This window comes from Peromyscus californicus, unplaced genomic scaffold (genome assembly GCF_007827085.1).
Source record: "Peromyscus californicus insignis strain IS unplaced genomic scaffold, ASM782708v3 Scaffold_17__1_contigs__length_78620276, whole genome shotgun sequence".
Taxonomy (NCBI): domain Eukaryota; kingdom Metazoa; phylum Chordata; class Mammalia; order Rodentia; family Cricetidae; genus Peromyscus; species Peromyscus californicus.
In genome coordinates, this window is record NW_026294469.1 from 73,943,615 (window position 1) to 74,087,793 (window position 144,179).

Consider the following 144,179-nt stretch of genomic DNA (forward strand, 5'->3'; position numbering starts at 1 on the left):
ACAATAAATATCATTTTTGTGTGAGCAGGAGCAAAAGTCATCAATAAGAAGTCCTAAGTTGGAGACATGAATGAACATGGACATTTGAGAGGAAAACAAAGAAAATCTCCAGAGAAGTAGATTACTGAAAGCACCACATAGAGAAAGTCAGAGCAGTGTCATAACCAAGCCTAAAAGGTTGAAGAAGGATGATAGGTTATAAATGCCATGAGAGATAGGTTATAAATGCCATGAGACAAGGATAAATGAGATTTGTCATTTCTTTTTCAGAGGCAATTAGATACCTGGTTTCGTTTTAAGAATTAAACTCTGTGGGTTGTACTGACCAGGAAATAAACTCTTAGTTAAAGCAGAGATCTAACTCAAGCATTAATCATAGTATTTACTAGGAATCAACCAGGTTATCATATAAACATTTCTCAAAAACAACATGTACATTAGATTACTTTTAGAAAATATGCTAAATATTTATCAGAAAATCCAAAGCTCTCTTTCTCTGTTGTAAAGGAGAACTGGATTCTTTGCTGCTGTTCTTTCAACAGATAGCATCATTTGAATCTGTGTATTCATTTTCTGCTTTTTGTCTGAAAACCTTTAGAGGAAACTCCCTTTGTCCTCAGGATCATAAAGTCTTTGGTGATGTCAGGAAATAGCACTGAGCCAGAATCAGTTACAGTCTCCTGCTGAATTCTAACAATGACTACAAACCAAACCCTCTTAAGAAATGTTAACATTCTGTAGTGATGGATGATGGATGGTCTTCACAATCCTTGGACTCACTGGGCCCAGGGCTCCTGGGAATATATTATCTATTTGGGGATGTTTCACTGCCTTCCTCCTGGCACTTCTTAGTCCTTTATGAAGAATCTGTAACTTATGAACAGGTGAATGAGAGGTACATGTAATCATCTGTAACTAGATACTAGGGTGGAACTCCTAACCATCACCCCAAAGGAAGAACTGAGCCCTTGCTCTGAGGCATGGCTGGAGTCTTATTCTGTAATTTAATTCTCTGCATTGGTTCCATTTGATAACTTTCCCTTAAAGTCCTCCAAGGTGTTCTTGTGACTGCACTGCTGAAAGAAAATGTCTGTTCTTTTGGACGAATTGCCGTGCCATCATAATGATGGACAGGAAGAAAGGAAAGATGCAAATATGGTGAAAAGGGTTAGAAAGCATTAGTTAAACTGGAATAATTGGAGAATTGTTAATCATTAACATTCAAGTTGTCATATCTAAGTATCACTCCTCAGTTAAAGGAACTGAATTCTTAGAAATGACTCATTTCCAGTCTAGAGTTGAAAAGAACAAAGTGAGCCCGGAACAGAAAAGTGAGTCATTCCATGTCTCAAGAGGAAAGGAATCAAGTGAGCCTGGATCAGGCTGCTATTCCAGAAAATCAGGTACCTTCCAGAGCTACAGAGTCATGCTGTGGGCTGGTTCATCCATACAGGTGATGTCTGCAAAGAAGAATGCCACACTTGTTATGTTGAGGTACAGCTGTAAAAGAAAGGACAACAGAGTTGTTTAGTGAGCAACGGTTTCTACTTGTGGTATGATTCTATATGACAGGTGAGGAAGAAATGACAGATGAAGAATATAATTCTCTGTAATGCCTGAGCTTACCCAAACTGTATCAGTGGCTGACTTTGCAAAAAGCAAAACAACTCTCCTGGGTAGCCTTCATCATCAGCTTGGCATAGCCAAGAGTCATCTGAAAGAAGGAACTGCCATTGAATAACTGCCTAGATCATGCTGGTCTGTGGGCTTGTCAGTGGGGGATTATCTGGATGATTAATTGATGTACATACAGGTAACAAACATCCATATCCATAAATTTTAAAAAATCTTTAAATAAATGAACTTGAAGTCTTGAGTCAAGCAAATTGTATAAAAATAAATTTTGTCATGGGTATATCTCAATGTGCCTAGATATTCAAGATACTATGGAGTGGACTGATATGCAGTTTAGGAGGATAGTTTTTCAAAGTTTTCCTTTTAAAATTTTTGGTTTTATTATTTTCTTATAACAGCATTGTTTATATAACACAAAACTCACATTGGTACATCAGGTTTAGATATTCCCTGGCTTACCCAACCCATCTGTTTCTCCAGATGGAATTACAAGGTGACAGTTTAGGTACATTTTCATTATTCAGGAGTGCCTTTTGACCCTTTCACAGATAACATTTCCGTACTCCCTGCCCCTGAACTGCACTATTTTTCAGACTGTAGTGGTTATGAGCCCCACACTTTTGTTTATACTTTTATCCCTAGATACTGATAACATTCCAATGTTTCAATACTAGAAGAATCAAAGATAACCTTGTTAAAAAAAATCCATCAACAGCAGAAGTCACTAACCAAATCTAGGTACATCTACCTAATGAAAATCCACCCAGTATCAGAATGAGGAAGCACAGCCACCTCAAAAGTAGGCATTGTATGATCATGTTCAATTTTTTCTCGGGCTCTTTCTGTTTGAGCTAAAATAGTTATACAACTGATAAAATGATACAATGATAAAATGATAGTGAATAAAATTAATCTCAAGGGGGAATACACATGGGAGGGGTTGAAGGGAGGAGAGAGAAGGGGGTAAGGATATAATTTTTTATAAATATTTTTATTTTATAATTAATTTAATTTTACATATCAGCCATGAATTCCCTGTCCTCCCTCCTCCCACTCCCCTAGCCTTTCCCTCCCAATCCACCCCCCATTCCCACCTTCTCCAAGGCAAGGATGTAATTTTAATCTCAAACATATTTTTAAAATCTAAAGCAATTCTCTGTGGGAAAAGCAGAGTAGATGGGGTTGTATTTTGTTAATGGAATTCTACTCATCATTACTCAATTCTGTCCAGCCAACCAAAGCTCTTAAAGGTCATGTTCTCTAGAGTAATCATATATTTGAAGAAGGGACCCAGGTTAACTGTCAATTGACTATATAAGTCTTTCTTTATGTCTGTTGAACAAAAGTTCTTCTTGTCTAGCATGATTCGAACTGTGGTCCTTAATATCTGTACAGTATATGAAACTACCTTCTTTCTTGAGTTTTGTGAATGTGTGTAGTGCTGAGGATGGAACTGTGGACCCCAGGAATTGTAGGCAAGAACTTTACCACTGAGCTGCCATATCAGTCCTACTCATTTCTTTTGCTTTTGAATTTTGTTACCACTTCAGCATTAATATTTATTTTTGTTCATGTCTTTTGACAATAATGCAAAAAATAATTTAACTTTGAGCCTCTTTCAATTTCTCATATATTTGATTTGTGTTTTGTTTCTTTTCACTTGGCTGACTTTGTTTGATTCCAAAAATTCTTCTTGGACAGGAGGTCATGAACTCTTTCTGACTTCCCTATCCCTTAGTAATCATAATCCTTCTCACGGGGAACATTGGTTTTATATTTGCACTGCCTTGAAAATTGATAACTCTATAATTCACAGTTGATAAACAGTGCTGATTCCCTCAGAATTGCCTGGCTTTCCTCTGTCTTCTCGGGTTGGCTTGCTCTACCCATCAACGAAATAGTAATTTCAACCATTATAAACATTATTCTAAACTCCAGCTCTCCTTATTCTGCTCTGAGTCTTAGCCAGAGATGATTCTAGATACTTAATGACGAAAATGGGAACTATTAGATAGGCGCTCCATCACCTTTTCCTTTTTTATTGTACGTTGTGCAGTATTTGGCACCTGTCTTTCCCCCTCATGTCTCCCCTTCCATTTATGCTCCGTGCAAACTAGTACTTTGGGGGGCTGCTCTCTTCATGTTCTCTTAATTAATTTACTGTAGTGTCTTTCTTCCATGTGTTCATCTTTTCTATCTACTTAGTCTTCCTATAGAGATTGTAATATGTTTCAGTCTCTCCTAGTTGAGGAATAGAATGAAACAAAAATAACTTCCAGAATGTTACTAGACCATGCTGTCTGTCCTCATCTCATAGTAGGCAAGATTTGTACAAGGGCTAGCCCCATATCCTGGCTCATTGTCTTCCCTTTTTATGCATTCTTCAGAGCCAATTTACATGACAAGACCCACTTTAAATGTGGAAAATTCCATTCCATGACTGAGGTGTGAGTGAAATAAAAAGGTGAGAACAAGTGGAGAGCACTCATTGATAGCTCCTTCCTGACTGTGGATATGATGTGACCAACTATGCCATGCTCCTGCTACCATGACTTTCACACCATGATAGACTGTACCTTCAATCTATGAGCCAAAGTAAGCCATTCCTCTAAAAAGCCATGTGTTTCATACTTTGTCAGAGAATTAGAAAACTAATAAAAACACCACTGAAAATCTCCTATAGGTATTCCAGTCTTGAGCTCCGAGGGTTGTGGTAATGATATTTCTGACATACAGCATGTTACTCTTGGAACTATTTGGAAACTTTTCTGTTTCAATGTTCTGAGAGTATACTATTTCTTTCTCCAGCAGCTTAAGTGCATGAAAACATTTCTCTGTACACTTTCCCAACTTCCTTTATTATTAATTAGTTCAAAATAACTTGCCTTAGATTCAACACTTAATTACAGTGAATGTAAAATGCCTACAAAAGTGGAATGGAAAATTTCCTCTCAAAACAGAAATACCTAAGTTTCTATTTACTTCATGGAGAAGCTGGCTGAGAGGATTCCTTCCATTTTAGTTCACTCAAACATGTGTAATCTCACTCAGAATGGCATATTATAGACAGAAAGTAACAGTCAGGAAAGACTGTATTCTTAGCATTTATGAATATTGCAAATATTTTAATTGACTCCTTCCAGTAGCCAACCAATACTGTCAGCAGCTGCATCAACTTAACTTTGTCCAGTTTGGGACATTTACATGGACGTCTTGGGAGATTGCTGAAAGTCAAACCTGTTCCTTTGTTTTAAAGAATAGCTAGGATGTAAAAGCAAAATATGTAAAGCAGTCAGAAAACTGAAGCATATAAAGTACTTGCGCTGATAAGCCTCCAAAATACATATGGATAGAGAGAAACACAGGAAAGAAAAAAAACCTACAAAACAAAACTTTATTACACAACTCAACTTGAATGTGAACTTACTGAGATGTAATGAAAATAAAATGGCGGCATCAGATGACTTGAAACACCTACTTGGGCCTCAGCCATCATTAAAATCATGGATCTTCCCATCCACTCAATAGCCTGTGTCTCAGTTTCTCTAATTAAACTCGGATGTTAATCAAACACCTGCTGTAACTCATGCCTGGCTAAGATGTCCTATAACCACAGTACCACGAACTTATAGCCTGTCATTTTTCTTAAGAGTTTACAACCTTTTCAACTACATAGTCAGATTTACCTCCCCAGTGGTTTGCACAGCTTCCCTGTGTGATCCACCTTGTCCATGGGTGCGCTGGGGGGAAGTTTAGGGCCAGAGAGTCCTTCTGCAAGCCCCCATGCAGCTGTTAGCAGCAGCCCAGGGACAAATAACAATGGCAAAGCAAAGGCCTGATGGTGCAGTGTAAGGCTGTCCTTAGCCGTTTGTCTTCTGGGCTGTAGCTTGTGACTATGCATGTTGGCATTCTACTCTGGGTTCTGCTTTCTACAGTATAGTTTATATTCCATTTTTATTCCATTCTACAGTTTTGCAAATCCTCAATTGTTTAGTGACTGTGAAAGACAGTGTTTAGAATACTCAGTTTCTATACTAGACACAGAGAGATCAAGAGGCTGAAACGATCCAATCTTTCAGCTTTTGTCTGTCTGTTTGTTTTGATGGTCCTCCATGTTCATAGTTCCATATTTTACAAATTTTCAATTTGTAGATCTATTTAATAAAAGAGTTTCATTTTGATGATTGGCTCTTCTCAGAAACCACATCTAGTAAGCTCTTGAATATATATAAGGTTCACCCATGTTTTTCTTGCTAAATGAACGTTTAGCATCAGTTTGTTACCTAATGAAATAGTAGTCATTTTACTCTTAGTCTTTGGTGGAGATAGGGTCTAAAGTATTTATTTTGTGGGCATTTTGCAGTTATCTAAATGTATGTGCCAGTATACTTTTAAAGAGAAATGCTTTCAAAAGCTATACATTTTTCCCAGGTCCCCTTTAATAATGAAACTGAAGTATACAAAATACTTTATTTGTCCACAAAACTGCACAAACTAAATAACAGCAGTAGAAGTCACACCAATAGGGTGTGAGGAGACAGAAAACTTGCACACATCTTGTAAGTGTATGAGTTCCTGAAAACTTTCAGAAAGCAATTTCATCAGAAGCTTTTGACCCTTGACTCAGCTTTTCTGCACTTTCGGATTTTCCTGGGACACCATTGAAGATGTTTATTCAATTAAAGTAGGCACAATGACATGGGAGTGTTTGCTAATGGAGGAGAAAATCAGAAATGATCTAAGTGATCTCAAGAGTAAAGCCATGGCACCATTGTTCACCAAGCCTGTGTTATTGTAGGGTAGAATGCATTTCCTTACTTGGTGAGGCGTTCACAATACCTTGGTCGGTAGATCGGGAAGCTATGAACAACACAAGCCATCTCTTCGTGGTTTGTCAACAGAAGTGTGTGCTCAGGATGAGCGGATGATGAAAACTGCTTCTTTGCCCTGGCTTTATTTCCTTTGTGCATCTATACCTTTAAATTTCCCTACAAGTGAGTATTGCCGTTGAACGTACTCTTGCACACATCTGTATTTTCCCCCATTCCTCTTAGCTCCTTTGTCCCCTTTATAGTTTTATTTCTAATTTTTTTGTATACACATACATGATGTTATATATTAAATCTAGGAACCACAAATGAGACAGAATGTGTGATGTTTATCTTTCTGAAAATGACTTAATCCACTTAATATGATTATGTCCAGTTGTATCAATTTTTGTACAAATGACATGATTTTATTCCTTATGGTTGAAAAAAAAAAACATGATTGATTTTTAAGAAATACATGGTGGTTTGGTAGGACAGTGTTTGTTGAATAAATGTTTTCAAGTAACACCACCAGAATAGCCTATTTCTGAGATCCAAGCCAGAAATTCTTGTCTACTTCTCTTAGCTCTTCCCAATTCCCCTGTTCCTAAATGGCATCCTGCCAGCCAATTCCAATTATGAGAACATTCACAAAATCATACTTTCTCTATTACTGTAATCACCTTACAGAAAAACAGCTCATTGATTACTTCACTCTTCGGCAGAAGTTGAGAAAGAGCAGGGGAACAGTGAGATCAGACTCCAACACTACAAGGAAACAGAGTCAGCAACTTGCTAGCATATTGATTTTTCTTTATATGTGTTAGTAAAAGACTGAATGTTAAATTAAATACTTTCTACAGTTGGTTTGGGATAAGGAGGACAGGAACAACAGTCCTCTGTGACATTAACTAAAAATTTAGAAAGATACACACCTCAGCAAGGTTGTGACTGATAGGTGCCTTTTTTCATCTAGTAGCTCCAAGTGTTGAAAGAGCTATTTGAGTAACAAAATTTTACCCTTTCACTGTGTTTAAATTTCATTAAGTTATGGAAAATCATTTATAGTCCTGGCACCAAACTTGCTGATTCATGTTTTGGCTTATTTTAAACAGTGTGTGTTTGATTTTTCTTTAACCAGCCTGTCTTAGTAACATTGGAAAGAGGCTTCTTTCAGGTAATTTACTTTAACATTTTATCTAGGTTTCCTCTTTCCAATCAACTTAGGTACAAAAAGCCTTCATTTGGACTGATTCTTGTTTCTGAGGCCAAAGGAGGCCTATTTCCATGCTTCAATCCTTGAGGTGTTTCTAGAATACTGAGTAGACTATGTTCTTAATTGTCCATGACATCCTTCGAATTAATTTCCAACAATAGTTGAACAGTTCTTTAAATGTCTTTCAGAACACTTCAGCAAAGTTAAGCTTGCTATATTTAGGAAACTATTTGCACAGTTAATTGCAGATAGAGGCTGGAGGATGGATGCTGCACTTGCAGAACAAAAACTAGATTCAGCATGTCTTCTCCTGGGCACGCACTTTAGAGTGTCAGTGCACTGATACAGAGATCACTTTGAATGAAATATCATTTATTCATCATTGCAGTAGCATCAAGTGCAGCCCAAAGTCCTTGGAAACCCATCAGTGCAATGTCTCCAGAGGACACTTACTGTCATGCCTCCCACTTCAGCTGTCTCTTTCCTCCACAGTGTGGCTTTAATCTTTAGATTCAGAGTTCTCTAGATGAGCATAACTCTTTATTGGCCTTAACTAAAACAACTTACCTGTTCAGAAATCTGTCCACCTGGGCCCTAACTTGCTGTTTGAGTGTGGCAGCATCTTTTAGCTGAAACACTTGGATGGAAACTTAGGCATTCTGACAGTAGACGGATCAGCGAACCCATGTGATGAATCCAGTCAGGAACCACCAATGAATTAAATCTTCTTTAACTAAGCACATCTTTTATTTTGCTTGGATAATTTAAATTATTATAATACAAAAGATTTTTTTTACTAATTATTCTGATTATGTCTTAATGAAGAAAGCAATTAAGTTCTCATTAGATTTAGCTGTGTTGCTTGCTTTTGTGAAAGGGTAGACCTGAAGACTCAGTGTCCAAAAGAGCAATAAAGACTAAAGAGTAAATAAATGACTCAGAAGCTTCCTTACAGCTCTTCTGTGAAACTCAAACATTTATAAGTTTCTGTAATATAATTCTGTTCCTTAATTGTAATGGCATCTTGATCAGTTCTACTCATTATTTATTGATTTGTTTTCTCCTTTGATAGAATGTTAGCTAATCCATTTGAAACATTCTTAAGTTATGGGTTTAACAGCACCTATAGCATATATTTCTTTCTTTGCTTCCCTTTATATGGGATCTTATGCATTTAAATGTTATGCTATTAGATATCTACTTGGTTCTTTTTGGCAATAGTTTTACTATATTTATGACATGAGTCTGATCTTATTGAAAGAAGTCATTGGATATTTTCATCATTCATACAAACATGTGACAGTGAGGTCCCTGAGAATCTTTCCTAAGTGGAAAAGGAGAAAAAGAAACCAGGAAAAAGAGATTATATTTCAAATAAACTCAGCAACATAATATTTGACATGACATGTTTGTGATTTAGTTGTTTACTAGAGTGCAGACATAGACCACTGGATGATCAGCAGGAGGAAATGCAGGGGTACAGGGTCCAGCTGGGAGCAAGGCTCTGAGCCTTCTTTCCTTTGTTCCTTGGAGAATTTCCAATGTTTTCAAAGCTCAAGAAAATCAAATTTGACTTGCCAAGGGCATCTATTGCTCCTCTATATTCTCCAGGAGGGAATATTGATGCTATGAATATAATACTCAAAGGTCCCAATGAAAAGATTAATCTTAATTTTGTTTCATGGACTCCTGTTGGGTCCCAGAGGTGGCCCCTCTTTACTATAACTGCGTTAGGATTAATCCTGAAGATTTCAATGCTGATGAAAAGTACCAGAAACTTGGGCCAATGAGCCATCTGAACTTGTAGAAAGAAATTCAAATATATGAAAGCACAGATCACAGTAGGCTGCTGGTGAAACAGAATCCACAAGATGGTCTTCTCTGACTTCTTTGTGTTTAGAAAACCACCCAGGAAATCTTCTCCATATGACTATGTCTTGGAAAGGCCAGTTTCACAGAATCTCAAAGAATTAAATAGAAGAGCTCTAAGAACTGAGACAACCTGGAAGGGGAAGGAGGAAGGGACAGAGAAAGCCCCCATGGAGTTTCTTTGCAACTCTCTGGTGTGAAATGTGCATCATTCCTATATAGCAGAGAAGTGAGAATGCTGATCTTGGCAGAGACTTTTAGGACAGAAATAGCGTCTTCATTATACAAAGAGTAAATGCAAAAAAGCCAAGCAGTCTGGGGGAACACATTAGCAGCACCAAGGCTCTGGGTCTCAGAATGGACAGCCTGGGTGCAGGTAAGACATCTGCATGATAGAGCTACACACCCCTCTCCAAACAAAGCAGCTGGTCACTCCGCCCAACCACTCTTAGTCATCTTAGCAGTCTCTAGTCATGTTTTCTCCTTCACAAAAGGAAGCTCCCAGCGGTAACCGGGAACTCTTGACTGAACCTGTTAGGGTCTGCTGCTCCCCTGCAATGTATTATTTTATACTTTCACTTTGTCTTTGAAAAAAGCTCTTTGTTACTTTGCTATTCATATGCACCTTTTAAATTTTTTGAACAGATGACAAGAACCTGGAAGTACTCTGTCTAGAAAGAAACCATCAGTAATACAGGCAACATAGGTTCGAATGGTTCAGATCTCATAGCGTAAGATTATGGAAGAAGGAATTTCTCTAGTCAGTTCAAACATTGAGGTGAAGTTAGAACCGCCTTCAGTGCCGTAATTTTACAAGCAAGTAAATGCATTTCCTTCTGCTATTTACACAGTGTGCTATTTACAGTAAAGTGTTTTATATGATCAGTAATTTCTAGAGTTGAAGCACCCTGAGAACATGATCCTATACAGACTCCTGTGCATGTTAGCACTCACAGCAGCATTGGACTCAATTCAGTGGAGCTCAAGTGTATTCACACCACCATTCAGTGATGCCTTGCAGTTCATAAAGAAAGGAAATGAGTCTTAGTGCTTGAAGCCTTGTCTAACAATTGACTGCTCCTGTCTTCCCCTCCCCAGTCCATGCTGGTTATTTCCTTCTTGTATTTGTCCCATCCCATCTGCCTCTGAATTCCAATGGTCTGAGCCAACTTGACATTCCCACTGTACCAGAGACTCAACTTCAGTTTACTTTCATGTATATTACTATCTCTTTTTACACTGTGTTTAAAAATACTTGTGTGTGTGTGTGCGTGCGTGTGTGTGTGTGTGCGTGTGTGTGTGTGTATGCATGAATGAAGTACATGCACACCACAGCACACTTGCAGAGGTCAGAGAACAACCTTGAATGTTAGTCATCACCTTCCATGTTATCTGAAACGGGGTCTCTTGCTTTGCTGTTGGACTGATCAGGCCAGCTGGCCTGAACACTTCCATAGAGTCTCCTGTCTCTGGCCCTCTTCTTATCACAGGAGTACTGGGATCACAGGTATGTGCTGTATCCATATCTAACTTTAAATGAGTTGTGGGGAATTGATCTTAGATCCACACATTTCAGGGGCAAATGCTTTAACCACTGAGCAATCTCCTCAGTCCCAAACTATTTTCATTTCTTGCAGAGAGCACTGTGTATTTTTTGATGGAAATTCTGTGCCTTGGGTGTATCCCTTCCAGCATCGCATTCTTAGGTGCGTTTTTCTGGCACTATCCAATAGGAGATGATAGGTAAGGATCCACTAGAAGGTATAGAGGTAATTATAAAACTGCAATATGATCTGAAGCTTTTTGTCATTCTATAATTTAGGACAAGTAGAAGAATAAATGATACCAGAAAGAAATATAGTCATCTCTAAACATGTTTATAAAATCAAATAAATTAGCATAAAAACCTGAGCTATTTCCTATTAACAGATTGGCAAGATTAAAAAGATTGATGTAGCCTACTGTTTAGTGAGGCTGAGAGGAAATGAACTGGGCCTCACTGAGGGCTGTGAAAGTCAGTGGAGACTTCCTAGAGGGTAATCGCAAATAGCCACACAAACAGGTAGAAACAAACAAAAACCAACCAAATGAGAGGGGCACAGGCATTTGGTCAGATCGTGCCAAGGCAAGGTTGTCAGCACCATCATTTAGTGTTTTTAAGAGACTAAAGTAAAGCTCTGTGGAACAAAGGCAAGGCTCCAGGCTGCCTGGGCTGGAGGCTCTTGGTCTGAGGAAGCTGTAGATGAGCTAATTATTTGTAGAAAATCCTTTGTAATTCAGTTGCTAATGTTGCATATTTGACTTTTCTCATTAAATTTCCCTGCACTGAAAACAGGGACAAGGAGAGTAGGGAACTGATCACTAATTAGTCAAACCCTGGGCATTTGGCTAATGCGTAGACATTATTTCTAGTCTTGGGGAAGTGGCTTGTGTAATGTGACATAGATGGTAGCATGGCTTCCTGGATTGCTGTTATGTATGAAAAAGTGCATTTCTGAGGTAGATGCTGCAGATTGTGGGGTGGATTTTATTTGTATTGCTAAGTAGTCTGGCTATTGTCTGTATGTCTGGTCATTGTAAAAATCTTCGGAAGGGGATAATTAAAGTGTTTATTATCCCAGAAAAATGAGAGGAGAAAATATCATTATTTCAATCCGCTGTGCAAAATTCTGCAAGATGGTAGCAAACACATGAGGCAGTGGGCACCGTTTTTACAGAAATGCAGGTACCCTTCTGAAAGTACGGTGATGAAGGGAGAGAGCTTTCTATGAGCAAAGCACAAAGAGGCCACATATGCAAACTGTCCGAGTGTGTCAAGTTTCAGAACCAATCCTGGAAATCCCGAGGGTAGCTCATCATCAGAATATCACCCTTGGATACGGTACAAGCTGCTGTGGCAGGGAACCATGCAACCCATCCCAGGACACAGTCACATCTCAGTGAAAGGGCATCTAAAATAACCTAATCCTGTTTACCTTCAGAGACAATGGAAGGAATCAATATTCCGATGCGTGGTCAGCAGAAGACAAGCATACATAGAGCAGGCTTTCTTCTCTGTGTTCCCTTTTCAGCAGTGTGATTATGGGGTCAAAGGAGCTGGGGAATCACATCTCACAGAAGAGATAATGGAGAACGTAGCTAACAGAGCAGAAGGCCGCCCTTACAGATCCAAAACACTTTTGTTCCCTTTAAGTTTTCCTTTGTTCAAAAAAAAAGTACACATTCTTATTTAATAACTTTCTGTAGTATGAGATTTCCAAAGACCTTTCATTTGTGTGGTTTGATTGAGAGTGTCACTGTAGTTATCTATCCCATTTCTGTTTGCAGGTGAGTTTAAGCACAGATTGATTGAAAAAATATATTCACAACACACACGTAAAGGTCTTCGTCACTTGCGTCACTTGTAGAAAAAATTGATGTGTTTTCTCTCCAGTCTATGTCTCTACTTTTGCTTTATTATTTTATTTTGTATTAAGAGTAGAAAAAGAAAGAAAAAGCTAGAATTTCTATTAGTAGATTCAAGTTATTGCTCTTTTTTTTTTTTTCCCGAGACAGGGTTTCTCTGTGTAGCTTTGTGACTTTCCTGGAACTCACTCTGTAGACCAGGCTGGCCTCGAACTCACAGAGATCTGCCTGCCTCTGCCTCCCGAGTGCTGGGATTAAAGGCATGCGCCACCACCGCCCGGCTTATTGCTCATTTTTTAGACACATAACATTGTCATGAAATAAAAATGTTAAGTCAATTTAGGTAGGATTAATCATAGAAAAGTGAATTTGTTTTAAAGCTCTAAGGTATGTTAATATGGAAATTAAAAGACGCTTCATTTAGCGGTGATAAAAAGCATGAGACTGGTGCAAGTCCATGGCAGGGGAGGTGCCGCAGTAACCCAGGCTGAAGATGACTAATTTTGGGACCTGGTTTTTCTTGAAAGAAGGAATAAATGAATATTCTTGATCTTAGAATAGGAGAAAACCCCCTTCATTTTTTTTTCATATTGAGAAAATCTAAATGACATTGAAAATGACACTTCCTATAGCATGGTAAATTCATTTCTAAGATTCAAATGAAATTCTGTATGGAGTGTGTTGTTGCTGAGCTATTTGATCTGTAATAACCTGGCTTTTACTTCCATTTATTAGAGATTACAGCTTCTATACATAATAAGTACAGTTTAAACATTCACAGGGCAGTAAGTGCTAAGTGCTGATAACAGATTAAAACATTTGCATATCAGTAGTCAGCAGAAATCAAATGTCTTGGAATAAGGGACAAAGTCTGCAAGGAATCAGGAAATGCCAGAGACTGTCACCTGAAGACATTGTATAGACACAGAGCCCTGTCTGGCAGCAGTGGTCTTGGGCAGGGCTAATCTCTCCCATGAACTACACGATCTTACACCTGTTACTATGGAAAAAGAAGACCATTTTTTTTTCAGAGCTGAGGACTGAACCCAGGGCCTTGTGCTTGCTAGGCAAGGGCTCTACCACTGAGCTAAATCCCCGACCGAAGACCATTTCTATATGGGGAAAATAGAATGCATGACTTCAAGGCAGTCTAGAGTTGTTCATTTAACATTTAATAATCCTCTTATCTCTGAGACAAATCCTAGTTGCATTGATCTCTTACTGTATTGAGTTAATTTGTGAAGATTTAATTAGAGTTAATTTGTGAACATAGTTAAATATGCTTACATATGTGCTCTAAGTTGATGTGTCACTGAATGGGTATGAAAAGGTGGTTTTCCTTTACATGCCCTATGGACTGAGTGTTTGCATTTCTTTCAGAGTCCTGTGTTGAAGCCCTGGAGTAAGGGAGAGGTCATGGAATGGGGCTTTAGGGCTAGTGTTCATAAAAGATAAGAGACCGAATCAGGACAACAAAATTGACATGCTCAAGTGTGTGCAGAAGAATTGAATCTTCTGACCTTCTGACTCTGAGAACTAACTTTCTTTGGCTTCCATTGCCCAGTAGTACATGGCTGTGGTGATATTTAGTTTGTGCTTTAACAAATAAAGCTTGCCTGAAGATCAGAGGGCAGAGCTAGCCACTAGATAACCATAGAGGCCAGGCAGTGGTGGCACACACCTTTAATCCCAGCACTTGGGAGGAGGAAGCAGGAAAATCAGGAGTTCAAGGCCACCCTGGGCTACACAAGATTGATCCAGTCTAAAAGAGAAACTGAGCCAGGCAGTGGTGGCACACACCTTTGATCCCAGCACTAGGGAGGTGGAGACAGGAAGTGATATGGCTAGAGAGAGGAATATAATAAGGTGGGAGGAGAGAGGAGCTCAACCCCTCTTTTGAGGCTGAGGATTCATAGAGGTAAGAATTCTTTCTGGTGGCTGGCTGCTCTGCTTCTCTGATCTTTCAGCTTTCACCCTGATATCTGACTTCTAGATGTTTATTAACACGACCAATTAGAATTCGCGCTAACACAGCAGCTGAAGGTAAGGTATTATATTTCAAATAATTTCAGTAGTGTAGTGTTTTGTTTTGTTTTTTCACTTGAAGTTTGGGTAGAACTTAAAGGGAAAAATTAGATTCATTCAGTTTGCAATGGTAATTTGAATTTGTAAATTGAAAATTATGTTCTCAATTTATTTCATGATAGTTGGTCTAATCAAGTTTTCTAACTTGAGGCAAAATTTTAAATGTATATTCTTCTGGAGAACCATCAGTTTGTTTTTCTCTTTTGTAAGGACCACCCCCCCTTTTAAACTCCTGCTCTTTCAGAACTCATTTGCCTTGGTGTCTAATGAAGGTGCCAGAGGGTGGCAAGGAGGGGGTGACCTTCCTGTCTTTCTGCCTCTGGTGGCAATGCCGGTGAGAATTGCCTTCTACAGTCCCGTCCCTAGGGCAGAGACCCTCCTGGCACTTGAGGCCGTCGATTCTGTGGCTTTACAGTATAGTAGCCCCTCTCTCTTTTCTGCCTTGCATCAGAATCCTTGTCTTAGCACATTCCCTTTGTTGCTGTGGAGACAATAAATTGAGTTTTCCTCTTGGACCCTGACAAATGCAAAGCCATACTCTTCAAGTGAGGGCTCAGAGACCTGACCTAAGAGTGAGACCCAGGAAGGGACATGGAGCAGGTGCTGGTCTCTAGGCTGCTCCCCATCTTGCCTTCTTCTAATTCTTAGTTTGCAGTTTGTGCAGTTGCCCACACTGCTGTATGCCCATTAGCTGTCTGTAGCCAGTGCCACTGCTGTATTTTGGAAATCAAAAGGCAGAAACATCTACCTTCTCTAGGTGACTGTTCTCAGCATCAAGGAAGGATGGAAAACACAGCTTTTGGGTAAGAATGTAGCCACTCCACACAGCATCAGATTTATGTTACTAAGGAAAAAGAGAGAGGGAACATAGGCATGCCTACCTCAAGATTGTTTTTGTAGATGTGAGATGCATGCAGAATGACTAGTTGAGTTTTCATGCTTTGATGGTGGACTCTAAGTCATGCATTAAATAGTGTACTCACCATGTCAGAGTTTATTCCCGATAGTGTGCCTCGCATACTAACTGTTGTATGCGTCTTCCTTTGTCTTCCCTTCCTTTCCACACATCTTTCTGTCCTTATTAACCCTTCTGTTATTTGGGGTTGTTTCCTAGTTTTTTTTTGTTGTTGTTGTTTGTTTTTTTCAAGACAGGATTTCTCTGTGTAGTTCTGGCGCCTGTCCTGAGTCTCACTCTGTAGACCAGGCTGGCCTCGAACTCACAGAGACCCACCTGGCTCTGCCTCCCAGTGCTGGGATTAAAGGTGTGTGCCAACACCGCCTAGCTGTTTCCTAGTTTTATTTATTATTTTTAAGATCTATCTATTTACTTATTTTACAGCCTGGCCATCGTTACTCCTCCCCCTTCTCCTTCCAGTCCTCCCCAACACCTCCCTCTCTTCTTCCCTACCCCTCCCCAATCCACTCCTCCTCTGTTTCTTTTTAGGAAAGGGAGAGCTACAAACTTCAGGGATGTTTTTTGGGTAGCTAACCTGGTGATCCCAGGGTTGCGTATTAGTCCTGGAGACTGCAGCTAGTGCCTCTCTGGTTTTTTTGTGGGTTGCGTTTCTTCAGCCTTTTGGTGTTTGCTGCTCTCTTTCACTTTATATCAGTTGCAGATACTTTGTCTTCCAGCAATAGGAAGACTACTCAACAGGCTTTGGTTGTTCCTTATGACTGAAAGGTGGTTGCTGCATACCCACACATACCACCATATCTGTATCCCAGGTGGGAAGAAAGACCTAACCACATAGGCATTTCTTTAGTCAGAGAGACAGGAATTTTCCCACAACTACCTTGAAGCAAATGTTTCCTTACATCTCCATCATCACCTCTAACTGCAAGACAGAACTGGAAAGCAAATATCTTGCCTAGAGGAAGATGCACCATTAACTAACCAACCAGAAACGTATTAGCAGAAGAAAAGGAAGAAGTATGCCTTGGGGAGAGAGCTAACCTAACATATCATACTTGGGAACCTCTGAAAGGAAGTAGTCTCCAAGTCTTTGATCAGGGTCAGTGTGTAGAACTGACCAGTGCTGCGTTAAGTCCACAGTTCAGTGTCTTCTCCTGTGGTCTCAGGATGGGGGAGGGGGCAGTATTCTCATGTTAAACCAGAACTCTCCTTCAGGTCTACTTCCATTCTTTTCTCTGAAGTCTGTATTTGTCTCACTACACTTTCGTTTTCAATTGCTCTTGAGCTTATTTTCTTCAATAAGGAGTTTGATCAAATCATTCCCAATCTCCAGGGTTGAGCCCTGACTTCCAGCACAGCATGGGATACAGGCCCTTACCCATCCTGCCTTGCTCCTTGCTGCTGCCTCTGAATTGTGACTTTATGGGAGCCTTCCCTGCTGTGGGATGGTCTGTATGTCAAGTGTGTTGCTGATTGGTCAATAAATAAATCACTGATTGGCCAGTGGCCAGGCAGGAAGTATAGGCGGGGCAAGGAGGAGAATAAAGCTGGGAAGTGGAAGGCTGAGTCAGAGACACTGCCAGCCACCACGATGAGAAACAGCATGTGAAGATGCCGGTAAGCCACGAGATATGTGGCAAGGTATAGATTAATGGAAATGGATTAATTTAAGCTGTAAGAACAGTTAGCAAGAAGCCTGCCACATCCATACAGTTTGTAAGCAATGTAAGTCTCTGTGTTTACTTGGTCGGGTCTGAGGGGCTGTGGTACTGGCAGATGATAGAGATTTGCCCTGACCGTGGGTCAGGCAGGAAAACTCTAGCTACACTTCCCAGTGCCAGTTCTTCCTTGCAGCTTCTGTTCCCCTCATCTGACTGAGATCTTCAATGCATCACTCAATAGACAATAATACAAAGTCCTTCTTCCAAAAATTCTTCCCCAGCTCTGCAAATGCCATGGTATCTGCTTCTTAGGCAATCATGTCACCCCACAATGACCTCACCAGAGCTCATTTTTGTCTTCTAAAAGCTACTGAAGGAATCACAGTAGCTTAGTCATCATTTTACAACAGGAGTTACCAAGGTGCTTGCACCATGGTAGGAACTCAAGTATAGGATTAAATTAACTAATCTTTGAGTATATTTGAGAGGGGGGTGTGATTGTGGAAATCCGCATAATATTTACGGTTCTCTATTTTGCTACCTGTCTATTTCTTTCTCTTCCACTCTCTTAATCCCCCACCCCCACCCCCCACATACACACCACAGACTGACTCAGGCAACAGTGTTTGGGTCATTCTTCTATTTGCAAATTCCAAGTTTCTGTTTTCATGATAGTTTTGCTTTTAAAACTCATAAAGAGCCGGGCGGTGGTAGCACACGCCTTTAATCTCAGCACTCGGGAGGCAGAGCCAGGTGGATCTCTGTGAGTTCGAGGCCAGCCTGGGCTACCAAGTGAGTTCCAGGAAAAGGCGCAAAGCTACCCAGAGAAGCCCTGTCTCGAAAAACCAAAAGGAAAAAAAAAAAAAAAAACAAACAAACAAACAAAAAAAAACTCATAAAGAATTTAAAATAAAACTTTTATTTTTACTCAGCATGGATGAAAGATATATTATTCCCTCTATTTGCTGCTTTTATAAGATTTGGCTTTTTAGATATGTTCTAGAAAGTAAAAAATGCAAAAAGATGTGGGCAGTAGCATGGTAGTGGGTGGAAATAGCAATGGGATGCCAGGAAGTTTCAGGCTTATTAAAAAAAAAAAAAAAAAAGCCTGGAGATATGCTGGATTCCAAAAGTCAAAGTCTTCATTTGCTTTGCTGTTTAAATTTTTTGACTTGAAGATATTTCTTATTTAAAATGACAGGAGCCTTCTGCTCCAATATGCCCAAGTTAGGCAGGAAAATAAAGAAAATTTGCGAGAGTTTGCTTTAGTGTCCCTGTCATGGAGAGAAAAGTGGTTCTAACTAAGCTAATCTAGTAGCCTTGACTCTAAGGGAAAAGTTTGCGTTTATTTATTTTCATTTTGGTAACACATCTGCCTCAAATGTCAGCCTCTTCCTGATTCTCAGACTTTGATCAATGGGTTGGGGAAAGTATGTTGTTGGTGTCAAATGATGACAGAGCTCCAGAAGTGGAGAGGGATGGTATCTTGTTCCCAAGGGTCCCTAGGGTCAGTTCCCCATGGAGAGCTGAGTGAAGAATACAGTCAAGTTCAAGCACAGTCTACAGAGGTGGGCTGCACTAAAAACTGTGAGAAATTCTACACCTTATCTTTGGGGAATGTCAGTGGCAGTCCTTTTCATTTCTTCTTCCTCTTTCCTCTGGACAACTCATCATTACCTTCCTGCCAGTCCTCCAAGTATTTCATGGTCTCTCTTAAGTACTATGCCCAAAGCCACACTGACAGTGCTTTACTCAGAAATGCTCCCAGCTCCATTAACTGATTCTCAAAGTAGTATCTATAAATTCTCTCCCTAGCCCGATGAATTCTTAGGGTTCTTATATTCATATTTCTAATTCTTTCATATAAGCTATGCTGTCTCCGATTTCTAAGTCACTTGGACTCCACCGTAGCACTGGCATTTACCCTCTGCCATCTCTTCACTATTAAATCAGAAACTACTGAGGACACTGTGGCCACATTTGTTCATTTGCACATGCCTCCCAATGTACATATATGATGTGGGGGGTGCTAAATAATTATTAGAGAATTAACAAATGTGTTAGGGCATTATTATCATTTGTAAATCATTGTTTTTAAAGTTAAATATTAACTGCAATCAGGGATTAAGTATTGTTGCTGACAAAATTAAAATAATTTGCACCAGTGAATGTAAGGAACATGGGTGGTGTAGGCCAGATTTTCAAAACTCTTCAGAGGAAACACATATATAACTTTCTCCCAGATTAAGCCGATATAGTAAAAATATCAGAGGCCTTTTTTGACCTGAAAATGACACATGACCTACTAACACAGAGATTATTAGGGTCCTAGACTTTGTTCTTAAGGAATTGCTGCATATTAACTTTTCCCTAGTAAAGAGTAATCTGTGTGTTTCCTTCCATTTGGGATATTTAAAGACCAAGCAATACAGTAACTATATAAAGGAAACTGCAGGAACCTGGAGGTATGTTTTTGTAATTATACAACTCTACAGGGGACTCTTAGAAAGTCAAGACACAGGTCTTGCATTTTGTATTTGTGATGATTTTCTTTTATTCCTTAAATCTAATAATTTAAAACATATTCAGAGTTGCCACCTGCTTTCTAAGTCTTGGAAGACAGCAGAATTCTGCACAAAGTGAAGACCACCCTTGTATCAGGAATCTTAAAAAGTATTAATAAAACAAACATGGAGCCAAGTATTGGGGTGAACACTGGAAGATCAGAGAGACAGAACAAGCCACAGCTAACCTCACCTGGCCAACTTCTCAGCTGGTCTTGTTTCCTCAGCCTGGAAGCCTCTGTGTCCTCATATCCGAATGGCTCTCAGCTGAACTGTGCTGCTCAAAACCTAAAAGCTTAATCAGTCAAATGCTTCTAGTTCCTGGTCCTCACGCCTTGTATAGCTTTCTGCCTTTTGCCATCACTCCCTGGGATTAAAGGCTTGCTTTCTGGGATTAAAGTCGTGAGTCACCATGCTTGGCTGTATCCTTGAACAGATGGATTTCTGCCTCTGGAATGCTAGATTAAAGGTGAGTGCCACCATTTTCTAGCCTTTGTATCTAGTGGCTGTTCTCACTCTGACCCCAGATAAGTTTATTAGGGTACACAATATTTTGGGGAACACAATACCACCATACACCCTTGCATGCTATTCTTGTGGACTGTTGAAAAAGTATAATTTCATTTTTTTTGGCAGAATAAGATTCATTGTGTGTGTGTGTGTGTGTGTGTGTGTGTGTGTGTGTGTGTGTGTGTATCACATGTTTATTTTTAGAAAGAACCGTATAAAAATTAAAATGATTTGAAATTCCATCTCACTCTAGTCAGAATGGTTATCACCAGGAATACAATTGACAATGCTAGAAAGAACCGTATTTTACATTTAGCATTGTCAATTGTATTCCTGGTGATAACCATTCTGACTAGAGTGAGATGGAATTTCAAATCATTTTAATTTTTATTTTCCTAATGGATGAGGATATTGAGCACTTTGAAAATGTAATATATATAAGGGCTGTGTGATCAGTTTGTTTTTTTTATGCTTTTTGAGTGCTTCATACACGTGTACTGTATTTACACCGTTCTCCACACAACTTCTCCCATGCTCTCCACTCCCCTTCAAATTTATGACCTCTTCTTTCATTATTGTTGATGTATATAAAATCTGAGTCCATGTAGAATATAGTTTTGTTCCAATGTACATGGATTTAGGGCTGATACTTGGAATTTGATTTATTTAATCTATTGGGAGTTTGTCCCTAGAGAAGACTGATTCTCCCATTAGTTGCTTACACAGCTTCTTCTAGAACTAGATGTTGGGCCTTGTGAGATTTCCTCATCTGTGTTGGCATGTCAAGTGGTCTTGCTACTATATTAGCCTGGTTTTTTTTACAGTATATTTTGGGGGACTAATGTTTTTTGCTGTTCTTTATATATTCTAGATATGAAATCTCCAATTGAAGATGGTGAAGATTTTCTTGCATTCTATGGGCTGTCTTTTCCTTCTGCTGACCGTTTCCCTTTCTATAGTGAAGATTTTGTATTTCATGTAATCCCATTAGTCAATTTTTTGAGATATTGGAGTCTACTTTAGAAGGTTCTTGCCAATACCTGTATCTTGAAGTGTCTCCCACTCTATTTTCTCTAGCAGTTCCAGATTTTAAATGAAGACTTTTGATCCCCTTTTCCCCCATAAAGTGAGAGCTATGAATCTAATGTCATTTTTCCTGCAAACATGTTGGGAGCATCCAGCTTTACCAGCCCCATTTGATGAAGCCTTATTCCATTGGACACTTTGAATACTTGGTCAGAATGCAGGTGACTGTAGCTCTGTGGGTTGGTACCTGGATCTTTTACTCTGTTCTTGTCTCTTTTGTGATTGACATGCCTGTGTGTCAATGACATGATGACTTTGTCTTTGTGATTCTTTAATATAATTGAGGGTAGATAGATATTTAGATCCCTTGAGCAGTATTATTTCTGCTTATGTTTCAGGTGTTTGTTTTTCTGCTCTCATATGAATTTTAGGGCTTTTTTCTAGTTCTATAAAGAATGTAATTGGAATTTTGTGGGAATTACATTGATTGTGTAGATTAGTCTTGGTAATATATCTCTTTCACAAAATTAGTTCTGCCAATACAGAAGCATGAAAGGTATTTCCATTGTCTAGTATCTTACTCAATTTCTTTTTCAGTATTTTAAATTTTCATTGTAGGAGAAATTCACATTCTTGGTTAAGTTTATTCTGATGTACTTTTAAAAGAATTTTGATAGGACATTTTTTCCAATTTCTTTCTTGACATGTTAATGATTGATATACAGAAAAGCTGTTGATTTTTGTGTCCTCCAACTTTCCTGAAAGTATCTGTCAGATCTAAAAGTGTGCTGGTGCCATATATAGTGTATTTTAAATATAACATCATGTCATCTGGAAATAGGAATAATCTCATTTCTTCCTTTCTGAGTCATATCCCTTTTATTTCTTTCTCTTGCCTTGTTGAGTTAGATAAGAATTTGAGCACTAAATTGAGTGAGCAGGAGAGGCCAGGCACCCTTGTCTCATTCTGGATTTTAAAAGAAATGTTTTCAGACTTTTACCATTTAGTAAAAATACCTGGTTCTATGTTTATAAAACACAGCCTTTATTGTGCTGAGCAATAGTTCTTCTATTCCCAATTTATCTAGGCTTTTATTATGAGGGCACACTGAACTTCTCCAAATGCTTTTTCTATATCTGTTAAGATGCTCAAGTGATTTCTGTCAGTCTGTCTACTTACGTGGACCCCTGGCATGAAACCAAATACATTGCAGTATATTATTTTCTTAACATGTTTTTACTCACTTTGCAAGTATTTTGTTGAAAACTTTAACACACATATTCATCAGAGAAATTGGTCTACAGTTTCCTTTTTATACTGTGCCCTTATGTAGTCTTGGAATCAGTGTAATTTTGGCTTTACATAATGAATTTGGTATCATTGCTTCCCCTTTTGTTTGGTAGAATGATGTGAAAAGCATTGGATGTGTTTTCTTAAGTGTGGTAGAATTCAGCAGTGAATCTATCTGGTCCTGAACTCTTCTTTGTGGGGAGACTTACTCATTGCTTTGCTCTTACTGCTTGGAATGGGTCTAGTTAAGTCACCAAATTTGAGTTTTCTAAATTGTGTGACCTCCATAATGTATCTATTTCTTCTAGCTGTGTATAGGTTTTCAAATATTCTGGGTGACCTTCTAATTTCTACTGGAGTTTGTCGTTATAATTCTCTTTGAGCCGGGCGGTGGTGGCGCACGCCTTTAATCCCAGCACTCGGGAGGCAGAGCCAGGCGAATCTCTGTGAGTTCGAGGCCAGCCTGGACTACCAAGTGAGTTCCAGGAAAGGCGCAAAGCTACACAGAGAAACCCTGTCTCGAAAAACCAAAAAAAAAAAAAGAAAAAAAAATTCTCTTTGAACTTCTGGTTTTTATTAATTTGGATCTTATTGCACTTTCTTTTTATCAGTTTGAGTGAGGATCTTTCACTCTTGTTTATTTTTCAGATAATTTATCTTTATTTAATTGATTCTACACATTGTTCTTTCCTTCTCCATTTCATTAATTTTCTTCTAATCTTTATTGAATTTTTTTTGGTGTTTGGAATATTTGGATTTATCTTTTCCTTATTTATCTTGAACTTGAGATGCATCATTCGGTTATTTAAGATCACTCTCACTTTTTACTTTTATATGTAAGAATATATAACTATGAACTTTTGGTCTACCAGGTTGATCTCATTCTGCGGGGAAGGCTTTGTCCTGGAGGAGATGGGAATGGGGGGTGGGCTGGGGGGAAGGTGAGGGGGGGCGGGAGGGGGAGAACAAGGGAATCCGTGGCTGATATGTAGAACTGAATTGTATTGCAAAATAAAAAAAAAAACCATTATAACTGGTAGGTTGTAGTATTATTTTCTTTTGATTCTAGGATTTAAAATCATTTCTTCCCTGAATTCTTTAATGGTCCACTATTGTTTCTAAAGTGGATTATTCAATCACCAAATATTTGCACAATTTTTGTGGTTTCTCTTGAGATTGACTTCTATTTTTATTTTGCTGATGTATTACAAGGTACTAGGAATTATTTCGCTTTATTAAGACTTGCTTTGTGGCTTATGAGCTGATTGATTTTAGAGAAGGTTCTGAGGGTTAAGAAGAATGTCTGCTCCATACATTTAGGATACTCTATAGATGGCTGTTAGATCCAGTTGATAAGTGATATTATTGAATTTTTGAATTGGAATTTTGAAGATCTATCTGTCACAATTAGCTTCACCTGGCAACTTGATGCAAACCTAGAGTCCCTTGGGAAGAGGGAATGTTAATGGCAGAACTACCTCCATTAGGTGGTAACTGTACTGTTACCATGCCTATGAGGCATAGTCTTAATTGCTAATTGGTCTGAGAGATTCCAGCCCACCGCGCATGGTGCCATCCGTAGGCATGTGGGCCTAGGTTATGTAAGAAAGAAGGCTTACTGTGAGATTGTGAGCACACCACTAAGCAGCATCCCTCCATGGTCTGTTTCAGTTCTTGCCTCCTGGTTCCTGCTTTGACTGCCCTCACTGATGAACTCTGACCTGGAAACAGAAGATGACATAAACTGTATTCCCCCCCCCCCCCCCCCAATTGCTTCTGATCGGTGTTTACCACAGCAACAGAAGTAAAACTAGAGCGTTATTTGAAAATGGCAGTGGGATATTGAAGCGCCACATTTGCACCATATCACAACTTACATTGCTTTTTATACATTTTAGTGCTTATTTTAGGAGTTCAAGATTTGGTGCATAAATATTTACAGTTGTTACGGCTCCTTGGCGAGTTGTCCTCATTTTCTTATTTCATGCTCTTCTTTATCTCTTATGACTAGATCTCATTTGAAGTCCGTTTTAGAAGTCATGAGACACACTACGCCAGGTTGTTTGTGACTTCCATTTGCTTGGTATGTTGACTTCTGTCCTCTAGTGTCTAGGTTTTAGATGTGTTTCCCAGTAAGATGCATTTCTTGGAGAAAACTGATAATTGGTTCCTGTTTTTTAATTTAGCTTGTTAGTCTGCATCTTCTAGTTGAGGACATTTGCATTCAAGTTCATTATTGACAAGGTTTTTCTATTTCCATGGTTTTATAGGTCATTCTGGATCATTGGATCTTTGATAGTTCTTTTCTCCCTCCCCTATCTGTATTAAGAGTTTGCTGTTTTAGTATGTTGGATGGGATACATTCCTTCCTGGCTCTCCTCTATTTATTCATTAAATGTACTTTTTCCTGTTCTGCTGGATGAGATTGTAGTCACTGTTTTGTGTGCAGTATTCATTTAGGTAAGTTCTAGATCTGGCTTTGTTGTCATGGATTGTCTCAATTTGCGCTTGTCTAGAAATGTTCTTGTTTCTCTATCAATATTCAGAAATAACTTTGCTGAGTACAGTATCTACATAGTTATCTATCTATCTATAAAATCATGACTCTATTTCAGTAATTATTGTTATATTTATATATATGTGTATATCTATATATCTATATAGATATTTAATCTACCTCTATTTATTGATCAATCTATCTATTGATCTATCTATCTATCTATATGTATTTAGGTTTTATATATCTAGTGGATTATATTTAGGAATACATATTTAAGAAAAATAGTCCTAAATATGAGCTGCTCAGCTTGTATCATGTTACTTCTCCATGTGTGTTCTGGGCTGACCATCTGGAATTGGATAACTAATTAGTTGCTCCTTTGTGGTTGCTGATAGGAGATTTGATATTATCCTGATGTTTCTAAGTCTGAATGTGAGTAAGCATTTTTCTCTCATATGTTTTAGTATTATTTCTTTATTTTCTCTTTTATTGTTTGTTTGTTCCACATATTGTCTGCTATATTGTGGAATGGTCCTTTTCCTGTTATTTGGGATTTTAATTCCTTGTGTGTTTTCATGTGTTTCTTTCTCTAAGTCTAAGAAAATCTCTGCCATAATTCCATATTTTATCTTGGATTCTTCTTTTATCTGTTGAGTTTTTAGATTAGATTTATGGAATGTATTGCAGAGTCCTTTGAAGTTTTGGTTATATTTCCTTAGGTTTTGCTTTTGGTTTTTCATTTCACATGTGTGAATGTACTATTGCTTCAGCCTTATCTTCCATTCCTCAGTGAGATGTAAGTAAAACAAAATAGCCAAGTGATTTCAGTACAAAATTGTGAATAATAACAATGCAGTATAAAGGGCTGAAGAGATGGCTCAGTGGTTAAGAGCACTGGCTGCTCTTACAGAAGTCCTGAGTTCAAATCCCAGCCACCGCTTGGTGACTCACAACCATCTATAGTGGGATCTGATGCTCTCTTTTGGCATAAAGTTGTACATGCAGATAGAGAACTCATGTTCATTAAATAAATAAATAAATAAATAAATAAATAAATAAATAACTCTTGTAAGAAATCTGTGTAAAATGCAATATAAAGTAAAATAAATAAATAAATAATAATGAAATAAAGCATTAATATGAATTGGAAGTTCTTATGCACCTTCTTCATCATTAGGATGGGCGGTTTCTCCCTCTCCTTGAACTGTGAGTTGTTCCAGTCTCCGTAGGTCAGGGCAGAGGCTTCTCATCTCAATATCCATGAAAGCTAAGAGGAATGGATCAATTATTCTTTAACATTTACTCAGAGGAAGACTTAGGTTCTGCTAAATTATCTCACCACTTTCATCCTACATGGGCAGGGAGTCTGAGGAAAGAAAGAAAATAAGTGAGACCTAAAAGTATTTAGAGTGGACTTATAAAAATGGAGAGTAGAATGATGGGTATCAGAAGCTTGCAGACTTGGGAAGGGTTAGGCAAAGCAGAAAGAATTTCACCTTGATGGGAGGAATAATTTCAAAGGCTCTAGGATGCACACTGTGCCCATAGTTAATAAGATACTACCTTGAAAATTGCTAAGAAAAAATAGATTTTATATATTCTCACAAAACATAATATGTGAAATAACATATTGATTACCTCAAGCTAACCACTCAACAGTCAGCATATTTCAAAGCATAGTGCTATACACAGCATGAAAACAGCTAATTAAATTTCAAAGAGGTTGATCAGGGATATGTTTGGTTTTCTTGGGCTTAGAGAAAGACAGGACACTTGGAGCAACACCAGGATAACTATCTGGATAAGGTGCACTTCTCCTGTCAGAGGGCTCCTGTTCTAAGCATCAGTTGGCCTGCCTTGGCATTCATTTGGAGAGTTCTCCTGCAATATGAGGTCATATGTGACATCAGCAGGTGGTACCAGGTCCTGGTTAGAGACTTCTAAACAGTCAAGAATGTTCATGTAGTGGTATCAGCAAGACAAAAAGAACAACAAAGATCATGGCCCTCTGCATACTCTAAAACTTCTGAGATGTATGCAGGAGAACTTCCTGTTTTCCATGGCTGCATTATGATGGAGTAAGTAGTTGGTACCATGGGCTCTCAGAAGTTGAAAAGGTCTTCAGTGATTCATCATTGTGGAAGATAATGAAGTGAGCCACGATTACTTCAGAACAGTAATTGATAGTTAAATGGTGTTGGATAAGATTCTATGTATCATTGTCTCTAAGAGCCATGTGGGTGATAGTACACAGTTGAACACAAGTTATTAGTTGGAAATCTGGAGCCAGGAGCCATAATTTACTCATAATGAGAATCAAGGACTAACAGCCACATACAGTCCTTTCCTGAAGACGACTCTTGTCCTTACTCCTAGCTGTCTCCTAACTCTAGAACACCTAATATCTAGATCCAGAAAAGTCAAGGTAGGAAGTAGACAATGTCCCCACCAAAGGAAACCAAACACTTAGGAAGCAAAATTGATGAATGAGTTCTGTAATCAGCAGTGGATGCCATTATTGGATGTTATTAGAATCACATTGAATGCAATGAGAAGAGAAAATTAAAGTCACATCGTGTTAATATTTACCCCTATTATTGTTTTCCTCATGGCAACCTGCTTCCAACACAGCAGCTTAAAACTACAGCCACTCAAATATACCTAAGGGCTCGATGAGTGAATTATTCTGTTGGTGAATTCAGTTATTCTTTCCCATGGGGTATAAACAGCTGACTCATGTTGTTCCTCCGGTGGACTGTGCTCAGGAGGGTCTGTAATGCTTCAACCACTTCCCATCATTGGGCTCCATCAGCTTGGTACCTGAGGGTAAGCAGATAGCTTTCATGGCACTTGAGAGCTCCCACAGATGACATGAGATGGGTCTAGTTGCAGTGTGTCATGAAGCTTAACTAGTGTGGAATCTCCTGGTATGAAGCAATGGATTTTGCTTTACTCTGTGGCTATGTATGATATTTGACTGTTGGTGCTGCCAATGTCCTGGTCTTACCTTACATTTTGGTTACTAATGTCAAAACTAGTAACTATTGTGTATAGAAAGGACTTGAGACAGTCTAAGCTGATTTGTTTATTTTAGTGAAGAGAGTGCCCAGAAATGTTAGGAATAAACACTCAAAACAAAGCATCTAGGTAAAAGAGCAACAATGATGGCTAGGTTTTCTGGGGAAGGAAAAACATGTTTATGTGTTGTTAATGAGATGCAGGTAGGCACATTTTGTGGATGCAGACAGAGCACAGATTTCAAGGCTGGTTGTGGTCTGGCAGCTGCAAAGCCAGCATTGCTGTTACTTCCTCCTGACTGGTTCAGGAATGCTAGCTAAATGCAGACCTCACTCCATCAATGAAGTAGACACAATAACAATATCTGAACACCTGTACTTATTGATCCCATATGCCCAAATATCTGAAGATAAAGTACCACTATAAAAAACAACCCATGGGTAACAATACTCAGGAAGAGGGCTAGAGGAATTTTTCAACTGTAAGGAGAAAAGAAAAAGACTTTACAGGTCCTCTTGGAGTGGCATCAATAATTTAAGTATCGGGATGAAGTTCAATGACTATTTTTTTTCTATAATTCACATCCTGAGCAGGATAAGGTAATAAAAGTTGGAGTGTCATATGAGAGCCTGATTGATTAGATCATAAATAGGAAGTATATAATACAGAAAAAAAGGATAGAAAGTGGTGAATACCTTACCTATGAGATTTCAAAGATATTATTGTTCAAATGGCACAGATGGTTTGGAGGTTTTTGAATGGGATGTGAAGTGAAAAGACGGCATGTCAGGGTGGGGTCTGGGTATGGCACTAACTGAAACATCACATAGAGAGTTGAATGTCACACACCTGCTACAAATGTGACACCAGAGAACTGTGGGTTGTTTACAGTCTGGTGTTTAGATGTGGCATCACTGCAGCATGGGAATGCACAGAGACTGAATACCATCTGCATAGATTTATGAGGGTGGGCCATCCAGGAAGGGCTGGTTGCTGGGAGTGGTCTTGACATCTACCATTGAGCATGATGAGGCAGCAGGGATATGTATGCTCCTGTTTCTGGTCTTCCAATGGAAGAGAAAACCACTGATTTCATAGGCTCTAAAATAGTCTTTGAGAGCAGTACTGTTTCAGAGAGCGTAAATGCAGAATAATCTGGGTGCCGAAAAGGAACTCAACCCTCAGTCCCAGAACCAATATCTCACTTTAGTGTGACTATTTGATACCGTGATGTGCTGAATTTATTTTAAATTAATTAATGAAAGTTATCACTGATCATAGGAAAATGAATTCACTCCCATTCCACTCTGCTAGGAACATCCAGTCATGGATGTGTCTCAGAGACTAGCAGATGAGATGAGTGATTTATGTGGAAGGCATTGCAGCTGGTTCTTGGATGGCCCATTAGCTCCAACTCAAATTTTTGTGGTTTTCTTCATTCTCCAATTATCATTCCACAGAGAGGTTATTAGGTCTGATGCTAGTTTAATTAAAAAATTTCCTCTAACCCATACCGAGTCCTTTTGGCATCAATGCTCTGACTTTTATCTGTGACCTCTCCTGTGTAGTGGGCTGATTGCAATTTAAATTATTGATGATATAAGGTTGTTTCTCAACATGTTTTCTTTCTTTCTTTTTTTTTTTTATACCCTGAATGCTACAAAGTAACTTTTGTATCATGGAATATTGGCCTTTGAAACGGAATTCTTTTTGAATTAGTGCTAATGCATTTTACGAACTTGATGCTATTACACTCCATGAAGAATCTTTCCTTAGTCATCAATAAAATGAGCTGAACACGAGCCAAATGTGTTACTAGAGCAATCTTAAAATAGAAAACAAAAACAAAAACCAGCCAAACAATATACTGAGTTTTGATATGTATGTGCCAGTTAAATATATTTTAAGTAAATTGAATCCCTATGAATGAATAATCTCAAAAGGTACAGTACCTTTGCTAAGAGACTAAAATGGAAGAACCAAACGTGGAAGATGCAGGGGTTTCAGTTTAAACTCTGATACTCCTTGGCAGTGGTTATCTTTGCAGACTTTAATACGTGACTTCTTATCTGAGGTTCTCTTCCCTCTTTTTGTAAACAGTGGCAAAACACTGGGTCGTGGAGCTGATAACGCCTGCACAGCTGCTTCCCTGTCTGACTGTCCTATGTGCCTAATGTGTGTGGTTACTGCAGGGATTTTAGGGCTGGCCTTTACATGTAGACTTCAGATCTAGGTGGAAAGCAGTGTATGGAATTCCTATGCAGACCCGGTAGGCTCAGGAGCATGCACATATGAATTATGGTTATTTGGACTTAGAGATGACTTATATATATATATATATATATATATATATATATATATATATATATATATATATAAAATTATAATGGAATATTGGCTCATTCAAAATTTACAAAGTCAAAGAATTTAATTTTTTTCAAGACAGTATTCTTGAAGTCTTAATATTTGGTGGATTTCAAAATACTTCTAAGCAAGTAGTTGTTACCCATAAAGAAACATTCTTCGACAAAGAACATTCGTTTTCATTGACCCTCAGAGTATGGATTTTTAGTATGATAATGAAAGCAACATAGTAATAAAAAGTCAAAATAGAAATACTGATCTACAAAAACATTTGAAACTATATTAAATGTATCACCTGTGGCATGAATCCTAATTGATCTTTTTATATTAAGAACATTTTTTCATTAATTTTTACATACCAATCAAGGATTCTCCTCTTCCCTCCTCCCACCCTTCCAGCCTCCCTCTCCCAACCCACCCCCCTTCCCTTCTACAAGAAATATACCCATGGGGAGGTACATTTAGTAGAGGCAGGTCCAAGCCCCTCCCCCTGCCTCAAGGGTGTGCGAGGTGTCCCATCATAGGTAGTGGGCTCCAAAAAGCCTGCTCATGCACCAGAGATGGATTCTGATCCTACTGTCATGGGGCCCCTTAAGCAGATCAAGCTACACAACTGTCTCGCTATACAGAGAGCCTCGTCTAGTCCCATGCAAGTTCCACAGCTGTTGATCTAAATTTCATGAGTTCCCACTAGTTTGGTTTGGTTGTCTCTGTAGGTTTCCCCATCATGATCTTGATGCCCTTGCTCATAGAATCCCTCTTCTCTCTCTTCAACTGAACTCCTGGAGCTCGGCCTGGTATTTGGCTGTGGATCTTTGCATCTGTTAACATCAGTTACTAGAGAAAGGCTCTATGATGACAGTTAGGGTATTCACCAATCTGATTACTGGGGTAGGCCAGTTCAGGCACCCTCTCCACTACTGCTAGCAGTCTAAGCTGGGGTCATCCTTGTGGATTCCTGGTAACTTCCCTAGCACCCATTTTCTCCCTATCTCCATAATGTCTACCTCTATCATGGTATCTCTTTCACATTGCTCTCTCATTCCATCCCTGTTCCAGCTCGACCATTCCATTCCCTTGTGTTCTCATCCTCCATCCCCTATCCTCCATTGCCAACCCCTCACCCCCAGTTTACTAATTGGTCTTAATAAAATCCTGGAGTCAGATATCAGGGTACATGCTGAAAGATCAGAGAGACAAAGGAACAAGCCACAGTCATTTCTCACCTCACCGACTGACTCCTCAGCCAAAAGGGACTGACTCTTGTCTCCTCTTGCCTTATATTTATTTTCTTTGCTCAGCCACATCACTTCCTGTCTCAACCTCCCTAGTTCTGGGATTAAAGGCATGTGTGCCTCCCAAGTACTGGGAGCAAAGTCATGAGATTTCAAGTGCTGGGATTAAAGGGGTGTGCCACCACTGCCTGGCCTCGATGGCTAACTAGTGGTTGTCTCTGATCTATGAGCAAGCTTTATTTGTTAGAGCATACACAAAATATCACCACAATTACCAATTTTATGTTTGTAGCCACAAATGAGAACTTGAAAATATGAACTATGTAGAGTTACCTAGTTAGCAAAGGATAGGCTGGGTAAGAGCATTACAATCTTCTATCTGCCAATCTGTAATAGGTAAAAACAGAGCAATAACATCCAAAATTGTTTTCAAAATGTTTTAAGTCCTTTATTAAAATGTTCTGTCTGTGCATTTTAAAAGTAAATTTTCGGCCAGGCAGTGGTGGCTCACACCTTTAATCCCAGCACTTGGGAGGCAGAGGCAGGCAGATCTCTGTGAGTTCGAGACCAACCTGGTCTACAGAGTGAGTTCCAGGAAAGGCACAAAGCTACACAGAGAAACCCTGTCTCAAAAAAACAAACAAACAAACAAAAAAAGTAAATTTTCTATAAGGCTTCAAAAACTAATTCATTTTAATTCATTTTTAAAACATCTAATTTTAAATTTGTAAAACTTGTATAAGTTGAATGTCATAATTGCTTGGAACCTCCAATGTCTAGCAACTTGCAAAACTCATTCCACTTTTAGAAAATTTAAATCCAGGAAGATAATTTACAACACAGCTAAGTGGTATAAACATTTATTTTTGTATCACAATAGCTTATATTTTGCAATAATAGATTTTTTAAATCAAGTGTTGCAACTGACTATAAATTTAGATTTTTCTCTAGTTTGGTTGATTGCCATAAATATATTTTTCAAATTTGTAAGATATTTTAAAGTTCAGTATAAAACTATACAGTTCAATATTACTGTGTGATATTATTGCTATTCTGGGAAAGTGAATGGTTTTACAAAAAATGGGCCAGAGCCCTTAAATATCACAGTAATGACTGCTAATTAACTTTTAAAATAAATAAATAACTTTAAAATTTGTATCTGCTATTTAAATCTTTTCTAATGGATGTTGAAATGAAGCAGTCATTTTTGAAGCCTCTCCAAATGGAAATCTGTAAACGCCAAATGGGACCTTGGTTTTTCTACATGCTCTATGACTGCCAGGTCTCCATCACTGGAAACGTTCTCTCCACCCTCACAGCATCCTCATGCAAGTTCCACCGAGTGATCAAAGTCTGAGGAAAAGCTGCCTGCTCCTGTGTTGTGGGAGGTTCCTCCAGGGGAGTCTGGTTGTTCCAGTCATGTGTGTTTCTCCTACTCTGGTCACCACTGTTATACCCCTGCTGGGCCTCTTCCCTTCTTCTCCCTTTGAGTGTTTCTTTCTGTTGGATATGATAGAAATCATCAAGCAATTGATTTAAATGCCTTGTAAAGTTAAAAGAAACTCTTACTAAATGCCTTGGATTAGGCCTGCCTTTTCTATGTTGTTCTAGCTCTAAAAATCAGAAAGGTGGGTGAGTATAAAATGGGTGCTCCCCATGAGAGTGGGTGGGTGCTGAGTTGTGCCTAGGATTCCTGGTAGAGTTTCAGTCCTGCCTGGCATCTGTCATTTGCTCGTTTTCTGTGGTCTATTTTTAGGATTCTGTTCTAACATTGCTCACTTAGTAGGGATGAGTTTGATTAGTGTGACATCACAAAACCTCTTAAATCCCTTTTCAGTGGTTGCTCCTAAATTGTCAACTTTAAGAAAGCAGGAAAATTGATGACTGAACCTGTGGATGACCCAGGCATCCTAGCTTCCCTGGAGACCTCCTGTAACATGGGTTACGTGGCGTAATATGACATCAGTGAACATAGGACAAGAGACCAGATGAATGAATGTCAGCCAGTGCTTTGTGATGAATGAAACCTCATTAATGTGAGTCTTAGGATTCAAGTAAAATATGTAGAGGTTTATGGCTTCTTTCTTGTGCCTTAGCAAGTAAACTTGGCTCTCTGAACTGTGAATGATAGATACATCAGGTCAATTTCACTGTTTCCAAATCAGAAAAATATGGGTGTTCAAAGGCACAGAAAGAAGCTGAGAATTTAGTGGGAATGCTGGAGACAGCTGGAGAGAGAATAGTGGAGATCACTTCACAAGTGGGAAAAAAGAGAAGAAAAGAGAGTTGCAAATTCTCTTCTACTTTTCAGCCACTGGAAATTCAGTATCATTTTTAGGTAGCCTGGAGCAATGAACTGACAGACATTTAAAATAAAAATCTGCAACATGCCTGAACCATCACACTTTTAAAGCCAGTGCTGCTGTGGTGTTCTTATTTTTTAAAATTTAAATGTGTCTCAAACATTGTTAAAGTAGGGAACCATGGTTTTAAAAATGAACAAGGCAGATGTTTTATTAGGGCTACAAAATTTACTATAAACTCCTTTTGACTGCTGTTTCAAATACTATCCAGCTTCCTAGCCAACAAAGAAATTCTAAAATATAATATTCCCAAAGGAACAATATGGGGAATTATGCTTAATTCATGTGTGGTTTCAAAGGCAGCAGATATAATGCAAACTGTATCAATGGCCAAGATGAAACATGGCTGTCTGAATACTTAAAAAGCGTCTACAGTGAATGCATTGATAACACAATTGGGAAATATATACTTACTTTGTGAATGATAATTTATAAAGTACAAACCAATATTTTGGGTATAAGCTATTTAATGATGTAAATTGTGTAATATATATGCAAAAATTTTCTAGCCTCAAATTGGATGTTTAAATAAGTACTTTTTTTACTTTTGATACATCTAAATTGCCATTATAAAATAGATTCTTGTCTTTATTCAAAGCAATTTTCAGGCTAATTAGTATTTTTTCATTCTTTCAATATGCATATAATAACATAGTATCTGTTACATATCTCTAAGCTGTATATGAAAATACTTTACGAGCTAAGAATAGCCAGTCAGTATTCTAGTATGGAGAGGGAAGGGAGTTCATGGGCCTTCCTGTCTAACCTAAGAGCTGTGGGAAGTTGATGCCTTCTTGGAGACAGAGTTTTCTTAAATTGTGTGTCCCCTGGTAAGCAAACCATGCTTCAATGGATAGACCCACAACCAGGAGTTTACTCTCAGCAAAAATTGGTCTCAATAGGTTATTAAAAATAATAGACCAAAAAGGTATGAAGTGGATGGGGTAGGAATGGATCTGTGAGGAGTTGGGGGAGAAGTAGAGGATAAATATGATCAAAATCATAATACAAAATATTATGGAATTCTTAAATTACTCATGAAATAAATTAAAAGCTTAAAAAGTGATTAAGAGTAATTTTCTGATTTAGAATCAAATGAAGGGTTGTTTAATATCTGTTAAGTGTAATTTTGGAGGCTGGGGTATAGCTTAGCTGTGGACTGTTTACTTGATATCAATAGGACCCTGGGCATCATCCCACCACCACCACACACACACATAAACATTATTATTTCTATCAGACTTTGTTAAATAAATAATATGTACTCAGTTAACAGTTGGTTTCAGTTACTTGCATATTAATAATGGTATTTATTAACAATCTGGAGAAATTGATCCATATATATATATATATAACATTCCTCTGCAATTCGGGCAGATGTAAAATTATATATGAAAATCTGAATCTTACTTCCTTAATTCTGTAAAAAAGCATATTTATTATCTATTTATTTTTGTGTGTATGGGAGCTTTGCTTGCATGTATGCTTATGTATTACGTGCATGCTTTGTGCGTGTGGAGATCAGAAAGGGATGATGTCTCTCCTAGAACTGGAGTTATAGACAGTTGTGAGCCACCATGTAGGTGCTGGGGTAAAACACAGGTCTTCTCCGTGTTTTACCTTCTCAGCTACCTCTGCAGCTCCACACACCTGTATTTTAAAATGAATGGAAAATGTTCAGGCACAATAAATGGATACCAGGGCTTAGATACAGAGCTTGGTGTGCAGATGGTACCTTGAGTGACTCAGCTGTGTATATGCGCCACCATACCCTCTGGCTGGCACTTCCTACTCCAAGTGGTCTCTTTCCTGTGAAGAATTTGGTTTCATCCCAGCAGCTGCTCATTCTCTTGAGGTAGACATGTGAGGGTACCCGAACAGTGTCAAAAGCTAGCTATAAAAACTCAAATTAGAAGTGTGAGCACATACTCCAGTGGTAGAGAAGTCTCTGATGTACCATGAAAGTGTCTGACTACCTCTTTCCTTTGTGTGCCTTAGGGGAAGGCATGCTCCATTCATCTGATTATTCCTGTGGCTTGGGCAAGTCCAGATGAGGATGCAACTACATCTGTATCTATGCTGGCTGCTGCTCCTGGATTGGTCTCTACAACAAACCCCACCACTATTCCTAATAGATCCTTAATTTTCAGGGTGTTGATAAAGTGTAATCTATCATGATATGATCAATCTTTAGTAAATCTTATATTTAAGATTTAATATTTGATGTACACTTTATATTGTTTTGTTTTATTTTCATTTTATACACTTTTAATAGAAGTGCTAGTCTTCTTCAGACCTTTGGAGGTTACATTGGGTTATGTAGCAAGAGCTTTGAAGACTTTTTTCAGCATTGAGGATAAATATTAGACAAGAGATGGGTGTTGTTGGTTGTTTTTGCTCTTTTGGGGGGCCCACCACCCAGCTCCCAAATAAATCACACATGGAGACTTATTCTTAATTATAAATGCCCGGCCTTAGCTTGCCTTGTTTCTTGCCAGCTTTTCTTAATTTTAAATTATCCCATATACCTTTAGCCTCTGGGCTTTTCCTTTCCTTACTTCTGTATCTCTTACTTTCACTCTTACTCCTTGGCTGGCTGCGTGGCTGCGTGGCTGCGTGGCTGCGTGGCTGCGTGGCTGCGTGGCTGCGTGGCTGCGTGGCTGCGTGGCTGCGTGGCTGCGTGGCTGCGTGGCTGCGTGGCTGTTTCCTAGCATCCCCCTCTCCTTGTTCTCTTACTCCTCCTCCTTCCAGATTTCTCCTATTTATTCTCTCTACCTGCCAGCCCTACCTCTCCTTTCTCCTGCCTCCCTCTTGGCCATTCAGCTCTTTATTAGACCATCAGGTGTTTTAGAGAGGCAAAGTAACACAGCTTCACAGAATTAAACAAATGCAGCACATCTTTGCATCATTAAAGCAAATGTTCCACAGCGTAAACAAATTAACACATCGTAGAATAATTCTACAATAGACGGGACAACTATGTTCTGATTTGGGACACAGTGTTAGGCACACTACATGGCGTTTTTGCTCCTTATAACAGTCCCATGGATCAGGCACATTTACCTCCACTTTTATGAGATGAGAGGCAGAGATCTCAAAGAACAAATGCAACAGCTAGGGGATACGTGTTAGCGGCACTGGAGTGGCAGTGCTGGGGTTTGGACTAGTTTTCTTTGACTGCAGGGCCTGAAGGATTTTACTGTTTCCTTTAATGTACTGCTTAGGAAGTAGTTGATACAGTCAAAGACAGTTTTAGTGTACTCCGGTAATTTTTTATGAGCTTTTGTCTTGTTATAAATTTCTAAACCTGAATTCCCATTGTGCATCTGAACTAAGGGATGCTTTCTACACACTTAAACATAGATCCCTGTTAAATGCTGTCTGCTCTCGCTTTTGTTATTTGAAGTGACTTGTGAATATATGTGTATGTGCATATGTATGTATGCACGGATGTGCATATACGTGAATGGTGGAGACATTTTGAATATCTTTGCGTTCCTATTGTGAGAGAGACAAAAGGTATAGAGGGGCAAACTGCCACAATCTGACTGAGAGTCATTAGCACTTTTTTGCTCTTGTCCCCTGAAGCTTGGTTCTGAAAACCGATTTGGGAGGCCATGGAATGACAGTCACAGAAACAAATGTACATAAAACCAGGGGTCACAAGGGAAGTGTGCACTGTATTGGAGTAGCTTCAGCTACTGCAGAACAACTCGGAAATGCCAGTGTGTTTATTAGCGACAGCACAGAGGGAGGGTTAGCGAGTCTAGGTAGGAGGCATCTGCAGATGAGCAGTCTCAGGCTGTAAACACTCAAGAAGCTGAAGCTGCTACATTTTGCATACACTGCCCAACCATTTGTAAACACTTGGGCCAAAAAGGCTTTGTTTTTTGATGAATGTGACCCTGGGGAAAAGACCCCCATGGATCTGAGGCATTGGTCGTTGACATGGCTACGCTCATGTCAACAATACACATTCATTCTGGATTTGATCTCCTCTTTGTATAGTCACTAAAGGGTCTTTCTATTCCATACATTAACTCAGGGCCACTTCAGCTCCTGAAATTTCTTCATGACTTTGAGTTGACAACCTCATCTTGTCTCATGCAGTATGATGTCTCCATGTAGTGTGGCTCCTGAATATATCTTCCTTGATGTAAGATACCTGCTGAAATGTCTCTCTCATTTCTGATGCCTAAGCTGATATTTGGTAGGTCTAGCACTGGCTGGGCCTCTTCTCTCTCTCTCTCTCTCTCTCTCTCTCTCTCTCTCTCTCTCTATCTCTATCTCTCTATCTATCTCAAGAAGTTGTCCTCCATACTTGGTATCCAAAAACTGAGAGGCAGTTTGGAAAGGCAGCAAGTCTATAAACTGAAAGATACTTATTATGTTAGAGGCTTGAGTGTTAGACCACTATTTCTGCCATATTCTCCTAATCTCAGGAGCAGCTGACAATCTAGAAATGTGACAACACACCTTCCTAGAAGCAATTGCAGAGAACATGTCATCATGTATAATCTACCATAAATATAAAACCTGATAATCAATGAATGTTTTAGTTCCTCAGTAACTCAAAAGATGGCATAGTTTCTACAAAGTCTCACACTGTCCCATCCCCAGTGCTGTTTGCAAATTTTTACTTGTTTTAGCATGTGTGATTTTTTTCAGGTGACCTCTGCCTACATAAGAAACTATTTAGAGGACTTGTCCAGTACTGAGTGTTCAGCTGAATGCAGAAAGGATTCAATTTTGACATTGTCTGTTGAGAGTAGATGTTATACTTCCTCCTTTTATATAAAGAAGGCAACTGATACATCAGCTGTGGTATGGAACTTTTTCTGTTTACCTTGATATTTGATAAATAAGAAGCATATTATTTATTTATATCACTACAAAATGCAAAATTTATGAATCCTAGCAATGCCTTTTTTTTTTTTTTTTGCTAAACCAGGTAAACAAGTGATGTCTAATTTTAGATACAGTTCCAGTATGAACCTTGGATGCTATCAAAGAGATTATTACTCTATAGTCAGCACCTAATACAATATGTGAAGTCTGCAGCAGAGGAACTAGGGAAGAATGACACTAAGAAATCAATATTATTTTTCGATGCAGCTGATTAAAAGCAAAATATTGAATTAGATGACAAAAAGCAAAATATTGAATTAGATGACAAAATGCTTCCTAGGCATTTTTCTGCTCCTGGTAGGATGATCACACTCCAGTGGATGGCTGCAAATCCATGAGTACTCTTCTGTTGCTATGATGAAACGCCATGACCAAGGCAACTTACAAAAAGAAACGCTTAATTGGGGGCTGGCTGGCTTCCAGTTCCAGAGGGTGAATCCAAGGTCATCATTGTAGGGAACATGGCAGCAGGCAGACAGGAACAATAGTTTAGAGACTATACTTTGAGGAAACAACTATGAGTCAAGGAGAAAATCAGTTGGAAAGGCATGAGCTTTTGAAACCTCAAAGCCCACCCCCAGTGACACACTTTCTCCAACAAGGCTGTGCTTCCCAATATAAATATATCCTTTCCAAACAGATCCATTAACTGAGAACCAAACATTCAAATATGAGTCTATGGGGGCCATTCTCATTCAACCACCACACCTGATGGCTGCCAAATGTGGACCCAGGAAGCATGCAGCCTTAAAATAGCAATCATCATGGCTTAAAAAAAAAAACACTAAAATCCTCTTCAAACACTGTCATAAAATGACCTAGGATGAAATGTCTCAACCAGGAAGAAATCTAAGCAGTAGCTGCTCTGCTCTACTCTACTGAAAATGCCACAGGAAACCTGGTTGTGCTTCCTGACCCATAGACACAAACATACAGGAAGGTAGAGAGGTAGGTAGATAGGTAGATAGGTAGGTAGATAGGTAGATAGGTAGGTAGATAGAGATATTTTTTATCTTTTGAGATTATAATACAATTACATCCTTTTCTTCTTTCCTCACTTTAAACTCTCCCATGTACCCTTCCTTGCCCTTTTCTATAATTGTTACACATAACACACACACACACACACACACACACACACACACACACACACACACACACACACAACTGTCAAAGGTGCAGAGAATCTGAGACTAGAGAATGCTCAGTCCTAAAGGGCACATACATATGACATATTCCCTCCCAATCCTCAGTGATCATTGCAAAGAGGAGGTAGAGAGGGTGAAGAAGCCAGAGGTGGTAGATGAATACAAGGAAGCATTATCTTTGGACACAGCAATGAAACTGCATTTATGATCACAAAATGGTTATAACAGAATGAATAAGACCCCTTCCAGCCCAAAGGTGACCAAGTCCAAGTATGGAGATGGCCGTTAGGCACCAAAATGCTCCCTGTAGCTGTGGAGCTGTTGGTAATTGATAGTTGCTGAGGGAAGGAGAAATCATTTTCTCTAAGTGTTGCTCCTTGTAAGGCAACCATGTTCCAGTGCAAGATCACACACAGAAGAACACTTTGGAAGTGCAGATTAGTCTGGTAGTTTCAAACAAACAAAAAAGCAGGACACAAAATTGGGTGGGAAGGAAGAGAGGTATAGATCTGGGAAGTGTTTGAGAAGCACAGTGAATGTGATCAAAACATGTATAAAACTTTAAAAGAACTAATAAAAATTAAAAAATAGAAATACAAAATCAAAATGGAGTGTACTTCCAGGGAGCCATGGAAACCTGAGATAATTTATACCATACACTTTATTTTGGAGAGTCACCGATAGGCCAATAATCTTTCTGGGGTGTCATTTTGTCCTTTGTAGTTTTATAAGCAAAATTTCAAGCATTTTTGATGGCTTGCTTACAAATTAGAAATTTCAAAAACATAAATAGCTTTGAAAATGAATAACAAAATAAATACTATGCATACTCATATTTTATATGTATAAAAATTTACAATGCAAATTTATAGATCTTCATTTTGTGGGTATTTAAGTAGTGTGCAATGCATGTTACTCATACCAAAGGTTTGCAATACATTAAAACCTTTGTGACTCACTCAAAGTAGTGAAGAAAATTCTTCCATCTAGTTGGGTGGTGGTGGCACATGCCTTTAATCCCAGCACTCAGGAGGCAGAGGCAGGTGGATCTCTGTGAGTTCAAGGCCAGCCTGGGCTACAGAGTGAGTTCCAGGAAAGACTCCAAAGCTATACAGAAAAATCTTGTCTCAAAAAACTGAAAACAAAAATAAAAATAAACACCAAGTAAAACATTAGCTATGTCAATTATGAAGTAAAGAAAGTAGAATTTCTGTTACAAATTTAAAAAGAGAATACTTCTTCTCAAGGAGAATTATGGCACTAATGCAAGAGTACATCACATGCAGTCAGTGAACAACTGATGCAGACCACTCTCTGGACCTTAGTAAGCTCTGAAGGAGGAAGATGGTGTAGATATGAATCAGAGAAAAGCAAGCTGCTGTGGAGATCACTCAGTGAATAAAATGCTTGCTGCCCAAGCATGAGGTCCTGAATTTGGATCCCCAGTAGCCATTTAAAATCCATGTGTGGCGGTATGTGCCTGTAACTTCTACAATAGGAAACAGAGACGGGAAGATCTTGGAAGCTCTCTGTCCAGCCAGTCTTGCTAATCCAGAAAACTCCAGGTTCAGCAAGAGACCACCATCTCAAAAATAATGTAGAGAAAGCATTGAGAAACTCATTCATACATAAGTCTCTGCCTCCCCCCCAGGGCCTGCATGGGGAAAGTGTTCTGAAATACATATACACAGCCATATATACACAAACATGCACACACATATATGCACACACACATTAAACATTTCAGTTTACCTATCATTTATCTATCATCTATCTTCTATCAATCATCTATCTACCTATCTATCTATCTATCTATCTATCTGTCTATCATCTATCATCTATTTATCTATCTATTGAATCATTTGATATCTTCAAATAGGTGTGAATATGATGGAGAAAATTGTAATGAATATAAAACTTGTAGGAAGCTGAGGGGAAATGTTTTAGAAGTCAGTTATTGTTAAATTAGAAGTTTGAGCTAAAATAACTCAAAGAAAATTTTAGAACATGACTAAATAAGCATAAAATAATCAAACATATGTTTTTTTCCTCAAGGTCACATTGATATAAAATTGCTCTCTTTATCTTCATATATGATCTTTATTAACACCTCTCAACCTATATGTTTATATTTGGCCTCTTTAGATTTAATCTTTGACTATGAACTAGTAGGAAGTTATCATTATCTTTAGATAATTACTTTTAGCTGAAAACATGGAGGGATTTTTTTTTTTTTTGGATCTCAGAGAGGTTAGTGCTTTTTGGGCCACCAACTGAGCCATATTATTGAATTGCTAGGGTTGAATTATACCCCCCACCAAGGAGATCAGTGGAACTTTGCCTTCTCTGCCCTGCAGGTGTAACAGGAAACAGGTCGTGCAGTTTTACCTAGTTAGAATTTGATTATTTCACATGCCCCCATGATAAACATTGCCTGTGATGGCAGACACACACAGAGGAAGGGCCACTAGTCAAGAGCACAGTCTGGAGTGATGCACTTGCAAGCCAAGAGATACTGAGGAGAGTGGGAACTGTAAGAAGCTAGAGGAAGCGAGGGGAGAGCCTCCTCTCCATCTTCTGCAAGGAGTGTGGCCCTGCACCATCTTGAATGTGGACCACAAGACTGAATTTTTGTGCTTTCATGCAGCCCAGGTGAAAACTGATGCCTCAGCAACAGTGAAGGCTATTACAACAGGGGTGTGAGCCAAGGTCACCAATTAGCTTTATCTTCTCTTAAATATTGCTTTTATAATAAAGTTATAAGAGGTTCAATGATATAGTATAATTAAGAGAGTTGGCCTAAAGCAATTTTAGTTCCTGCTACCAAAGTGACTTTTGTAGGTTAAATAGAACTGCAAAGGTCAGTCATCAGGGAGTCAAGGTTAAAATAATGAGGAGAGTGAGGATGAGAAAAGAGTAATAATTGAATGTACTTTGTACAATACTTTCTTCTTCTACGTCTTCCTATTACTTTTATATGTAGTACTTCGTTGAGTGTAGGAAATACATTGAGTTCAACAGATATGTTCTTCTGAATGAAAATAGCCAAAGGTTTAATCCAAGGGTAATTAAGTAAGCACATATTCCTTACATTCTCAATAAATTGGGCTAATGAATATTGTTATTTTGTGGAATGAGAACATTTAAAATTTACTCAGCAGTTTTTAATAATATATATTGCAATGAGCTGTAGTCATTATATTGTACAATAGATCTACTATTTTAAAGTTTGTATCCAGTGACCAGCATCTTTTCAGCATTAAATTCTTCCTCAACTCTAGGGATTAACATTTTAATCTTCATGTCTATAAGACCAAAATTTTACAGCTTTTATGTTTTGTTTATGCAGCTTAAAGAAATATGTCTCAGGTTCATTTACACAGTATCAAATGTCAGTATTGTATTTTTAAAAAAAATTTAAAGATTTTAAAAATTATTTTTATGTGAATTAGTGTTATTATCCTTGTATGCATGCATATGTACCGCATATGTGCCTGGTGCCAATAGAGGTCGGAAGAGGGTATGAGATCCCTTGGAACTATTGTTAAGGGTATTTGTGAGCCATTGTACAGATGCTGGGACCCATACTGTGGCCTTCTGCAATAGCAACAAGTGATCTTAACTGCTGAGCCCCAGAATTCTCTTCTTTTCAAAGTTGAATATTCTTCTAGTCTCTTTATGCTAGTTTACTTATCATTCATCCTTCAATTGATGCTTAGTTCGATTCCCTGTCTTGGCTACTACGAATAATGGTGCAATGCATACCGAAGTGCGGATACCTTTTTGACATGTTGATTTCTGTAAACGGAGACAGATTTTTTCCGTCTCAACTGCCTGGTCCCAAATAAACATACACAAGCTTATATTAATTACAAAATTTACAGCCAGTAGCTCAGACTTATTATTAACTAGCTCTTGCATTTAAATTAACCAATTTTTATTTATCTATGTATTGCCTTGTGGCCCGTGGCTCTACTGGTCCTCTGGCATCTTGCTTCTTGGGCGGCTCACTCTCGACTCTGCCTTTCTTCATCCCAGTTCTCAGTTTGATTGTCCCACCTAACTTTATCTTGCCTTGCAATAGGCCAAACGGCTTTATTATTAACCAATGAGAATCATACATATTCACAGCATACAGAAGGATCATCCTACATCAGATTTCATTTAAATATGCTACAAGTTTCTTTCCTGGGTCATATTGTATGTTTTTGGAACCACAGTCCTAGTTTCAGGAATGACTCTATCACTGTATTTTCCCCCAAGTATTCAAGGAGTCCTCCTCTTTAAAAAACACCCCTTTGCTTATATTGTTACCTTTCATAGTTTTGGTGAAAAGCATTTTAATAAGTATGAGGTCATATATCCTTTGGAGTATAATTTGCATTTTCTATGGAAATGTAAAATTATTCTGGTAATAGTAGATTTGACATATTGGTTAAAGCCAAGATATACAATGTCTCCAGTTTTACTCTTTATACTTAAGATTAATCCATCTAATTCAAGTTCTAGGAATTTTAGATTTGGAATATATATATATATATATATATATATATATATATATATATATATGAAAATGCCATTGATATTTTCATAGGAATCAACTGAATCTGTGACTAACTGGGGGTAATATGCTCATTCTAAGAATATTAATTTTTCTGAGACATGCATGGTATATTCTTTATATACTTGTGTTTCCTTAAGTTACTTTCATAAACATATTGTGTGTGTGCAGGCATGTGAGCATGTGTATGCACATGCCTGTGCTCATGTAGGAGGAAGCTAGAAGAGGATGTTGGATGTCTTCCTCTATCATTCTCCACAATATCACCACGAGACAGGTCCTTTTGCTGAACTGAAAGCTTGCTGTCTGGGCCAGACTGACTAGCTGTGGGCCACTGAAATCCAGCTGTTTCTGACACCCAGTCTAGTGCGGTTACAGGTACATGCAGTCAGGCCTCTGATTGTACGTGGGTGCCAGAGAGTCAAACTCAGGTCAGCATGCCTGCACAGAAAACACTCTTCTCTTCTCCATGGGATTATCTTCTCGACCCCTCATGAATGTTTGAGACCTTTCCATCTATAGATCCTTCATTGAATAGATCCATAAGTATTTATAGATACTATTGAGATCAATTTCTTGATTTCTTTTTGCTTAGTTAATTGCTAATATATATAAATGATACTGATTTTTACATGTTGGTTGTATACCCTAAGATTGAATTGATTAGTTCTCAAAGATCTTTCTTGAAACCTTTAGAGCTCTCTATATACAAGATCACATTGTATGGAAACATGGTCAATTTAACTTTTTCTTTTTCAGTTTGAATGCATGGGTGTTAGATATTATTCTTTTTCTAACTGTTCAGTTGGGGTTTTCTATAATTTTTGAACAGGAGGACAATACTGTGCTTTCTTGTTTTGTTCTTATTCTTAGGGAACATTTTTTCCAACTTCACTAGAGTATATGGTACTTTTTCTTAATTAGTCATACTGTCCTTTGTTGAACTGAAGCATATTTCTTATATGTACAATTTGCTGACAGAAGGATGTTGAATTTTGTTATATGATTTTTGTGTTGATGAAATCATTACATTGATGTTTCCTTTCCTTTTAATAATATAGCACATTTACAAATTTATCTTTTTTGAGCTAACCTTGGATCCCTGGAAAAGATCCAACGTAATAACAGTTCTTTTGATGGGCTGTTGAAGTCAGTTTGCCATTGTTCTGTTGAGGCTGTCTGTGCTCGTCAAAAAACTGAGGTGGCTTTTTTTGTATCAGCCCATGAAGCATTTTCTGCAATGGCAGTATATGTTATGATTGACTTATTCTTACATGTTTCAAGGTTTGTTGTAGCAGCAAGGTCTTATTAATAAAATCAAACCTGAAGCCAGGTATTGGGGTGAACACTGGATGATCAGAGAAACAGAATAAGCCACAGCTACCTCACCTCACCAGTTCCTCAGCCGATCCTGTTTCCTCAGACTGGGTGCCTCTGAGTCCTCATTCAGAATGAATCTCAGCTGAATTGCTGCTAGAAGCCTGAAAGCTTAACCAGCCAAATGCTTCTAGTTTCTGGTCCTCATGCCTTATATACCTTTCTGCTTTCTACCATCACTCCCTGGGATTAAAGGCTCACTTTCTGGGATTAAAGGCGTGAGTCACCATGTTTGGCTGTATCCTTGAACAGATGGATTTCTGCCTCTGGAATGCTAGGATTAAAGGCATGTGCTACTACTGGTTAACTAAGTATCTAGTGGCTTTTCTGTTCTCTGACCCCAGATAAGTTTATTAGGGTACACAATATTTTGGGGAACACAATAACACCACAGTTTGCAGTTTCTGTCTTCCAGGGTCAGGTTGTATGTGTCTAGGAATTTGTTGATTGCTACTAGATTATTAAATTTGATGCCAAGTAATTGTCCATACTGATCTGTCATGGTCTTTTCCATTTCAATAGCATCAGTTTTGATGTCTTTCCTTCAAGTACACTTAGATTTGAATCTTCTCTCTCTCTTTTTTCTTAGTCTTGCTAAATGTTAATTTTTTAGGGACTTGAGAGATAGTTTGTGGATTGGCATGATCTATTTTACAGAATATTCCTTTAAGAAAATGCATTTTCCTTTGTTGGATGAGATATTCTGTGAACGTATGTTAGGGCTAATTGGTCTACAACAGAGATTAAGAGCATTGGTATTGTTGATTTTCTTTCTGGATAATCTGTGGTGTTGGAGATTCATTTTCAATGCAGTTATACAAAAGACCCAAGGAGCATAAAGTCCTGCATTTAAGCTTCATTTTCTACCGCATGCCATTTTCTGATGGTTATATCTTTAGAAAACTTTTTTTTTCCCTCAGCACACTCACTCAGCTCTCATTAGCACTTTTATGACGTTGGGATAAATAACTTTCCAAACCTATATTTATCAAGTTTGATTGCTTTGAAGAAAAAAAAGATCATGTATATTAAAGGTGGTTAGTTAATTTAAAAATTATGATTGTGGTTAGTTACTTAAAAAAAATTCATGGTGTGGCTAATAATAATTTCCAAGACTTTTTTTTCTCTTCTTAAGGGTTCATATAATATTGTATTTTTTAATTACGTGTGTGTGTGTGTGTGTGTGTGTGTGTGTGTGTGTGTGTGTGTACATGTATCAGGATAACAGCGAAGTACTCAAGAGCTGAGTCATCAGGCTTAAAAGACGCCTGTTACCATTTTTACTTGCTGAGCCTTCTCTTTGGCCCTCATGAGTTTTTTTTTCTAAGTCACCTATATGTATTTCTTGTTTCTTCTTCTCTAAAATGTGTATTATATTCTTTGAACAGTTTCCACCTTTCTTATCACGTTGAATTTTTATTATGTTGCTCCATGTGACATTTCTATTGCGAAATCCTTAAGTCAGGGTTTCAACAATTGCAGCACCCAGTGTAAATTTGGTGTTCATACATTCTGAGTGAAGTTGAGGCTAAGAATATCATGAGAGAATAAAAGCATGGAAGATATCTGAATATCTTTTTCATAAAATGAAAGGTATGAACTTCCAGAGGGTCAATGCTAAAGAAGATTGTTTTCTGAAATCAGTAAAGGAATTAAAACCCAGACAAAAAATTTTGATTCAGCCTAGAGCCAGCCCTCTTAGTAAACATTTTTTTTTTTTATCAGTCAGAACATAGGTGAGCATTGTGCAGCTAGCTGTGGATGTTAGGCATTCAGAATGCTGGCTTACCATGGCTTTAGCACGGTGAAAGAGAAAATGCAATGTCCATTTACTAACTAGACTAGGAACATTTAAAAATCATTCTGCTTAGTCTTGCTTCCTTTTCATTCCTTTAGGCAATTAAACATGTTATGTGTCATGCTACCAAAGTACTCTCTAGATCAAAAGGACTTTTTGATGTTTCGGAGTCTCATTTCTCTCTTGAGATTATTTCATAATGGTTTATGTATGGGTCAGCGCTTGGAGGCGGAGGCAGGAATACAAAGTGCTTCTCATATCCTGGCACACCCATTGCTTGCTCTGCAGAAGAAGCAGTTTAGAAGCTTCCCAGTCTTTTATTGAGAGAAGGAATTCTTCAGGGTATCAAAGAATAGCATAACATGAAATATTTTATGAGATATGCAATTCAATTAATAATAAATGCTGTTCAATAAAAATTTAGAAATGATCAGTTTCAAGGTTTTTATCTTTGTGTGTATTAGTGTCTTAAGTGATGCATATGTGTAGCTTAAGTTTTCCTGCCTGGCCCACAGTCAGGACAAATCTCTATCACCTGCCAGTCTCACAGCCCCTCAGACCCAACCAAGTAAACACAGAGACTTATATTGGTTATAAACTGTATGGCCGTGGCAGGCTTCTTGCTAACTGTTCCTACAGCTTAAATTAATCCATTTCCATTAATCTATACCTTGCCACATGGCTCATGGCTTACCGGCATCTTCACATGCTGTTTCTCATCATGGCGGCTGGCAGTGTCTCTCTGACTCAGCCTTCCACTTCCCAGCTTTATTCTCCTTCTTGTCCCGCCTACACTTCCTGCCTAGCCAATGGCCAATCAGTGTTTTATTTATTGACTAATTGGCAACACATTTGCCATACAGAACATCCCACAGCACATATACTTGTTATGAAGAACTCATACATAAGACATACTGAGAAATTTGGGGTGTGGTACTAATTTTGTTAATTTTTACAATTTGCTATTTGTGTATTATGAACTTCATGACAAATCTGAACAATGAAGAAGCAACCTATTTCTGATATTTTTTCCTCTTTTGAAATTCAAATTTCTGGATTCCATCTAAAAATTATGAGGAAGGTTTTTTTTTCCTTTCTGCTTATACCCATTGTGAAATGGGGATACTGAGTGACTTATCTTGTATGAAATAAGCATTCAGTACTCATTAATTTGGTACTGATTGTAGAAGTTCACCAAGAAACTTAAACCAAGCATGTGCAAATGTAATTCCTCATGTGAAACTCTGAAGAGACAAGCTCATGGAAGGTGAGTAGGTCACGAGGCCAGAACTGAGCCATAGAAGGGAAGCAAGACCTCAGTAGATATGAATCTACTCAGCTCATCTGCTCATCTCAATCTTGGTCTTTATGGAATTTTGAGAAACAGATTTTTGCTGTTTCTAGGGTTGTCCAATCCATGGTATCCTGTCATAGTAGCTTGAGAATAGTACAAACTTCACCCTTCTCCTCATCAGTCCTGGATGGAGATGTTGCTTCTAATTGACTTTATTCAATGGAATGTTACAGAAGATTCTGAGAAGGTGGGAGGAAAAATAAAAGTCAGACTTCCCATTTTCCCCACTTTTCTCTTCTTGTGGATACAGTGTACTTTGGACCACAGCTTTAACATTGTGGAATCTGCAGAAATAAAGGATTCCTATGATTTAGTCCTTAAATGTATAAACATTTCTTCTGGCTCCTTTAATCCTTGGTGTATCTTTATGTTTTTCATCTTTGTTACCTGCATTCATCTGTATTGATCTCTCATACATTCTCCTCTCCAATACCTCATTAAATGTTCAGTATTTCAACTTGTGTTCTTTCTCATTTTGAATATTTAGATCAGCTATCACCAGTTATCTTTATCATCAACCCCACAAAAAAAAAACCAGCCAAAAATGCTTTATTATTCTTTAATTCTGAATCTAAATATTATTTCCCTAAGGTTGCCTGTGGAAAATTCAGAGCAAGTTTTGCATAGATAACTAAAGGTCTAAATTAATGATGTCAGTAAATAATAAATAAATTTCCCCAGAGACAGAAATGTTCAACACGTAGATAAGTGCATAAAAGTCAAGAATGTAATAGGATTGGAATAGAGATGCATTCTTAGTGTCCATTGACAGCTAGGCAATAAAAGATGAAGTTGACCAGATGTTTTATCTGATGTGAAAGAAGCAACAGAGTGAAGACAACCCCACCTGATGAAATGTCATCATTTACCAGGGGAAGAAATGGAGACCAGTGGAGAAGAGTGACCCTTGTGAAAGCACCGTCACAGCAGGGCAGCCCAGAGATAAAGGAGAAAGGTCAAAGAAGAAATCAGATGTCAATGGTCTAGGAAATTCCCTTTCTTTGGGAAACAATTTCCTCTTTGGAATTCTTTGTATACTATTGAAATATATGTTATTTTAAAATAATTTTTTTATATATTTAGTGTTAACACCAGTAACTTTTTTGTCTACATTTACTTCGTTTAGTGATTACTACAAGAGCGACATTTAAATAGAACCATTTGTAAAGGATTAATCACTTACACTTATTTTCTTACATGTTTCAATTAAAAATTATAGTTTTCATAAAATGACAATTTTTATACATATCTAGAAGTTTTCTTTTGTTAGGAAAACTTGTATTTCAAAGATTATAAAAAAAGAAAATGAAAAAAGAAGGTAGAAGTTACTGCAGGGAATATTAGGATCACATTTTCCCCTAGATGGCTAAAGAAAGTCATGATTGACATTGTGATTGTGTAGAGATTACAAATCATGCTCTACAGACTTGTGCATTTAGTATATAAACTAAATACCAAAACAATACTAAAAAATGAGGGTAATCAGGAGAAATAGAACAGAGTTTAAAAAACTGAAGGGCTAGGTCATTTGAGAACCTGTTTATTCTCCATGCCAAAAATGTGGGTTGTCACAAAGAATGATTTGCAAATGAATAATTTAGTGGAGAAATAGAATTATTGAATTAGATAGTTTGGGGATCAGAAAAAGGACATCTTGAGTCTTCCAGAAACAAACCAACATCATCTGTGTGATAAGGCTCTTGTAAACTAAAGATTTGTCACGTGAATTGGTTTAATAAAATGCTGACTGACCAGTAGCCAGGCAGGAAGTATAGGTGGGGCCACCAGACTAGGAGAATTCTGGGAAGAGGAACAGTGGAGTCAGGGTTCCCCAGGTAGACACAGAGGAAGCAAGATGAGAATGCTGTACTGAGAAAAGGTACCAAGTCATATGGCTCAACATAGGTAAGAATTATGGGTTAATTTAAGTGTACGAGCTAGTTAGTAATAAGCCTGAGCCACTGGCCGAGCATTTATAATTAATATAAGACTCTGAGTGATTATTTAGAAGCCTGCTGCAAGACAGAGAGGAGCACAGTAAAGCCTCTCACTGCAAACATCCAAGGATGACAGAGGAGCAGAAGAAAGCTGCATATGATGGGAAAATGTGAAGATGAAAAGAAAAGGCAGTAGCATCAGGCCAAGCAAGCCGTGGGAAGTCACAGGAGCCTCACATCAGTAGAAACTAATGAGGAACTGAAAGAACAGTGGAAAAATTGCTTATTTTACTTGGATTTGATTAGATAATAGATGTACATTTTGTTGATGTTTAGCTCAACTCTTTTCCACAAATGCTTTTGAATTTTCTGTATTAGACATTCTGGTAGGTTCTGAATAGAAGAACAGAATGTAGTGCTTTGGACTCTGAAGAAATCATAGTTCAGCAGAGAGGTAGGTTCACAGGTGAACATCATTACAACAAAAGTATTGGTAAGTAACTGGAGGTAAATGTCTACTGTATGCTAGAGAAGTGAGAGCACTAAATGTGAGTCATCTAGAGAAGAAAATAGACACTAAATGTTGTACCAACGCTGCCCTTTCAGACAACTGTGAAGTGAGATTCTTCTGACATTGGCGCTGTAATCTATCTTTATGTGAAACATATATTTTGGTAGAAGTAATAGGTGCGTCATACAACTTTCAAAGGGTAATGGTTGGAGTCTCTTGGAGGCCTGCTCTTGCTGATGGGAGATGGATGGGGATGGATCCTGGGAAGAGGGGAGGTAGGGGAGGCTGGAAGGAGTGGAGAGATGGGAAACTGTGGTTAGAATGTATTGTATGAAAGAAGAATATATTTTCCGTAAAGAAATAATTAACATCTCAGCTAAAACTTTAAGACAGTATTCCTTACCATGAGAAATTTATGCAGAGCTCAGAGAAAAGTCAATCTTTTGAGTATTTTCAGTATTACATTAAATCATACCAATCAGCATTAAGATAAAGACAAGAAAATAAGGAGTTTGTAAGTCTGCAATGTTTGTTTTTTTGTTTTGTTTTTTTGAGACAGGGTTTCTCTGTGTAGCTTTGCGCCTTTTCCTGGATCTCGCTCTGTAGACCAGGCTGGCCTCGAACTCACAAAGATCCACCTGCCTCTGCCTCCCGAGTGCTGGGATTAAAGGCGTGCGCCACCACCGCCCGGCAACAATGTTTTTTTTAATTGAATATATATATGCCCATATACATTTCCATAGACATACACATATTTAGTATGGCTGAGGTAGAAATGAATTTAGGGATAATTCAACAAGACTATGATCAAAAGCACAACTGAAATTCTTTAAGTGAAAAAAATAATGGACATAAATTAGGACAGATTCAAATAATTCAAATAAATTCTGAGAGCAGAAATCTTCAGGCTCACCGATTACTACTCACTACTTAGTTCAAAGTGAAACTGGGTGATGTGTAGACACATAGCAGAGCCACCTCTGAGGTCACATGATGGGGAGATGAAGGGTTTGTCCGAGGAAAGATGAGTTCAGATTTGAGTATGTGGACCCTCTGTTCTTGTTGAATATCCAGATGGAGTTCCTTCCTGATGCTTTGAAATTCACTGTGAAGCTTAGGGGAACAGAAGAGGGTGGCAGGAGAAACCAACCCAAGAGGAATAAACCTCTGTCATATATTCTAATTTAATCATTTTGGCTTTACTTCTTTGGACTTATTTTGTTCCTCTGCTCTCCTAATCTGCCAACTTGAAAGTAGTATTTTCAATGTTATTAATTAGGTTTAATATTACAGACCCAAGATTTACTTGGATGTATGCTATTACAAACACCACAGACACACACACACACACACACACACACACACACACACACACACACACACACACACTCTTCACACATACATATTTTTAAATAAGGTTTCCTTTTAGGACAATTTAAGTTTGCGGGGTCATTGAGAAGATAGTGTAGAGTTTTCCAACATCACTGAGGTATCTCTTTACTCAATATTGACTTCTTGCAATAATTGTATTAATATTAATCTCCTTTAGAAGGAGAATAAGAAAGGGTGACATCTGACAATGAGTAAGGATAGAATGCAGGTAAAGGGCACTTTATTCATGAAGATGTAAAGCTAATTGCTTTGCTAGTTTTAACTCCGTCCTTCTGATCTTTTTTTTTTTTTTTGTGGTGTATAAATGCATAAGTATGTAACTGATAGTGAAAGTGTGAAATCTTCAGTGAAGCTACATGTTTTCAGAGTAGCCAATGCCTACTGTGATGTAGAGTTTTGGACTTGGCAAGTGTTTGTGTGAGTGGCTACCTTAATCTAGCTGAGTGATATTTTGATTTATTAATTCACTACAATAAAGCAGTATTTATATTTAAAACTTCAGCCAATGTTGGTGGCTCAGATTAGTTGAAGCTGGTTCCTTATTTGGATCCCTCGGTTTTTATCCAAGCTGATGTTTTCCCATTCAGGATTCCATCTAGGATGCTACATCAAGATTTTTCACCTTGTGTCCTTCAGTTTTTTTCTTTATTACAGTTTATCATATGTGTTTGTTCTGCATATATGTGTGCATCTGCCTGTGTCTGTCTATGTGCGAATGTACATGTTTTCTGTGTATATGTGTATGTAGGTGAATAGGTAACTGTGTGGAGGCAAAGGTTGACTTTGGGGTGATGCTTCTCAGGAGTCATCCACCTTGTTTTTTGAGACAGGGTTCTACTGACACACGAGGCCTCCAATTAACTTAGACTGGTTGGCCAGTGAACTCCAGGTCTCCACCTGTTTCCATATCCTCAGAGCTGGGACTATGGGTACATGCCACAACATCAGCTTTTATTTATTTATTTTATAATTTCAAATGTAGATACTATGTTTGGATCCTTTTTTTAGTCCTCTCCTCCCTTCACCTCCTCCTTGTGTCTTCTCCAACCCCACTTAGATCTGTGGCTACTTTTTCTCTATTTACACATTATGTATATATGTTATTATATATATAATAAATGTGCTAATATAAATTATATATGTGTCAATATATTTATAATTTTTAAGTGTAACCTGTTGAGTCGATTTAGTGTTACTTTCATGTATATGATTTTAGTGCTGACCATTTGGATTGGATCACCTGCCAGGGGCCTTGTCCCTGGATAAGACTGATTATCTTTCTATTAGCAGCCATTAATTGCCTGTAGACTTCCCCTATCCATGTCTACTGGTGATATCATTGTGCAGGTCTTGTTTTGTTGGCCACATTTTTGAGATTCCACCAGTGCAGCTCCCTTGTCATATATAGAAGGCACTGTCTCTTGGCTGACTTCCTGGTCCTCTAGCTGCCACAGTTTTTCTGGCCCCTTTTCCCTGATGTGCCCTTAGTCTTAAGAGTAGGGATTATGTTGCAGAGCACCCTGAAGTTGTTGGTTCTCTTGACTTTGACTAGTTGTGGATGTCTGTGGTGGTCTCAGCTGCAAAAAGAAGCTTCTTTGATGAGAGGTGAGAACTGCGATTATCTGTAAGAGTAAGGGTAAGGATTAGAATGCACTTATCTTACAGATAAGGTGAGAACTATGCTTATCTATGGATATAAGAGTAAGGATTTAGAATGCACTTTGAAGTGGTACTGGTTTAGGAACATGACAGTAACACATTCTCCTCTAGAGTCCATGACTGTAACAGCCATGGGTAGTTGGTTAGATTTATAGTATCAGGCATGAAATCCCTCCTACTGAGCAGGTTTTAAGTCCAACTGGGCGGATATTGGTTACTCTCAGGATGTAAAAGCCATCACTGTACCGTTTGGGATATTTTGCCATTCCAGTCATTGTTGTGGTTCATACATGTCACAGCTGTGTAGGAATATTGATCGCTTTCCTCCATTGTCAGCTAGCATACCTCCTGTTGGTATAAGAACTAACATTTAGGGAGGAGGATTCTGGGACACATTCAGCTCAATTCTTCTAACCCCTGTGTCCTCTTCAGCAATAGGGCTTCACCTTTTATTTCTGGGAAGCAACTAAGGACAACAGTAATAACCTATATTGTTTTGGGAGCCCCTAAGGCTCTGCTGACCAACAAGTCTAGAGGAAGTTTCCCATGCCTGGAACTAGACATATTGTTAGATAGCCCATGGCTTTTGTGGGGAGCACTGTCATCCCAAGTAGCATAACATCATTTCATCTATAAGCATATGTGTACATACAGTTACATATGATATTTAATTTTAAATAAACATAAATCCATATGGTTCCCTATGTCTTAAAAATGTTGTTTATATCCCCTCCCATCTGTATTGCCCTCCCCTTCCCAGTTAAAACCCCTTCATTTTCTCACTTCCCTCTTCATAGCACCTTTATTCCAGTATTTCCCGCTCCAAAGTTCCTGTGTTCTTCCCCTCCTTATTCTTGATTCACTTTCCTGGTACCTGTGGTTACCTGCACATTAAGGTTTAGAACTATGATGCACAAATAAGATAGGATGTGCGAAATTTGTCTTCTGGGTTTCATTACATTACTCAGTATAACATTTTCTAGTTTCAACCAAATTTTTTGCAAATGTCATCTTTCTTTACAGATAAATCCTATTCATATATTTATTATATATAAATACATATATTTATTTATTATTTAAATATATGTATAAATGCTTATATGAATAAATACACACATCCTATCACATTTTCCTCATCCATTCATCAGTTGAAGGACATTGAAGTTGTTTCCACTTTCTAGATATTTAGAATAGAGTCACAATGACAGGGCTGAACAGGTAGTGTGGGCACTTATCCAGGATAATTAGATTTTTACTTGGGTGCTAAGAATCCAACTTGGATCTTTGCTTTTGTGTGGCAAATGATCCCTATAGACTGAGCCATCTTCTTAATCCATTCTGCAGTTTCGATGAGCTTGATAGTGTTGAGGAGTGCTAATCAGATATATAGTGGCAAGTTGTTCTGGAATTAAACTGATATGTATTATATAATAGAGTTTTGGAGAGTGATGATTCAGCACCATTTTTTTACTATATCAAGGACATGTACTACCATTGTGATCTGACTGGTGATATTGACCTCGATCACCAGCTAAGACGGTGCCGGTGGGTTTCTCAAAAGCATCTCTGCTGCCACTCTTCACTAACTGCACTCTTCACGTGGAAGTCTCGGAGAAGCCTTCGCCAAAGGAGAGATAAGCTATTTTCCTCCTTTGAGAGAAGTATGTCTATGCTTAGGTAGATTTATTTCTTTTTTTTTCATTTATTTTTTGGTCATTTATTTATAACAGAGTGAGCTTTGGGATATTTATTTTGAACATTGCATCATAATAAAATAATATGATGCAATTTTATTCCGCACCCACATTTTAAGATATCCTATTTAAAAATAAATTTATGTATGTATGTATGTATTTATTTATTTTACATCCAGATCACGGTTTCCTATCCCTCCTCTACCCCCTGTCCATCCCCCCATCCCTGCTCTGTTCCCACTCCCAATCCACATCGCCTCTATTTCTGTTTAGAAAAAGGCAGGTCTCCCATGAGTATAAACAAAACGTGGCATATCAAGTTGCAGTAAGACTAAGCACCTCCCTATGTATGAAAGCTGTGCAAGGCAACACAATATGAAGGCTACCCCCAAAAGCCTATAAAAGAGTCAGAGATAGCCCTGTTCCCACTCTTAGGAGTCCCACAAGAGGACCAATCTACACAACTATAATAAATGTGCAGAGTGCCTAGGTCAGTCCCTTGCAGGTTCCCTGGTTGTTGGTTCAGTCTCTAGATATCATCTTAAAAGTGAATTTTGCACAATTTCACCATAATCAGATAATCAGTAAGATGCTTCATAATGGACTAATCCATTGGAATTTATTGATACTTTCTTTAATTCCTAATATCTATGCTATTTCTGTTAGAATTTTATATATGTTGAAAATTGATATGTATTTTTCAGGTGCAATGTACCGTCTCTATTGTTATATCAAGCCAATTAATTTTAATTTTCTAAGTTGCTAATACATTTCTCCTCTATAGTTTACAAACTCCCGAAATAGATAAGCTAAATGTTCTTTTCTTTTATGCTAGTGAATTTGTCAGCACATATGGGGAAGAGTAACACTGTGAAGTTGTGCTTTGTTTACTTAGAAGTTGATTGTATAGGTTTTGGGTGAACGCTTTCAATGTCACTTGCTGCATGCAGAGGTCCTGGACAGAAGGCCAGAGGGTGGCACTGAAGATTCTTTGGATTTCTGCAAACAAGAATCCCAGAGCCCAGGTGCATCTGTGTATAATGACTATGCTTCATGAAAGCAACACTCCCATTGCTTTCCTGCCTGGAGCTAACCATGGCAACATCACGGCATGTTAGGAATACATACTTCCTGCTGAGAAGTCAGGGAGCCTGAGCTTGCTTATTAGTCTTTACAGAGATGCTGGGAAATACTTGCTATGTTTCCTGGACATCTTATTTGTCCTGGTCCCCTAGAAAGTTGACTGGAGGAATGGAGAGATAAATAGTGCTCATATGAAAATTTTCCTTAGCTCTACTATCTAGGAAATCCCATGCAATGCTGAATGGGAATGATGAGGATTTGAACCCCTGTGTTCCTTCTAGATTAAAGCCTTCTGTCTTTCATGATGATATATGATGTAGTAAGATTTTCAGAGCTGCTCTTTGTCAGAGGAGCTTACTTTCTATTCCTACTTTGTTGAGTGTTTTTTTCAGGAACATGTTTGATGAGGTCAAGTGCTTTTACTGTATCTGATGGGATGAATATTTTGTGATGTTTATACTCAATATGTTGAACCCTGGTTGGTTGTGCTGTACAGCATTTTAATATGTTAGGTATTCAGTTTGATAGTATTTTATTGGTTTTTAATGTGACTGTGCGTTACAAATTGGTCAGCTGTTTTCTGATAATTTAGATTTTGGTTAGTCTCATCAAAGTAGATGGGGCATGCTTCCTTTAAATTTTTGTGGGTATGAATGTATGTGTGTGCACATGTTCATGTGTGTGGAAGACAGAGGCTGATGTGACTTGTCTTCCTCAATCACTCTACTATATTTTGAGACAGGGTCTCCCACTCTACTGCAAGCTTGCTCATTTGGCTAGCCTGACAGGCCCGTGAATCACGGAGGTCCTCTTGTCTCTGGTTCCTTAGCACTTGGATGCAGGTGTGCACTGCAACGCCTGACGTCTTACAGGGTACTAGAGATCGAACTCATAATTTTGCAGCAAGCTCTTCACTGGTTGAGTTGTCCTCCCAGCCACCTCATTTTCAATCTCTTTTGATGAGCATTGTCTTTTTTTATTTTTTAGTTTAAGAGTCACGTGCCTTACACACTGAACTGCTTGGCAGTTTTGTCATCATGTGAAGAATAGTTGAACTAACTCAAAATTATCCTTTGTGTTTGGAACTTTTGAAAACTATCTTTATTTTTAGTTGCAACATTTTCCCTCTTATTAAAACATTTGATCATTTTATAATAATTAGAAGTTCCTAGTGTTATGTCACATTAAAAAGGAAAAACCTACACGATAGCTATTTGTTAAAACAACTTCATTTTTTATTCAAAAAGTAATCATTATTTCTATTAACTCCTCATTTTATCAATTTTCTTTAAATTATGAATATATATATATATATATATATATATATATATATACACACACACACACACACACACACACACACATTTATTTTGGGCAGCTTATTTTCTTTTACAGATTTTTGCTGGTCACCTGAATGTGTTTGATATAAGAACTAACCATAGCTAACTCTATGATTTTATTAAGTAGCTTTAGTGAAAATCACAAAGAAAGTTTAATTTATTTGAGACATGTGTTAACTTTCCATGAGGAAGGTATTATTGCTATTAAATTATACTGAAGAGTGAATGCACCTTAAAAGGGGTTCATGGCATCAGTACTCCACAATAAATTAAAGGTCTGAGTTCACAGTATGTATTGTTAAATGTAGATACTTCCACACCACACCACCTATGCACACACGTATGAATCCATCACACAGGCATTGAATGGAGAACCTATTATTGTGTTGAGGGATAAAATTACTAAGGCCACAGCTCATTCTTGTTATAATTTCCTAACCTTTTGTTGAGCACACTGAGTCAGGGAATACAGAAACTCTCTGCATCATTCACTTTTGATTTTTTTGTCCACTTGCCATTATTATTCCCTTGGTAGATACTTTAACTCAATACAGAATTCTTCATTTCCAGTTTCTGAGGATTTGGAGGCACTGACAGTTAATCAGGAGGTGTGAAAAATGTAACTTCATTTTCTTTCTGACATCCAGGGTTTTTGCCCAGGCTGTAGCTATTTTTAAAGCACAAAAGACACAAATATATTATTTGTTCTTTTTCCAGCCATGTGATTTAATAGAAATGAATGTTTCTGGCTTAGTTTTATAATGAGTTTGAAATAATAGCTTGTCTACAATTTATCTCGATTCAAATGACTGATAGAATGATAGTCTCAAGACAATTTCAGATGGTGCAATATTTTTCTTTATGCTGAGAAGTTAGACTTTGCATTTAGATAAATATTAGTATTTTCTTCATTCAGTAACTTGGGCATTTGTTCCCAGTTCCACTAAAGAGTAGTCAGTTTGGGAACAAGTGGAATATAGCTCTCTTCCCATCCTGGAACTCTTTCATTATTGCCACGGGTGTCACCTTGCTGGTTAAAAGTCACCCCAGCTCTCTCCTCCACCTGGATGTCATCTCAACTGCACTAACCAAGTAAGAACCTGACAGGTATACCATTTGCTTTTCAAGATAGTCAAGTTAAATATTTGTATTGCAGTTTCAGAAAGAATTGATTCATATTTCAGGAGCATGGATACACTGTACTTTCAGTTTCTTTTTTTTTTAAATAATGAACTTATTTGTTTTTTGTGGTACTGGAGATTGAATTTGGATGTTGCAGGTGATAAATGATGCTTCTGTCACTAAGCCACAACCACAGTCCCCTGCTTTCATTTATTAGCGTCTCATGGCCTGTCTGTAAGTCAGGGGACAATGCATGAGAAAAGTAGCAAGAAAATATGAAGACAGACTGGGGAGCCCCACACCCACAGTGGGTGTTTTAGTTGTGTGCCTGGACTTCTAACTTACAGTGGCTGTTGTATTCCCTTCTTTGACACAGCTAAAATTAACTCCTCTATAGAAAAAGTATGGGCATTAAAATATCATTGCTGAAAAAGAAAGCTTAATGAACAAATAATTGAATGCCAAGAAATCATTGTATAGACTACCCCTTGGGGCTTTTGATTAACCCCCAAACCCTCTTATACATGAGTTACAACCAGAGAAAACTCTTTACACAAAAATTGTCTGCTTCTCTGCTCCATTCTATATGCACTAAAAAGAAACCATATGCAACATTTTGTGTGATTGCATTCCATTTTGTGCAAATTCACAAATTTGTACACGTATTCCTTAATTCAGCCTTTGCTTTTCTTGCTTTCTTTATGTCTGTAGTGATACATTGTGAAGTGATCTTGATATATTTTAACAGCATCTAAATTTAATTTATCCTTCTGGTTCTCCTGTTACTTTTTTTTTTTTTTGCCTATGTTATGAAAAGAAAACACTTTAAGTCAAAATAAAATTTCTTTTTAAGGTTTAATTTTATTATTTTAAGTTATGCATATGTATAAGTGTTTGTGTATGGGTGTGTACATGTGAATGTCAGTGCCTGTGGAGGCCGGAAATATCAGACCCCCTAGGAATGGAGTTGCAGATCTGAGCTGAGTTGCCTGACCTGGTTTCTGGGAATTGAACTCAATTGCTCCGCAAAAGCAGTATGTATTCTTAATCACTAAGTCACCTTTCCAGGCCCCCCCAAATACAATTTCTTTTATGACAAACAATAGGATTGAATTTTAAGAGTGGTAAGATCTTAGTAATGGAGTCCCTATGTTGTAAAATTGTGAATGAATATATTTTGTAAGTGGTTGCACTTGAAGATCATTAATTATGACACATATAAACTGAGAGTAATATGAGAGATCTTTTTAGTTGTATCCTCTTTTTAAAAATTGTTCCTCGCTCATATATTACATCTGGATTGCAATTTTCCCTCACCCCTCCCCTTAGTCCCCCTCTCCCATGTCTCCCTTCCCCCCAGATCTTTTTCTGCTTTTTTCCTTTCAGAAAAGGGCAAGCCTCCCAGGTATATCAACCAAACATGGCATATCAAATTGCAGTAAGACTAAGATCATCCCCTCATATTAAGGCTGGATGTGCCAACCCAGCAGGAACAAAAGGGTCCCAAAAGCAGGCAAAAGAGTCAGAGACAGCCCCTGCTCCCACTGTTAGGAGTCCCTCAAGAGCACCAAGCTCCACCACCATAATGTGTTCAGAGGACCTAGGTCAGACCCATGCAGGCTCCCTGGTTGCCACTGAGTTCTCTGTGGGTCCCTGTGAGTCCTGACTAGCTGATTCTGTGCATTTTCTTGTGGTGTCCTTGACCCCTCTGGCTCCTACAATCCTTCCTCCCCCTCTTCCTCAAGATTCCCCGAGCTCCACCTAATGTGTTGTTGTGGGTTTCCGCATATGCTCCCATCAGTTACTGCTATCTTCCTGTTTTTTTAGCCTTTTGGAATTTGGGTGAACCAAACAATTTTGTTAATACCTGTTCCTCTTATTCTAGGAGTTAATCTTAAAATCTACTCTCATAGAGAACCTACACACACACACACACACACACACACACACACACACACACACACACACACACATATACATAACAAAACAGAAATTTCTTTAGTTTCTACTCTCTAAGGTGAGACACAGATAGTTTAAGTAGAAGTTTAGTTAACAAAGCATGTACTCAAAGGGCATATTGGAGTGGGCTGGCCCAAGGTGAGGAACAGCCCTATAAAAAGTATGCTGTAGCCCCGTGGTGGTGGTGGTGGTGGCGCACGCCTTTGATCCCAGCACTCTGGAGGCAGAGTCCGGCGGATCTCTGTGAGTTCGAGGCCAGCCTGGTCTACGGATTGAGATCCAGGAAAGGTGCAAAACTACACAGAGCAACCTGGTCTCAAAAAACAAAACAAAAACAACAACAAAAAGCATGGTCTTTTCATTCTCTTATCTTGAGGATTGAGTCTCCTTTTTAGGGTATTCTGAAAATCTTACAAGGTGGGGAAATAAAAACCATAGTGAAAATAACACTGCAATGAAGCCAGGGTGTTTAGAGACTGCAAACTCTTTGTCAGTGTGGATATGTGGTATTTGGGAATGCACCCTGGTACTTCATTTTCTGATGTAGCAGGAATAACCGAGATGCAGCTTCAAGAGTGTTTAGCCACAGAAGCACATTTGACACCATGAGTCACAGCAATCAAGGTAGAGCTGCAGTTTTCCCTGCTTACTCCATATCTAAGTGTTTGCCTACCTCATATCTGAATTAGCTTTTTTTAATTCATTTTTCATACCAACCTCAGATCCCCCTATCTTCCCTCCTTTCACCCCCTAGTCTTACCCTCAACTGCCCCCCCCATTCCCTCCTCCAATAAGGTAAGGCCTCCCATGAGGAGTCAGCAGAGCCTTGTACATTCAGTTGAGGCAGGTCCAAGCCCCTCCTCTGCATCAAGGCTGTGCAAGGTGTTCCACCATAAGTAGTGGGCTCCAAAAAGCCAGCTTATGCACCAGGGATCAATCCTGATTCTCCTGCCAGGGGCCCCTTAAGCAAATCAAGCTACACAACTGACTCCCTTATGCAGAGAGCCTACTCCAGTCCCATGGAGGCTCCACAGGTGTTGGTCTAATTTCATAAGTTTCCACTAGCTTGGTTTGGTTGTCTCTGTACATTTCCCCATCATGATTTTGATGACCCTGGCTCATAGAATCCCTCTTCTCTCTCTTCGACTGGACTCCTGGAGCTCGGCCTGGTATTTGGCTGTGGATCTGCTTCTATCATTTACTGGATGAAGGCTCTGTCACAGCTCTTCTTGTTCTTCTTTCACATTCCAAGATCTCTCTGCTTGGCTCCAAAGACCGATCTCACTGTGAACTGGGTTGTTAGGGGAGTAGCCATGAACATTTGGAGACAACTGAATTATTTTTTTTATCCAAGTCTTAGAAATCAAGAGAGGAATACTTTCCCCGAGCAGTCCTATTCCCATGGGTATTTGGGAGAAGGCAAACAGGTCTTCTGGGATGTGGAGTTTGCTGAAGCACTGTACAGAAACACCACTGGCAGGGATTTTAAACAAATGGAGGTGGGATAGAATAACCTTTAAAGGTCCATTTAAGAGAAAGGCAAACCAACATGTGGCCTTGATGGAGTCAATGAAATCTACAACATTGTAGATCTAAGGACTGATAATTAACACAAGGGCTGTCTTGGTCAGGGGACTGGACTCCCAAGACAAGGAGTCTGCCTGAAGTAAGATTCTATGATGCTCTTTGCTGACTCTGTATCTTTCAGTGTAGTAGATCTCTCTGTCTTCTGTGTTAGTCCAAACTATTACATTCATTTTCTGGACTGCTCAAGAGTTTCCTAACTTCCTTCTTTCTCCTCTATTTATCTGTTTCAAGATCATCTGTTATGGTATGCTTGGGAACTCCTTTTATGTATAGGTTTCCCAGTCTCACTCTATTACCTTTTGAATAGTTTCACCTCCAGCTATAAGACATTCATCTGGTTCATGTAACCATATAACCATATATTACATTTCCACCCATTTTATCCTTGTATTCTTTGTTCTGCTCAAGTATTCTTTCATTCTAGCCATGCTTGTTCCCTGTAGCCTCACCTGTTTTATATCCTGTGCCATTTATCCAAACTACACCCTTCAAACCACATCCCTAGTCTGGCCACTTCCCTAGCACAGGCATACCCTCTTTCTGTTCCAGTCCTGTGAGCCCGTGTGAGCTGACTTAGAACTGAATGCCATGCTTCTGCCCATGAAGATGTATCTAGCAGCCATACCCTCTCCACAGGCACTTGGTGCTAGACCTCCCTTTCTTGTCTTAAAGTTTCTTCAGAAAGGAAACCTTCTCTCAGTTTTGCTCCCTCCACTCCAAACAGTACTCCACACAGTATTCAGTGAGCACTCAATAAATGTCAGCTCACTCGGTAAATGACAGACCACAGGTAAGCAGTGATTGATCTCAGCTTCAGTACTTTTTTCACAAGCTACTAGCCTTCCCTGGGTACAGTGCAGTGATCCTGGGATCACTGTGATGTGGTGGCTAGGCTAGTGTCTCAAAATATTTTCCTAACTGTCCATTTTCCATAAGGTGACAACCTATGGATCTAAGCTGACTCTCTCTAATGGCTGTTTTATTTTCTTTACTTTTTAATCAACTTTCAGAAACAAATGGCTATACCATCATCCTCTTTCCTCTTTACAATATCTGACCAATTTTCTAATTCATTTCCCCCTCAGTCTCTCCGCATGTATGATTTTTTTCCATTCACATTCTATGTCTGACACATTCTAGTAATATTCTCTCCATTTAAGTCAACAGTGTGTGATGCTTCTTTGATCATCAGGAAGGGGCGACTGCTGGGAAGTAGGGGCAAATTATTCTGAGGTGAAAGGCACTGCCTGATAAGGGGTTTTACTTGTCCCTGGGCTCCTGGCCATCTCATTTTATTTCCTTGGAAAACTCAAATCGGTCTCTGAGAATTGTGCATGTCTGATGTCTTTCTGTGCTTTGAAATAGCAGTTTTTATGATGGTGCCAAGTATTCTTCAGGCAGATTAGACTGGCTGGGAGTCTGCTAGACCTGGTGTGTTCTCAACACCTCCAAGAATTTAAAGCACAGCACTGAGAAATCTTTACAGAGTCATTCATGCATTCTGATGCTGCTTACTGAGTGTATAAGCTGGGGTTATGAATTATTGCTCGTACATGTAACAAATTTATTCACCTTGTAGCCACATTTCTCATACTATGTGTCTACTGTTGAGTATCTAAAACTTTAGATGGCATATCCTAACTTCAGGTGTTAGTAATTATCACAAATAGTATTTACTACCAAAGGCAGGTCACACATTTAAGTAGATTTATGGTACCTCTTGTTTACCAAGAATTATGGTCAGCCCTAGATCTTTGAAAATACTGAAGATATTCCCCATATGCCTCTTCGAGGATCTTTCCATATTCTCATCCTTTGGAGTGGGAAAATTTACTGCCAAATGAGAGATAGATCCTTTTCCTGCACTGTTCTATGTTGCTCTGTGCCTCAGGGGCAGAGTTTTCTGAAAATTTCCTCACAACATGTTTTAATAGATATTTCTTGATTTTGTTTCCAAACATAAATGGGTTTGCATCATGGTGAATGCAAAGTCAATGGGTAATCATGGCCAAGACAGAGTGGAGATTTATTGTCATTTACCAATGAGAGATCACAGGTATTGTTTCCAAACGAATCCCTTCCCCAAGGAAGTATGAGTGTTTTACTGGGGCACTGAATATATTCATTTAGAGAAGCATTGTAAGGATGAGCACATCTCTAAGCATACTCGGTTGATGAGCGTATTTCTGAACATACTTAATTCAAGATTGTAGTTCCAGGAGAGAAGATGGTGGATACATGTGAGACCACATCTGTTTGAAGGTCCTAGTACACCTGTTGAAGAGTTTCAAATGGCAGACAGGACCATGTGAGAATTTTCAGTTTATATCATAAAACTGTCAGATAGAACAAGTCTGGACATGTGGACATGCTCAATTTTCTCAAAAATTTAGATATTAAAAGAAAAAAATTGAAGATACACTAAAATTAAGTGGCAGTGGCTGTTCTAACAATGTCTACTTCAATTGGAGGTAAAGGCATAGCTTTATCTGAAAGACAATTGCCATGTCTTATATGGCCATCATCTGCCAATCATTTGTTCAAGGAATGATAAATAATTTGCACCCAACTCTGTGCCAGTATGTTTAAGGACATCTCAGCCCCTAGAAAGAAATATTACCATTGTTTTGATATATTGACATAGAAAACTGCACTTTAAATTCTAAAATTTATACTCTTAGATTAGTGATGTTGTCAGTCTCGAACAGAGATTTTTTTTTTTTTTTTTTTTTTTTTTTTTTTTTTTTTTTTTGCCATGGGCATCAGTCAATGCAAACAATCTTAACTAGTGAAAGCACTGAGAATAATGACTGTTGTATGCATATTATCTGCAAAGGATACCCGTATCACCCCTTCAAGGTCAGGGAATATCACAGAAGAGAGGATAGAAAAAAATGTCAGAGCTGGAGAATGGGAAGGAGTGTAGTGAAATGCTATCTTCTGGACATGTCATCGCCATTGCATTTAGAACTCACTGCAACTAGGGTAACCTGAATAAACCTTGTAATCATTGAGTCAGTCAACATTCCAACATGGATGAGGGAGGAGAGCATTAGGCCCCAACCATAACTGAAAAGCTATTGACAGTTAATGGTTGCAGTAGTGTAAACGTGTAAGTTCTAGTAAGTTGCTCATGCTTCAGTAAATAATCCTGTATTGATGCTTATACATGTGACCCTGATTAAGTCCAATGGGTAAAAGTAAGAGATTAAAGTTAGAAGGTATGTAGTTGTGAAGAAAAGGGTCAGTAGGAATAGGAGGGTAAAGAAAGGGGAATGAGGAGTTTAATACGATCATATTATATTGTGTATATGTATTACTATCAAATAAATAAACATTTATGATTAAAAAAAGAACATGGGATATTAAATGAGTATTTATCAGCAACCATTTCAATAACACCCAATAGAATACTTGGGTGAACAAACAATGTGGTTTCTTCACATACAAAACCCTTGTGCTCTATAAGTGGATGGCATTTTTATGAAAAGCTTTATGATCAGATTATCCAAACTGATAGTGGGAAAGTATAAAGAAATGTGTTTTTTTAAGTTTTAAAAAAGAGGAAATTTAGTGGTTTGAAGATATCTGAGGCCTTTGTCCCTGTGAAAAGAACAGATGTAAAGACGATAGCATAGAAGATGACTCATTTAAGAATGAGTTTAATTAAGTCACATAGTTTACAATGCAAGAAGATGTAATGAAGTCTTATGCAGAAAGCAGCTTAGGAAGGGTGTGATTACTTTGGGTAAACTGTGCTTCCCTGAAGGTTTTCAACAACTGTGAAAAATAGAAGCTCAAGGGTAGATTCTATTTACATTTCAAAGGAACAGCAGTGCTTAGCAATTCCTCACTTTATAGGAAAGCAAATTCCCAAGGTCTCGCGCCTGATATGTTCAGCTTCTGAACTAGAACACTGAGTCTGGTGCCAGGATTTCCTCTTTCCTGCCTTTCTCTATGTTTTCAAGTAAGTCTTCTTTAAGGATATTTCCATTTCACTTTATGAAATATATAGTTCCATAATTATCTTCCAGTATGAAAGAGGAGGTTAATAATTCAGTTTTCATGCTACATCAGGCTGTACTTCAAAGTCCATTCAGAAAATGTCGAAGATTGTGTGGGAGTTAATGAGACTTTCATGTCTCCAAAACCTGTTGCTGAGGACATGACAGGTCAACATGCTTAGCAATGACAAGAGTCAGCACAGGACAGCAGCCTCCAGATATGAAGGGTAGTCATATGAAGGAGACAACTGAGTCAGTGGATGGAGATTGAAATTAGACAAAACTCTGGGAATTTCTAATGATAGGCACTCTAAGTACATGGAATGACTAGGCCCACACAGCAATCATAGAATTATGTACTATTGCTACTCCTCTATTATTTGTGAATCCCCTAATGCACATGTGGGTTATGTTATTGGCTCTAGGTAAGAGATGAAGCAGCCATTCATGTCCATTGAATCTGGCTCTATAAAATTCATGCCTAAAGCACACTATTCCACTTGAGGTTGACAGACGAGCTCCTAGCGTAAGACACAGAACTGATTGATTGAGCAGAGGTGGTTGCAATGAGCAGGTCTCTACTGTTAAATGAGAGAGCGGAAGGTATTCCCATATGCCAAAGAAGTTGGATAATGTTTCCTGCTGTGTCTTTAGATACAAATCATATATATATATATATGTACATATATATATACATATATATATATGTGTGTGTGTGTGTGTGTGTGTGTGTGTGTACACATATTGAATCTTTACGCAGCTATAGAGTAAGAGAAAGAATTCCAATGTGCTGATTTTGTCTCATTGTCCTGCTTGAGAGATCCGACCCAATCCAATCCAGACATCAAGGGACTCTTCATTGAAAAGATGATAGTGGAAATTAATGCTAATGAAATTTTCAGTGAAAGATGAGCAGTCATGAAAGTATCCCCTATGAATTTATAGAATGTATTGTACTCAGTTCTTGATCGAAACAAGCTAATGACACATGTGCCTGTTTATTGACCAACTACCTTGACACATGGCTGGCTAATCTAATTGCCTTAGTGCTATATTCTCCAAAGATTGTCTATATTCATTTACTTACAAAGTGACCCTGAGCAGGCACTGTAGCTGTGTCTAAGTCCCTTAGTTCTGTGTTTGTACTTGTATGCTTCAGAGTCTAGCTTTCCAGTACCAGGCAGGATAGTCCTTTTTCTGAGCTGGTCTTAAGTTAGAGAGCTGTTGGTCACCTCCAAGGCAGTGTGTGCCAGTCTGACCCTAGGGTTCTTGTGCTGTACTGGTCATTGATGTGGTCCACAGGTGTCATGGCTGGACTGGACTGTTGCTTGCCTCTCTCCTTTGGAAGCTGCATAGGTGTCTTCTGGTACTATGAAGCTAGTTGTCAGGGAAGGTGCATTCAGGTCTGTTCTAGTTGTTTCAGATATATTCTACATTAATCTTTCCAGATAGGCAAGTAGGAGCATGCTTTGTTCATTTAAAAATGCAGTATGAGTGTCCTTAAATTTTATGTAAAGGGAGAGGCATCCACTTTCATAATATAAATTATTAATAACATCCAAATGATCACTTCATCTCTATCCTGTACCCTATGGTTCTAGTTTGCTATATACATTATAAATTGAATGTAACTTGGTATCCTTTTTTCATACCACTCAACCATCCATAGCTTCAATTTTCCCAAAATAAAAATTTTTTAGTTAATTTTATGATTTATTTATTTTCATACAATATCAGGCTCCTCAGTCTCTTCTGTGCACCTTGCCTTATCAGCCTTTGCTTCTGCATCATCCTCTTGCACTTTCAATTCTAGCTTCTATGGCCAACACTGTTTTATTTCCCTAATTCTTGCATAATTAAGGCCAGATCATGTATATATTTTTGCATTTCTTTCTTTGTTGTCTTACAGAATTTAAGTACAATATAGCCATTACTTATTTGCCTTTGTGTTTATTTAGAAATCAGCTCAGTAATATATTCTGATAAAACTTACAATTAAGAAGAGCTCTAAAAGAAGCTGAAGTGATAGCTCAGAAGTTAAAAATAATTGCTGCTATTCCAGAGAAACTGAGTTTGGTTCCCAGCACCCATATTCAGCATCTCACAACTGCTTGTAACATTAGCTTTGGAGGATCTGTGGTCCTCTTCTGGCTTCCCATGACATCCCCAAGATGTGGCAATCAGTCACACAAATACATAAACATACATGTATACATGAATAAAAATAATTTTTAAAGTATCAGAAAAAAGGCAGCCTTACTGTATTAGTAAGGTATATAAAGTAAACAGATGGAATATAGGGTAAACAGATGGAATATATAAGGTAAAAAGATGAAATATATAAAGTAAACAGATGGAATATATAAGGTAAACAGATGGAATATACAAGGTAAACAGATGGAATATACAAGGTAAACAGATGGAATATATAAGGTAAACAGATGGAATATATAAGGTAAACAGATGGAATGACTGTAATTCAACTGTTTAGATCTGGGAAGAGAAACTGTGGTCTCAATATATTATATGAGAAGAACCTATTTTCAATATTAAAAAAGGGCAAGAATAAAACAAATAAATTCAGATAAAGACTAAATTTAAAGTAATTATTTTATCTAAAGCCAACCTGAGAACATTTCTAGAGTGTTTGCAATGCATCAATTTATTTAAGTGTAATAAATTCTAGTAGAGAAAAACACTTTTTTCATGTTTAGGCACAATATCAAGTATTTAAAAAACAATATCTAGATTTAGAAGACAAATTAACTTTTACCTTCATCATCTGCTTTTTAGTTATTAAAGGAAAAGGAACCTGTTGTAGGATATTGATTGCACTGTGGCACCCTGAGACAGTGTAAATAAAGTTAACCTTGAATCAGGGGGCGGAGCCAGCGACTGGCTGACTGGAATTAGCTAAAGAGAAGCCAGGAATATGCATAGAGCAGACACACAGGAAGGAGTGCGGAAAGACTTGGAGATTTCGAAGTCTCTTGGATCTGGGAAGTGTGGAGACGTCAGCTGGTCAGTTCACCACTTCTTTGATCTACCAGGTTTTTATCCCAATGTCTGACTCCTGAGTCTTTATTTGGTAATAGAACAACTTAGATAAACACAACAGTAACCATTCTTCTGTAATTCCTTTATCAGATCCTCCATTTCCCATAACATATCTATCCAAACGGAACAATTTGATGGAGCATGGTTTGCCTGTTAGCAGGCCAGGATCACAAGTATCTTTATGGAGGCATGGGGTCAGTGGGAATGTTAAAAAAGGTCTTATGGTGGTTTCTTTTTTCCACAACAAATTTTAAGGTAGACCACCACCAAGGGAACAGCAAGGTCAGCCCCCACTGCCCCTCCACTATGTGTTTATTATATGTAAATGAGCTCTGAGAGAGGGATGCAGATCTGGCAGGACTTAGTAAGTACTACAGACACACAAAGGAGAGCATGGATGAGGCCCTCATTACTATGCTATGCTTCTGTGGGGAAATTAGAAAAAGCTATGCTGTATACTAAAAGTCACTCAGTAGACCTTTTAGTACTCTTTCAATAAAGCTTAAATTTTAATGACAGTTAATCAGTCTACAGAGTTTCCACTGTTTTGTGTTTCATTAATTTATCAGTCTGTTTTCTTAAAGAAAAGGTAGCTTAATTTTATATAAAACCCTTCCACCATTTCAAAAACTTTAGCATGTATCGCCTTCTTTCATTTTGGTATATACTCACAAAACCCAGAGTTTTTCCTTGTACCTTAGGGAAACAAATGGGCAAAGGAAGGAATATGGAGTGTAAGCTGTATTTGATCCCAAGGTACTGATGAGAGCATAAACATCACAACCTGCAGACTGAATTACAAGTTTGTAATCAATCTCTTTCCCTATCTAGTATCTACCATGAGTAAATGATGGCAGGGGATCTAAATCAGAGAGTTTTTCCAGAAGAACTGACAAATAAATGTAAGCTACTCTTGAAGGTTTTAAAATGAAACAACCACTTACTGGTAAGAAACAAATGAATCTGGGTTTTCTTTATATTACAGGTATGGATAAACCCATCAGTTCCCTTTATGAAGACAAAGACAGAACTAAATTCCTGACCTGTCTTAATGAAATAATGCTCACACTTGAAATTCTGTGCAGCTCTACAACTCACAATCAGTGAGTTCTTAAAAGTGGAATTTGAATTCTGGGTTGATTTTTATAGCTGTTGATTTGTGGGCTTAAAACACATAAGAAATCAATTAAGGTCTGTTTGATAGGGTGATTCAAAATGAGATGATGTCATTAAAAATTGTTTAAAAATTTTTTAATGCCTTTAAATGCTTTCATTCTCTCTGCCGAAAAAAGCTCTCACCTCAAAATAATAAAAGAAATGGCTTATTATGGGGCCAAATATGAGTGACCATGTGGGGGAATAAGGTTAAGGTTTTATCCAGTTTTGTGATCCAATGTGGAAACAGTTCTTTGAAGTTTTTTAGAAACATTATAAAGAAAATTGTAAACCAAGATATTTCTCCATATGTTGGGGAAGACATTAAGTATCCAGGTCGTGGGAAATCCAGGAAAACTCTACTGTAGGCCTCAGATATTACCTGAGAGGATTCTTGACCTTTTGGGTGGTAGAATGTGGAGTTGTGCTTGTACATTGTGATGATTTACCTCATCATCACAAAGATCAGGTCACATCACAGAGGAAGAAATACATAGCTGTTAAGAGGGCTAAATCTACCCAAGACAGTTTCCTCGTTAGCCATCAGTCAATCAGCCTTTGTAGTCTCAGCTTCTCTCCAAGATCTCGAAAGTGAGTTCTACACTATCAAGAAGAAAGGGAAAACTTACCATTGGACATCCTGTCTATCATAGTGTGATAATAAGCAACATGAATCATAGCAGACCATTTGTGATATCATCACAACACTTTCTGATTGGAATTGTACACTATTTCTAATGAAAAGAAACAGGATGAGTATAATTGGTACTGTGCTTATTTCTCATTCATAACTAATGGATTTGGGAAAGAACATAAAAAGAAGTAATTGTACTGCTGTATGTCCAGAGGTAGGAATGGCTTAACCATTTAGTTGGCATTTTTCCACAAATGCTAGGGTGTCAAGGTTTGTGTTTTAGTGTACTGGACAGGACCAATCAAGCATCATTCAATAATTTCATGAAATATGATGAGTAAAAATATATTATAATAAGTTAAAGCATAATTAAATAGTGGTGGCTGAATAAATTTCATAATATGAATTAATATCCTCTTATAGAGTTTTAGACTTTTAGACACTATTTGGAGGACTCAAGGCTTTAACTCACTATACCAATCATGAGATGAACTCATACATTAGAGCACTTTATAGGGTAAGAAAATGAGGTACACATAAATCATGTAACTTGGTCATGGCTGTGCAGCTAGATATTTTTAAAATGTGGTTTAACTACACTAAACCCATCTCTAGAGGTTATGTATCCATCACATTCTGCATCTCACAAATTCAGGTTAATCTTATATACAAACTCAGAAATTAAATGTTCATATACTTAAGGATCTGGAATTTTTTTATATCTGCTCATTTCAAAAGATGTACTCTGATGATCCTTTTAAAATATTTTCATTCTTTAAGACTATTGTGGAATGAATTTTGATCATGTTCACCTTACTTTTTGGAACTCTTTGCAGATCTCCCTCCTATCTTTCCACCCAGTTTTGTGTCTTTTGTGTTCCCCATCAAAGTAAGTTGTGCTGCCCAAATGTTCTTCAATGTGTCACCTTCGGGGTTTAAAGTCTTAGAGAAAAATGACTCTTCATTTCTCAACAGCTAACAATTTCCAATATCTCCTTGGCTGCGGTGGAACTTGAGACTAAATCCCTTCTCCATGTTGTGATTTGGTTGGACTTGGTCTTGTATAAGTTTTCTGTATACTATTACAACCACTGTGAGTTCATATGTACAGCCACCTTGCTGTTTCCAGAATTTCTTCTCAGTCATCCACTACCTTTGGCTCTTACCATCTTTTTGGCTCCTCTTTCAGAATGTTCCCTGAGCCTATAGGGGTATGTGTGCAGTGTATATGTTCCAGTTAGGTCTGAGCATTCGACCCCTTCTAGCTTTCTACACCTTAGCCAAATGTGGGTCTTGTGTTGATCATCATTTATTGCAAACAGAAGCTTCTTTGGTGAGAGTTGAGAGGCACCTTATCTATGGGTATAATTATAAATCATTAGGAGTTGGTTATGTTTTAAATACTATGTCCATTTAGCAGATTAATAGTAGATGATTCTCTGCTAGGCCCTTTGACTTGTCTAGCCCTAGGTTCTCAGCCCAGTAATGATACCAGGTGTGGGTTTTATCTTGTGGAGTGGACCTCATATCCACTTTAAAAAGTGGTTGGTTAATCCCATGATTGTTGTGCTACCATTGAATCCACAGGCATGTTTTGCCAATGTCATTTTTACTGTTATTCACAGGGTTCCCACCTGGATGAAAGTGTTGATTCCTTTTCCCTCTCTGCTATCACGCATAGCACCTTCCAGCACTATGAAAGCTAGCCAGTAGATGAAGTATCCAAATCCTGACCTGCTTGATCTCTGCAAGTTCTATGACTTAAGTATATGATGACTTTAGTAATGGGGTCTTATCCTCAAGTTCTGCAGGATACCCAGGAGCTTTGACAATAGCCTATAATGGTTGGGACTCTTGTGCCCTCACTGGCCAGCAGTCAAAAGATGTAACTCATTCCTGGAACTATCCTTCTTTCCTTCTTTTATTTGTTAATCTCGGGTGTCTACTGGGAGTACTGTTGCACTATTATCAGAATTCTGATTTAACCCTTTTCATTTATATGTATAGATGCATTTTAGGAGGCTGCTACAGTAGCTGGTTTCCCTATAACATTTAGTCTTTAGTGTTTTTTTCTAATTCAGTGTCACATTATCCAGTGTTTCTAGTGAAATTGAACCCACAATAAATATCCATAATCCATGGTAGATCTACCATTCATTTATCATTTATTCATCTCATTCTGCAATATTATTTATTTTGTTTTAAGCAATTAGCTCATTAGATTGTGTGAGTTGGCAAATTCAAATTCAAAGTTTTCAGGATATATATATATATATATATATATATATATATATATATATGTATATATATATATCTTGGAGGTATTCTTATGGAAATTATATGAAATGATCAATCATTAGATCAAAATTGACATCTATTATTTGAGATATCCAATCTCTTATGCTTTCTGTTTATTTATCTAGGTCTTTGCATTTTCTCATATGTAGTTTACAACTCACAGTACAGATTATATTATGTTTTTTTGTTTTGTTAATTGTGTATAAAGATGATCACTACACACCATAAATTTGATTCTATATCTTCTTTCAGTGTATATATATAAAAATTAAAATGACATTCCTGTGTTGTTTTATATCCTGTAGAATACTCTAACATAACTCAATGCGTCTGAAATTTGTTTCTTAGATACTTCAAAATTTTCTACAGAGAAAATTATCTTGAAATTTCTTTTTATTTTTCTTATCTTTATGGGTTTTATTTTATTTTGTCATCTTACTGAATGTGCTAGAACTTCCAGATGTTTTTTAATATAGTTACTAAGAGCAAATACCCTTACCTTGCTTTCAACCTTGTGTGTGAGGGTGAATTTGATAATTTAGTATGCTTGTTAGAAATAGGATTTCTATTAGTGGTTTCCAAAAAAACTGAGCTACTTTTCCTCGATTGCTATTTTACTGAGATATGTTTTGCCAGGAAGAGCTACTGGGCTTGTCAGATGACTTCCTATGCTTACTGATTTAATGATTAAGTCATTATTATAATGATATACTTGGTAGGTTATATTCATTGATTTTTGGAATATTCAAGTAGCTTTGTGTATGCGACTTCCATAATTACTGCTTTTTTATTGTATATCTTACTTCTGTAATGATACAGTAAGTTTTGTTGAGTATTTTCTATTTCAGTTTATAAAAATTTTTATCTAAATTTCTTATTTGAATGCCTTTTGCTCAATTTTATTATCAAGGTAACCATAGTCTTTAAAAATGCATTTGTGCCAGGCGGTGGTGGCGCACGCCTTTAATCCCAGCACTCGGGAGGCAGAGCCAGGCTGATCTCTTTGAGTTCGAGGCCAGCCTGGTCTCCAAAGCGAGTTCCAGGAAAGGCGCAAAGCTACACAGAGAAACCCTGTCTCAAAAAACCAAAAAAAAAAAAAAAAAAAAAAAAAAAATGCATTTGTAAGTGTTTCTTCCTGTTTTCTATAACTGTATAAAACTAGTGTAAATTCTTGGTCAGGTGTTTGTTAGAGTTATGAATGTGAGCCATTTAGACATGCATTTAAGAATTTCATTTATCTATATTTTTATTAAAGTATAATTACACCACTTTCCCCTTTCTCTTTCCTCCTCCCAAGCCCTCTAATACAACCTCGCTCCTTTCTTCCCTCCCTCTGAAACTGATGGCTTCTTCTTCTTTGACTATCATTGGTTATTTGGCTATAGTTATTACATATTTAGACATGTAGAAAATAAGTGCACGTTTCTGAGTCTGATTTTGTGTACGTGATTTCAGGGATGTGTATATGATTTCAGGGATGACCATTTTGTGTTAGTTAACTAATTAGGGATCTCATCTCTTGGTATGGCTAATTTGCCTTCTTTCAGCAGCCATTGGTTGTCTGTAGTTTTTTTGTCTGGGGGTGAGATCCCATGAGATTCCTCCCTTCTATGTTAACATGTATATTATTGTAAATCAAGATTTCAAGATCATAAATGGTTGTAGAACTGCTCAATTGATGTGTATTAAACAGGCTAAGCTGACATATGTAGTCAGAGTTTTATAGTATTCCTCTGTTTTCTATTATTTTTTTAATGGATTAAGGGTCTGAGGAAGTACATCTTGTTTCATTATTGATACTAGTATTGTATGCATTCTGTGTTTTTTATTCCTGAACATTCTGGAATTTTTTTTTGACTTTTATTTTCTTCAATGAACTACATTATTTCTATTGAGTTTAATTTTTAATTTAATATATTACCATGGTTCTTATATTTAACAATCATATATATATTTATTTAACTGTTAAATTTGCATAACAATTTATGTGTGATTATTTGTGTGTAGTGTGTGCATGAGTACATCTGTGTATAGGGGTGTGTTCACATGAACAGGTGTGCTCACATGAAGCTAGAGGTTGACACTGAGGTATATTAGATAATTTTTAATTGTTATGATAAAACATTATGATCAAAATTGGTTTATGGAAGGAAGAGTTATTTGGGCTATGATTCCAGAGGGAGAGTCCATAATGGCTGGGGAGATATCCCTAGGAAGAAGAAAGATCCCTTTTGCTATCACAACTGTGAAGCATAAAGAAAAAACTAGAAACAAAGTAAGACTGTAAGCTTTTAAAGCCTGATCCAGTGACATGCTTCCTCCACCAACCATACCTCCAGAGTTTCCATAACCTTCCCAAACTATTTCCCTAACTGAGCACCACGTGCCCAAACATATGTGTCTATGGAATACATTTCTTATTAAAACCACTGCTTTACCACACTCAGGATGATATTTTCTAGTTCCATCCATTTTTTCTGCAAATTTCATGATATCATTGTTTTTCTCTGCTGAGTAGTATATGTACCACATTTTCTTAATCCATTCTTCAGTTGACGAACATCTAGGTTGTTGCCAGGTTCTGGCTATTACGAATAATGCTGCTATGAACATAGTTGAGCAAGTGTCCTTGTGATATGATTGAGCATCCCTTGGTATATGCCCAAGAGTGGTATGGCTGGGTCTTGAGGTAGATCGATTGCCAATTTTCTGAGAAACCATCATACTGATTTCCACAGTGGTTACACTCCCACCAACAGTGAACATCCTCTCTAACATAGACTGTCATTAGTGTTTTTTATTTTAGCCATTCTGACAGGTGTAAGGTGGTATCTCAGAGTTGTTTTGATTTGCATTTCTCTGATAACTAATGATGTTGAGCTTTTCCTTAAATGTCTTTCAACCATTTGAGATTCTTCTTTTGAGAATTCTGTTTAGTTCTGCAGCCCATTTTTTAACCCAGACTCAGAAGTACAAACATGGTATGTACTCACTCATAAGTGGATACTAGATAAAAAGCAAAGGACAATCAGACTGCAACCCACAGATCCAGGGAGGCTACCAAGGAGGGGGGACCCTAGCATGGCTGTGGCTTGTTATAAGTTTTGGTTTTGCCCAATCACTAGGCAAGCTTAAGTGAAACATTTCACTATTAGGATAAGAATTTGTACTGTATCAAGCAGATGAAAAAATAATGTTGGCAATACTTTCAGGAGGGGAGGCTAGAATCTTTTTAGATTATGGATTAGCCTATAGAAAAATGTCTGCCGTAAATCAAACAGTGAAGGGGGAGATGAATAGGAATATCACTTACACAACTTAAGTAAAACATAGTTCTCTGAACAGATGAAGATAGGTTTCTTCTGTATCCCAGAAACTAATCAATATTTATATGTATAATTCAGCTATCATTTGGCTTAAAAGGGCTTATTGGGAAATGTTATCATTTTTACTATTTTCTACAGAGAAAATATTTTACTGTTTGAAATATCCCTGGACTTTTGAATTATAACCTGTTTTTATGCATATTATTTCTCCTGCAGTTGTACATAAAATGTTTTTACATTTAAAAAAAGGACAAATCCTGTAGAATTGTATTACAATAGAATATACAAATTTATAGAGACAGAAAAATTAGATGTTATCTCAAGATGGAGAAGAAAGGAATATAGAGCAATGATTTCCTAAGTACAGAGTATCTGTTTTGTGTGATGGAAAAGTCCCACAAATGGACAGTAGTATCAAGACATAATATCATAAATGTAATAAATCGATACAATTAATGTAATTAATGAATATCATAAATATAATTATTGAATGAATACTGCAAATGTAATCAATGAATGCCACAAATTACTTAATATCATGAATATAATTAATGAATATCATCAGTGTAATTAAAAAATAAATAAATTAATTTAAAAAATGAATAAATAAAACCACTGCTTTAAATTATTTTGATATATATATATATATATATATATATATATATATATTTTTTTTTAAGGACAGGGTCTGTCACTGAACTTAGAATCTTCTGTTTCTGCTAGACTGAATTTTCTGTAAGCCATACCTATCTTCACCCCTAGTGCTAGGGTCTCATATCTGCTTCATTTGGGGGTGCTGGGGATTTAAACCCAGGTTCCCATGTTTGTGTAGCAATCACTTTACCCATTGATCCATTTCCCAAGCCCCTAATACTTAAACATTACAGATTAGATAAAGGTACTTGCTGCTAACCCCCTTTAACTGAATTTGATTTTCAGGTCTCACATGGTGGAAGGAAAGAACTGATTTTTACAAGCTTTCATCTGATTTCTATATGTACACTATGGAATGCTCTTGCCCAAGGAGAAAGACAGACAGACAGATGGGCACACACACACACACACACACACACACACACACACACACACTCTCTCTCTCACATAATTTACTCACATCTCTGAAGGTTTCTTCCATTATTCACATTTATATTACATTTGTATTTCTTCCATTGTACTTTGTGTAGCATGTGTCTTCTATTATTGATTTCTACTTCAAGCGCACACATCAGCAGTTTGAATGACAGCTGTGTTCCAGCATGGGTTTGCTTTAGTTGTTTCCTAGGTGCTTTGCTTCCTGCTGGTACCTGCTGTTGCTTCGCTGAATAAGCAGATACTTCTCCTTCTGGTGCCTGTCTCCCAGAGGAAGAGGGGAGTCTCCTCTCATGGAGACGATCAGCTTCTGGGCCATCTGCAGTCTTAGTGACTGTCATTTTTAGATACTTTCCAGGTCTAGTGAGTCTTAGGCTCATCAGGCCACTTTAGACACTGCTCAGAAGTGGATCCAGATTGTGTACACTGCAGATAAACATCTCAGTTTTATAGGGATGAAGCAGTTTGTCTGGAATTTTCATCTTCTATTGCTGTTGTTATTACAAATAACTTCAGTGCTTCAAAAAACCTGTTTCTGTTAAAGTTGTGAAGAGATGACATGCCCACAGAAACTCTCACAAGAAAAACATTTAATTGGGGCTGGCTTACAGTTTCAGAGGTTTAGTCCATGATCATCATGGCTGCACATGGTGCTGAAGAAGGAGCTGAGAGTCCTACATTTTGATCTGTAGCCAGTAAAAGGAAAAACTATGTACTGGGCATAGCTTGAGCATATATGAGATGCCAAACCTGCCCCCACAGTGACACACTTTCTCCAACAAGGCCACACCTACTCCAGCAAGGCCACAACTCCTAATGTCACTCACTGGCTAAGCACCAAGCATTCAAACTCATGAGTCTATGAGAGCCATACCTATTCAAACCACCACACAACCTAAACTCATTTTTGAATAGAAGAAGTTCTAGGCATCTCACAGGGTTAAGCTGAGGGTGATGATAGCAATAAGCACCAGAGATGGTCTGGGTAGTTCATTTATTTGTTTTTCCCAGCCTCTAGAGGACATGTGGTCCATTCATTCAGCTTTAAAGTTAGCAATGGCATTTCAGTTCCTTCTTACATTATATTTTACTTGGACCCACTGCTGAGAAGGCCCTGTCTTGATAAAACTCTCATTCCATTACATAAAGTCCTTTCTACATAAAGTCCCTTCTACCATCCATAGTGATACATTTTGAAGTTCCAGTGATGAGAACATGCACATAAGCCAGTCTCTTTTGCTAGGGCAGGTGGCTTCTCTGGTATCTGGGAGCTGATAAGTTAGGCGTAACATCCAAGATAAGGAGGTTTCTTGAGTGGAGAGCCTTTTGAGCTACAGTCTCCATAACTGGTGGTGTGTCCCCTGGTAAGTCAGAAGGAAGACTCTAGGACAGCCCAGCAAAATGGGAGACATTGTCCCCTACTTCTGACTTTTTGGGTTTTTTTTTTTTGGTTTTTCGAGACAGGGTTTCTCTGTGTAGGTTTGTACCTTTCCTGGACCTTGCTCTGTAGACCAGGCTGGCCTCGAACTCACAAAGATTCACCTGCCTCTGCCTCCCAAGCGCTGGGATTAAAGACGTGCACCACCACCACCCATGCTTCTGACTTTTGTTGTTAAGGATTTATTTTATGTTAGTTTTGTGTATTTATTGGTTTATATTGAAAAATAGAAATATTGTTCACTGAAGATAAACCACACAGTGATTTGATATAATTATATACTATGAAGTGATGGCGAAGATAAATGTAACAGATGTATCTACATTTGTAAGTCACAACTCCAGTGGTGTTCGCAGATCTACTGGTGGTCCATCTACCCATGATGCTGGCCTCACCTGTGGAGCTGGGTGAGTCTTTGTTCATCTCCAGGAGGAATAAGACTACTTGGGCTTTACTGTTGCTCATTTGAAAAATAGAAAGCATGGACTATGGCTGCTTCTGTTATTTTGAGTAATCTCAAATATCTCAATATACTTAGAACTTGTTAGTTGAGAGGGATAATTTATTACATTAAACTCTGTCTTATTTCTAATCTTTTACATATCTTTATCTGTTTTATATACCCATTTTTCTCCTACACAACTATCCAAGAGGTGAAAAGTGCATTTTATCTTCATTATTCTGTGCATTAGAATATTCAAGGTTCAAGTGACATTATCATTAATAATATGATTCAGGCTTAATGATGGTGTAATAACAGATTACTAAAACATTTAACGTAGCTGATTGAACAAACATGATCATTTTTCTCATTTTTATTAGTCAAATTATAAATATATTTCATATTTAAAATAACTATTCTCTTTAGGTTTTAACTCAGGCTTATTAGAAAAATAATGACTTTACTTTCATCTTTTGGTAAATGTACCTTCTGAGTGTAATCTGGGGAATAGGGGAGTTGTTTGGAGAGTTATGGTTCTGTACATCATTAAACAAACATTATCGGGAACAAAGGCTCACACTTCAATGTCCTGCCTGCCCTCACCATGTCCAGCTCAGCATTCTCTCTCTGCCTCTGTAAAACTAGCTATTGAATCCGTTACAGAGAAAAATGTCCTTTTCTGCAAATTTCTAATCTCATTTTAATTCAGCCACATTTATTCTGTTCTTTGTCTTTACAATGCTCAAGTAGAAAGGCTTGTAGTAGAAAATAAAAGGAAAAATGGAAAAGCAAAAGTCCCTCAGAGTGAAATCAGAGACATCACTGATTCATGACATTACTAGCCTCCGCCAAGAGAGACCTGGAAGTGGGGGCGATGGCAATGGTCAACAGTTCCTCAATAGCTCCCCTTTGAATCAGTGTGTCTTCAACCAAAGACTCTTCTTGCCAAGGACAGTGACTCATCCCAGCTCCTTGTGCAGAACCTAATTCAAATTAGCAATTCAATTGAAACTCATTCAGTGACTGGATTAAATTATGTGATGGCCTGAATTTGCCATGCAAAACTCACAGATATGAATATTTTGTCAGATTTTTAAGTCATTCACTTATTCATGCCTGCTCTTTACTGTGTGACAGACAATGATTACATATAGGGTTGAAAGTTCTAATTCATTCTTGTGCATCCCATCAAGTATCTCCTGTATAAAATGAAGGCTGTGAGGAGAGGACCATCATTGGGAGGTGTGAGTAGAAAGCAGTTGAGTGTATAGGGCCCTAGAATATTCAATACCTTGATCTCTTTGCTGATTATTTGAATATTTCAGTTGGTCAAAGCTTACTGAGTTTCACCATTACGTATAACTTATTCTTCAATGAAACCCTTTGTGTGGTATTGCAAATTCCCTTCATGAATGCAATATATTTCATATGAAAGCAGGGTTTTAAAAAATGTTCTTCATTTGCACTGTGTTTTTACTCAGGAAGTTTTTACTTGGTTTTGGGAATTTAGGCATATAAAACAGGAATACAAATGTTTACTGATAAACCACAGAGAAATTTACTTTTAAATAGTATTTAGTGTTGTTGCATGTATGCATTTACAGTTTATCAAAGGTGAAAGCAATGTACCTACTAATTAAATGAGTTTGTTTATTATTCATTTATTTGTTTTCACATAGTATTCAACATTGACTGAATATTTGATACTTCAGGGGATAGAGCATCTTAGTGTCTTTCACAGTTGATCAATATTGATATTTATTAAATATCAATGCCAGGAACTCTATATCACATTAATATAAAAGTAGAATAAATACATTTAAGTCCATTTCAAAAATTGTGGCCTAGGCACTCTGCATATATGTGAGAGTGTATAGCTTGGTCTTCTTGTGGGACTCCTAATGTTAGGAGCACAGGCTGTCTCTCTGACTCTTTGCTGGCTTTTGGGACCCCACCCCTCATACTTGGGCTCCTTGCCCAGCCTTAATACATGGGGAGATGTTTAGTCTTACTGCAACTTGATATGCTATGTTTTGTTGATATTCATGAGAGACCTGCCCTTTCTTGAGCAGAAATAGAGGAGGACTGGATGGGGGAAGGGGATGGAGAGGGGTGGGTGAGAGAGACTGGAAGAAGAGGAGGAAGGGGAAATGGCAGCAGGAATGTAAAAAAAAAAAATTGTTGAAAACGTTACCCTAATCTCAAGCCAAAAATTTATTCAATATTTTTTAATGATTTTAATGATTTAATTTTAATGATTTAATAATTTTTAAGTCAAGCATTCTAATAAGCACAATTCAAGTATATACTAATTTTATGGATGCTGAAAGTAGAAACATATTCAGTCCCTTTCCTCCATACCTAAAGAGTCATGTTTCTATAAGAGGAGAAAGTTTTATATGTGGAGGAGAATCGCTGGTTCTGAATCTGAGCCTGGTATTTCAGGCAGTGTTCATGAGCACTCTGTGATATGGTGGTGTGTTGTGTGTTCAGAAGCAAGGCTTCAGGAAAGTCACACACAATGCAACACAGGTAAACTCTACAGAAACACCTTGGCTTCATTATGTGTTTGGTTATTAAGTTTTAGTTAGGTTTTGCTCAGAAACACTTCGATTAGCTCCATATGTGGTCACTACCCAGTTCAAGTAGCTGGGCTAGAGAGGCATGATGAGTACTCATGATTGGTTGTCAAATAAAATAATGGAAAAATAGGTGAGTGTGAGTTTCAACAAATGGCTGACTTTATTTTTTATGTATACTTCATTTTCTGAGTCCTAGAAATGCTATAAAATGTCCTTGCTCTGTAGGGAATCACAATCAACACAGATCAGCTTTAAATGAAGTCATTTTGTTTCCATTTCAACCTTTCTTTTTTTTATTTATGTACATGCATGTGCATCTCTCTGTGTGTGACATGTATGTGGATGAGCAGGAAGGCGAAAGATGGGTACTGGATCCCATTGAGCTAGAGTTAAGGAAGTGCTGAGTCACCTGACATGGTGCTGGAATCCATTTGGATCCTCCAGGAAATCAGTGCATGCTTTTAACTGCCCAGCCATCTCGGATCCATTTGTCAGCCCCCTCTTTCTTTTTTTACACTTAATTTTTAAAATTCCATTTATCCATTTAGTTGTGTGTGTGTGTGTGTGTGTGTGTGTGTGTGTGTGTGTGTGTGTGTGTGTTTATAAAGAAAACTTGTAAGACTCAGTTCTCTTCCACCCTGTCTGCCCCAGGGATTGAACTCAGGTTATCAGTTTGACGACAGTGACTTTACCTGCTTAGCTATCTCATCAGACTCATTTGCTACCTCTCTTAAAACAGTCTTTATTTTCATTGGACTATGAAAAAGATCTTATAAATCTGTTACGGCTAGAAAAAGTTAAAGACTTTTTTTATTTCAAAAGGATGACAACCAGGCATAATTTTCAACAGTCAATCAGGAGAATTAAGCAGGAGGTAAAATGAGAAGAATACAATTATCACATTATTACTCTGACAATTGCATTTATTTAATATTGTGAAACTTTCCAAAATTAAATAACATCCCTTTACAGATCTTACCTGGTAATGCTCCAGGTAGCTCTTACTGTTTCCACACAGTGAGCTATAGCTTCAGTACTTATTATTTGTTTCCCACAGCCTTAAGTTTGATGCATATTCTAATGACAGCTAGGCCAATGTGGTAGAAGCCTCTACATCCTCCATGCACTTCCCCAGCTACTATCTGATGAAGAGTGAGAACATGATATTCCCAGAGAGAGACAAGGAGTAAGTAAAGTGAAACATAGAGGAAGGAAAGATTATAGCTGAGAGCACTGATCCATTATACAAAATATTTTAGGAATATTGGGAAATGGAAAAAGTGATAAAGGATTAAACACAATAATATTCAATTTTCAATTTGAGGTATTACCTTTAAACAAATATTCTTATGAATTCATTTATAATAGGACAGTATTTAAGTAACTGCCAACTAGACACACATTATTGTGATTATTTTAATAAAATCTCCAGGATCGTGTCTATTATTGGATTTTTTCCAGATAATGTAGTCTTGTATAACTTCTCAAATTAAAATTAAAAATGCTTAAAATAAAGGTTGCAGATATAAGAAGCCTAAGGTTATTGTCCTGCATATGGTAAAGGTTTCTTTTATTTTGTGCTATGAAGTTTATTGCATATTACAACTATATCAATAAATCTTTCCTAATAAGATTTGATGTCATCTCACATGATCTGAAAACTGTCAGGCAACAAGAAAGAAAGCATTCCCTTTTTAATTCTTCAAAACCCTTAGATAAGCAGAGAAAACAAAATAAAAATTGCATGTAGCTAGAGTTTTCCTGCCTGGCCCACAGTCAGGACAAATCTCTCTCACCTGCCAGTCCCACAGCTGTCAGACCCGACCAAGTAAACACAGAGACTTATATTGCTTACAAACTGTATGGCCGTGGCAGGCTTCTTGCTAACTGTTCTTACAGCTTAAATTAATCCATTTCTATAAATCTATACCTTGCCACGTGGCTCGTGGCTTACCGGCATCTTCACATGCTGTTTGTCATCATGGCGGCTGGCAGTGTCTCTAACTCAGCCTTCCACTTCCCAGCTTTATTCTCCTCCTTGTCCCGCCTATACTTCCTGACTAGCCAATGGTCAATCAGTGATTTATTTACTGACCAATCAGCAACACACTTGACAAACAGACCATCCCACAGCACTTCCCCCCTTTTTTTTTCCAAAAAGGAAGGTTTTAACCTTAACAAAGTAAAATTACATATAATTTGGGAATTTGGGCGTAGCTTCTCTTACTACTTCCTGCTGGAGGGGGGCGCTGTATCTTATGGGGACACAAAGAAAATTTTAGGATTATGGAGTAGTCCATGAGGGTGTAACGTCTGAGCCAGTTGCCTTCAAACCATTCTGGATGTTGGATCATCTGGGCTATGGTGTCATCAGAGACCTTTCAGGGGGTCTTGGCTGGTCAAACCTGATGTATCTTAATCTGGAACAAATCCATAGCCTCTGGCTTTCTGTGGGAACAAAAGCAGAGACTCTTTTCCAAAGCAACATATCCTTACATCCAAATTTTGAAGTCAAGGTATCTTTAAAATATACATATTGGTTTAACTCAGCTTCCTTTACAATCAAATATCTCTCTGCAGTTAAGAATCCCAAAGACAACACAATCCAGATTCTCTGTGTAAAATTCATCTTTACATGGCTTATTTTATATATTAATTTTACTGTCTCTTTAAAAACTTTATTTTTTAAAACTATATATTTGTTTATATAACTGTATATATCACCTTTTTTGTCTCTTTCAAGCCTACGTTTATTTTACACACATTGTAAACTATTACATCTGAATCTGTCTTATTGTGAAGCTATTGCTTTAAACTGCAACAGCTGTGGCTGCTAGCTCCGCCCACCTCAGCTTCCCAACATGCCTACGTTTTCCACCTGCTCTGGGAGCTATCATGGTTCTATGCTTTTATCCAAGCAGCGTGTAGCCCAGAAAGCTCTTTTTTTGTTTTGTACTAGCAAAGTCTAAATCCACCATGCAGTTTAATGTGCCACTTGCAGAGACCTCATTCCCGCCATAGGACGGGTCGAGCGTGCAGGCCAGGAACCCACAAGTAGCTCAAACCAGCAGCTGCCGCTCATTTGAGAGAGACAATTAGGAAGCTGTTTTTAGCTCCATTTTAGAATCTTTTCTCTCAGTTTTTAGGTGGAAACTCTTGCCACCATGTTGGATGCCATTTGTAGCTAGAGTTTTCCTGCCTGGCCCACAGTCAGGACAAATCTCTCTCACCTGCCAGTCCCACAGCTGTCAGACCCGACCAAGTAAACACAGAGACTTATATTGCTTACAAACTGTATGGCCATGGCAGGCTTCTTGCTATCTGTTCTTACAGCTTAAATTAATCCATTTCCATTAATCTATACCTTGCCACATGGCTCGTGGCTTACCGGCATCTTCACATGCTGTTTGTCATCATGGCGGCTGGCAGTGTCTCTCTGACTCAGCCTTCCACTTCCCAGCTTTATTCTCCTCCTTGTCCCGCCTATACTTCCTGACTAGCCACTGGCCAATCAGTGATTTATTTACTGACCAATCAGCAACACACTTGACAAACAGACCATCCCACAGCAATTGCATTTTATGAAATTTAGTAATTAGTGGGTCAGAATAATGTGGCACAGAAAATGAAAGGTATGATCTTACTTTCCTGTGAAGATAGGAAATAGGTAGAGATATCACATACACTGTTATTCTTCAAGAGTTTGGTTGTTACCCTTCTTGTTTCTGTGACCAAACATCTGAAAAGAATCCAAGCTTAAATTATAAAAGAAACAAGCTTGGAATTGAAACTCCTTCATGGTGAGCAAAGCATGGTGACAGGACTGTGAGGGAGCTGGTTACACAGCATCCACAGAGAGAAAGCAGGGAGTGGAGCCAGGGTATTAAACTACCCCCAGCTCTTTCACAACTGTGCAGGTTTGAATAAGAATGCCCAACTCCACAATAGGCTCCTATTGGAATGCTTGGTTCCCAGTCAGTAGACTGTTTAGGAAGGATTAATGAGTGTGGCCTTGTTGGAAGAGGTGTGCCACTGGCAATGGTCTTTGAGCTTTAAAAAGCCCACACTGTCCATTCTTGCTCTTTTTTTCTTCTGTGTCTTGCCTGAGGATCAGGCTGCCAGCTCTCAGCTATTGCTTCAGCACCATGCTTGTCTGCCTGCTGCCAGGCTTTCTGCTATGATGGTTATGGACTCACCCTGTGAAACTATAAGCAAACCCTGAATTAATTGCTGTCTTTTATAAGTCACCTTGGCCATGGTGTCTCTTCACATTCAGCAATAGAAGAGTAAGAAGACAACAACCTTTCAGAACAGTGCCACCTGCTGGAGACTAAGTGTTCAAACAGTTGAGCCTATGGGGACATCTTCCAGTCAAAGGACCACAAAAGGGGACCGCTGTCTAGTCTTGTAGTAAATTTCTATTTGCAATATGCTCCAAAAGACAATCAGGGGACTCTATTCTCTGAATTCAAAGAGTGATTTCTAGAGGAAATTAACCAACTGGCTTATTTTCTTTGCAAAGGGACAAAACCTTACAGATTCAATAATAACTCCATCCCTGTTTGACTGTTTATACAAGATGAAGAACTCATATTTGTAGTGCAGAAATATTTATTACATGTGAGATGTTTTTAAATGTGAACAATTAAGTAGATATGTGCTGAGTTTATAGTAGTATATTCATATATTAATAAATTATTAAATGTGTTCTGAATAATATAACACAGATCCAAAATACCTGGTAAATACAATTTATTCTATTTTTATTTTTAAAATAAATTTATTATTATTTATTATTATTATTATTATTATTATTTTACTATCTTTATTTGGATGAGAGGTAGGGGTTGACCTAGGAATTATGCTGCTAGACAAGTCCTCTACTGTAACACGAATTGCTAAGTGGTCTTATTAATTAAAAACAAACAAACAAACAAAAAAACCAGAGTCAGATATTCGGGTGAAAGCTGAAAGATCAGAAAAGCAGAACAAGCCACAGCCATCCTCACCTTACCAACTCCTCAGCCGATCCTGTTTCCACGAATCCTCAGACTGAAAGCCTCTTAGTCCTTACCTCTGAGGGTCTCATTTGAACTGCTGCTTAGTTCCTGTCTCCTCACGCTGTATATACCATTCTCTACTCAGCCATGTCACTTCCTGGGATTAAAGGCATGTGTACTTTCCAAGCAGAGGCATGAGATCTGAAGTGCTGGGATTAAAGGTATGTACCACCACTGCCTGACTGTTCCCAGTGTGGCCTTGAACTCACAGAGATCCAGAAGAATCTCTGTCTCCCGAGTGATAGGCTTAAGGGTATGTGCCATCACTGTCTGGCCTCTATGTCTAATCTGGTGGCTGGCTCTGTCCTCTGATCCCCAGATAAGTTTTATTAGGGTACACAATATATAGGGGTATGTAATATATCATCACACTCTACCACTGAAATAAAATCAGTTCTCTAAATACAATTTAGGAGATGTTTCCAGTTTAAATGTATGGTTATTGACATATAAAATATAAAATATGATGACACACACTTGAAAAATTATCTGTTTAGCATAAAAGTAAAAGGATAGAAATCCCCACCAGGTGGGTACATGGCTAAATGCTCCATTATTCTGCATGCTTCCTCTTTGCCTTGTTCTTGACAGAAGGTTTATAACTTGATGAAATTCCATTTGTCAATTCCTGCTTATATTTCCTGACATTTTACAGATCTGTTTGGGAACATTTTGCTGATGTCTAAACCATGAATGTTTTTCTCTTGCAGCTTCCAAATGTCAAGTATTGTATTAAAGTCTTTGATCCATTGTGGGTTCATTTTTGTACAGGATAGGAGCATGTGATCTAGTTTCAGTTTTCTATCTGTAGATACCCCCTTCCTTCAGCAACTGGCATTAAATTTACGGTTTTAGTACCTCTGTCCACATTGGAGTGCTGGCAGTTAGGTGGATTAATTTTAGAAGCTTCTCTTTTATTCCACTGTCCTATGAGTATTGCACCAATACAGCTTTTGTTACTGGGCTATGGAGTACAGTGTGGGACCTGGTATTATGATACCCGTATCATTTTGTTTATATTTCTCAGGATGTCTTTAACTATTGGAGGTCTTTAATGTTTCCTTATGAATTTTAGAATTTTCTATGTTTATGTAATGAACATTATTGGGATTTTGGTATAAATTGCACTAAATTTTTATATTACTTTTTGTAATGTGGTAATTCTAACCATGTTTATCATACTAATATATTTTATATTTTAATATATTCTATATTTTCTCTTTATGTACTTTATAGTTTTATTATAGAAATTTGTAACTTCTTTGGTTGACATCTAAATTCTCTAAGTCTCTGGGAATAGGAAAACAACAGGCAGAAAGAATTTAAGAGATTGGAGGAAGGAGAGGAATGCTGTTGTACTTATTTTTTTCTGAATTGAAGTACTTTCTCCTGGAGGGAAAGAATAGACTCATAAGATTCAGGAAATGGGAAAAAAAGATCTTAAAAGACTGAGAATATCCTAGAAGAAACAAGTACCTCAAGGCTCCTCCCCAAGGTTAGACAAGCAGTAATGATGCTGTAGAGAGGGCTATGGTGGTATTTTACTTGTACTGAAATGTGATTTTAATTGTATGTTAATAAATAAAGTTGCCCGGGGGTCAGAGCTATTAGAGCCATAGCAAGAGCATGGCGGTGGTGGCACACGCCTTTAATCCCAGCACTTGGTAGAGAGAGCTAGGTAGATCTCTGTGTGTTCAAGGATATAGCCAGCATTGGAGACACATGCCTTTAATCTCAATACCAACCATAGAAGACCTGGAAGTCTCTACAGAGGCAGTCATGTGTTTGGGTATACAACCAATGAGAAGGCAGAACAGCTAGACTATATAAAGACATACACACAGGAAGTAGGCCCCTTTCGGAGAGCTCTCTTGGCTGAAGCAGGAAGGGTAAGGCTCTTAGTTCTGACCTCTTGGCTTTCTTCTCTGTATCGGCTCTGTGTTTCTTATTTAATAAGATGGTTGGTTACATCTACAAATGGTGCCCAACGTGTTGGCAAGTGTTTCCAACTAAAACCTGAGAAAAGATTCTAAAATGGAGCCAAAAACAGCTTCCTAGTTGTCTCTCTCAAATGAGCGGCAGCTACCGGTTTGAGTTACTGGTGGGTTCCTAGCGTGCGTGCTCGAACTACTGTATGGCGGGAATGAGGCCTCTGCAAGTGGCACATTAAGCTGCGTGGTGGATTTAGCCTTTGCTAGCACAAAACAAAAAAAGAGGTTTCTGGGCTACATACTGCTTGGATAAAAGCGTAGACCCACAATAGCTCCCAGAGCTGGCGGTAAGCGTACCACTGCCATGTTGGGAAGCTGATGTGGGTAGAGCCAGCAGCCACAGCTGCTGCAGTTTAAAACAATAGATTCACAATAAGACAGATTCAGATGTAATAGTTTACAATGTGTGTAACATATACATAGGCTTGAAAGAGACAAAAAAGGTGATATATACAGTTATATAAACAAATACATAGTTTTAAAAAATAAAGTCTTTAAAGAGACAGTAAAATTATTATAAAAAATAAGCCATGTGAAGATGAATATTACACAGAGAATCTGGATTGTGTTGTCTTTGGGATTTTTAACTGCAGAAAAACATTTGATCGTAAAAGCTGTTGAGTTATGCCAAAATGTATATTTTAAAGATACCTTGACTTCAAAATTTGGATGTAAGGATATGTTGCTTTGGAAAGGAGACTCTGCTTTTGTTCCCACAGAAAGCCAGAAGCTATGGATTTGTTCCAGATTAAGATACATCAGGTTTGACCAGCCAAGACCCCCTGAAAGGTCTCCGATGACAGCAAGGCCCAGATGATCCAACATCCAGAATGGTTTGAAGGCAACTGGCTCAGACAATACAGCCTCATGGACTATTCCATAATCCTAAAATTTTCTTTGTGTCCCCATAAGATACAGCGCCCCCCTCCAGCAGGAAGTAGTAAGAGAAGCTACGCCCAAATTCCCAAATTATATGTAACTTTACTTTGTTAAGGTTAAAACCTTCCTTTTTGAAAAAAAGAAAAGGGAAAGTGCTGTGGATAGCATTCTGTTTAAATAAAACACTGATTGGCCAGTGGCCAGGCAGGAAGTATAGGCAGGACAAGGAGAGAGGAGAATTCTGGGAAGTGGAAGGCTGAGTCAGAGAGACACTGCCAGCCACTGCCATGACAAGCAGCACGTGAAGATGCCGGTAAGCCATGAGCCACATGGCAAGGTATAGATTTATGGAAATGGATTAATTTAAGGTATAAGAACAGTTAGCAAGAAGCCTGCCATGGCCATACAGTTTGTAAGCAATATAAGTCTCTATGTTTACTTGGCTGGGTTTGAGCAGCTGTGGGACTGGTGGTGACAAAGATTTGTCCTGACTGTGGGCAAGGCAGGAAAATGCTAGCTACAGAGGGCAATCTCTGGTTGGCCCAGCTGCCTGAGAGTTCTGGAGCTTCATGACTTATCACAGGTACTGGGCTGTGTTTTGTCATGATTTTGTGATGCCCTCAAGTCATTCATGCTCCCTTATAGAATGCCAATAAACTCACTGGTTCACTACGTAAAACTTGAGTGGAATCATTTTGTGGTCTGTTGCCAGTGTGCTATCTGGAGATAGACATTTGTCCATATCTCCTGAGGAAATGTTGTACAAGTGGAGCTGTGGGTAGATATGAGATGGAAGACAGTGAGCCTGGTTTATCACTTAATTCCTATTTGGATTAGGGAGGCATGTGTAGACAGCAAAGTGCTTTCCTACTTCAGGATCTGTGAAGGATCTAAAACAATCCGTGTGAAGCCAAACTTAATCAAGTGCTCAGTGCAGTCTGGGAAGGCTACAGTTTGATATGTAAATACTGTACTAGGAGGGAGACTGTTAACTGTGGTGTTCTTATCTCCAAAATATCCTTATGAGACAATGTGCATGGTAATTAGCTGAAGTCATTGCACACTGGGTAGATGCTTTACAACATCAAGTTCCCCATGCTAAATACAACTGTGTGTCAATGTAAAAATAAAGTTTTAATATCAAATACTTATCTATAGATTTATATATAGTATAAACATCTTACTGTGAACACAAGAGCAAACTAAGTGACCCATTCTCTGTCAATCTATACTTTAATAAGAATAGAAAACCATAATACATTTTATACAAGCACACAGATAGATGATAGATAGATAGATAGATAGATAGATAGATAGATAGATAGGTAGATAGATAGGTAGACAGATGATAGGATAACAGCAGATCACGTTTATATGTATTGATCTAATGTGTACCAAATTAACTAAAGTATGAATTCACATCCAGGAATGTATTTCTGATAAACTGCTCTCATGAAAATATCATATTAGTGAATTTATTTACATCCTAATAGCACCTTAAAACTCAAAACATGTATCATTAATCAAAGTAGTTGAAAGCTTCTTTGAGCTTCAAAAATTGTCTACTAAGCATCAGCACATCTCAAAGAATGATTATAAGGGGATATATAGATGATTAAATGATTAGAAGGGAAGAAACTACAATGTGTCTATGGTATAATACCTGAGTTTGTATAATTATTTTTATATTACAGATATATTTTATATTTACAGATATCAGAAAACATATTTTTAAAGATATATCTAAACAAGTGAAGTAAAAGAATGATACTCATCTTAATATGCCATTTATTGGCTGTTTTGTTGGTATTTTTAAGCTTTGAGAATGTTGAAATTCTCTTTTCCTCTTCAGTTCTACTTGTGCTGATGACATTCTTCTGGTAGTGTGGGGGGAGTGTCTCTGAAGTCACAGCTCTGATCAGTACTGCAAGCTATATCTTCAAGGATCTCTGTTTTACTCTCTCTCTTTTTAAATCATTCTCTTTCCCTCATAAGTATTAAGAAAATACTTATGGTTTGTTTAAATCTCAGCAAGTACTTTAAAGATAATCTATGCTACAACCTAGAACATTTCTTAAATCTTTTGTCTTTTCTAAATTTTCTCCCTTACAAGAATTGTCCAGGCTCTTCCATAGCAAACACTGAAAGTCTTGTGAGATAATATAGAGCAGAGATCATGAAATGTCTAGTGAAATGAAATGATTTGTTAGGTTTATCTAGAATTGGCACAAAGATACAGAATCGATGCATGTTGCACTCTGAATGTGGAATGTCCACCACGGCACCTGCGTTGAATGACTGCTGTCTGTCTGCTCCTGCTAGTTTTGGATATTCTAGAAACTTCACAAGTGGAGCCCAGATAGACAACACAGGTCCCTAGGGGCATTCCTTTGAAAAGAAGACCTTCATGCTACTCTTAACCTCTCCCTCCCTCTCTCCCTTTCTCTCTGTTTCTTAAAAACCAGTGGTTCTCAACATGTGGGTCATGACCCCTTTGGGGGTTGCATATCACATATTTATATTATGATTCATAACAGTAACAAAATTGCAGTTATGAAGTAGCGATGAAAATAATTTTATGGTTGGTGGTCACCACAACATGAGGAACTGTGTTAAAAGGTCACAGCTCTAAGAAGGTTGAGAACTACTGTACATAAGCCCTGAGGTGAGCAGCCTCCTCCTTCACAGAATTCTGCTGTCATGATGTTGTACCTCACTCTGACCTCCAAATCAATGGAGGCAAGGACTGTAGATGTTTTATTGTTGTTGTTGTTATTATTTTTACTTTTATTGATTCTTCATGGATTTCACATCATGTATTCTGATCCCACTTATCCCCCTCTCCTCACATCCACCCTCTGCCCTTGCAACCTCCCTGCCAAAATAAAAATTTAAAAGAAAAACCAAAAACCAAACAACACAGAGACAAAACCAAAAGTGAAGTGAAAAACAAACAAACCAACTAAAAACAACAACAAAAAAGAATCTTGCCATGAAAGCTGTCGTGTGGCCCATTGAAACACACAGTTTACTCTCTGGTCCATTCATCTTTACTTGCAAGTGTTCATTATCATGAGTCATTGGTCAAGCTTGAAGCCTCTGGTTTCTGTTACATCACCAATAATGGGCTCTCACTGGGGCTCCTTTTGGGTATCCTGCTGTAGGCCTGTTTTATGGAGATCCTGCTGTTTTGGCTCTGTAGGTTCATCCCCTTCACGTGTTTCAACAGCTTATAGATTTGGTGGACATTGGGGTGGGCCAACTCATAGCCCTGGTGTTGGGCCTGGGAGGTATTGAGTCTGTCAGCTTGCCAGCTTTCCCTCATCATCACTACCTGGATGAGCTCTCCAGCACTGCCTTAGCTAGCTCACCCAATGCAGCCTACAGAAAGGAGCAGAGCCAGTTCCACTGCTCTCTGGCCCTCAGATCCATGTCCCCCTCATATCACCAGGGCCAGCTCTACTAATTTGCCCAGACAAGGTGCAGGGCCTGTTCTGCTGTGTTCTGCAGTTGATATAGGGCAGGACTAGTTCTTCCACTCTTGTAACCCCAGGGCTAACTCTCACCTGTGCAGGTAGTTATGGGTGAGGTGGGGAGGGCATCTTTCCCTCACCCATGCCACCACATGGCAGACAAGGGGGCGGGCAGGGTCAGCTCTAGTGTGCTTCCCAGTTGAGGTGCATGCCTATGGTGAGGGGTGGGGTCATCTTCCCCCAGTGTGGGTGTTGAGCTCTCCCCTAAGCGGTAGGGCCAGCTTGCCTTCTGCAATATCCAGTGAGGGGCAGGACCAGCCATCCCAGAGCCAGTAAAAGGGGAGGATGGCTCAGTACAGCATGGTTGCAATGACCCCATGCTAACATGGGCCATAGACATCACCACAGACCCTAGCTGCAGCAAGACCATGGGCCCAGACACCATCATGGCCCCAGCGGCAGCACAGGCCCCTCAGATCAGCATGGCCCCAGCAGCAGCATGAACCCGGGCATCAACATGGTCCCTGGTAGCCAACCAGGTGGTCCTATGATATCAACATGATCTGAGGTGACCTACCAGACCCTTGTCATCTGCATGGCCCTCAGTGAAAACAGGAGTCACATACATCAACTCAGACCCTGGCTGTTATAGGGCCATGGACCTAGACATGGCCTTCTGCATCAGCCCAGGCCTGGGCAACACCATGGCCCCGGGTAACAGGGCAGACCACTCAGATCAGAATGTCCCTAGTGGCAGCACAGTCCTCAGATGCCCTCATGGCCACAGGTTGTGGCCCAGACCCCAGGCATCTATGTGGCCTTTAGTGGCAACATGGGCCATTGACAAATCCTGGCTGTGGTAGGACCACAGACCCAGACCTGGTCCTAGGCAGCAGCCCTGGCCCAAATGTCACAATGGTTCTAGGTAGCAGCACAGACTACACGAACCCATATGTCCCCCTTATCCCCAGCAGTGTGACCCTCAGACACCAACATGGCCCTAGGTGGCAGACTAGACCCCCAGCATTGGCATGGTCTTCAATGGTCTCAGGAGCCACAGACATCAACACAGACCCTGGATACATGGCCCTCAGCTGCACCGTGTTTTGGCCAATACCATGGTCCCAGGTGACATCCCTCACCACTCAAATCAGTCTGGCACTGGCAGCAGCACAGCCCTCAGACACCATTGTAGTCACAGGTTGCAGCCCAGACCCTGGGCATCCACATCAGCCCTGGTGGCAATATGGGCTAGGGATATCAACACAGACCCTGTCCAGAGGCAACATCGTGGACCCAGACATGGGCCTCGTCAGCAGCCTGGGCCAGGTTGTCACTATGACCTCAGGTAGCTATGCAGGCCACCCAGATTGGCATGGCCCCCATGGCAGCCCAGACCGCAGGCCCCTGTATGGTCCTCAGGACAAGAGTGACAGACATCAACACAGGCCCCCTCAGCTGCTTCATGGCCCCCAATCAGGACCCAGCCCTTGGTCATAGTCCAGGCCCAGACATCTCCCTGGACTCAGGCGGCTAGCTGGCCATTCATGCCAGCCCCTTTCTCATCACCCTCACCTCTCCAGATCTGCCTCTCTCCCCAGCCCACAAAACATTCTGCCTCTCCCTCTCTTCCACCTCCCTACCCTGTACTCGCTCATCACAATGGTGCCCAACTGTCCAGTGCCAGGGCTCTTAGTTGGGTCACAGGTGTGGTTGTATTGTGTTCTCCAAAATATTGTGCACCCTAATAAACTTATCTGGGGTCAGAGAACAGACAGCCACTAAATACAAAGGCTAGAAAATGGTGGCACTCACAACTTTAATCCTAGCATTCCAGAGACAGAAATCCCTCTGGATCTCTGTGAGTTCAAGGCCACATTGGAAACAGCCAGGCATGGTGACTCACACCTTTAATCCCAGGGAGTGGTGGTAGAAAGCAGAAAGTTTTATAAGGCATGAGGACCAGAAACTAGAAACATTTGGCTGGTTAAGCATTTGGCTGGTTAAGCTTTCAGGTTTTGGAGCAACACAGTTCAGCTGACATTCATTCTGAATGAGGACTCAGAGGCTTCCAGTCTGAGGAAAAGACCAGCTGAGGATCCAGCAAGGTGAGATAACTGTGGCTTGTTCTGTCTCTCTGACCATCCAGCATTTCACCCCAATACATGGCTTGGGTTTGTTTTATTAATAAAAACTTTTAAGATTCCTGCTGCACACAGGTGTCACTTGGTTGAGTATTCCCTGCCTCAGTCATAAGGGATGTCATGGAGGCATTGTCTTTCTCCTGTGTCTGGGTCTAGAGACCTCGGGCAGTACTTGGTGTGATGGTAGCTGATCCATCATACTAGAGCTAGTTGATTATGACTCCCACAAACCCATTAGTCTGGGTGGGGGAAGCATCTGTGTCTATTGCTTATTCAGCCCCAAAATGGGGCCAGTGGCTCCTGATTGATTCATCTGAAACCTATTGTGTGAGGCAATATTAACCCTTCCTTCCTGAATTAGTTTCAGCCAGGCATTTGGTTAGCAGTAAGACCAACAAACGCACCCTTCTAATACGTATTTTAGCATCCTGACTATAGCCTTGTCAGGACTACATGCAATGTACGGTGGTTTGGTTTGGTTCCTTCACAGACCCAACCAGACCAGGAAGTCACATCCTAACCCTGGCTGTTCTGAAACACTTGATGGGGTAAATCAAACAGGGATATCTAACCCTTGTCACACACAGCTTTATCTCCCTCTTTGCCTAGAGATTCAGGGGGATCAAGACTTTTTTAGTCCAAACCTAATGTCTCCCAGGCTTCCCCTCACCAAGGTGCCAACAGCTTCTGCTTTGCACCTAAAATTTCTGAAGGACAAAGCATGCATACCAGAAAATGTTACTGTTATAGCAAAGTAGAGGGCAATTGACAAAAGTGAGTAAATTTTTGAGTCATTAGGGCCTTCAGACTTCTCTCTAATGCAAAGGCTGTAAGTACATAAATATCTATATGATGATGATTTCATGAGGGAATTTTGTGACAGCAAGGGGATATTTTTTACTATTATTTCCATTATAAAGATGATAAGCCTGAGACTAAGAAAGAGCATGCAAGTACATTTCCTTTCAGTGTTTTACATTTTTGTCTTGCTGTGATACAAATTTCAATCACTGCACCGTGTGTATTGAATTGGTATGTTTTCTACCCATTAATTTTGACAGCTTTAGCACACTTCATTGACTATCTAACACAAGGGGCATTTGACTGCATATAGTTTTCATGAAGCTTGTAATGTTTTTTTCTCCCCCATTGAAGTGGAGGACAAATGAATACACCATAGGTAGTTTTCAAGAGTGGTAATATCTTCAAAGGTATAACTCACATTTAAAACTTGCATAAATCAAAATCCAAGAATATGTCCAACAAGCTTTCTTTTGGCATGAATAGTTTTATTTACCAAGTCAGAAATAATAGCTACATCTCAGAATTCACATCAGGTATAGATCCACTTGTTATCTCATAGCTTACACATTTCCACCAATGTTCTAATTAATAACAACATCCTGGGTGACTATTATTCCATACTCATGAGAAGTAATTTTCTTCATTAAATGAGGAATTTCATGTCATCCTGGATTTGCTCCAATTCTGTGATGCATTCATTTAGAAAAAGTAACCAAAGAATTTTTAAAAATATTATTGTGTACTGTTAGACTTGTCTGCATTGGATCTTTTTCCGACTTGTAAGGCAGATACTGGCATTGAGCTTCTGTTAGAATACGGGAACGAAATGACAATGTTTGTATCAAGTCATGTGATGCTACCAACATAATATTTCATAGAGATGGTGAAAATTATATAAGGGTTACATTTTAATATATTCCAAGCACATGAGCAATTCAAAGTCATTTGGTTATAGATCGCTCATTTTATACAGTTAGTCTCCACGATAATTTTATTAGTTTTTAATTAGCATACAAATTAATGGGTTTCATTATGACATTTTCATAAACATTTAGTTCTCTTTGATCATCTTCTCTCACTGTGTCGCACTGTCCCAATTCTGTTTTCACACCAGATGTATTATGCTATTTCCTTGCCTCTTCCTTAAGGTCTGTTCTTATGATCCTCTTTCTAGTTTCACCACACACACACACACACACACACACACACACACACACACACACACACCCATACGTGCACCGTAAATCTGTTGATGGGCACCTGGGTTAACTCCTGTAATAGCTACTATAAATAGTGCAGTGGTAAACAGGGATCGCAGTATCTTTGTACAAGAACTTGAGTCTTTCCACGGACATATGAGAGATGTAAAATCTGATAATCCTGTTTTCATTGCTTTGAAAAACCTCCATGTTGACTTACATTTTGGCTGCACCGTTTGGCATTCCCACTAGCAGTGTACAGTTATTCCCATTTTCCCACAGCCTCATCAGCATGTGTTTTCTTTTGTGTTCTTGGTGTTAGCTGTTTTGACTAGGGTGAGTTAGAATCTCAAAACAGGTTTTTTTTTGCACTTATTTAATCGCTAAACAATAACTTCCAACTCACACGTATTTCTGTTGTGAGTCACTGAGTGATTGATTATAATTGGATGTCATGTTTACATAACAAGAAATGTGCAATCACAGTGAGCATGTCAGATAACATTTGTTTCCTTGCTCAAGTCTGATGTTTTGTTTTATCTTGAATTCTTTCTGAAAGTAAGGTATATGGTTCTTTCACTAGTATTTTGCATGTGCCAAATCTTTCTTTAGACTTGTTTAGTTTTCATTTTCACACAAGAAATGGACATATATCTAGGTATCCACAAGACAATAGAAATGTATGCCTAGAGGATTCTTGCATCATTAATTACCACCTGTGTTAGGACTTCTTATGCTTTTTGACTGACATCAGGACTCGATTTGAGTCTTTTATTAACTGTTAATCATTTGGATTGTTTTAAAATACCTCTTCACGTCTACACTGTCTAATGTACAATCATATACTGTAGCATGCATATGATTGGATTCTCCTTTGTCTCAGGTTATATCATTTTAGCCTATAAAAAATGACCTTTAAGACAGTACTAGATTTACAGGAACATTATAAAGTCATTAGAGAATTCCAATACTGCTACATAGATTTCCTATAATTCTACCATACCTGACTATACTTGCTACAATTAACAAACTGAAGTTGATACGTTGTTTTAATGGAATATCCACTGTTCATTCTTTTTTTTTTTAATTTACTTAAAACTCTTTGTCTTTACCAGAATCCTATACTATGTTTAATGTTTCAAGTCTTTGGGTGTTATTTTTCTTCTCTTTTGATGACCTCAATGATTATAAAGAGTGTGACTCTTTGTTTCATTGAGGAACTTTCATTTATATTTTGTCAGGAGTAGGCAAGGGCAATGACTTTTAGATGGATAAAACAGAGTACAATTTTCACCACAACCTATTACCTTTTATATTATAGGCCACCAAATATCCAGTCATTGTTCATGCCCATCTTCATCAGAGCTGCTTTTCAGGTTTGACCTCATCAGAGTTCTCCTTCTTGTACTTTTTCATTCTTGGGAGGTATTCCCTAACCGTAGCTCATATTTTAAAAGTGGAGAGCTACACATCACCTATGGACAATGGAAGATCCACAGGAATTGTTTTGTGTCAACAATAACTGCTCAGAATGTCTCAGCACTACAATAAGTAAGGGGGTATTGGGTCCCAACTGAGAAGAAGCTTATGAATGCAAAGTGAGTCTAGAGGGCTGGGGCTACTAGCTTTTCAATATATGAGCAAAATATATTAACTAACCATATATATTATTATCATGAAAATTTGCAATTTATCTCAAAATAAACTCGCATGTTTATAATATATAATAAGAAAACCACTAAAAGGTACTGTAACACTTGATGCATAGCTGTGGTTTTTCCTCTGGTTAGCAATATTGTACTTTTATTATTCAGGATTTAACTTAAAAATCCCAATTCCAATTTTATAATGAATCTAAGTATAAGAAATAAAGTCTAGATTATATACCAAGAAAATTTCATGATCTATCAAGTTGATGGGTGGCTTCAAAATCACTAGCATTTCTTGAGCGTAAAAAGAAACAGTTGCACATCTCTTCAGTGAGGAGTCTCTTTCATTGAATACTTTTCAACTAATGACTAAAATATTTTTAGAAATAAATGGTCTTAGGATTGTATTTCCCTCTTCCTTAATGCTGAATATATTAAATTATTTTTCATACATTTATGTAAATAGTCACGATGAAACAAAATAACCACATGAAAATTTTGTTCTCAGTAATGTTTATGATGGTGAAAGAATAGAATTCTTTAAATATTTGTTAGCAAATCCCTATAGAGAACTTCTTCTCCTGGGATACTGTATAGGTCATCACTATATGCAACATCAGCTATTCACAGAAAGCATAAACATTGATAAGAAATCATACAGGTATATATTAAGCTAAAATAGACATTTTATAAGTTGACACATATAGTGTGAAAGTCTGTGTTAAAACCCAGGAAAATGTTCATCTAGCTTATGCATGGATTAAAACGTTTTCAAATAACTTTGTTCACTTTTTTCCTATTGACTTCATCATAGAAATACTAAAATCTGAATATTAAAAATAACTTACATTTATCATTTTATTTTCTCCCAATCCCAGTAATTTCTAACCTATACAAATATTAAGGAAAATTGTTCTTGTAAGAGTGAGGGAACTCCATGGTTGGCAGAGTGCCTGTTGAAGTCCAAGGATGTACAATAATTAGAATATGAAGCAAGATGGATGAGCTGGAGCTCAAGGAAAAATGTTTGGAATGTCTTGAATGAATGTAAGAGCCAAATAACAGACTCTTTGCATGATTCTCAAACAGGGTGAGATCATGATCATATTTGTGCTTTACAAAAATCTCAATAGACAATGGTAAGAATATCAGGACCATAATTTTATGACTAAGATATAAACAAATGAAGTAAGACTCAGATTCCAGTTCATAAGTATGGAATGTAGTAGGTGGAATGAAACATGGAATATAAATTGCAGACAGATGGAGGTAGACAAAAGTATTCAGTGCAATCTGTTACTTTTATGACTACTACACATGTAGAGACACACAAGTATACACAGAAACTAAAATCTCATGCAGAGATGCATATATACTTTTTGAAATAATAAATAAGGTTGTCATTGAGAAGATGAACATCTTTTAGGTCAAGAGTTTATTTTAAAGAATGCAACTTGTATAGTACACTTCATTATTGTACCTACCATAGATGACTGAAAGAAAGTGGTGGGGCATGATGTAAGCTACAGGGAGCCAGATAAGTGCTGGGCCTAGGACTATTGTGGAACAAAAGTTGTTGAGAGCACTTGCCACATACCTCACCTCACATGCCCATTATTGTCACCAAGACGTGTAGACCAAGCTAGTGAAAGAACATATGGTAGATGAGTTGAGACACTAGCCAGTTGAGTACATAAAGGTGAGTCCTTCCTGATGGGGAGCAGGGACTAGAATGTGGGCATTGAGGAATTTTACAGCTAATAAAATACAAAGGAATAGAGATTACATTGAGTAGAGGAAATGAATTTATTACAGAGCAATGGGCATGCTACCTAGGACAGTGAGTCTCAACATGCTTGAGATCTACCTGGAAACTTTGCTGGAGACTATATTGCTGCATTCACTACCTCAGAGTTAGTGAAGCGGCAGGTCTGGGGAAAGTACCAAGATATCAAACTTCTAATTTGTCAGTAATATCTCTCACCACGTTTTGAAGATCATTTTCTTAGGGAGATTCAATAGGTGATTGGTGTGCTTGCTTTTTCAAATTTACAGTGTTATCCGTTCAGAAATTCCATTATCTTTAGCATTGCATAGTGTTTCTGGTTAAAGCAATGCTTTGATTACAGCTGGTGGCGTGAGTTGAAGATAGAAAAGGATGGTGATTTTACTTCATTTCATTTATTTAAGGACAAAGTATCCTATAACTCAGGCTACCCCAGTCTCACTATGTAGTAGAAGTTGGCCTTGTATGCTTGCTCCTTCTGACTCCACATCTCAACTTCAAGAGTTACAGGTTGTCTTAATCAGTGTTCTATGGCTGTGAAGAGACATGGCCATAGCAACTCTTATAAAGGAAAGCATTTGATTGGGGCTTGCTTACAATTCAGATGTAATGTTTGGCCCACTGTCATCCTGGTGGGAAGCATGGCAGAATGCAGGCAGACATGGTGCTGGAGAAGGAGCTGAAAGTTCCACGTTCAGATTGGCAGACTGCAGGAAGAGAGAGAGACAGGTGGGCCTGGCCTGAGCTTCTGAAACCTCAAAGCCCACCCCTAGTGACACACTTCCTCCAACAAGTCCAGAGTTCAGTAAAAAATCTACTTCAGAATGTTTGCTTCAGTCTATTGCAGCTGTATGTATATGTGTATGTATGTATGTGTATACATATATATGTGTGTGTGTGTGTGTGTGTGTGTGTGTGTGTGTGTGTGTGTGTATGCATATATGGTGGCTTATAAATAACATTTCTGTTACATAGCTCTATAGACCAAGGAACCCAAAGTCAAGATGCTGACAAATTCAGTGTCTGTTGAAGGACCATTTCCTAATTCACAGAGAATACCTTCTTGCTACATCTGTGCACGTTGCACGGTGGAAGTGTGTAGTCATATCATTGGATATCTTTTATTTGAGCACTAATCCTATTCATAAAGGCTCTTCATTCAATCATCATCTCCCAAAAGGCCTCAATTCCTAGTACTATTTTGCTGGAGATTAGTCTTTGAATTTTAAAGAGAGATACATTAACACCACAGCTGATTCACAAGGTGATATTAATATGGAGTCAATCCTGAAAAGCACAGAATGAGTGAGAAATTCAGATATGGGAAATGGAAGTGATCAGTGGCAATAGTTGAAGCCAATTTTATCATCAGGCAACACTGTATTAAAATTTGTAACTGATAAAATATGCAACAATAAATGAAAAGGATACACATTGAAAGATCAAGCTATAACTATAACTTCCATTGTTTACAGATGTCATGATCATCTATGCAAAAAATACAAAAGTTAACAAGAGTAGACACCACACAAAAATGCTATATCTAATAAATAAATGCTTCCAAATGAAGGATAAACTGTAACTTATAAAAGCCAATTATTTCCCCACATACTACTAACAAGCAGAATGGGGAGATAGATAAGAGGGTTGCTAAATGCTGTCTTCTGGACATGGCATGGCTAGTGCACACCTGAATTCACAGCAACTGTAAGCCGTGGTTACCTCCAGAGGATGTGTACAAGATCCAGCCAGCCAAAATTCATGCATGGATGGGGGAGGAGCTCTTGAGGCCCCACCCCTTTCTGAGGAGCTTACAGTGGACAGTTACTGAGTGAGAGAGAATTATTCACTTTTGAGTTTGTGGCCACTGGTAGGTTTTGCATATTCCAGTAGATGGGCCTGTACCCATGCACAAACAGGCAGCACTAATTGAACTGAGTGGGTTATTTAAAATAATAGGATGAAGAGGAGATGAACTGGGATGGGGATATGTTGAGGGTGATTTGAGTGGAAGTGGAGGGGGAGTAGATGTGATCATATTTCTTTGTACACATGTATATAATTCTCAAAAAATGCATTAAAAGAAAACAAAATTAACAGCATCCACAGAAGTAAATAAAATAGATTTTATAAAACAAAAAAAAGAAGAAAAGGAAGAAAAAAGTTAGAGCCTATAAACATCTACACTTCTCAGGATAAGTTTTAATAATTTGGTATATGTTCTTGTATATTTTATGTCTTTGATATCATTTATTATCAATATTATATTTAAAAATATAAATTTAGACTATAAATATTTTTAAGAGAAATAAAAATGTAGTATACTTCTAACAATATTCCCTGAAGTGCCAAACTTCTTTGTAAATCTAATTAAATGAGTGCATGTTTCACCAGTTAAAAACACTGCTGAAGTGAATCAAAGAACTAAATCCATGAGGAAATGTCCTATGGTCATGGTAGGAAGAAAATATATTCCAGATATCACTTCTTCACAGCTTGATGAATATATTTTAAACAGTCCCAAATAATTTTGTAACTTCTTTTATTATGTGTAACACGAATCTCCAAAGGTCTTATAATAATAATAATAATAATAATAATAATAATAATAATAATAAAAACCCAGAGCCAGGTATTGGGGTGAAAGCTGAAAGACCAGAGAAGCAGAACAGCCAGTCACTAGCTTACCTCTACAAAATTCTCAGCCTCAAGAGAGCAAGTTCCTGTTTCCTCAAGCCTTATATACCTTTCTGTGTCCTGACATATTACTTCCTGGGATTAAAAGAATGTGTCACCACTACCTGTTATGTTTCTCTCATGTATCCCAGTGTGGCCTTGAACTCACAGAGATCCAGAGGGATCTCTGACTCCTGAGTGATAAGATTAAAGGTGTGAGTGCCACCACTGCTTGACCTCTGTGTCTAATCTAGTAACTTGTTCTGTTCTCTGATCCCCAGGCAAGTTTATTAGGGCATACAATATATCACCACAATTATGGGGATAAATTTTCTGGCAAGAACAATGCACTGAAGGGAAGATTTAGTTTGGCTTATAGATGGAGGTCATCTAGCTCATCATGGGGCAGATGTGGTGGCTGAGCATGCGGTGGCTGGTGGCAGTGCGGCAGCAATCAGGAACCAGAGTGCTGACGGCTGTTGTCCACTCATTTTCTCCTTTGTATTAATCTCTGGATCCTGGCTTATTTATTAGTGCCATCCATTTTAAGGGTGTGTCTTCTAAATTCACTTAAACCTCTGAGAAGATACACTCATACATAAAATCAAAGTTATATCTCCTAGATGATTCTAATAGAGTCATGTTGACAATATTGATATCACACTGTCACATTAAATAAATCCCAACAAGTTATAATGTGGTCAACAAGTAACTTATTCAAAATTGTGGATTGGCTAAATACTCAGAACAATAGTATAATACTGAAAACAAGAAGAACAAAGAATATTGACGTCAACTAACTCTAATCCTTATTAAAATAAAGCTCCAACAATCAGCAGTACTTAATATTGGTGATAAAGTAGACAAGCATGTAAATGGAATTAAACTGAGAAGTCAAAACTCGCTCCACATTAGCTTAGTCAGCTCTTTTGTAAAAGGATTATAAAACAATGGAAGAAAAGTAGTTCTCCATGACTCCCCTGTCCTCCTGCCCCCAGCAAAAAGCATGGCTGCAACAGGGCATGCCCATGGAAACATGAATCCCTACAGACTTTACCATTACCATTAAAAAATTGCTCAAAGTATTTTCTATATCCAAATGTTAAAAAAAAAACCACTTTGAATCTCTAGGAAATAATGAACATGAACACCTAGATGACCTTAGAAATGGTGGTTGAGTTTTCAGATAAAATACTAAGAATGAAATTCAGGGAAAAAAATGATAAGCTATACTTCATTAAATTTGAAAGGTGTTAAAATAATGAGACTTTAGAAAGCAGAAAAATTATTTTCAGAGAACACATTTGATGAAAAAAACCTAGTGTTATCCAATACACTGCAGAAGATATCTGAAAACTAACAGAATCAATTATAAATGGAACCCAAATTTTATTTCTCACCAAAGAAGCTATACAAGTGCCTAATAAAGATATGAAAAGATGCCTCACTTCCAATGCCACTTGGGAAATAGGCTATAAAGCCAATAGAAGTAATAAGTCTTTAATGAGTCTTTCTCTGTCCCAACAGCCAACTCCCAAATATTGACACGGAAACTTATATTGGTTATCAAAGTTCAGCCTTTAGCTAAGGCTTGTCTTAACAAGCTCTTAAAGCTTAAATTAACCCATTTCTATTTATCTGTGTGTTGCCACATGACTTGTGGCTTTTTATCTCCTCCTGCATGTCTTGCTTCCTCTGTGGCTGGCTGGTGACTCTCTCTTCTTCCCAGAGTTTTCTCTCTGCCTGGAAGTCCCATCTATACCTCCAGTCTAACTATTAGCTGTTCTGTTTTTTATTACACCAATCACAGCAATACATCTTTACACAATGTACAAGTATCTCACAATATTTCCCCCTTTTTTGTTTAAATAAAATGGAAAGTTCTTGAACTCTAATAAAATTATATACAATAAAAATTATCAAGCAAAAATTGCACTCACAATGTCTAGTCCATTTGTATTTGTCAAATTTGGAGAAATTACTCTATTATCTATCTTAACTAATTAGATAAACAACTTAAGTGTTTGTGTTTTTCAAACTTATAAACTTTACATCTTTTATGAAGTTTTTGTTTCTGAATTCAGTAGCAGAGAAAATGGTATAATTATATAGTCTTCAACCCCATCAAAGACACAAGAAGAATATAATCTTTTATAATATTTTACCTGAGTTAACAGAAAGTGTAGAACAAGCAATGTCCAAAACTGTAGAAATGACAGAAATATCTGCATGCCTGGACAGTTATTCAAGATTCTTCCATAACATTGGGGCATCCATCTTCAGCTTACAGGCTTAGAATATCTGACAAACTTTTCTACGAAGCTGGAATTTTTGATGGACTGTCCTACCCTGTCTTGGCAAAGCTTGGCAGTTGCTTTCTTTTGTGTCCTGCTTGTCCAGTTTGGACAGCATTCTCTCAGCAGTTGAGGCAAGAGCAGTTTGTTACACAAGTGGCTAGCTTTTTCCACAAAGAAAGCAAACTCCATATGGAGGTTCTTTGACGCCTATCTTCTCTGAATTAGATTAGTGCTGCCATGAGCAGACCTGTCTCACTGTCATGAAAAAACTTACGTTATTAAAACATTTTTAAGTGCCATATTCTGCAGTTCTTTGAAGTGTTTAAAGATCACCTATATATCTAAAATATATCCCTGTATGACCTTGAAAATATACCTAACATGACTGACTATAAGTTTGATGTATAGATGACTAACTACAAACCTCTTTTTCTTTATTATCCTAAATAGCTTTGAAGGACTAAAGCTTTATATTACATTTTTAAATGAGCTGCATAGATACAATTCCTTAAACAAGAAATAGAAATATATAATACAGTATAACAAAAATAACCTTAAATTTGTATCAATATACAAAAGTCCATACCAATGTAAAATATTTGAGATTAGTGGTTGTTCAAATGTAAACTCAACAATCCACTCTTTTTCTTTTTTTTTTTTTTTTTTTTTTGGTTTTTCGAGACAGGGTTTCTCTGTGTAGCTTTGCGCCTTTCCTGGAACTCGCTTTGGAGACCAGGCTGGCCTCGAACTCACAAAGATCCGCCTGCCTCTGCCTCCCGAGTGCTGGGATTAAAGGCGTGCGCCACCACCGCCCGGCCCAACAATCCACTCTTTTATTCCATCATTTCTACACTATTTTCCCTCTTTTTAAAGAAAGAGATCCCTGACTCTAATTTCCTTTCTTCAGCTTTTTGCCCGACTATGACCAACAACAACTTGTAACCAACCTCCCTAAACAATGAAAAAATATCCATAACCCACCAAATGACCAAAAATCATTCACCTCACCTCTCGGGAATGTGGGCATCATGTTCTCTAGCCTGCTTCCTGTTGTCTGCGGGTGATAGAATTTTCAGGGGACCCTGAGGAAATTGCAATAATGGTCAAGTCCTGGGAGAGGTAGCTATATCATTTGTTATCCAGTCTCTGAGTAATGGGAAAGTTCAGGGCTTATCTGAACTCCTGGTGAGGGTAGTCTGTGAGTCTGAACCATCTCAGGCAGCAGCTTTGAAGATGTTCTGGAAGTAGAATTTTGAGGAAACTACAAACAGATGTATTCTAAGAGGCTGGATCACTTGAGCTACTTGTTTTGGTTGGTATTTGGTCTTTTTTATTTTTCTGAAAACACACAGACTTTTAAAAGTAACATATTTATGTGTATTAACACAAGTTTGGAATGTGAGGTGTGCACAATTCAGTTAAAGATGATTTTTTTGTTTTATGTTTGAGCAAGTAAAAGATATCTGTCAACATTACAAGTTTGTTTGGTTTGTGTAACCTAACCTCTATTCATGCCATATTAAAGGATGGCGTGTAATAATAAGTCATGAGGATTCTGTAGCCAACAAGATTTATCATGTCTCATCCAATCTCAGAGCTGTTCCCATGTCAAGGGATCAGCTTATACATCACATGTCTTGTAGTCCTTCTTGGATTTTTCCCTCATGTCTGTAGGCAAGATTTTCAGGAGGTCTCCCTCAATCAAGTCTGATCTTTATTAATTTTGAAGGAATCTATAGCTTATAATTTCCTGTGGAATCAAAGGCATAACCTCTTCCCCAACACATCGTATTTTTTTTTACTTCCATTTTAAAGTTAAGGCATCTTTAGAATATATAGGCTGATTTAATTTAGTAGTTTTTCCCACAATCCAATATCTCTCAGAAGGTGCCATTTTTTGTTCATTAGCATTAAAAAAATTCAAAGTCAACACAGGATCCAGACGCCCTGCCCATTTCACATGGATTATTCTTTTTACATTACTTTTTCTTTAAAAACTTTATTATTTTTAAACTTTATTTTTTTCTATGACTGTTTATGTCCATTTTCTTTAGCACCTAAACATATTCAAACATACTGTATCTGTTTAGAGGGTTTCTGGGTCTGGCCCTAAATTTTTACATGCCTGCAGCCTCCTCTGACTGTGTGAGCCAAACTTTAAACTGTGAAGCAGTGGCTAGGCCCTCGACAGTGTGTCTCCGCTCAGCACATGGCACACTGGTGGCTGACTCTTCTCCACCCCCAGTTCTCTGAAAGCCTAGTCTCATGGCAGGGGTACCAGCAGGAGCTGCATTTTCTGCCCCAGCTCTGGGAAGTTTCTGGATCCATGTTGTGGTAGGCATTTCTACCTAGTCTCCTACACCTATCTAGCTGCATGCTGAGCATAAACTCCATCAAGGGCCCAATAGCAGGGTCTCTTAAAAGAGCCATGCCTTAAAAGAGCTAGCACCAAGCCTACCTGAGAGACTGTGTTGCCAGAAAGTTTTCTCAGGCCTTATATGGATTTATGTGCTGGACTTTGGTTGCCAAATGTAAAGAGTCTTCCTCTGTCCTGACAGCCAGGTCTCAAATAATGACATGGAGACTTCTTATTAATTATGAAAGCTTGGCCTTAGCTTAGGCTTGTTTTTAACTAGCTGTTATAACTTAATCCATTTCTATTAATCTATGTACTGCCACATGGCTTGAGGTTTTTTAACTCTCCTCCTGCGTGTCTTGCTTCCTCTATGTCTGTCTGGCAATTCTTCCTTTCTTCTTCCCAGAATTCTCTCTCTGTCTGGAAGTCCTGTCTATATTTCCTGCCCAGCTATTGGCAATTTAGCTTTTTATTACACCCACCACAATATTACATATATCTTCACACAGTGTACAAATATCCCACAACAAATAGATAGTACAGTGCATCTATTGTAATGATTAGAGTCCAAATCAGAGACAATACCAAATGCTGACAAGGCTGTGGGACAATAGGGACATTCTCTCATTGTGACTGGGAATGTAAACTGGGGATACAAGCACTATAGGAAGCAGTTTACAGCTTTGTTAGAAAGCTACACCTCCTGTTAAGATAGAATCGATTTATCATGCTCTTTAGTATTTATCAAAAAGAAGAAGAGGAGGAGGAGGAAAACCCAGGTCCACATGGAAACACTGCTGCACTTTTGTTTATAATATTTATAATAGTTGGACCTAGAAGCCTTCTTGTTTCTGTTTAGGTGATGAATAAACATTAACTGTAGAGAATTTAGACAATAAGACAAGATTCAGTGCTGGAAAGAAATAAGCTACCAAGCTATGAAGTAATGGAAACCTTGAATCTTACTAAATCAAAGAAACTAAGGAAAAAAAAAACAATTAACAAAACAAAGACCATTTGTTATTCCAACTATATTACTATTAAATATGAAATGCCCTTTGTGGGTCAAATGTTGGAGTCATAGTGGCCAGTTGATACATTTGTGGAAATGATTGCATCCTTAGAGCTCTGGCCTAATCTAATAGATTAATTTCTTGATGGATTCAGAATATGATAACATCATTAGTAGGTGGTACATCATCAGGGGTCTAACTAGAGGATATTGATCACTGGGGCTTTGTTCCTAGGCCTGCATCTTGTCCTAGCCTCTTCTTGTGTACCCATTCTCTGCATCTTGTCCATCATTAAGTAAATGGTCTCTACCACAGATTTCTACCACCATGGTATTCTGTCTCACCATGGGCCCAAATCAACAGGGCAAAGGATTATGGACTAAAATTTCTAAAACTGTGAGCTGAAATAACCTTCTCTAAATTGACTCAGATATTTGGGCATGGTGGTGAAAGACTAGTCAGCACAATGACACTCTAGAAAAAAGAAAAGAAAAATGATCATGGTTTGTCCCATAAGTAGAGGGCAGGAGAAGGGTGACTTGGTGGATCACAGAGGAGTTGAGAGCAGTAAAAAAAACTTTGGGTGATACTATAATCGTGGATATATCTGTTTGTACAGTTGTATGAATGTGTAGAAAGTGCAGTACCAGAGTGAAGACTAATGTGAAGCCTGGTCTTCCAGTGACTATGATATCATTCATGTCATACTATGATATGTAAATCCATCACTCTGATGAAAAGTAGACACTGTCCAGGGCAGAAAGCACACAAATCCTAATTGGTCTTATACTAAAAACCTGGAGCCAGATATTGAGGTAAATGGTGAAAGATCAGAGAGACAAAGGAACAAGCCACCAGAGAGACTTCTCACCACTACTAACTCCTCAGGGTGAAAGGGAATCCTGTCTCCGGGAATCTTTAGAATGAATGCCTTTGAGTCCTCAGCCAAAAGGGCACCAAACTCCCGTCTCACGCCTTATATTCCTTTCTCTGAAGCCCAGCCATATCATTTCCTGTCTCAATCTTCCTAGTGCTGGGATTAAAGACTTGTCACTCTCAAGTAGTGGGATTAAAGGTGTGTGACACCACGGCCTGGCTCTGTTTCTCTTTTAGACTGGATTAATCTCATGTAGTCTAGGGTGGCTTTGAACTCAAAGAGATCCAGGCAGATCTCTGTCTGCATAGTGTTAGGATTTCACCACTGCCTGACCTCTGTAGTTAACTCTGTGGCTTGCTCTGCCCTCTGATCTTCAAGGAAACTTCATTTGTTAAGAGTACAAACAAAATATCACCACAAAACTATATTTCTGTCTCTCAATGTTGCTGAAAAATCATCCTAAAAGCAATTCTAATCTAAAATCATTACCTTAAAAACAAATAAATAGCATTGTAATGTTTTCCTTAGCACTATTACAGGTATTTTAGTAATATATAGTAAGCATATGTTCATTTTATATATAACTTTATGACCTTTTCAGAAAACATTCCAGTATATTTAGCAAATAAGTAATTAATGGAAATTATTTGCACATGTAAATTGTTCAACTGTGGCATTTAGACTTTTCAGTATAATTACTTCCTACAGTGAATTTTCTAATATGCAATTAAGGGATTTAAATTGTTTTTACCCTTAAATAAAATAATGACTCCTTACACCTATGACAGTTGTTAAATAAAATTCCAGACTATATTTGGGTATATTAGAGTACTAAGATTTCTTGAGGGAAATTATTGGTATTGGTCTTCTTCAGGTGGTTGATTGGCACATACACATACACATGTACACAGTCTTTTGTAATCATTGGAAATTATAATGTTTGCCTCATTTCACACAATATCTAATTCTTTTGCTATTTTAATTTAGCCAAGTTTTGATAGCTATACAACTCTGTTACTCTCCTGGTCACTCACCATGTATTACTTCTCCATCTTCAACCCAAGGTCAGAAATCATCTAAAGAATGATCTGTTTTGATAGAATAATTCTTACCAAATAAATTGACAGCACATTCTATTGAAATAAAGGCTACCCTAAACCAAACCAGTGTAATATTCCTGTTACTTTTTATTTTTTTTTTAAACTTCGGTAGCATCTGGTCCAGGTACAAATCCTAGACAGATGTGGAAAAAGGCCTGCCAAAGGGGTTAGAATGTGCATCATGTTGACAGATGGTAAGGAGAACATTTTTTAATTATGGGAAGCTAATGAATAGAAGATGAATATATAGAAGCTCACTGGAACCAAGCCTCTCATTTGAAGACTGTTGGTTATAATTATTGCATAGACAAAGATATTGAAGGATCTGGTATCGGCTCAGGACACCCCAAGACCAAGTTCTCAGCACAAAGGAGATTTATTTGCCCCAGAGGGACGAAGGGCAGGGATAAGGGACAAAGACAGGAGATAGAGGATGAGGGAGAAGAGAAAGGGGAATAAGGGAGAGGGGGAAGGAGTATTTGTTTCAGGCAGGACAAAGGATAGCGAGGAGACAGACGTGGCCCATAGGAAAATGGTGCTTTATAAAGGTAAAAGGTGAAACCGCTTGCTAGGATGAGGTGTTTAATTTAAATTGAGCATGTTAATTAGGTGAGGCAAAGTTGGCTTCTGATTGCTGGACTTCAATTTTTTAATAGCTGGACCTTTGTGGTCAGCCTCAGGATGAGCAAGTGACCAAATAAGGGGATAGACCTTGAGGACTAGCTTCAGGAATGTAATCTAATGGTTTTTAGCAATGTGGGAGGAATGGGGGAGAAGGGCAAGGCCTGGCAGAGCCATGTTTGCCATGCTTGGGCAGGCTAGGGTCCCGTCAGCTAAGACATGTGAATGGCACCAAGGCATAGTGATGATCCAAGCAAAAGACTTTTCTTCTTTTGTTTGTTTTTGTTGTGATTTTGAAATTGACATTTCTTCAAACAACATCAAAATAGTTTAAAGTCTTTTTCTCATGAAAAAAAATTCTTCTTTAAGGCCTTACACTTTTTCCTTTCTAAGAAAAATACTTTCAGCAGTTTCTATGTTGAATTGATGAGTGCAGGGGTGACCTCAACCCCTCTCCCCTCTTTTTATGATGCACTGACTCTAACATGACTAGCTTCCCACTGATTTGGCTTATTGCTATAATTTTTGCCTGAAATAAAGATTCTTATATTCAATATTATTTTTCTTTCTTTCTTTCTATTAATAGAAACTACATTTCTGTTACAGGTGGAAAAGAGAGAAGTTTGGGAGTTGCTAATCTTTGAGTTTGGTGCTTGGAAAAGCTAGGGTATTTCAAAGACAAAGACACAGGGACTTACTTATCTTGCCAACAGTCCCCAAGGTCACGCCCCCCTCCAAGCTAGTAACCTTTTCTGTTTCTGAGTCATTTATAGCTTCTCATTTTGCAAAAATAATCCTTTTAAAGATCACAAATACCAGGGATTTTCACAGAGTAGTTCTCAAGGGAGCAGAGATCAAGAAAGGAGGGAAACTTGGCATCTGAGTGCCAGGCTTGGATCTAGGCTTCTGATCATATCACTGATCTTCTGGAACAGTGGCTAACACCGATGTGCTACAGGTTTTGAATGTGTACTATGGGAATAATGGCCAATGAGAATGTATGTTTAAAGATAATATATGTAAAGGCAGAACACAAATGGCAAATGGTAAATTTTTACAATTGTATTCTTAGATGTTCATAGTTCTTACTGTTCTTTTTTTATGCAATTTTTGTTTCTTTTTAAATTTTATTCGGTCTTCATTGTACTCATTTGAGTTATGCAATGCAGTATTTTGATACATATATTCCTAGTGAAATGATTACTAGAGTCAGGCCAATTTACATACCACTGCTGTGCATAGTTTTATTTGTAGATGTCTAGGGCAAGAGCATCTAGAATCCACTCTTACAGTAGATCTCCACACACAGAACAGTATTATGAACTGCAGCCTTCATACATATTAGCTCTTATATGATCACAACTATATGCATTTTGTAACATGAATTGCTAAATGGTCTTTTAATAAAAAAAAATCCAGATATTGGGGTAGATGCTGAAAGATCAGAGAGACAAAGGAACAAGCCACAGCTACTTCTTAATTTGCCACCTCCACAAATCCTCTCACTGAATGTTTCCGAGTCTTGGACCAAAAGGGATTCAGCTGAAAGGGCTCCTCAACTGAAAAAGGCTCCAGCCGAAAAGGCTCTAGTTCCTGTCTCCTTATATCTTACATATCTTTCTCCACCCAGCCATATTACTTCCTCCCTAGTGCTTATATTAAAGTCGTGTGACTCCCAAGTACTGGGATTAAAGGTGTGTACCACCACTGCCTGGCTCTGTTCCTCTCCTAAACTGAATCAGTCTCATGTAGTCCAGGGTGGCTTTACATTTACAGAGATACAGACGGCTCTCTGCCTCCCAGGTGCTAGGATTAAAGGTGTGTGCCATCACTGCCTGGCCTCCATGTTTAATCTGGTGGCTTGTTCTGTCCTCTGATCTTCAGGAGAATTTTATTAGGATACAACAAAATATCACCATACACTTTAATCAGCTTCTTCCTGTTTCTCCATGTGGTTTCTGGTTACTAACATCCTATTCTGTGTTTATTCACTTTAAGAGAACATTTATGGGTGTTGGTGATAAGTGGTCAACGTGCTGAGAGTAAGTGACGTTTGGAGTGATCAGCTCTAAACAGGGCATCAGCATCACTCCCTCCCAGTCCCATGACATACAGAAAAAGAGAAGATGGACAGAATGTAAGAGCAAAAGATGGGGGTGGGTGCTTTCAAAAGTTCTCTTCTCGATATGGCATAGCATTATAATAATCACCATACAGCAGCTGGGGTTGCCCATCTAAGACTTGTAGAAGGTTGGGCGTTCAACATTCTGTCAATAGGGGAGGGGCTCATGAGGCCCCACCACTCCATGAAGAGAAGTGAATCATAGATGTGGGGGAGGTTCTCATTTTCTTCAGTGAGGTAGCTACTTGTAAGTTACCCACGCTCATACAAACAGCCCTAATTAACTTCAGTGGGTGAAAAAAATAATTTTTAAAGACACAACAGTAGGAGAGGTACTAGCTGGGAAGGAGAGAGACAGCAGGAGTTGGGGGGTGGGGAAGAGAGGGTAATGAGAGTGAGTATGGTCACAGTAGACTGTATTAAGGGCTTGAGAGATGGCTCTGTGGTTAAGAACACTAGCCACTCTTTTTGAGGGCCTGGATTCAATTCTCAGCAGCACATGACAGTTCACAATCTTTTCAGCTCCAAGTCCAGGGGATCTGATACCTTCTGGTCTCTGTAGTACACTGTCACATATGCAGAAAAGCATCTACACATATGAAATATTTTTAAGTTAAATATTAAAAGCAGATGCCTTTTATGAGAGACATCATACAGTATTTTCCTTCTGTTTTCGGCTCACTTCTCTTTTGATGGTGATATCTTCCAGACTCGTCCAAGTTGGTGCAAATGACTGAATTTCTTTTTAAGGTGAAATGGCATTTGACTATGTATATATACTGTGTGTTACTTACCCACTCATCAACTGATGAACATTTAGGTGGTTACCACAGCTTAACCATTGTGAATAGAGTTACAACACACATGGGACAGCAGAAAGGAGGGATAACGACAGTCTTTATCTTACCAGTGTCTGTGGTGATTCTGTGAGAGTAATGGGCTATGAAGCTCTCACCCTGGGCCTGCTGTGAGGGTCCCCCTCAGCCAGTTCCAGTTGGCTCATAATGACATGGCCGTTATAGTCTTGTTTTACGCATCTGTTCCCCGTTGGTATACTCTGCTGTTTGATAGCAAATTTGATACGCCACTCAAAAGTATGTGTGGATCCTTTTGAGGCGAAGCAAGTCGTTTTTGCCGCCAAAGTTAGAGTTTATGGATCCTGGTATTCTAAGAGAGAAGAGACCTTCTCTAAGAGAAATCAGAATTTCTGGGGCAGGATGCGTATCACACAGTGACTGGCAGTTCTCATCCATGGCGACAGCATCCAAGCCTCATGGCAGGGTTCCCAGCACCATGTTGTTCAAGATGTGTGATCTTCCAGCTATGCAGGAGAGGGAGACGGCAGAATGCTGGTGCCTGGGGCTTCATTGTTTTATATCCTCATTTAAATGTAAGCTGAGTGTCCGAGAGAGACATCACTTCATATGAATATGGGGCAGATTTCAGTGACCAAAGGTAAATGCTAATACCATCCTAACCCTGCAAAGCTCTGCTGACTGATTCTAGTCTCTTCAGCTGTGGCTGCTTTTCAAAATCAGAAGAGTCACGAAATAACACTTGGTCACAGTATCAACTACAATTTCCTCCCGTGAGAAAGTGACTGTGAATGCAGTCACGTTGACTTAAAAGCACATGCAGCTGCCAAATAAGCCAGACCATATTTTGAGGTAAGTTTAGGATTTTTTCCATGCTTATATAAAGAAACAATATAATCAAAGATATGTTTTAAATTGACTATAAATCTGTATTACTATGAAACGAACCTGTATTAGAATTTGAAAACTTTACATTTTTGAACATTTAAAATTTTTTAAAATTTATTTTACATCCTGGAGTTTCCCCTCCCTTCTCTCCTCCCTCCTATTCCCACCTTCCATCCTCTCTGCCCCCTCCCCAATCCATTCCTCCTCTGTTTCTGTTTAGAAGGGATCAGGCCTACCATGGGTATCAGCAAAGCATGGCATATGAGTTGCAGTAAGACTAACACCTTCCCTTGTATTTAGGCTGGGCAAGGCAGACCAGTATGAGGAGTAGATTCCCAAGAGCCAACCAAAGCATTAGGGACAGCCCCTGTTCCCACTGTTAGGAGTCCCACAAATAGACCAAGCTACACAACTATCGCACATATGTAGAAGGCCTAGGTATGTTACTCAGCTGTTTAAAACAATGACATCAAGAAATTTAAAGGCAAATGGATGGAACTAGAAAAAATCATCCCAAGTGAGGTAACCCAGACTCAGAATGACAAACATGGTATGTACTCACTCATAAGTGGCTATTAACTATAAAATAAAGAATATCTATGCTACGGTCCACAGACCAGAGAGACTAGATAACAAGGAGGGTCAAGAAGGGGGGTGCATGGATCTCCCTGGGGAAAAAAAAATAAAAGCGATTTCTTGGATAAATTGTGGGTGGATGAGGATGATAACTCAAACCTTTACGTTTTGATCTTACTTAGATAATATATATGTTCATATCCACATATGTAAACAAAAATATATAGGCATATAGGTATTTTTATTTATTTGTTGATTTTGGTATTTTGAGAAAGGGTATCATGAAGCCCAGACGAGCCTCAAAGGTGCTATGTAGTTGAGGATACCCTTCAACTCTGGATCTCCCTGACTCTACCTCCCAAGTATTAAGATTATAGATGTTTGCTACCATTCCCAGATAACCTGTACAATGTTTTCACAACATACTTAACTATCATACATGCTATGGATCTAGGATTCTAAGGTGCTGCTAAGTGGGATCATGGGGATGTGCACAGGCTCATCTACCTCTATCTGCTAGCACTTGCATGTCTTCAATTTATATATAAATTCAGAATTTTTATTTATGCATTCATTCATTTATTAATAGGTAATGCATCTATTCCTTGCATTTGCTTATGCATTCATAGGATTTTGTTACAAAGGCATTTACTTAAGGAAAGAAAAAAAGGAAGGAAAAGTGAAACAACTGCTTGACGAGTAAAATAAGAAAATAACTCATGGACAGGAAACATAAATCAGAATTTTATACTATACAGTTTTTGGCAAAGCTAATTTTTAGATAAGCCAGAATATGTATACTCACAAAAGAGATTTATATCTAAAATGTACATGTATCCAGTGGTGCATAAGTTATCAACTCTAAGTATCACGACTGTGTTTTAGGACATTTGTTTGATTAGCTGTTTTTGTTTTTTTACAGTATCTCCTTTAACACAGGCTAACCTTAGACCATACCAGAGTGAAGTAATAAACTGGGACATTTTATTAAACGTTGAGTTATTAACCTAGTTAGAAATCACAATGACCAAGAAGGTATATGTTGTGCTATGTTTGGTGCTGCTGGGATATGATCCAAGGCTTCATGCATGACAGGCACTTTCTGTGACGACTAACATTATGTTTTAAGTTTAAATTATGCCTTTAATCTGTAAGCCCCATTTGCTTATGGAGAGACAGCTTCCTGGAATGTTGAGGCCTGTCGTTCACATAAGATGACAAGCCATGTGTTTTCACATCTGTAAACCGGTTTGGTTGCCCCAACTGTACAAAACGGGCTTGATCACCACAGGCAGGAAGTGTGTCAATGTGTGTGCTTGCCTCTGCACGAAGTCAGGAAGTGTGTCGATGTGTGTGCTTGCCTCTGCACGAAGTCAGGAAGTGTGTCGATGTGTGTGCTTGCCTCTGCACGAAGGCGGGAAGTGTGTCGATGTGTGTGCTTGCCTCTGCACGAAGGCGGGAAGTGTGTCGATGTGTGTGCTTGCCTCTGCACGAAGGCGGGAAGTGTGTTAATGTGTGTGCTTGCCTCTGCACGAAGTCAGGAAGTGTGTCGATGTGTGTGCTTGCCTCTGCACGAAGGCGGGAAGTGTGTCGATGTGTGTGCTTGCCTCTGCACGAAGGCGGGAAGTGTGTCGATGTGTGTGCTTGCCTCTGCACGAAGGCGGGAAGTGTGTCGATGTGTGTGCTTGCCTCTGCATGAAGGCGGGAAGTGCGTAGCCTTGTCGCCTTTGCCTTCACAGGCCCCTGACTGATGTAGTTCGGCACCTTATTCTGAGCGTGAGTCTCAGGTATGGACCTGGCAGTATCCATGGTCCTGGCCATCGGTTAGTCAGGTCTCTTGTTTGCCAAAAATTTGTTAATTGTTGGACTGGTGCATCTTCGAGTGAGTGGCCCATACCCATAACAGCCCCAAACTCCCATTTGATCACACATAAATGACAATTCACATTCTTAGTGACCAGCATAGCATTTATGAGGTTTTGACATTCCTTTGTAATTGTTGACATAAAATTTCTTCTAAATGTGCTTATGGGTTTGAGATATAAAATTTCTTTTTCCAGGGCTCTTAAATATTTATATATATAGTTTTTTTCAGAAGTGATCCTTATCTGTCAAAGAACTTAGAGAACCATAGTTTAAAGTACAGCTAAAGTGTATATATATATATATGTATATATATATATATACTATATTTTTATGTGCCACTGTTGTTTTAGATAGTGCCCTAACCCTTTGCAACCTTCCCTAAGTGAACTTAGTGAAAAACCATAACAACAGACACACAGCCTTTCAGTTCTCCTTATTCCACAGAGTAAATAATTGAGAAATTCTCTTCCTTGATAAAGCGTCAATAGTCAATGTTCTTGTGCTTACTCAAGGTTTCACGGACTGGCTACCTTTCCCTGTAACCTGGTACCTGTTTTCTGCCAGGATGACCAAAGTCAGACCTTGCTTTCTTCTCTGCTCTTGCACTGTAAGTATAGTGTTTCAGCAGTGTGTTCCTGTGTCTTTTGAACTGTTGTGCCTTTTCATTGGTGGTTCCCCTTAAAGATGACTCTAAGCACTATGCTGAATGTTCCTAACTACACAGAATCTGTGACGTGTCCTGTGGAGGGATAGCATGTTCCCTCAGCTCCTTCCAGGCATGAGTTATAATGCTGTCAGCTGTGGGTTCCATGTTCATGCATCAACAGTACATATCTAAGGCATCTCTGAGTAAAAACACACATAGAACAAGGTTATGTATTGATTACTTGACAAAAGGAGCCTAACTTGGATTTCCCTGAGGAGAAAGGGCTTTGTATTTGCTCATGCATTATTTATAGAACATGTCTACTATTAAAAAAGAGGCGACTTCATTGAACATAGTAAAATGATTTGCCTTATAACTTCAGTTTGCCTAAACATAATGTAATGACTTGCTGGTGATAGTTTCAATTGTATTAAGCACAGTCCATTTCATTTGAATAAAAATGTTTTACTCAACAACTCTTGTGTATATATTAGTTCAGATCCACCTTATTCATAGAAGAGCAAGGTTTTATTGTAGGCAGAGTAATACTAATTATTACTTGTATGGATAATTTGCTAAGAGATTGAGAGGTCCTTAGATTACAGCACAACATATGTATTTTCCATATGTTGGAACACTTGTATAAATTCTTATTTTCCCCGAAGCACAGAGCATACTGAGTTGAACACATAAAGGAGAGGTTTTGAAATTCTCCCCTGATGCACTGCTAGTGAAAGTCAAATTTAGAATTCCATGCAGAATACACACCTGCATACATGCACATAGGCATGGATACATTCATACATGTACACATACACACACATACTCTGTGTAGACCAAATGTTTTAGGGTTCCATTCCAATAGTGCAATGATGATTATATGACAATTTATTGAATGACTTTTACTGAGTATTTACTTTTCCAGAGTATTATCCACTGGAAGAGAATGCTTTTTATTTTCCGTATTTTCTTGTACTTACTTTGTTTTATACATTGACTGCAGATGCATGAGTGCTGACTGTGGATGAAACACATTAGGATTACAGGCATGAGTCTGAATTCAGGGAACACATGTTTCCTCACTGGTTTCTTTTATACATTAACCTTAATGTCTCTAGTTTGTATTCTTCTGTCTCCCATCTCTCTCTCTCTCTTTCTCTCCTCTGTTGGGATCCAGCCCTGACCTGTCAAAGGGTCCTTGGAGGGAGCAAGGAATTGAGAAATGCTAGATAGGAAAAAATATACACGTAGACAAAAAAAGATATAGACACAGGGTAGCTTCGAGAGGGCCTTGGGTCAAGACCTAGTCACCTCGAGTTTATTCCTAGTGGGATGTTTATATACTAGCAAGTAGTGTTGGGGGGGGGGGCAAGAGACCTCCCCCTTTCAAGATCAAAGTATGAAATATAAACAAGTGTAGATACTTTCTTAATTCTCTCAATTCTTGGTAGCCACACCTTATGGCAAAATATCTTGTAATTAGGCCTTGAAGCATAAGACACCTGGTAACCATGCCTTTGGCCAAAACGTCCTATTATGCAGCTTTGGAGAGCAACATAAACTCTGTCTATCTGATCTTGAGTCAAAATAGAAACAAACCACAAGCTGGAATCTTTGTGTGTCTCCCCCGTGTGTGTGTGTGTGTGTGTGTGTGTGCTTGTAAAGCAGGGTCTGAGCCAACAATACCTATCAATGTTGGTTCCTATTATCACAGAAGCAAAGAAATCTAGAAGGGTTCTGGGATAAGAAATATTCAGTTCTTTCTTTGCTGGTAACTAAGATGGTCAGTGTTGGAGAACAGTGAACCAATGCATGTTTTGAGCTATAAAAGGGAAAGAGTATTGTGTGTCTTTTCCATATCTGTGCGTGTCCACGCATTCTACACATGAAGTGACACACAGCTTGTGAGAGCAATGTGAGGCACATGGAGCTGTGGACTATGGACCAGCGGTGCACCTTACTATCCCCAGTAGTTCCACCAGCTTGTCGCTACTTCTCTCAGCGTCTAGAGCTTCATGATCTTCTACTTCTCACAGCTAATTTCTCTTTGGATTATTATTTTTTTTGCACTTAATTTATTTGTGCAATATATTTTGATCATGTTTTTACCTCCACCAACTCTTTCCAGACTTCCACCTCCCTATTCATCCAACTTTGTGGTCTTTCTCTTTCTGTCTTTTTTTAAAAAAAAAAAAGTAACACCAAAATGTCCAACAAAAACACAATGAAATTCTTTGTATTTTTTCATTAGTTGTTTGTGGATTTGTACAATGTGTATGGATCATATTCACTACCTCTCCCTAAATCCACAAATACCTACCTTCTACTTCCTTGCCTACTTAACTTTTTTCAAAACCATTTACATTTCTGTTGCTTATATGCTCTTGGATAGGTGGCCTTGACTAGAGCATGGTAGACCTACCAGGGGCCATAGTTTTAAAAAAAACTAACTTTGAATCTCCCAGCAGTTACAGGGGTAGGACTTCATGGTCATCTCCCCTCTTCATGCTGGCATTTTGTCTAGCATGAATTTGTATAGGTCAAGAGCATGTTGTCCCAACTGCTATAAGTTCATGTGCTCTATTGTTTCTGGAATATTCAAGATATGCCCACTGGTCCAATAGTGGCACAAATGTCTTTGTAGTGACTGTGGTGGTTTGAATGACATTGGCCCCCATAGATTCCCCAGAGCACGGAGCTGTTTGGGAGGGATTAGGACATGTGGCTTTGTTGGAGGAACTGTTTCACTGGAAGTGGGCATTGAGGTTGCAAAAGTCCCCACCAGGGCCAGTCTCTCTCTCTCTCTCTGTCTCTGTCTCTGTCTCTCTCTCTCTCCCCTGCCTGTGGATCAAGTATGAAGCTCTCAGTTACTTCTCCAACACCATGCCTGTCTGCCTGCCATCAAGGTCTCAGCCATGTTGATAATCAACTAATCCTCTGAAACTATAAGTAAGTCCTTAAATTTTTCCTTTTATGAGTTGCTTTCATCATGGTGTCTCTTTACAATAATAGAATAATAATTAAAGCAGTAGCCAACCATTTTCTGATTGTACTTAAGGCCTACTCCACAATCTGAAACCCATATCTAGCCCAAAATTGGGCCAAGAGCCAGTGACTAAACATGCCATAGGCTCTAGGGGAGAACCTGTTACTATTACTTTGCCAAATGGGTGTGGTATTAAACCAACTCCAAACGACCTATTATCCTGTCCATAGATTAGTGAAGCTTTCAGCTCTAATCAGAGAAAACTGGTTTTGCAATAGATGATGATTAACAAAGATTTTCACATTTGGTCAACCTGCAAAAAGAAAAAAAAGCCCCTGTCCTTCTCAGCCTAAGTAGGACACATATAACATCTCCCTCCTCCCAACGTTCAGGACATGGATCATTGTGGAAGAGGGGGTAAAAGACTGCCCAAGCCAAAATGATGGATATTCCAAGTTTACATATTAAGTTTGTCTGAGCTTATATGGGTTGTAAGTACATGAGATATAGCCTTACATTTAAACAAAGAACTTTAGTAATTCATAATTTACATGTTTTCAGGATTTAATGTTGGCCTGATTTTTTTGTATCATTGTTAATTATCAGTCAAAGCATATCTGTATTTTTCACTAATGATCTCTTTGATAAACCATCTCTGGAACTGGAGAGATGACTCAACAGTTAAGAGTGCTCTCTACTCTTGTAGAGGGCCCAAGTTTGGTTCTTACAACCCCTGTCAGGTGGCTGACAACTGCTTGTAAGCTCTAAGGGATCTGATCTCTCCCCCTTGCCTCCATAGGCATCTAGACCCATGTTCATATGCACACAGACAAATCCTTACATATAATTTAAAATAATAAAAATTAATATTTTTTAAAAAGAAAGCATCCTCCATGGTAATTAGGATTTTTATAGTTAAGGCCTTCCTCCCTACAGCAGAATGAAGTACCTTAGCAAAGAAAAACAGTTACATTTCAGGGTTAAAGAGCTGGGTTAGTGGTTAAGAACATGCACTGCTTTCCCAGAGTATCAGAGTTTAATTCCTTGCATTCACATCAGGTGGCTTACAACCAACCATCTGTAATTCCAGCCCTAAGGGATCCAATATCCTCTTTTGGTCTCAGTGGTCATCTGCACACACATGTACACTGCCCCTCACCGTATATATACACACATAATTAAACATATAATTTAAAAAATTGAAGAAATGTAGTGAAGTTTCACTATCATTTAATGAGTGAAATGCAAAGTTTAAAAATAACGTCAAAAATTCACCACAGACTCAAGTTCATCAGACAGTAGTCACAATTTGGGCTTCATTTCTTCAAAAAAAGTACACAATTTATCTACTCGAATACCAGGTAGGAAAATTTAGAAGCCACTGTTTAGATTTGGATGATTTATTGCATTTTATGATGTGATGTATTTAATGTTTGATAGGCTCAGTGAGGTAAGAGTCTTTGCAAAACATTTACTCAATAAATATTGATGTGGGTTGATTTACCACATTGTCTCTGCCAGCTTTGTGTTTCAGAGTAACCACTTACAAGGGTAACTGTCAATGAATTTTAGTGATAAAGAGCATGTTAGAGGCCTGATTTTTTTCCCACTTGCAAATGTGCATGATTTGTGAATCATACTCATCCATTCACTATAGTTTCCTGCCTCTCACTGTGCTTCTTCCTTGTGATCAGATCAGTTTCAACAGATATATGCTTGAAAATATTTCCTGTAGTCCAAAGTCCTTGTCTTCTGTTATGTTACTGGACAAATTCCACTTCTACAATGAAACCTAAAAGAGTTAGCTCATAATTCTCTGCTGTCTTTTGAAAGAGGCAATTCCACAAATCATGATAGCTACAAAGGCAAAGTCTGAGACAGGAGCTCTTTGATTATCCTTCAGGAAGAGAACCTTTAGGTTAGATAACTTTGAATTGGCCAAGGGTGTGGGAAAGCTCATGTTGGCATTTATCCATTTGGGCACCTGTTTTACATAGACATATGGCAATGCCATTCAATATTCCGTGATATTATTGAGCTGTATTGTGAGTAACTAATTGTTCCAGGAACCTGAGATGAAAGAATGAGCCAGAAAAATCAAAGTTCTTGAAAATGCCCAGGTAGGAGCCAAGATATTCAAAAGAGAAAACTCATACCTTTTTCTTCAGCTATCTGACCATTGAGACAATGCAAAGTAAGAAATTAGAAATCTTCATGCCGAGGATGAAACAAGATTCCAGCAAGATAGGGAGCTCGTCTCCAGGAAATAGACTTCCCACAGTTCTGATAGCTTGCCAGACTACCTTCAAGAGGAGACTGAAGCCAGATGATAACGGATCACTGATGGGCAGAATCACTCCTTGACAAGGTCTGCTTAGTGATGCATAAGCCTCACTCTTTATGCAAACTTAAAGCTCTGGTCAGCACAGACATGGTTAGCAACATGTCATTGGACCCCTTTGTTCTTTTTCTAATATGTCCACATTGAGTAAATCTGCTTTCTCTGTTTTCCACTGATACTTGGCTATTTATTTGGCATATTGAGGAGGGGTTGCTGAACCTAGGTTGTTAGGTGTGCTAGAGACCAGACTCTGATCCTAACAGCTCCAAGAACTCTTTTTGTAAAATGCTATTCAGTGTAGTGAAAAAGAAATTATAACACAAAGCAGTAGAGAACTACATGAACATCGGATGGTGAGTAGTTTGTGAAAAACATCAGGCTATGACTGAATTAAAGGTTGTGACTGGGAGCCAATCTTTCTTTTCTTTCTTTTCTTTTTTGTTTGTTTGTTTGTTTGTTTTACTTAAGGGGCCCAAAACTACTTGAAGGAAGTGATATTTGAGAATTTGAGAAGACCTTCACTGCTTCTCTTCTAGGTCTCAGATCAGGGACACCCCTGACACATGCCTGGCCTCAGCAGCTTTCCTTAGTCTCCCGGTGGGGGTGGGGAGGCAAATTCCACAACCTGTTTCTTCTATGCTTATCTCTAAAGCCAGAACCATGTGGCTGAAGCCGCCAAGTTCTGCTGCTTGCTGGGGCTGGAACATGGCCCCCTTGTTCAATTACATCTTTACCAGCTTTCTGGTTTTGATTGTTACCTTTAGTGCCTAAGACTGGCTGTCCTTGAACTTACTATGTAGACCAGGCTGGCCTCAATCTCAGAGATCTGTCAGCCTCTGCCTTCTGAGTGCTTCAATTAAAGGCAAGCACAACCACTCCCAGCTCTAAGCTTTTCTTTAATTCCTTTTCACAAGTTGGAGACATAGATGGGTGAGATCTTGCCCTGAGGTCACCACTCCCTTTATTTCATTTCTTAATCTGTTTATCTCCTTGAACATATGATTTAGCTCTATTCCAGTTCCTGGTGCCCCTTTTCTCAATTGGTACATTTTGTACTTTTATTTGCTTAGCTTGCTCTTTTTTATTATAAATCTTCGTTAGAATAATAACCACACAACAGAGTCTATACTAAGTTGTTTTGAGATTTCCTCTGCCAATGGAATTAATCCAAAACTCTTCACTTTAGCCTCAGGCAGACTTTTCAGATAAGGGCATCCATATTCTTCGCCACAATATCATAAGACAGATCTCTAAGCAACATACTAAAATTCCTCTCTGAAACCTCTTGAGCGCAGGCCTTCGCAGTTCAATTAACTCTCAGCACCAAGGTCTTCCATGCTTCTACCAGTATGGCCTGTTAAAGCAGTGCTTAAAGCATTCCACTGCTTTCCTAACTCAAACTTCCAAAGTTCAAATTCCTCCAAACAAAAACATGGTAAGGCCTGTCACAACAATACCTCAGCCCCTGGTACTAACTTCTGTCTTGGTTAAGGTTTCTATTACTGTGAGGAGACACCATGACTATGGCAACTCTTATAAAGGAAAACATTTAGTCGTGGGGGAGTGGTTCACATACAATATAAGAGGTTTAGTCCATTATCATGGCAGGGAGCATGGCAGCAAGCAGGCAGATATAGTACTGGAGAAGAAGCTGAGAGTCTTACATCTTGCATGCAACAGGAAATGGTCAGAAACACTGGGTGGTATCCTGACCATAGGAAACCTCAAAGCCTGCCCCCACAGTGATATACTTCCTCCAACAAGGCCATACCCACTCCAACAAAGTTACTCCTCCTAATAGTGCCACTCCCTATGAGATTGTGAGGGACAATTACATTCAAAGTACTGAATCTGTATAGCCTAAGATGGCCTTAAACTTGATGTGTAGTTGAAGAATGACCTTTCCTCCACCTCATAAGTGCTGTGTGTCGCTACAGCACTATAGACAGTTCATGTCAGTGGTTCTGAATCTTCATAATGCTGTGACCCTTGAATACAGTTCTTCATGTTACCGTGATCCCCAATCATAAAAGCATTTTCATTGCTACTTCATAACTGTAGTTTTGCTACTATTATGAATCAAATGTAAATATCTGCATTTTCTGATGGTCTTAGGTGACCCCTGTGAAAGAATTATTTGACCCTCAACGGGGTCAAGACCCACAGGCTGAGAGCTGCTGGTTTATGTGGTTCTGTGAAAAGGAAAGAGGACTTCAAAGAGGATTTCTTGGATGCTAGACAAGCGTCCTATATTTCTTTCTTATTTGTATTAAAATAAGAATGCTTTGACTGCTGAGAAAAGAATAGACGCAGGAATGATACAAGTTAGGCGATAAAGAAATTTTGAAGAGATTACAGTGGCACGAGGTAAAATGGTAGCTGTCCAAGTGCTGAAACAAGTGGTCCTTGATTGTCTCTATGGCATGAGTTTTAAACAAATGCATCTCAGGGGTATTTGACCAAAACAAAACAAGTAAGTGTTCATACATGACTAGGGAGGGTTATGCAAATTCTATCGAAGATGAAGTACCCAGGGAAAGAGTGGAGTATCCCTGTGTGTTTTTGAATTTCTGTTGAATTTCCTGATAGAGACTTAGAGTAGGTAAAAAGATACACAGATCAAAAAATGGTTTTGGAATTTGAAAAAGAAATGTGTATTTAAGACCTTGAGGCTGTGCAAAGCAATAGGGGTAGATCAGATCACCTGCAAGGGGAGTGAAAGCAGGAAGTGAGATAAGCCATCAATGACTGTAACTTTAGGGTGTTAGATCAAAATGGAGCGGCTGGAGACAGTGGTGGCTAGAGAGGAAAGCACAATAGAGCTCATGGCACTGAACCCAAGGAGTCAGTGAACGTCTAAGAGGGTTGAAAAGCAGAGTGAAAAGCGAGATACACAGGGAACTTAAGACAAAGGCTGGAGACTTCCTATTGCATCGGGATCCATGGAACTTGTTGATGGCTTTGTAAAGCATGCTTTCAGTGTATCATGGTCTTAAGGCCTAATTATGAGGTTTGTAAAAGAAAAGTGGAAAAAATGGACATGAACTGGGCTACTATTTCTGGGAATCCTATGTGTCTGGTAATAATAGAAATAGAGAAGTGACATGGTGAATTTAAAATATTTTTAGGATGAGATGTTTTAGAGAAACAAGATATTAAATCACAATTGTTACTTTATAGGACCCATAGAAGTAGAGGAGAAATTGATGCGGAGAAGCCAGGAAAAGGAAAGAGAGGCAGACACAAAGACAGATAAATGATAGATGATGGATAGATAAATGATGGATAGACAGATGATAGATGACATTGAGAGAGATGATAGATATTTCATCATAATCAAATAGGCTTTATTCCATGATATGAGATATTTATTTGCTTTAACATCCAAAAGGTAAAGCAATTAATCATATTAGTAAGTTTTAAAAAATGCATATAAGAAAATCCAACACTTGCTCATGATAAAAATCTGTGTTAGGAAAATGAGTTGTTTTTGTTGTTGTTTTTCTCTTGATGATGAGGATCTAGGATAAACAATGGTTAGTGTCAATTATTACTCCAAAAGAAGAGCTGAGTGCTTGGGGAGTTCGGTTTGTTTTAGTTTTTATTGTTACTGTGTTTTCTAGTTCAAGAACAGGACAAGCTTGTTTGCTTCTTCCACTTCTGCTCAGCATGCAAACAGGAAGAAAGGTGGGGTCAGGGACTGAGGGCTGTTTATCTCAACTTTGGGGTGTTCTCTGAGGAGTATGAGAAAAGTAAAGAGAGCATGCTGTTCACACTTTAATGATGCTTTGCCTAAGCCTGAACTTCCTGAAGTTCAGAGGCTTTGTTGATTTTCCCTCCTCTGCTTATTCAGTCCATCCCACTGTGCAAAACACCATTGTGAGTCTTGTCCTGGCTAAAAGCTGAGCCCAGTCTCCCTGTTTAGGACCAAGACTCTGCTCCTGAGCTTTCGACTACAGTTACTTCTCTGTCACACCTCCATAGACCTTGGTCAAGCTTGCCTTGGCAAGAAGATGGTACAGACTGAGGAAGTATGATCAAAAGGCTAGAAACATGCAAATTTCCTTCCCTTGTACACTCAAAGAGAGAAGACACTATTGAGCAGAGGGAGAGGCAGATGGCAACATGGTGAGATGTCTTCCTCTTAGAGAGTAGACGAACAACTTGTCTATGTTATTGTCCTATGGTATTGGTTATATGTCCAAGATACAGTTGAGGGGTCACTGGGAATATATGGTTATCATTTTAAAACGGGTTGCACCATCAGGGTTTTCACTTAAGTTTATTCTATTTTTGTGGATAAAGGCTCAGAGTAGACAAAGAAATAAAACAGTCTATGAAATACAAGTGTGCCAGATAACTGGAAATAAAACTGAGTCCTACTGCAAAAAAAATGTTTATTGAAGGGACCCACACATGTACATATAAGCACATACTTGTGTTTTGCATTGTGATGAAACTGATCTAATTTCCTTCTGGGTCAATCAATTTCACTTTGAGCTCTTGGGTCTTTCCAGGGACTATTTCTTTTAAGATGAATAATCTATTTCTTCACCTGACATTCATACTCACTTTCACACATCCCACTCAAATATTTATAATCTTTAAATAATTCCTTGATTCAAGTGGTCCTTACCTTGCCCACACCCTCTCATATGACTTCGCTTACTTCTTTACAGATTTCTCATTCATCAGCTAACACAATTTATTTCTTCTGACCATCTGGTTCTACATTTAGCTGAGTTGCTAAATGTAGCTGTAAATACCCATGATACTCTTGTATCTTATCTCATTGAGTAAGGAGACTGTGTTTGTTATCCACCATAGTGTTTATTGGTCTCTTCATTTGACCTTTCAGATTTAGTATGTGCCAACTGATCTCTCAAGGGATCCATTTATTCTGTAAATCATCTTTAGTACTGTATTAACAGTGTCCACACCATCTGTAAAGTCATCCTACTCAGTTTGGGGATTTTGTCACCTGATATTCCACCAGGCCCTCATCTACTGAACCAAAATTAAGAATCTCTTCCTACATCATCTTTTTCTCCTACTTTATTTTTAAAAGTACAACTTGTAAAAGGATACAACAGTTCTGGGGTATTAGAATCTTAAGTTCTTACCTTCCCCCTAGTCTTTCATCTTTCCTGTAGTGAAGAGATCCACTTAGGGTGAAGAAGTGTGAAAGCGAGAAGTTATTAAAACAGGAGTTCCTGCCACAACCAATGGCCAAGATACAAGTTCTGCAGGGGAGAGATTTGTTCTCCCTGATGCACTAAGGCCACAGCACCATTGCTCTACTGCTTCTCCTGTGGTTCCTTCCCTCAGCCAGGCAGGTTTCACTGTGGTAGATAGCTATCTTACAAAGCATAGACATCATCACATGCCAAACAAGAGTTACCAAGGTATGTTCCCTCAACTCAGCAGCATCTTCATCTCCTGGGAACTTATTAGAAACACAAACATCCTGTAGTCCTGAGGGATGAGATGCTGGTCTCAGCGTGAACCCCACCTAAACTCCTTCTCATGGCCAAGGTCCTTCAATGGTCATTGTACTGTGCACACTGGATGAGGAAAGCCCGGAGATCAAGGCTCTTGAAGTCCCATTGTAATCTGAGATATCTTGGCTCAAGGTACGTAGGAATAAATGCCAAGGAACTCGACATTTTGTTGAGCTTCACCAAACTATTACTGCCACTTTCTTTAGTATCTTTGGAACACTCTTCACTGCTTCATGGTGTATGCAAGCCCTGTAGACCTCAGAGAGACACAGCTTCATCTTGCTCCTGACACCACTTAGCCTGATTGTGTTTGTGCTTGTAGGCAGCTGAGTACTGGAAGTGCTTCTGTTTCTGGCCTTGAGTTGTGCAGCAAGGGCAGTATGCATTTCATTTTGGAGCTTGGTGTAATCTCTTAGTTTTGTTTTTGCAATTAGATCGAGCAGTTTTAAGTAACCAGGAAAACTATTTGCATGGTTAGTTAGGTTTCCAAAATCATGTAAAATCAAGTTAATATAACTCAACATTCTCTCCTACAAGAAGGTAAGGCCTCCCATGGGGAGTCAGCAGATCCTGGTACATTCAGTAAAGGCAGGTATAAGTGGACCTTGGAATTAAATGGAATGGAATTCTAAATGGAATTAAAATATATTTTTGAGAAGTTTTTTTAATGTGATGCCATTAAGTTTTGACAAGACCTACTAATGATAATACAATCTATTTTCATCATATAAGGAAAACATAAAACAATGATAAGGATTTTCCAAGTTGATCATGTATGTTACATGTTTGTACGTGTGTGTGTGTGTGTGTGTGTGTGTGTGTGTGCACATGAGCATGTGTACATGTGAAAGACAGAAGACTTGAATGTGCTTATTCAGGTACTATCAACCTGGGTTTTTGAGATTTTTTTTTAGGCAGAATCTATCACTGGGCTGGAGCTTGTCAGTTTGGCTAGGTAAGCCCTAGTACCCTCCTGCCTCCTTTTGCTCACCGTACCACTGAGATTACTGGCATATGGCCCCCACATCTGGCATTTCATGTGGATGATGGGGATCCATCCATCTCAGGTTGTAATGTTATATGACAAGCACTTTTCCATCTGAGTCCTTGGGCCAGCACCTGAGTATAGTTTTAAATAGAAAAATCAGGTAAACAAAATAAGAATAGGTATTTTAGAATTGAGATGAGGTCTTATTGGGGTCTTCTGTGTCTTTTAGCTTAGTGATACCTAAAAAGAATGAAATTTAATAAAAACACAAAGGCTTTTCTCAAATCTTTGTGCTGGTAAGGACCAAAAGATCACCAGACCCAGACAAAAACAGTTTGTTAAAAAATGCTACATCAGGTGCAACCAGAGAAAGTGTGTTACTCCTGTCTCTCATTGTAAACACCAGAACTTGCCTTCAATAAATAGACTGACAGATAAAAAGCTATAGGATTTCAGGAAATAATTAGTTTCAATTTAAGTACATGCATTAACCACTGTTAATAATAGGACACAACCAATACCTCATAGTTACATAGGCAGATCCCTAAGCAAATATATTTACTTACGTTGTAGGTTATTATAAAATTATTAACAGATTAAAAGCTTCCTGACTCCCATATACATAGTTAACATATCCTCCAAAAGATGATTTGTCTAAGGGCATCTTGTTCCTTGTGTTATAAGAGAGGATTTAATGAATTAGAAAGAAAACAAGTTACAAAGTTTAGATACTTATACAGCTGCATATAAATAATGGCAGATGAGCCACCGTCTTAAGATTTCTTGTGGTATTGTAAGTGGCTGAGATCAAGCTGACATATGACTGGGGCCCGAGGCCTGGCTGGCACTTTGAAGTTAGGACTTGGATCATTCCCTACCCCTGAGGCTTTAGCTCTTTCTGTTCATGTCACATTGCTTAGCCTAGGTGCAGACAGTTTTCTCTGTGAGGAGTAAATTGAGACTCAGGCCCCAAATGCTCATCCTGCCATGGATCATAAATTAGAATAGGCTGAAGAAGGATTTTTATGTGAAAAGGGAAATAAAACCCAGCTTGAACATTCAGTCTCACCCCTACACCACAGCTGCCAGACACCTTCTCAGAGGTTAATGTCTGCTGAAGGAAAGGATTATTCAGCCCTTTATCAGGGAGGGTTGTTGCTGTGCTTTGGAAATGGCATGTCTTTTTTAGGCTAATGTATTTGGAGATTTGGTCCCCAGCTGGGGGTGTGTAAATGGAGGCTTTTCTCTGCCCCACCCCATCCTGCAGCTGCTTCTAAATAATCACTTAGAGGCTTGTATTAATTATAAATACTTGGCTGTTAGCTCAGGCTTGTTTCTAACTAGCTCTTACAACTTAACCCATTTCTATTGATCCATGTACTGCCCCAAGGCTCATAACCTGTACCTCTATCCCATTTTATATGTCCAACTCATTCTCTGACTCAAGATTCTCTCAACTCTGCCCTTTTTCTCCCTGTATCTCCGATTGGCTTCTCTGCCCAGCCAAATTCTGCCTGGCCATAGGCCAGATAAGCTTTTATTATTAACCAATTAGAGCAACACATATTCACAGCTTCCAGAAAGATCACCCCACAGCAGGGGTGCCCTTTGGGAAGGCTGTAGAAAATTTAGGAGGTAGAACTTCTCTGAGGTAGAGGATATGGGATGGGCTGTGATGTTTAACAGGCAAGTCTAACTTCTCGTTCACTCTCATATTGATGTGGCCAGCCATCTCCTGCTGCCTTGCCTCCCTGTTATAATGGACGCCATCACCTTCAACTGTAAGCCAAATATACCTACCCTCTTCTAAGTTATGTCTTGTCAGGTATATTGTCACAGAGACGATAAAAGCAAGCAGTATATTTACCTTTAAAACTAGCCATCCGTCAAGAAAATGTATTCCATGTGTATCTCATGTGTGTGTGTGTGTGTGTGTGTGTGTGTGTGTGTGTGTGTGTGTGTGTGTGTGTGTATGCGCATGCCACACATGCATGGGCATGTGTATGAGTGCAACATGCCATAGTGATGGTTCTGTAGAGGTCTGTGGCCTTGGCCTGTGTGCCAAATTGTAGGTCAGTTCTAGACTGATGGAAAAATGACTTTTACACACAGTCTACTACAGCATCAGAGGCTTGAGACTTACATAAAATCTTCAGTTTCTCTGATGAGAATTTTCATTTTAACATGTTTCAAGAGAATTTACGATGCTAACAGTTTTTCAATGAAAGGGACTTTAAATGTCCTCAGTTCTGGCAACAGTGAATTCTCTTTCCCATTCTTGTCATGCTTTCTCTGGGGATATATATTTTATATATCAGTAATTATATACCAATATATCCATTTTTTATATATATATATATATATATATATATATATATATATATATATATATATTATTTTTATGTATGTGAGTGTTCATGCGCATGAAGGTGGAAGCCACAGGTTGACATGCATGTCTTTCTGAATCTTTCTCTACCCTATTTTCTGAGGTGGTATCTCTGTCTGAAGCTGATTTGGCCAGACTGGCTGGCACAAGAACTCCAGGAATTTTCTTGTATCCCTCTGCCCCGTACTAGGATTAAAGATGGGTGCTGCCATGCTTGGCTTTTACGTGTGTGCTGGGGTTTTGAACTCAGGTTCTCATGCTTACCAAACAAGTACCTTCCAGACTGAGCCATCTCCTCAGTTTTCTTTCCTGGTTCTTATAATGACACACATATATATATATATATATATATATATATATATATATATATATATACACACACACACACACACACACACACACACACACATACATACATACATACATATACATAAATGTGTATATTTATACATACACACACACACACACACACACACACACACACACACATGTCTTAGGGTTTCATTGCTGTGAAAAGACACCATGACTGTGTCAACTCTTATAAAGGAAAACACTTAATTAGAGCTGGCTCGCAGTTTCAGAGGTTTAGTCCATTATCATCATGGCAGGAAGCATGGCAGCATGCAGGCAGACATGGTGCTGGAGAAGGAGCTGAGTGTTTTACATCTTGATTCTCAGGCAGCAGAAGGAGTCTGTGTCTCACACTGGGTGTAGCTTGAGCAGATGAGACCTCAAAGCCTGCCCGACAGTGACACACTTCCTCCAACAAGGCCACACCTCCTAAGAGCATCACTCCCTCTGGGCTAAACATTCAGACATATGAGTATATGGGGACCATATCTATTCAAACCATCACTGTGGTATTTTGTTTGTTTTATTTGAACACAGGACATTTTGAAAGACGTATCAGGAGACTCTTGACCTGATTTAAAATTACTTTATTGGACAGTAGCTCTCATTATTTCTAGCTTGCAGTTTTTGGCCTACTTCTGAAGCAGGGTAGAAAGGCAGAAGAATACTGGAGACATGAAGAGGATCCAATTACGCTAGAATACAATTAAAGCTTCTGATCAGCAGAGACTTCCAGAGAAATGAACAGCCACTTAAGTTCTTTCTATTTCCGATTGGTAAACCAGAGCTTTCTAGGAACCTCACTAGCAACCTCGTCTATAAGGAAAGGACATGGACTTAAGCCCTTGTCTGACCATAGTAACTCATTCCAAAACTATCCCGTAATTCCACTAATCAAGTTGGGGAGGGGAGAAGGGAGAGAGAAAGTTAGCATCCTTTTGATACTAACTCCAGAGCCACCAAAAAGGTGCATATGGCTAATGCCAAGATAATTTCCACAAGGATGTGTGTCTGACTTTCCACGAGCCCCTTGGAGGAACTCGCCCTCATGCTCTTTTGTATATCTTACTTTCTTCTAAGTGCTTCTCTTTCTCTTAACTCTCATGCTTAAGAATACATACATTAAAGTCTCTCCAATAAAATCCCCAACTCTGCTTCATTACTCTAGTTAGTCCTGAAATTCTTTTCACCATCAAAGCCAGGAAAACTTATTTGGCCATAGTCAAGGTCCCTACAATTCTAGGGCAACTCCTTAGACTGCTGGGGTTAGTAGTGGGGATCCATGTCTCTGCTGCCTTTCTGATGAGTCTTCCCTGAGCTTTATACACAGTCATGACTTATCTTTTATGGCGCTTGAAGCCAGTATGCTTTATTTTTCCACTTTCCAAAGTCTTCTATTCCACCCTGGGCAGGTGCCTTTGGTGGCTTCCTAGTTAGCTTTAACTGTCAACTGGACACAGCCTAGAGTCACCTGAGAAGAAAGTCCCAATTAAGTGATTGCCCATATCAGGCATTTTTGTGGGGGATTATGTTGATCGTTAAAAGACATAGGAGGGCGTAATCCACTGTGGGAGGTGATGGGCTATACAAGGAAGTTAGTGGAACATAATCCTGAGAGCAAGCCAGCAAGCATCGTTTCCCTAAGGTTTCTACTTCACCTTCCTGCTTGAGTTCCTGTTCTGACTTCTCTCATTGATTGACTGTGACCTGGAAGTGCAAGCCAAATAGACCTTTTTCTCCCTTAAGTTACCTTTTGTCAATGTTTTATCACAGTAACAGAATGAAACTTAAATTGTGATGTGCAAATAACACTGATCCATCCCTGTTTGCATTCTGATACCAGAAACTCATGATGGATATGCTGGCTTGGGTTATTTTCTGATGCTGAGCGGAGGACTGTGACATGAGGACAGTGGGTAGTGCGGTGCTGTGGGAGGGGCCACCTATGTCGCCAAGTATGAGGCTAGTAATGACAGTGACAGATGACCACCTGGGTTCTAATGTGGCTGATGGTGGCTTCACTGATGATGTCTTTGCCCAACTGTGTTCTGCTATGAACCTACCAAGTTTCTACTTTGTCCCGAAAGAGGCCTGTTTCTCTTCTTTGGTCTATTAGTTTGAAATTCACACATTTCTCATTACTAATCTGAGAGTATGAAGGGAAAGAGAAGGTCTAAAACAAGTGACCTGTGAGCATCAAGTCCTGGGGTGCCCGGTATGTCATCTTGGAAAACTAAGGCTGCCCTAATGTCCCCTCAGCTTGGATCCCTGCCCCAGGCCCTCATCTGGACCCTCCTCTTTCAGCTTCTACAGAGCCCATAGGCCTTATTAAGGCAGAAGTCTCACAGTTCCTTTCCCTGAGAATGTTTGATTTAGGAGACTGGTGATTATGATGACACATTTGGGATGGAATTTTAAAGATTCCTTTTTAGCTTTTACTGCAAAGCTGTCTTTTTCAAACCTGGTTGAGCCAATGCCTCTGAAATGGAGTTAAGGAATATAGTGTCCTGTCTCCTAATCCTGTGGAAGATTAGGAACACTGTCTCTTCTTGCTGTGAAAATATCTGTCCGAAGATACCTGGAAGTCTTTTTTTCTTTTTTTTCTTATAGATTGAGTCCCAGCAGAATTCTGTCCTTCCTTTGCCATTGTGGTGGCTTGGGACACTGCTTTCATTATCTATTTAATATTATCTTCAGGGTACTTTTCAAGTACGTATAAGAAATCTCCCGCTTTGCCATCTGCAGAGTGGGCCTCCTCTTGGCTCCCCTCCCTGCAACAGCCTACACTGATTGTTTTCCTCGTCCTCTGAATTCCCTGGAGACAGAGGCCTTTATCTGGAGATCTTCAAGCTGCACTGATCATTTCTGCAATGAACCAAGAACCAACACATAATCACACACAAGTATTTGGGAAACTAGTTTACTTCCCTTGTTCAGACTCAGGAGACCTGCACCAGATTTCCCTTCATGGCTTACTTGATTGATCTCCTCTTGCCTTTTTCAATTTTCTCCTGTTACTTTTCTGTTTCCTCCCCTTTTCTCCCTCATTTTAGCCATATCTGCATGAGGAAGGTGGAGGATGAACATGAAGTTGATAAGAGAAATCATTTCACTGATTCTGCACCATGATTGCAGTTCTGAGGGGCTGGAAGTTTGGAGAATTCTTAGTTGAAGTTTAGGAACTAGCTGCTGAGAGCTGGCTGCTCCCCTGTTCTTCCAGCTGACCCTGCTCTGTTGCTGGCAACAAGCAGGTTCCTGCAAGGTCAGGTAAGAGGATGCGCCGGAAGAGCTGAGCATGGCAGGTTTATCACCGCAGACTTTTCGTTATATTAAAGTAATAATTCTAGTTTAAAAGATAGAGGGCAAGAGAAGAACTTAGACATATTAATGTGGTGATAGGAAGCAAATAAATCTTGTCAATATTTTACACTACAGCAGCAAATTGTTTTTGGCTGTATTAATGAGAACTTTGTAATTGAGAAAACAAAGGTATTTCATAGTTAAAAGTTAGATGGTTTAGCTCTTCTGAAGACTTATTGGTTATTGTCTAAATAGAGAAGATTTAGCAGGACACTGAAGCAATTACTTATATTGTTCTATTATTAAATAAAACTCTTAGTTAGATATGGGGGTAAAAACCTGATTGATCAGAGAAATGGCAGAGAAGTGACCAGTGACCTCCTTTTTCTCTCTTTTCTGGATCCAAAAGGGCCTACAAATCTTTCTAAGCCCCTCCCGACTACTTCCCATGTTTCTCTATATGTCCTGGGTCCTCCAAAATCTCTATGGCTAGTTTTGGTCAGCTAGTCCCTAGCTCCACCCTCTGAATCAAGGCAAACTTTATTGTCAATCTAGGAAGTGTGAGTGTCAGAGTGTGATCAAAATAACCCACCACAGGACATCTCCTGAGGAATGATGACCTGGTCTAGTATTTGCTAAGCAGAGCAGAGTTCAAGATGTTCTTGGGAGGACCATCATTAGCAACTTCTAAGTGTTTGAATATACTAGATTTATTGTATAGTAGACTCAGGTGATGGACTAGTCTCAGAATGCAAGGACAATCAATCTCTTTACAGGTGATCCACTGAAGACAAAGTTCCGAGACTCTGACCTCAAGAATCTGACTCAGCATAATGTTGGTTAAACTTACCAGAACTGTCTAAAGAATAAGCAGTTCCTGAAAGGAAGAAGCTGGGGGGGGGGGGGGGAGAGGGGGGGGGAATGTGTTGGATATGAATTCTATGACTTTTAAGCTTTGATCTGACACATATTTATTTTGGTTTCTTTGTAAAGAAACTTAAAACCACTTTTGAAACTTAGTTGTTTGTTAAATAGAAAATCGTTTACTGTTAATCTAATTTATTATTGTGGAAAACTCTGGAAATTGTAAACCAGAATGATTTGGGGTTGTCTCATTCCCCCATAGTGTTTGCAGAACATGGATCAAAAGTTGGGGGTCACCTGGTGTCACAAGGAATGGCTTAGGGGTGGATGTACTGACACCCTGTTTGAATTTCAGTTCATTGTTTACTGACACCCTGCTTGTGTCTATAGTCCTGTTAAAATCTACATTTTCAGGACCCTCATGCATGGGCATTTTCTAGCCCTGGTATGTTCTATTCTGTTTCCATCTTGCCTGGATGGGGTACAGCAAGGTATTAAGCAGTTTTCCATAACTGGAAGAGAACCCCTCAAGAGATCAACTAAAAGAGAAACATTTTTTATGCCATTGTTCTAGGGCTCTGTGGCTTGAAGGATGTGGTGAGAAAAAAATTACCACTTTCAGGAGCATATGGTATAGAAACTGCTCACCTCAAGGCAACCAGGAAGGAAAAAGACAGACAAGAAGAGATCCTTAGAGACCTGTTTTTCCAATCAGGCTTACCAAGTCTCTACGACCTCTAAATGGTGCCATCAGATTACAAATCAATTAATGAAATTAACCCATTGATTAGGTCAGAGGTCTCATGAGATCTCTAGATGATTAGTTCCAATAGCAAGAGACCAAGCCTTTAATACATGAGCCATTGCAAGCTACCCTGGGACACAGTACATGGAACACAGAGCCATCCCCTGTCTCTTCCTGAAGATCTTGCATGGCTGCCCCTCCAGCCTGTCCAAAGAACTCATGATGCAGATTATCTGCATAGGTTCTGCTCGCTGAATTCTTTACTAGTTAAAACATCCATTCAGGAACATGGTACCTTTGTTGTATAATACATAATTTTGAAATGATGAATACTATTAAGTCTTTGGATGGAGGCCAGAAATTAACAAGAAAAATGAAGGAAAGAAAAGATAATTTTCTTCTAAAATTAGCCCATGACACTGACAAAATGAGTAAGCTTTGTATGATGATCCATAAGACACCCTCCAGTAATTTCTCTCAAAAACAGATGAAAAGTGAGCTACACCAAATGTCTTGTGTGAGAATATTTATAGCATCATTCTAAATAGTCCTTACCTGAAAATAACACAAATGTTCTTATAAGAAAGTAAATAAACAAACTGTAGTTATATTTTGAATGAAACACTACTATGCAGTACAAATGGATACACAGGTAGTCCATAATCAATGATTTTCATTGACAAACATATAATAATGAGACAATGCACATTCCTAGTGATGTTCTCAGAATAAAAAAATAATCATCATTAACAGAAGTGAGAACATTTATTGCCATGAGGTGATATGTCTGATAAAGTAAGGATTGACTAGAAAGTGGCATAAGGGACTTTCTGGAATGATTAGGATCTTTTTCCTTTATTGGGAGGAGAGTTTTACAGACTTACCAATTTCCAATACTCATCAAAATGTATCTAAAAAAACCCATACATTTTTATTATACAGAAATTGTACATAAATTTAAAACAATAACAGGTTCTAAAAACATTAACAAGTCAGATACTGAGTGACTTACTAAATAATGAATGATAAACACCTAGTAAACACTAAATAACTGAGCTGTTCACATTTCTCTAAGACAATGGAAGGTGAATCCTGCCATAGGGGCCAACCACTTGACGGCTAGCACAGAGAGCCTTTAGTAGACCAAGAGCTAGTGTGAGGTCCACATAGAAGGAGCAGCGACAAGATCAGAGTAGGGAAGAACACATTTCACAGTCTGATAGCTGCCTGGAGAGTTGAGAAGAGGTAAAATAAGAAGTTGAATTGTCTCCCAGTTGCTGGTTTGATAGATATCTTAGTTTCTTTTCTTGTTGCTGTGTTAAACTACTTTGATAAAAGCACCTTAAGGAAGGAAGGATTTATTTGCTTCATAATTTCATATTACAGTGGTCTGTTTTTGCCCTGAAATTAAGGTGACAGGTACTTGAAGCAGGTTATCACATTTCACTGCAAGTCAAGAGCAGAGCAATGGAGCAATGCATGCAAGCCTGTGCTTACCTTGTTTTTGTACTCCTGTGCAGTTCAGGACCTCAAGCCCAGGAAATGGTATGGCCCCCTTTAATTCTGAGTTTTCCCAACCCCAGTTAACCCAATGAAGATAATCTCTCCTAGGTCTGGGCAAATGTCTGCCTCTCAGGTGACTCTAACTTCTGTCAAGTTGACCATGAACCTTAACCGTCATGATGTGTTGAGTGATGAGCTTTAATTATAACTGAATAAAAAGACAGATATTAGGGAATGGGGCCAGGACTAGACAGAGAGGAAATGGATACAGGTGAGGGGAGCATCAGAAACTGCAGTAGAGGTGAAGACAGGATTAAGAGGAGGCATGTCAGAGCATGGAAGATCATGGATTCATTCTTGGGAAATGTTTACTTTCGTATATGAGTGATTGAGTTCAGTGGCACAGGGAAAAAGGGAAATTTTGTTTTAAATTTTGAGCAGCATCTGAGTCTTTTGTGTCTTATGGACGTAGATTATGATGGAGTGATTCATAGAGCAACTAGCCACGCCAGCACAGCTTGGTTGATGGTATGTCCAGCAGTTTTCTTAAGAAATGTTTTGTAAGTCTCAGTGCAACCTCTGGCTCAACAGGTACAAATCCCTCAAATTTATTTTAGCAGGAGCAAAGTAAAGGAGAAGAAGATGGTATGCCTTTCTTTTTCAGTGAATTAGAAACAAGGCCCTTGGAAAGGGACACGAACAAAATATATCAGTCAGCAAATGAAAGTGAACAGGATTAAAAATAGCTGCCTCAGAGAATCACAGTCTGTTTAAGATGATGATAGAGCCGGGTGAGTATTACCAAGGATTACTAATTCCAAAACCAAAGACTTTAAGAATTGATTTATGTCATGAAATGATCAAATACTTACATGTCTTCTCTGTGTGACATCTAAGGAATACTCATTGGGACGTACAAATTGGTTTATTTCCTTAAGTTGTGTCATTTAATTTTGTAGTTTGGATCTATAGCAGATTGATAAACCCAAAAAATGTGTTTCTATTTAAGTATGTTTTAGTATCTCCAAAGATGTTGACCTTAAACATCCTTAAACCCTTGATAAAGAAAACACTTACCTTAAACTAACACTTCACCAGTCACACAAATCAAAGCCAGGAGTGTTAGGGATTTAAGTTAAAAGTAAGTAGACACAGAACCAGTGAGAATGACAGAGCAATGGCACCATAACCTGTGCATCAGAGTTGGGAGGCACAGCTGATGAGGAGGCAGATGGCAGTGCCAGCAGGAAGGTGACCAAGGGTGGCAAGCCAGAGTATGTGAGTAGGAGGGGGAGAAAAGCTTTGCTTGACTTACGCACTCTATTTCCTGAGGAGGTTTGTAAAACATGAAACATATAAGTGGACTCTTGTTTTATAAATGATATTTATTTATTTGTGTGTGTGTGTGTGTGTGTGTGTGTGTGTGTGTGTGTGTGTGTGTGTGTGTGTGTGTGTGTGTTTGCTTGCATGTCCCATGGCATAGGGCTGGAGGTCAGAGGACAACTTGTGGCAGTTGGTTCTCTGCTTCTACCATAGTGAGTCCCTAGGATTGAGTTCAGGTTGCCAGGATTGGCATCAAGTGCCTTTGAGATGCTAAGCCATGTCACTGGTCCAAGACTCTGTTTTTGTCAGATACATGATCTTAAAACAATTTAATGTATCAATATTAGTTCCCAGTGGATGAGTATATTTTTGCAAACGTTCCCAATAACATCTTGTGCATGTGAATTTCCCAGATTAGAGTTTTTAACAAAATGCATTGATATGAAACATAAAAATATGATTCTGATTACATAGGATTATTTATGAGTAAATATAGAGAAGATAATGTCAAAATAGTGTCATAACTACTGAAGAGTGAAATAAAAACACCAGCAATCTTTTTGTATTTTCACAGTTAAAAAGAATATCACCAAACTGTAATATGCACATGATGTCTGAAGGATAATTTAATAGAATTAGAGGTATAGTAAGCAATTTGTTAAGCAATCATTAAAATGGCAAAGAAACTCATTATCTTGACATACTTCTTAATAGGACAAAATGTAGAATATGACAAAAACAATGTTGTCAAGGATATAGAGCATTTAATTTAATGTATTAAACTTTGATTTAATACAAATGTTAATGTAAGGTAGGATGGTCAAGTTGGACAAAATGAGTTGACAGTTTTTTTATGAAGCTGCTCATATACTGTCATATAGAAATGTTTCTCATGAGATTGTTATTGACAACCAGTCCGGTTAAGCCAATTAGAAGTTTTGAGTCCTTTTAACTGATGGGCTGGCCAAGAGCAGGCTCATGCCTCTGACAAGTCTCTTGGTACCTGATCTCAGGGGTACAGCAGTTTTTAAGACAAACCCACAATTACATCAGTGTTCAAGGGGGTGGGGTTACATTAATGAGAGATTTGGAGTGACCTAGTAACATCCACTTCTTTGCAAGGCTCAGTGATATC